At 45.2% G+C, this 144,179-nt stretch overlaps 1 protein-coding gene across 1 annotated transcript; it reads left to right on the top strand.

Annotated features, from left to right (window-relative positions):
• The first annotated feature begins 38,153 nt into the window (after positions 1-38,153).
• On the top strand, positions 38,154-121,339 carry ANKRD53 (ankyrin repeat domain 53). Its single transcript, XM_069235160.1, has 6 exons — positions 38,154-38,393; positions 73,390-73,549; positions 81,623-81,822; positions 84,909-85,073; positions 90,825-90,942; positions 120,312-121,339. Exons 2-6 carry the CDS (start codon positions 73,400-73,402, stop codon positions 121,068-121,070), a joined length of 1,392 nt encoding a protein of 463 aa, XP_069091261.1. The 5' UTR covers positions 38,154-38,393; positions 73,390-73,399; the 3' UTR covers positions 121,071-121,339.
• Positions 121,340-144,179: the final 22,840 nt, after the last annotated feature.

The raw sequence follows: 144,179 nt of genomic DNA, 5'->3' as shown, positions 1-144,179 counted from the left end.
CTCAGCCCCAACCTTAAAATCCAGTCAAATACGAGGCGAAAGCCCCTTTGAGGGAAATCGTCACACAATTAGAGTACCAGGGTGTCATCGAACCCTCAGACTCATCAATTAATAATCCATTATTTCCAGTTGCAAAACCTGACCATTCATATAGGATAGTCTTAGACTACAGACACCTAAACAGTCACACAATAACATATGCAATACAAAACGCACACAGTACAGCACTAATGAACAACATTGTGCGGACAAAATACAAAACAACCCTGGATATATCAAATGAGTTTTTCTGCCAGAACATAGCACCTGAAAGTAGGGACTTAACTAGTTTCAGCTCATTAGGCTCTCAGAAATGTTTTTATTCCGACTCCCACAAGGCTACTAGAACAGTCCTGGACTGTTCTCAGCTCCTGTAACATCAATATTACACGAGATAGACCCTGAGGCGTTGGCCTATCTGGATGATATTCACCTCATGGATGATGACTTTATACAACATTTAGGACGGGTAGCCCGCATTGTTGTAGGATTCGTCGAAAATGGTTACAAGTTTAACTTAAAAAAAACAAAAATAGCCTTTCACAGTGTCCTATTTCTGGCATATGAGTTGGCGGATGAAGGCAACAGCTTGGCGCTCCAATTTTTTTTTTAAATGAGCACAACTACAACCACCAAATACAATAAAAAAGCTCCAATCAGTACTGGAATTCCTGAATTTTGGCAGAACATATATTTCAGATTATGCACAACGTATCAAACCATTATATGACTTGATATGCCCCGACTTCACCAGCAAATTCTAGACAGTCGAACCCACACCCATTCTCAAGGCACTACAAAAAGACATGCTTGAAGCAAAACACTTACACACACGGGACAACAAAAAACATTTGGTCATCAGGGTAATTGCTGGTGCCATTGGTTTTACCTATGTGATATTCAGTGAAGGTGAGACTGTCCCAATTGCGTATAAATCACACCTGTATACTACAGCTGAACAACACTTTGCTCCCACTGAACAAATTCCCACTGCTGTTCAGATGACAGTCCTTAAATTGAAAGAGAGACCTCTGGCCCAAGGGAAATGCATTATTGTTGTGTCCCGGGTTCCAGCCCTTGAGGCTGCTACCAAAGCAAGCGTCCCGAACGCTAAAGCATTACGTTGGATACAATGGGCAACGCCTCTGACGGCCACTGATGTTGATTATGTGTTTGACTCCAAATTACAGACTCAAGAATTCCTCCAATACGAACTCGAATATCCTGTTTCACCAAATACACTACCTATTGAACAATACAAAACAATTTTGTACACCGATAGTTCAGCACAACCTCGTATAGGCACCAAAACACCAATACTCAGCTGCCTGCGCAGTCGTGAGTGGGTATATGAAGGATGGCAAGTTCCATCTAGAAAAAACATACACATAGACTCTGGGGGACTGTACGGCACAACTCACAGAGCTTACGGCTCTGGTGATGGCACTAGAACATATAGATCCTGAGCAGATGACTCTGGTTGTCTGTGATTCGTACTACTTTGTCCAGTCCTTCAATGAATACCTGCATTACTGGCAACTAAATGGGCTCAGATATTCAAAAGGTAATACCATAAAACACAGACTTCTGTGGGGGAAGGTAGTGGATGTGAAGGAAAAACTACTGAATGTCCATGGTGTCCATAAGCTTGGAAAACACATTGAAGGCAACACTTTGGCTGATGAAGCAGCAAAGTGGGCAGTGGCAATGGCTTCTGTCGCAGCAGTAACACGCTCTAAAACTAGAGTGGATGATGAAACATTAGCAGCTATAGGAGCGACGACTGAGGGTAAACCCATGCCCAAAGCCTATCCCACTAAATATTTCTACCGAATGGGAGGCATGTTTGACGCAGAAGTAAAGATTTCCAGTGTGGGGGTCCGAGTGATTCCCAACAAAGATTTAAGACCAGAGTTGGTTAAATCAGCGCATGAGGGAGTTGCATCTGCCCATGCTGGTGTGGCGGCTAAAATGTCAATATTGCAATCACGCTGTTGGTGGCCAGGTCTTTACAAAAAGGCCAAGCAGTGTGTTCTTTGCTGTGACAGCTGTCAACAAATAAAAGGCTCCAGCGTTAAGCGCCCACTGCAGACACCTCTCTTAATTTCCAACAAACCCTTACAGTGTGTACTTGGACCATTGTGGTCCACTGACACCAGACAGTGCATACAAATACATTAGAGTCGCTGTGGACTCATGCTCCAGATTTCTATAGGTGTGGCCATAACGCTCGGCTGACGCTTGAACTGTTGTTAAAGAATTGCAAGTCTTTGTCGGTACATATGCTGTTGTGGCTTTCCATTCAGACCGGGGCCCTGCTTTTGCCTCAAGGGCTTACAGGGATACCATAGCTTCATTAGGGGTCCAATTGCATTACTCGCCTCCATTTCATCCAGAGGTAAATAGTGTTGTGGAGCGACGAAATCCCAATCTAAAGCAATCCTTAACAGCACGAGTATTAGGCATGAGTCATATTTGGCTTACACACCTGTATGGAGTTTAGAGAGCACTTAATAATCTGCCTAGAAGGTCCGTGGGGGGGCGTACTTCATGCAAGTCCATGTTTGGAACTCAAATGTATGTTCCAGATCTTGATGGTCCTGGCATGGAGGCAGCAGATACGCCTTTAGATATAAATGAACGTGTCCCTCTCTTGCAGGAGTTACAACGATTCAGTGATGACAACGCAACTGCCAGTGCTGTCTCCTCTGGAATTCAGGATGTACCAGTAACATCTACCGGCTGGACTCCCAAGTTGGGGGATCTAGAGCGTGAAAAGATTGCTGTGTAAAAAGAATTTGGTACTTCTTATCGAAAACCGGTCCCAGTCCTGGGAATACACGTAACCAGAACTCTTATTCTACCACCACTGCCTGTTTCTAAGGATAATCACTTTGTCTCCATTGACAATGTCAAATTACACCATGTGGCCGATCCTGCACAGCAGCCCAAGAGGACTTCTGAGTAGTGCCCAAATCCCTCCCACTACAGACCAGGATGTTCCTTTGCAAGTTTTGAACAGCAACGTTGATACCTCTCCGAGCTTGGGGAGGGTGGAAAAAGAGCTTTCATTGGTTCCACTGACAACTACTGTTTCAGTGGGTTCTACTGATACAGAGCAGACTTCTACAAATTCTACACAAACGGATGTCGTAACATACTATGCACCACTGAGGGAATGTTCAGCGGTCTCTCCTTCTCACCACCAGCATTTGTTTGCACAGATAATAGTTACTTCATCGATGCTGACTACTTTTCTTCAGACCCATCTGCCTCAACTGTGTCTGAGCTGACAAGAGCATGTAAGCTAATACATTGGCTAAAAATTAACTATCTTACTCGTCCTTGTAACTATCTATGGTTATTGCTGGCTGTGGTTGCCTTTCTTCTTTGGATTGGGTTTGTCCTTGTTTTCTTTCTTCTTATACATTGTCATTACCTACCTTATCGCTCTACAGTTGAACTGGTGGGGTGAAGTCCTAAAACCACATTTTTCTTCACATAAAATATGCAGAGATTTGTCCCTAGTTAACATTACAGCAGTACCAATTCCCGATGGGATAGTATGGAATAAAGTTTTATTCGACATAAGTGGTCCTACAGAGATCATTCAAATACCTTATGTGTTCAAACTTTCATTGACAGATGTAAGTATACCCGGAGTGATTTCTGATGATTGGGATGCCAAAACTGTTGATACTATGATGTCTGATCTACAGTATTATGTGTTTTTTTGAAAATTATGATGTGTACCAATTTAAAGGAAATTATGGAGATATGCTCTGTTATAATCATTATGGACATCATTTAATTCACAGAGCTAGTACCCAAAAAACTATTTTTAAATATGCACAATGGGAACACTGCCTGATTCCACTAATAGGCAGCTCAAAAACGTACACTGAAAAGCTTGCATATTTTTCTCGACATTATGTCAAAAATGCTGAATCATATTAGTTCAAATTGCCAGTGATGGAAGATTTGCATGTATTATTGACTGATACTAAATTGATATATTCTGATTCCTTTGTTTCCCGATTGGCCATAGAAGGGTATGAACATTGGGTTAATTCAATTGATTTGAAAATTGTGTGGGGAACAAGAAATTGGCAAATCAGAGGAATAGAAGCTTTGTTTAGAACTTGCATGATTCCTTTTCAATGATATTCTTAAATGAAACAGTGCAACAAACGAGCTGTTTAGGTTCAGCAAGCATTAAAGAGTGCCCCCAGTATTCCCACCCCTGCACAATTTAACAAATGGCAAAAGTATGTCAATGCATCTAAAGACCAGCTAAATGAATGGGTACAGAATAGAACATATAACATGTCATTATCACATCGTGGCGGGTGGTTATTGTGGCATGTAGACACCAATGGGTGCCATACACATTTTGTAAACTCCTCAGGAGGTTTTAGAACTAATAGGCCGGACCCTTGCTATATATCCACAGAGCACTCACGTATTGTTACAACATATAGTGTAGGGAAACTATGGCAGCAATGAATGACGATCTCCTCACTAGATGCTGTTAAAGAACATCTTAGTCTCCTGTCCAATAACACAGATTTACAGGATTTCCTGTTAGGCCTCTGAAGACAGCGCAGAAAACGCTTCATATATGAAATATATATTGACATTTGGAAACTTTCCCACCAAGAAGCGGTTGCCTGGTTAAGGCAAATAGATCAGGAAAATTTACGAAAAGCATTAGCCGTCGTAGATAACGGAATTAACACCTTGTCCGGTCGCATTTACACCATAAATAACATTGTGTCCTCTGCAATAGATATAGTACAGAGTGATGTCTCATTTCTGCAACATGGACAAATCAGCTACGATCCATCATGCAGTTAGGTTGGACATTACAAACACTAAAGGCAGGTCGCGTCCCCTAGCAACATTTGAGCGCAAGGGAGATTTTTTCATCATTTAATTTTACGCGACAACAGCACGTGATGGCTAAGAAGGAAGCAACATATATCATGTTGAGAGTAGAGAAATTAGAAAAGTTGCCTTTTACTGTGGCTGAAGTACCCTCTGCTGAATGGTTAATACATGGGGTTATTAATCTGCCTAGTTCAACACTTCAATTCACGTCCTGCTTGAAATACGTTCCGGTAGGCAGATATGAAAGGCTGAGAGATATTTATATGCACAAAGTGTGGGAGCTTCCCTTCTCATACAAATGTTTCAATTGCATGAAAGAGGTCTTTCTTAGTGGTAGCGAACGCAAGACTTCTGTGAGACATTCAATGTCGGTTTGTAAACAGCTGTCCTTTCACGGGGCATGCAATGCCTCCGCAGCTAATTTAGCTTGTAATCTGAAGGGCGTCCCGGTGTCCTTAATCAGACCTGCGTTCCAGGTGCTCTCCAATGGCAGCTAAGTGCTCCTTAACAGTGAGAGCTGTTGTGGGATGCAAGCCGAAATACCTTACATCGTTTCCGTTTCCAAAATTGTTACATGTTGCAGGAATGTCCTTCCCCCCCACACAATTCAAAGGGGAAACGGACATCTGGCCCCATATTGCCACTTCTGATGTTAATTTTTACAAGTTGAACTGACTAAATGCCTTATTGTTTCAAAAACGTGTGTCGCTTACATCAGCCAGTGAGACCTATGCGCTTCAAGTTGCGTGGTCATCTGCGGAAATTCAGTCCCTTTTAAATACCAACTTTCCGAGACACTTTGATGAACTCGTGGGACGAATATTCAATGTGTCTAGTACAAGTGGAATTGCCCACTTTTTGAAGGCTGTTGGTTCAGGTTTCGTTAACACCTTCTCCTCTATATTTGGTTTAATACCTTTGGCCATACATTCACTCTTTTCAAGTGTTTTCGGGGGATTCTCGATCACTTTGGTTTTAATTGGTGGCATCCTGCTGTTGCTACTTTTTCTACGCAATGGCTGTCCCTTTGCAGCAAGGAGGACTGAGTGTGCTACCACCAGCACAGCTGTGACGTGAACACATGATGCAGTATTTCGGAGCACCTCTCCTGCAACAGCTGGAGTGTGACTGGTCTTTGTCCTTCCGGCCAGTTTTGGATTGTGTGCAGCCCGTGTTTCGATGCCTCTGGTGCCTCTTTGAATGTGCACTTGAAATCTGTCTTTCTTCGCAGCGCTTACTTTCATTGGATGCTGATCTGCTGATGTTCTTGATGAGGGCTCATCATGCGTATTGAAGGTGCGTTTGCTACAGGAAGCGGTGTGGATTCAGCGAGTCTTCACTCTACTGTAGGCATTGCACAGAATGCTGTGGCCTCGGCTGAGGCCCAGAATCTGGAACACATGTGCTCTATGGTCTTCCCTGGACCTGGTTTGGAAATTTTGACCCTGCCGAAGTTGACCACCTCCTGGCTTCCATTGTCCTGGATAGGATTGGCGATGTCCAAAATGACTTTGAGTTTTGAATTTGGTTTCTTATGCAACGTTGGTGTTTTTCAAATTTTCCGTCGCCATGGCTTGTGTTCGCTGTGCTTGTCATAATTAACACTTTGGTTGATGCCTTATTTTAGAGTTTTCATGCATTAGCTTTGAACCACTTTTGACCAGCAAGGGGAGGGTGTTGTGTAGCTATTTTAGCCATGTATTAGACAGGTTGTTTTAGCTAACTAGGCCTGCAGCTGTACACTTTCATTCGTCCACGTTTCTTCAGCATTGCTTTGTTTTTTCCAGCAATAGCTTCATTTGCGGTGCTGTTTCATTTCTCTCTATCTTGTTGTTCTTTCGTCTACGAAAGCATTGCGTTCTTAGTAGGACGTATAGTTCACTTTGTGCTCTTCCAAGGCTACGGTCAGATAGGATTGCTGACAAACGTGGTATGCTGTGTCTCCTGCATTCACAGAAAACAACACACTCCTACGTGGGGCCATTTCTTAGAATGTCAGCTGGTTTATTATAAAACACCCCTTAGTCCCAGACTCATTAAAGGGAGATTCCAGCCAGATGACCACGACTGTATTCTGTTTGCTGCAAGCTTCACTATTGCTGCCTGCTTAGACGACCGATCCCTGATCCAGATGGGGAAGGTGTCTTTTTAGACCTCAGGTCTCTTCTTCAGGTATGAGGGATGATGTTCTCCCAGGGGGAAACCCGAAGGGCAGATTAGGCTTAGAATGCTGTGCTCATACGTAGCGTGGGTGAGGGGTTATAGATCCACTCTCCTGTTTAGACAGCAAGGTAGGACTGTTCATGTGTTTTACATCTTTAGTCACATGCCTGCTCCTAATGTCTTTTGTTATCCTTGTTATTGCTATGCACCTGCTTTTATCTAAAATGCAGATATTTTCATAAATGCTTCTTTAAATATATTCTGCCTCTGTTGTTTTTGTCTGAGTGAGATCTTAGTAACTGAGAGAATGGGATGTGATCTGATGTACCATGAATCCCTGGGGAGTCTATCTTACCATGAGCTTGGTTGCCACAATCATCTCGGTCAGGGATGTGTTGCTGCTAGTTAGTCGGAAACCTCAGATTAGGCCGACAGGTGTCACCAGGTGTGGAATCGTACTCAGTACCCACAACCTAGGCTATCCTATCACCCAAATCCAGTAGCCTCATTACCCTAATGAGAACCTACGTGACAAGGGCTTATGGATGAAATTTTGGGTTCCAAAAAGTGGGTCTCCTAGAGGAGGGCCACGCCCATGCTTTTGTCCATGCTTTTGTGCTTGAGGAAGGACGAGATTTTGTACCCTTTGCCAGCAAAGCCCAGCCCTGTACATACCAGGTAAGTAAAGAGTATTGCATTTTACTCTTGGTCATGGTGGGTCTAAAAGCCAAGTTTCTTTCTCTCCCTCTACTCCAGCAAGCACACTGGTACATCCACTTGTGAACACTAAGCATGAACATTATAACAATTCACAATTCCCAAATCCCAGGTCAGAGTAGCAATGGCCCTCTGGCCAAAACATGAAAGCAAACACAGCTTTAGAAAACAAAGCCCTAGTACAACAATGCTGTATGGGAGCTCCCTGTGAGGGGTGGTTGCCATAATGCTTGTATAAGGAGGCTTTTCCACCGCCAACCTCACTATGTTTGTTGGATCATATGCATCGGAAGTCAGTCCACCCCAGCACAGAGAAGGTTAAGTAAACAAGCAGCTCTTCAGAGGTCCTCGATGGGTCGTACCCCACTGCACTTCAATCGAACATCCTCCCTATGCGAGTAGGAAGAGAAGAGATGAAGTAACATATGGGTAGTGACACCACCAGCATTAGACGTCATCCGCCATTGTGGGAGTTAACTGCGGCCCAGCAGTAACTTCTTTCGATAGAGCATCAGAGTCCAGGCTCTCAGAGGAAGCCATAGAACAGTGGTCCTATGGTGACTGTCTCGGTGAGGTCCTCCAGGAGGACGAACCATTAATTGCTGTTGCCCTCTCCATTTCTCACTTACTTGGGAATGAGCTCTTTACATCCACCCGGTATCCCCAGCGGCGTCATTTCAGTTTCCACAGTTTCGGGCTCTTTCCTTCATCTACTCCATATAGTTCAGCCTGGTAGTCCTACAGCCAGTCCCACACCACTGGTGGGTCATCAAAGAACTGCATGTTGCCACAAACCATGACCTTGAGGTGGGCAAGGAACAGAAGACTTTACCTGATTCCAAGCTGCTCATCTCTTTCGTAACAGCCTTGTTGTTGAACCATCATAGTATAGTCTGGGAAGACAGCCACCAGGGCATTCTTGACATTGAAGCTGCACGCTTCCCATGCTTTCTGTAGTATCATTTCTCTGTCCCAATAATCCAGTAGACTGGCTACTTTGGGGCAAGGAGGCACCCCAGGGGACATCCTTGTGAGGACCCTCTGTACCCTTTCCAGGGCACAAAACTGCATCACAGGGGCGCAACCTCCCTTGGTAACCAAGACTCAGTGACTGCCACCATGTCTGCCTTCTCAGGTATCCCTCTGCATTTTCAGCACACTGATCTAGGAGGTCCACTCAGCAAAGCAGTTCAGTCACCTTGGCCTGCAAGCCCTTGACAGTGGCGCCACCTATTTTAGGGTCTCAGGAGTCCCTTTCACCACAGGAGCATCCCTAAATTGACCTTTTTGCTCTCCAGCACATCCAGAGAAGTGTTCACAGCATTGAAAATCAAATCCAGGTTGTCTGTAGGCCAGGTCAGTGGTGTGGATCTGCCCATTGTGAATCATTAGATATAACTGGGCACACCTCTGCTGGGATATCCTTGGTTACTTTAGTGCGATCCATAGTGCCTGGGGTCCCCACCTGGGGTCTCCCAGTAGCAGCTCATAAAGCGGTGAGTCCCAGATGCTCAGAGGTAGAAGAGAGGTGGCAAAGCGCTTGCAGTGTTCTCAAGCATGAGGGGAGGTGACCCTTGTCAGAATGTCAGTGCCACTACTGTGATCCCCAATAATCAGCGGACCACCATCCTGTGCCCCATCTGGTCTTTTCTGTGGTGTCCCTGCATGACAGCACTGACACTCACTCACCCAAAAGGATTGTGCTGTCCCTTGGGCTTGCATCTACACCTGGGCAGCAAAAGGCTTCCAAGTACACTCCCAGCCGCTGTGGTCGCCCAGCGAGGACTACACTGGTGCTCAGCCTGTCATACAGGATGGGATGTGTTTTTTTCCTCACTATCCCCTCTACCAGCCTGCGGGCCTGGATGTAGTGCTCCCCAGAAAGCCCTCCTCGTTGTGGCAATCATTGGATCAAAGTCACTTGCCGGTTAGTCCAATATTGGGCTGCACCTGTCCGTGTTTGCAGAATCTTTCCAAAGAATTAGAGGAGGCCGGCTCCATCAGAGACACATGGAACAACCAGGTGCCATCACCAGGGCTGCACTGACTGTCCAGCAGGGTAGTCTATCTTGTCAGTGACTCCTTGTAGCAGTGCATGGTCACACAGGTTAGCTCTCTGTCACCCCTGGTGCTGGTCTTGTCATGGGCAATGTGTGGGGTAATTTCAGGGTTCACTGGGTGTCAGGTTAGCAGAGGCAGCCAGGCTTATCTCCTTCACCGAGTCTGGCAGCTGCCATCTTTGAAACCATGGCACGGCTGAGGAAAGGCCTTCTCTGTGGGCTGCAATGCCGACTCATTGTCTCACGGGAACCGTCTGTGTCCCCAGGTCAGAGGCCTTCGTTCTGCAGGCAGCCAGGGCAGCTCTAGACTCTGGATTGCAGGGGTTGGCGGCGGATGTGGGAGGCTCTCTAGAACGCTGCTAACTTTGCTTGGGGCATGCCACGGCCCGGTGAATGAGCAATGATGATGCATTTAAATTTTGTGTTTATCTTGTCACATTTGCTGTGTGTTCAAAGACAGGGGTCATATTTCAGTTTGCGTCTTCTTACAAATTGCTGCTTATGTTTAGCCTGGAGATTGGTGTTTACTTTTCTTTCCCTAACTGCAAAGTTAAATGGTTATGTAAAGTGAAGTGTCTGACAATCGTGATGGGGTGCAGGGAGTGTGAAATGAAAGGCTGTAAAATGTCCGATTTTTTCAAAGGGGCATATTTATCAAAGAGTTGCGTTGCTTTTGCACTACCCAACGTGGTGCAAGAGTGACACAACTCTTAAGTTAGATTTATCAAGCCAGGCAAGGCCCCTCTATGTGGCCTTGCCTGGCTTGATAAATCTAGAGTAACCCAACGCAGCACAAATCACTATGTTGCTTCATTCTGCCCTGGGAAGTTGTTTCACGGGTGAAGCATGGGTGTTCCCATGCATCCACCCATGGATTACGGCTCAAACCCAGATTTACCATTACTGGTAGACCTGGGAATGAGTCAAAAACCTATGTCTCCCCAGGTGAGGGGTAACAAGCAGTGGCGTAGCATGGCGGATGCAGGGGGGGCCGGCCGCACCGGGCGCAACATCTGGGGGGGGGGGGCGCGCTCGCACTCGCGAGTGCTAAAATCCACGGGTTAGGGGGCGCAAATTACTTGCCTTGCCCCGGGTGCTGACAACCCACGCTACGCCACTGGCAACAAGACAAAATATATTTATCTCTCCTTGTTGTTTCCTCTTTCTATGTGTGCTTCAATCTGCAGCACAAACAAGAACTGAGGCAAGTGGAGGATTAGTATGAAGTCGCTCCCTCCAGGGTGGTGTGGCATAACCTAATGACCATGAGGGGACAGATGTGAGTTCCAGTTCGTCTACCAAACAATATACATATTAGGGCCCATAGATCCCCACTCAAGACAAATATACATAGGCTCCACAGAGTTACCTAAAGCAGCAGAGCAGAAGCAAACCTTCTGGAGGGACCGATATCTACGGAAGATGTGTTGCTGGCGATCAGGATCCTAAAATCAGTCAAGCCCCGGGGTCACACGGAATCACAGTCTCCTTTTACAAGGTGCCACAGCTGGTTACCTTCTTGACAATGGTCTCTACCATGTTTATTGTGGCTAACCTTGTCCCTTTAATTCTTAAACATAGAAGGAACCCCACACTCTACCTGCTACCACCCCATATATTTATATATTTACTGAACTTCAATGCAATTCTTACAGACACTTTTCCTAACGAAGAGAAGAGGTGTTGTATTCTTTAATCCAAGTAGATCAAGCTGGCTTATTCAAGGATGCTCCCAAAAAGGAGATACATATCACAGACATAGCTCAGCTGAAGGGGGGACTTGGGTTGGGGGGGACTCATCAAGACAGTCCCCTTCACCTATTATTTGCACTGACCTTCTAGACTTTCCTACAAAGGATAAAGGACAATTGTCAGTGGTGTAATAAAACTTGAGGGGGCTCCCCTGCAAAGGATCTGGAGGGAGCCCCTGGACCCAGTTAGGGCCCTGCCACCCGTGCACAGTGTACAGAGCCTGTGTTTATGTGCCATGGAAAACTTTGCAATCCAGATTTGGACATAAAGGGGGTATTTTGTTTTGAAGCAGCCATGGGTTCTCACCCCGTTGTCCCTTACGTACTGTGATACTAATCACCTGCAGCCAATATTGAGCCCTTTGATCTTGGGGGATACGGTGAAGACTAATGTTAAGCTGGAGGGAGTGCACCACACACCCTAGACCAGTGGTTCATAACCTTTTGACTTCTGTGAATCTCTAGTTAATCATTATCGGAACCCGGGAACCTCTAGTGGATGTTTACTGGGATCTTGGGACCACCACTGAGTCACTACTGGAAGTCAGGAACGCCAACTTAAGCATTTAGGATGGTGAGAACTGTAAAACAATACACAAAATTACAGAAACAAGCACTAATCAAACAAATACACAAATTATTAAATACTTTATTTGATTCACAAACAAATATAAAAATGTTTTAAAAAATCATTATTTTAATTTTAAACGAAAGGTTGAAGCTTTTCTAAATTCTATTTAGGCCACTCATTGTCTACACTATAATCTGTTTGATGAACTTGCACTGATCCAATGAATCAGTCTGAGGATGCTAATTTAATTTTTTGTCTCCAATTTCAAATTCCTTTTCATTTACAGAACGTTTTAAAATGTTCTTCTTTACATTTTGCTTCTTTATTTCTATACACATCTGTTAATTTTATTTAATTTTCTATGGAGTTGCGAACCCTTTGAGTAGGTTTCGTGGACCCCCATTGGTCCCCGGACCATAGCTTAAGAACCACTGCTCTAGACTGGACATTCTCCACCTTCTGTAGTAATATTAAGCATCCAAACTAGGGTGAACAGGGTGCTTTATTGATCAAAACCTAGCATCCTACCCTTAATGAGGTTTCCTGGCTCCTGAAAGGACAATGGGGATTGCATGTGTAACTCTATCCCATCGCTAGAACCATTCTAGCAGCCTGGGACTACATAACCCATAGGAAGGGGCTGATGACTTGTCCACCCTTGTTTACACAACTTGTTTGTCATGTTGATTTCACACCTGGACTGGACAGGGATCAATTTATTAACAATGAGGCCAGTCACCTCTTCAACAGAGGATCAGTCAAGTTTGAAGATGTAAAGGGGTTTGCATCCCTGAGACAGAACAATCTGACCACATACAACTGCATCATTGGGTCTTGCGACCCAAGGATGAAGGCAGGGATGACAAGAGAGCTTACCTCATGTGTAAGCATCCTTCAGCCACGAGCCTCCTGAAGACATCAGGTTACTAGAATTTACCTGATCCTAAATTTACAGCACCCAAGTAGTAAATGCCCTTTCCGACCACAATGGAAAAGGAAAGTGGCCATTTCTCTGTACACAAAGCAGTGTAAGAAAACATCCAGATGGTGAACAATTTTGCCAGGGATGTGCAATGGAAAGAAGATGGTCGATAAGCAGTGCTTCATTTGAGCTGGTGGTTTTCGGTGCTCTGCACCTGCATTTAATTCTTAACACTGGTGCTTGTGACAGCCTGCCACATGGTGGAGCTGTCTGCTAAATTTGTGTATTAGCACAACTGCTGTTTATTAGTTAAATATACATTAATAATCATTAATATGTGACACCCAAGCCATTTGTATAGCTTTGGGGGCCTTTAATAGTATGAACTGTCACACTTATAGGAGTGTGATGGTTATTAGTTGTGTTGGTAGTTTAATTTGCAGCACTGGCAGGGGCAAGACTGGTGCAAGCTGCCGTGTCCTCTTGGCGAGGGCCCTGGCACTGCTTGTTTTACAAATTAACCACTGACTATAAGAGTTATAGAATGCACTACACCAGCAAAGTTATATGAAGTAGTTCGGACAAAAACAGGGGTGGAAGAGGGGGCATTGTTTAGGGGAACATCGTGAGCCAAGCATGATTCCACATCAGCTTTCCAAAACAAGCTATATTTTGGTCTGATATCCTGGATGAGAATAAACAGGTGACAGGAGTGACACCTGGAAATAATACTTCTAAGGGACAACCAGTGCAAGGAGTGTATCCCTTCCCTCCACCAGGCAAGTCATTTTATCATTGTGGAGTAAAGATCAACTCCTACTCACAGGCTAGTGGCTGCAGAAAGTGCAGTCATTGTTGGGGCAAGAGAAACTGCCATACAGTGTCTTAGATTTGGAACATGAATTGTACATAACATTGGATAGAAGTTGAACAGGGTCAGGATGAGGGAGGAACCCTGGGGAATTCTGCATACAGGTTTCTTGGCCTCAGATGTGAAGGGTGGAAGTCTTTGGGTTCTCCCTGTGAGGAAAGAGCTGCTCGATGTGAGTACCAGCTCTTGGATACCGCAATTGTGGAGACTTCTTGTGAGTGTGTTGTGGGAGACTGTCAGAAGCCGCGGAGAGATCAAGCAGGTGAGGGCGGCTTGTTCTCCTCAGTCAAGGACGATCCTGATATCATTGGTGGTTGTGATTAGTGCAGTTTCTGTGCTGTGATTCTTTTTGAAACATGACTGAGTGTTGTCCAGTAGGTGGTGGGGCTTGAAGTAGCTTGTGAGCTATTTGTTGATGTCTTTTACTTTCACTGGGTACGGAAGCAGGGAGATAGGCCGGAAGTTGGCCAATTAGCTGGGGTCGGCTGAAGGTTTCTTGAGGAAAACGTTGACCGCTGTATGTTTTCAGGCTTCTGCGAGGTGATGGAGGCGATGTAGGTGTTCATGATATGGGTGAGAGATGTGCTGATTGGTCATGCTCCGAGGTTATATATGTGATGGTGGCACATGTCTGTAGGGGCCCCGGACTGGATGGTCTGCATGATTGCAGCTGTTTCAGGTGAAGGACTTCCATCTGATCAGGTGGTTTTCATGATTGGTGATTGGCAGGTTGATTGTGAGTTCACCGACACCTGGTTGGGGCGTGAAGTTGCTGTAGATGTTCATGATTTTGCTGTGGAAGTAGTTGGATAGGTTGTTGCAGAGTTCTTGAGAGGGGGTGATGCTGTTTACGGAAGCAGTGGGTGTGGTGACGTCATTGATGATGAAGAAGATCTCTTTGCTGCTGCTGGAGCTTCCTTCGATGCATTCAGCTAGTGCTCTTATATTGGTTTCTCTAAGTGGATGGTAGTTTGTTCTGAGTGCAGTTTTGAAGGTGGCTCTGTCAGTGTCTTTGTTGCTGGCAATACACTTTCTCTATAGTTGTTTGAAGTGTCTTTTGAAATCTAAGAGGTCCTGTGTGTACTAGCTGGCTTGTTTGTTGGTTCTTCTCTGTATTCTGAGTTTTATGGGTGCAACAATAATCTGCACAGTTCTTGATTCAGTTATTAAAGTTGTTGATGTCCTTATCGATGTTGTCCGCATGACTGGGTGGGTCTGTGTGGAGGGCGTTGATCCAGTCTGCTTCTAAGATTTTGCTCCAGCTGAGGCTGGGTGGGCGGATGATGGTGGCTGCTTTGGTTTGCGGTGTGTTGAATTGGAAGTGAATGATGGAGTTGTCGCTCCATGTAAGGTAGAAGCTAAAATGGCCCCTCCAGCTCTAGCAGCTGTGCTGCGATCGGGGGCCAGGAAACAGTTTCAGAAGGCCTCGTAAGAAAGGGGAGAGTCTCCCCTTTCTTACGAGGCCTTCCTGAAAGTGTTTCCTGGCCCCCCGATCGCAGCACAGCGATATTTTTTTATAAAATAAAAATAAAAATAAATTGGCAGGGGGTCGTCCGTGGGCAGGGCGACCTCCTGTGGGGGCAATATTTTTTTTAGATGTTGTAGGGTTTCCCTGGGGGCCATTTTGGTCCCCAAGGAAACCATACAACAACTAAAAAAAATAGATCTATATATAGATCTATATATATATGCATAGATATATCTATGTAGATATATCTATGTACATGGATATATCTATAGATATATCTATGTAGATAGATATATATATAGAGATAGATCTATATATATATCAATCAATCAATCAAAGAGATTTATAAAGTGCGCTACTCACCCGTGAGGGTCTCATGGCGCTAGGGGCAGTCGGGGGGGGAAGGGGCTGGGAGGATCACTGTTCGAAAAGCCAGGTTTTGAGGCCGTTCCTGAAATGAAGTAGGTTTTGGGTCTTGCGAAGGTGGGTTGGGAGGGCGTTCCAGGCTTTGGGTGCAAGGTAGGAGAAGGATCTGCCCCCGGTGGTGGTGTGTTTGATGCGGGGGACAGAGGAGAGAGAGAGGCCAGCTGAGCGGAGGTTTCGTGTGGGGTGTGGAAGGTGACTCTCGTTGAGGTAGGCAGGGCCTGTGTTGTGGAGTGATTTGTGTGCGAGGATGAGGATCTTGAAGGTGATCCTTTTGTCAATGGGGAGCCAGTGGAGGGATTTGAGGTGTGGAGAGATGTGTTCGTGTGAGGGGAGGTCGAGGATGAGTCATGCTGCTGAGTTCTGGCTGCGCTGTAGTTTGCGCTTGAGTTTTAGAGTGGTGCCGGCGTAGAGGGCATTTCCGTCTGCTGCTGATGAGTGCGTGAGTGACAGTTTTTCTGGTCTCTGTGGGGATCCATTTGAATGTTTATTTCAGTATACGGAGTGTGTTGAAGCATGAGGAGGTGAGAGCGTTCATTTGTTGGGTCATCGAGAGGGAGGAGTCTAGGATGATGCCGAGGTTGCGTGCGTGCTTGGCGGGGGTGGGTGCAGGGCCTAGCGTGGTGGGCCACCATGAGGGGTCCCAGGTGTTTTTGTGTGGGCCAAAGAGGATTATTTCGGTTTTGCTTGAGTTGAGTTTCAGGTGGTTGGCTGTCATATATATATCACTTTTGTCAAAATGTGTGTGGTTTCCCTTGGGGGAAAAGGGTCAGACTTGTCTAGTGGCAGTTTTAGTGCCATAAAGAAGCGCAGAAGGTTTATATGCAAATCTGTATTTTATGTAAATAGCTGAGTACATTAGTAAAGTCAGCCATTACCTGCGCTATAATACCAATGAAATGTATGTGCAGGGTGGAGGGCGGCTATGGAGAGATGAAGGGCACTTTTGCTGGGTGGTAATGAGGGAATCCGAGGAGGAGGGAGTGGGAGCACCAATAATGATTGTTGGACTGGGCGCAGGAGGTGCTAAAGACTGTGACGAATGGTATGTGACAAGGTGTTTTTTGAGTGTCTTGAAAGAACGTGCTGATTGAGGGAAGAAGCGCAGGTAAGGTGGCCTCTACTGTTGCACGTATCTCACACACACCATCGATTTTGTGACTGTCTACGTAGGCTAGTGTTTTAGAGCAACAGTTTAGCCAATAGCAGAGATGGCATCTTGATGGATGACTGCTGCCTGCACTCGGGTTATAGAGGACAGCTCTGACATAGGACCAGAGACTGAGACATCAGATACTGAGACAGCATCTGAGGGATAGGACAATGGCGCAGACTCTGGGAGTGATTTTTCAGTCGGAGGAGTTCCATTCGATAACTCCTCTTCCAGTACATTATGAGGGAGGTGATGAGGACAGTCCTGCTGTCCCTTCGCAAGCAGTCTGTGCAACTGGGTAATAGTGGGTTAGCCCAACCCAGAGAGCAGGTGAATGCGGCGGCAAGCAGAGAGAGAGTGCTCTCTTGGGAGCTCCCCAATTTAGTTCAGCCCCAAATTCCACCACCCAAATCGTATTGTGGAGACATCAAAATGATCTATGGCAAAACAAACTGGTTTTGTAAGGCAGGCACCTGTGTTTTTGGTCCTGGATTCGGCGGCCATATAGAGAAACACACTAAACCCAAACATTTCTGGAAACTAGACATTCGGGGGAGTCCACAGAGGTGTGACTTGTGTGGATTCCCCAAAGTTTTCTTACCCAGAATACCCTGCAAAGCTGAAATGTTGAATAAAAACTCTATTTTTCTCACATTTCTGTCACACAAACTACGGGAATATGCTGGGATCCACAAAATTCCTACCACCCAGTGACTCCTCACCTGGCCTGATAAAAACACTACCCCACTTGAGTGCCTACACCTAGTGCCTGCGTCAGGAATGGATCACCCCAGGGTCAACAGCTGCCTCATGTAAGGACCAACATTGACCGTTGTGTGATCTATTCCTGTCGCGGGCACCAGGCCTACCCGCACAAGTGAGGTATCATTTTTATCGGGTGACTTGGGGGAATGCTGGGTGGAAGGAAATTTGTGGCTCCTCTCAGATTCCAGAACTTTCTGTTACTGAAATGTGGGGAAAACCTGTTTTTTTAGCCACGTTTTGAGGTTTGCAAAGGATTCTGGGTACAGAACCTGGTCAGAGCCCCACAAGTCACCCATGCCTGGATTCCCCTAGGTCTCTAGTTTAAAAAAATGCACAGGTTTGGTAGGTTTCCCTATGTGCCGGCTGAGCTAGAGGCCAAAATCTACAGGTAGGCACTTTGCAAAAAACAGCTCTGTTTTCTGTCAAAAAATGGGATGTGTCCACGTTGTGTTTTGGGGCATTTCCTGTTGCGGGCGCTAGGCCTACCCACACAAGTGAGGTATCATTTTTAGCGGGAGACTTGGGGGAACGCTGGGTGGAAGGAAATTTGTGGCTCCTCTCAGATTCCAGAACTTTCTGTCACTGAAATGTGAGGAAAACGTGTTTTTTTAGCCACGTTTTGAGGTTTACAAAGGATTCTGGGTAACAGAACCTGGTCAGAGCCCCACAAGTCATCCCATCTTGGATTCCCCTAGGTCTCTAGTTTTCAAAAATGCACAGGTTTGGTAGGTTTCCCTATGTGCCGGCTGAGCTAGAGGCCAAAATCTACAGGTAGGCACTTTGCAAAAAACAGCTCTGTTTTCTGTCAAAAAATGGGATGTGTCCACGTTGTGTTTTGGGGCATTTCCTGTCGCAGGCGCTAGGCCTACACACACAAGTGAGTTATCATTTTTATCGGGAGACTTGGGGGAACGCTGGGTGGAAGGAAATTTGTGGCTCCTCTCAGATTTCAGAACTTTCTGTCACTGAAATGTGAGGAAAACGTGTTTTTTTCTGCCACGTTTTGAGGTTTGCAAAGGATTCTGGGTAACAGAACCTGGTCAGAGCCCCACAAGTCACCCCATCTTGGATTCCCCTAGGTCTCTAGTTAAAAAAAATGCACAGGTTTGGTAGGTTTCCCTATGTGCCGGCTGAGCTAGAGGCCAAAATCTACAGGTAGGCACTTTGAAAAAAACAGCTCTGTTTTCTGTCAAAAAATGGGATGTGTCCAAGTTGTGTTTTGGGGCATTTCCTGTCGCGGGCGCTAGGCCTACCCACACAAGTGAGGTATCATTTTTATCGGGAGACTTGGGGGAACGCTGGGTGGAAGGAAATTTGTGGCTCCTCTCAGATTTCAGAACTTTCTGTCACTGAAATGTGAGGAAAACGTGTTTTTTAGCCACGTTTTGAGGTTTGCAAAGGATTCTGGGTAACAGAACCTGGTCAGAGCCCCACAAGTCACCCCATCTTGGATTCCCCTAGGTCTCCAGTTTAAAAAAATGCACAGGTTTGGTAGGTTTCCCTATGTATCGGCTGAGCTAGAGGCCAAAATCTACAGCTAGGCACTTTGCAAAAAACAGCTCTGTTTTCTGTCAAAAAAATGGGATGTGTCCACGTTGTGTTTTGGGGCATTTCCTGTCACGGGCGCTAGGCCTACCCACACAAGTGAGGTATCATTTTTATCAGGAGACTTGGGGAAACATAGAATAGCAAAACAAGTGTTATTGCCCCTTATCTTTCTCTACATTTTTTCCTTCCAAATATAAGAGAGTGTGTAAAAAAGACGTCTATTTGAGAAATGCCCTGCAATTCACATGCTAGAATGGGCACCCCGGAATTCAGAGATGTGCAAATAACCACTGCTCCTCAAAACCTTATCTTGAGCCCATTTTGGAAATGCAAAGGTTTTCTTGATACCTATTTTTCACTCTTCATATTTCAGCAAATGAATTACTGTATACCCAGTATAGAATGAAAACCAACTGCAGGGTGCCGCTCATTTATTGGCTCTGGGTACCTAGGGTTATTGATGAACCTACAAGACTTTTATATCCCCGCAACCAGAAGAGTCCAGCAGACAAAACGGTATATTGCTTTCAGGAATCTGACATCGCAGGAAAAAGTTACAGAGTAAAACATAAAGAAAAATGGCTGTTATTTTCAGCTCAATTTCAATATTTTTTTATTTCAGCTGTTATTTTCTGTAGGAAAACCTTGTAGGATCTACACAAATGACCCCTTGCTGAATTCAGAATTTTGTCTAGTTTTCAGAAATGTTTAGCTTTCCGGGATCCAGCATTGGTTTCACACCCATTCCTGTCACTAACTGGAAGGAGGCTGAAAGCACCAAAAATAGTAAAAATGGGGAATGTCCCAGTAAAATGCCAAATTTGTGTTGAAAACTGTGGTTTTCTGATTCAGGTCTCCCCGTTCCTGAAAGGTGGGAAGATAGTGATTTCAGCACCAGAAACCCTTTGTTGATGGCATTTTCAGGGAAAAAAACACAAGCCTTCTTCGGCAGCCCTTTTTTCCCATTTTGTTGGAAAAAACGAAATTTTCACTGTATTTTGGCTATTGCCTTGGTCTCCTCCAGGGGAAACCACAAACTCTGGGTACCATTAGAATCCCTAGGATGTTGGAAAAAAAGGACGCAAATTTGGCGTGGATAGCTTATGTGGACAAAAAGTTATGAAGGCCTAAGCGCGAACTACCCCAAATAGCCAAAAAAAGGGCTCAGCACTGGGGGGGGAAAAGGCCCAGCAGCTAAGAGGTTAAAAGAACAAGCCGAAGACATGGAAAATCACAATATAAGAAATGATATTCGACTATACGGATTAATTGAAGGGATTGAAGGTTCAGATCCTACCTAATTTTTTTCAAACATTTCTACCCAAAATTCTGGATCTACCTGCTTCACCTTTTATGAATATAGAGAGAGCACACAGACTTAGTCACTCTTCACATTTTGCTTCAACGTCGCAGAAACCTAGAGGAGTAAAAATTTACTTTTAAAGTACCTTGATCTTTTCAGAGTTATTAAACCAGCCAAAGCTAAGGGTCGTATTTCCTGGTCTGGATCTAACCTTTTCTTTGCTCAAGATTTTTCTAAATCTACTGCGGAAAGGCTGAAGAAATTTCTTGATCTGCGTCCAGCACTCAGATCAATGAATGCTGGATTTGGTCTTTTCTGTCCATGTTTGTTCAAGGTGACTTATAACAATAAGACTACCACTTATGAAGACCCTACACTTTAGCAAAAATTAATTGGTAACTGTAGAGGTGAGACAATGGGCACTTCCAAAGTTAATGGTGCTTGTTCCTTGCAAAAATATGAAATGCTTGATTATTATATTATTGCTGACGTGTTTATATACTTTTTATTTTTTTCTTAAATATATAAGCACTTATTTGGTTTGTCTACTAACTGTTTGCTAATTATTGATTTACTTCTTTCTTAGGTACCCTTTTTTTATACAATTCAATATAATGTTATCATTGGTGTGGTCTGGTCTTCCCTATAGTGTTGGCTGCTTCAGAGCTTGGTCGTGTCATTCCACTCATGTGGCTCGACCACCTCAACTAAGTGTTTGTTTTGTAGGAATCTTCCTTATGTTTGCTTTAGTTCTTTATCTTTTTCCCTCTCTTTTTCCCTGCCACCCTACAAGCTTTGTCAAGCTAGCCTTGCAATACAACTGGCCTGCAACTAGACAGCGCTCTCACAGTATCATTGATTGTTCCAGCTTCGGGGATGGATTGTCTGCCAACAAAACATCTACAACATGCAAAAAGATGTAAAACATACAAAACAATCTAAATTATTTTTAACAATTGGCTGATAGAAGACATTCATTGAAAGATTATGCCATTGCACCCTAAACCACTTATCTTTAACCTTTTGACTGATGCGACCCAAAACATCATCCCTGCTAACTATTTCTATAGGGATATGGTCACTAAAAGCCCCATCATAAACCAGCCCCAGTGTCACCCGATTCACAAGGGATCTAGAAATAAACACATAAATAATGGTCATCCCTTTACCTCTCCGCACAAATGTAGGCAGGATTCTAGATGAACAAACTCCACCACCCATCACATTATGTAAGTCCATACCACCCTGGGCTTTAGCTAACTCCCGGCCTCTATGATCAAATACTGACATACTGAGAGGAGAATCACCCACCCTAAAGGGGTATTGTCCACCATTGAATGATCCCAGCTTGGCATTAAAGTCACCCGCCAATATTATATTGAAACACTTAAAGCAGTCAAGGGTCCTGGCCTCCAATATTGAAATGGCTTGAAACAAAGGCGCAATGTGACAGCCTAATTCCCAAACTGCGTTATAAAAATGTACCAGAAAGAAATGCATGTCAGAGGAGACTATCACCCACAGCAACTGAATCCCTGTGTACTCAAAGGGAATAAGAACAACCCTTAACCGCTTCGAGATATGAAACAGGGTAGGGAGCCCTCTCCGAGCCCTATTGCCTGGCGAGCTGGTAGCAGCCACTGTGGCTTTCATACCCATCCCACACTACTGGGTCCACAGACCATGTCTCCTGAAGTATCAAATATCAGACAAAGTTGCAAAATAAGCCATTCTGGATCATTCATTTTGTCCCTATAACCTGCCATATTCCAACTAAGCACCCCAAGGGTTACCTGGGGACTACAAGATAATGAGGGACCCACACACCCACCCTGCCTCAAATCTTGGGTCGGGGATCTGCCCTCACTGCAACTCATATAGGAGTCACAATGTGGGAGTCAATCATTTTGAGCCAAACCCTCAAGTGCAGAAAACCTATCAGCCGTAGGCACTTCAAACTGAGCTGGAACATGAGGTTGCCTTTCCCTTGGGCCGGTCCACTCAAGCTGGAAGGGGCGATAAAAGTACCCAAGCAGAGAATTCGGATACCTGGACCACTAAAGGGTTTAAAAGCCAAACCAAATAGTACTCACCTGGCAAGATTGAGGGACCGACAATTAATCACCACACAATCCCCATTAAACTTTCTGGTCATGGAACCCACCCAACCCACCCTTCTGATCAACAGAATATCCTTGTAATCTCCAAGATTAAATTTAGTGTTATTACAAAGCCAGTGGCAGACTTTGTTCTTTAATTGCAAGGACATTTCGGTCTCCCCTTTCCTTAATTGGGGTACCCCCGCCAAGTTTGCCACATAGGGGCAGCAGGCCAGGGGAAGATTCAAGATAGGCTGCTCCAGAGGAGAATTTGACTTCCCCCTGCCTTCCATGCAGGCATTTCCATTAGGCACCTTCATCTTATTTTCCAGCCTTCCTAATCCCTGCTTAACCAATGGGTTACATTCTTCAGAAGGACCCCAGCCAGGATCATTAACCCATCTTGTGGAGGAAACTTCAAGTAAAAGGCTCAGGAACGGTGCCAGGGTGCAAAGAACTGCTATTGAGCCCATTGGCCGGGCCTCCTGGACCGGGACCCATAGCCGAATAAGAATAGGCAGGCATAGCTCTAGCCCCTGTCGGCTTGGACAGGCCTTTCCAGTATAGGTGTAACACACCGCATAATAACACCTTTAAGTCTAGCAAAAATGGGATCACAGTCTATATTGCCACTGGGCACTGACTCAATATCACCGTTTGGGGTCTGACTAATTGGAGAACAAGCTTTACGCTTGGGGGCAGCGGACATCCGCTTATTTTGTCGCTTCTTTTTGGCTGCAGATGGACAAAAACTCATGTCCGAACCTCTTGAATGCTTTCTCCCTCCCTTTTCATCCCCGCCAGACTCCCCACCGTAGCCAAGGCAGGAGGAGGATTATCAGCCTCAGCATTAGGATTTTAAGTCCTATTATGAGCAGATGGTCTCAAGCATAAATATTTTCGTAAGATATCTGAAAATCCCCTATTGTCCGTGCTTGTATTGCTGGTTAGTTTATTTGCACTTTGGGCCAAATTCTCAGAACAATTTGGCGATACACATTTCCAGGTTTACATCTACATTGTGGTGTAGATTTTAGAAATTCTGGGATTTACAAAAGTTCCACCTGTTACTAGAGGAAAACCTTTGTACATGCCCACAAACCTTCTACTGCTTGCAGGATGAGAATGGGATGATAAAAAGGTTTGTGAATACCTACTAATTCAGAGGTTGCAGCTGTGGCACAACCTTAGGGGCATCTTAAGGATTTTGGGGGCCCTGTGTCAAAAGTATTTTGGGGGCCCCTGTTCAGAACAGCTTTAAATTTATGATTCAATTTCAACCCTTTAATGTCCTCTTTGGCGAGGTCACTGACAGTGCACAGGCCACTGGTCCAAATTCTAAATGTGTTACATCCAATATTGAGACATTCTGATGTGTGTTTTCAATACTAACATTACTATAAATAATCTGTTTGATACTCTACCATTTCTCATATGTGAGGTCCTGTTTTGATCTAAAAGAAACCTTTTTTATTGATGTTGCATGAAACATAAACACAGCATTTGTCTGTAAAATCTTTGTAATAGACTCTCACACATCACCCACATTGAAAATAAATGAAAGGAAAATGGTATTTAAAACAGTCTGTTTAAGACGTATTCATGGTCATTAGGGCAAGACTCTCCGTAGAAGTGATCTGCCTCTACCAGGGACCCTCCTGAAAGGTTTGGGCCCTGGGCCATAGCCCACTTTGCCCATGCCTTGAAACGTCTCTGCACAAGCTCAGTAGGGCACCCTCACCATTCTACAGCCACTTCCAGAGCATGGGAGCAGATATGCTCTTCTATAAAAATTCACCATACTAGGTAATATGAATTATGTGAGAATTTACCCTTGTACATCAATTCATTTGCAAATATAGAAACAATGTATACTTGTAAATGACTCAGGGGCATAGCGACAATGGAGTGCTTGGGATATGACACCCCCTAATAAATGGATTCTGGTGTGTTTAGTTGGGTCCACAGGCCTGCAGTGAGTCTAGCAGTGTCTGTGGTCGGGTTTCCACTCGGATTAGCAGCCCTCGTAGCACAGACGCACATCTCTATGAAACTTTGTAGGGATTGTATACACCCACCACTCCTCTTCCCTCTCACACAAAACAGGCCAAGAATAAACAGAGAGCTGGATGACTCTTGTGTGGTGCAGAGAAGCCTTTTAAATTCAAAACTATTTTCATCCATTTTGCCGTTTCGATGGCAGTGATGGCTGGGAGATCTCTGTTCCACATCCCATGCATCCAACTAACTAAGCTACGCCCCTAGGAAAATGTCTTTGTAAATCGGACTGAATAGGGCCCTGCTGGTCCCTAGACCAGGTCTGACACACCACTGACAGACCGTGTCCTTTTGGGCTGCCCCTCTGTTAGGCCACCAAAAATTAGTTAAGAAATAATTTTTGCCTTTTTGCATTCCCTTTCCAGGACCTCTACATGCCAGGAGCAGGGCAGAACTGCACAAAAGTATTCTTTAGTTCATTCAAAGCCAGTCAATGCTCTCTGCTGACAGCCAGCACCATGGCAACTAGTTGTGCACAAAGACTCTGCCCAGTGGGACAGACTGGCACACTGCCCAGTAAGGTGGCATTGACGAGGCAAAACTGTATTCTGCATGAGAACAGGTGCTTGGGACAGAGAAATGGATCTTTGTTAAGACCTCAAATTGATCACTGACAATTTGTGTTAATGATTAAGGAAAGGGCCACATTACAATACAGTCAAATGCGGCTTTTAAAAGTAAATGGCCATGATGAAAAAGAACATAACAAGGTGAAACTACTTAAAAGCACCATTTTATTTCACCTTTATTCATGTAACTGTGGTCCTTTGTTAAACTAAAATTTCCTAGCCCTGGAAGCAGACCGCCCCTCTCCACTTTAAAGCCCATTTACACCTACATTTGAAACCCATTTTGGTATTGTTTTAATTCTCAAAGAATTTCAGGAGAACTTTGATGAAGCTGTTACAGTCGCGTGTTTCTAGGAGTACTCAAATGAGTAAGTAGTTACAAATGCATAAATGTAAAATTACACTTGTGTACAAATTGATCAAAGTGCTACTTCACACAACCCACCAACTTTAGTGGTAGCCCTTCTCAGTCTCACCCTAGGCAGCGATCAACTCCTCCCTTTGACAGGAGTAAATCTCTGACAGTCACCCACTCCTTACTCACAAGCAAGCTTGACTACTGCAATGCTCTCTACGCCGGCACCACAACGAGAAACATAAAAAAGCTGCAGCTCATCCAGAACGCCGTCACCAGACTTGTCCTCAACCTCCCATGCCAAGAACATATCTCCCAGCACCTGAGGGCCCTCCACTGTCTCCCGATAGAAAAACGAATCACCTTCAAGCTACTCACCCACACGTACAAAGCCATACACAATGTCGTACCGGCCTACCTGAACCACTGCATGTCCTTCCACACCCCCGCTAGATCTCTCTGCTCCGCCCAGCAAGCACTGGCCACCATGCCACACATACGGAAAACCATCTCCAGAGCAAGGTCCTTCCCCTACCTCGCAGCAAAGAGCTGGAACAACCTACCCCTATACCTCAGACATAGCCCATCGCTCACCATCTTCAGGAGGAACCTCAAGACGTGGCACTTCGATTAAGGCTCTGTCTCCCCCCCCCCCCTGCCTCCCAGCCCCTTGAGACCCTCACGGGTGAGTAGTTGTGCTGTACAAAAACTGATTGATTGATTGGTTGTAGCCAGTGCTGGGAGTGTACATTGAAGATGATGTAATTTAGATTTCAGCAGCCGGGATATCCGTCACTGTTGTGAAGGAGTAACCCGTCCGCTGAGTCCTAAGTGAGTCTAAAAGCCTTGAAAAGAGCATAGGTCCTGAGAGCCTGGGTGAAGAGGTGAAGCTGGTCATAGGTGACTGACCAGACAGGATTTAGAAAGGGTTGCTGTATGATATAATTATCCAAATGCCAAGAGAAAGAGGTGAATCTTTAAAGATTTTCTTAAATTGAGGAAGTGATTTCCCAGTACCAAATTTAGATGTAGGCAGTTCCACTGCCTACTTCCAATGGAGACTGACTGCCGTTTCTTCTGTGTTTGTACAGCTGGGTCGACAATAGACTCTACTTGGCAAACTTCAGCTTCTAGTCCATTGGCAGGGGATGAAGAGTTTTGCGAGTTAGTTCAATGACCGGCCATGAAGTGACTTGTGTATGAGGCAGTGTATTTAAGGTCACTCTTCCTTTCACTGCCAGCCAATGGAAGAACTTCAGTGATGGCATGATGTGACCGTAATGGGTCAAACCAAATGACAGGGGTGTTGTATTATTTTGGACACTGGGAGCCTCATTTACAAGGAACTGACGCATCGTCATCAATGAGTCAGATTTCTTGCGCCTGCCGCACATCCCTAACAACACCGTGGATGCGCTGCATTTACAATACAGAGCTCCATGCTACATGTTTTCACAGATGCACCAGAAATTCTAAGGCATCTGTTGGGGCTAAAGTGATGCATTGCTGGAGTTGTGTTGTTAAACTGATGCAACTCCAGCAATGTGAGGAATGTCCCTTTGGAAAAAGCCCTGCATCAATTTTATGCCTGGTCTGACCAGGCCATAAAATGTTGACGCAGTGAAGCTGTAGAGTGACGCAGTGAAACGTTTTAAATTTCACTGCGTCAGTTCTACTTGGCTTTTCCCGTGGGAATGCCCACCCTGCATACATTCTAGCTGGTGCAGTATAATGTTATGCAGGGCTTTACAAATTGGCGCATTGGGCCCACTGCATCAGTTTGTAAATATGGAGCAGTGTGGTGCACTGCCGCTTCTACGTAAAAAATAAAAAATGATGCAGGGTCGGCGCAAGGGGCTTGCAAATGAAGCCCTAGATTTTCTAAAGAGGTGTTTTCGAGAGACCAGTATGAAGACTGTTTCAATAATCCAGGCATGAGATTACCGTAAAGAAGATTAGGGAGTTTTTCTGAAAGTAATGGAGTTTCAGGAGAATCTGTTTTAGCAAACGTAAATGATATAATGCTGCTTTCGAGATCACACTTATCTGGGATGTAAATGATAGATTGCTTTTAAAAAGCACAACCAAATTGCATGTTTTATCTGCATGGATTGGGGTAGGGACAGTGGCATAACATAGGCCCCGCAGCCCAGTGGTGCGGAGGGAACTTGATCTCCGGGTGGGGGGCCCTCAGGAAAATACGCTGGCCTGAGAGCTCCTGAGTGAGTCTGAGCTCCTGACATAGTCTGGAGGAGGAGAGGCTCCATGTACTTTGCAGGGGGGACCCCTCAAGTTTCATTAAGCCCCTGGGGAGGGACGCCCAGTTCATACATCTCAGGGAGAGATGAAGAGGAATGGATTATAATGGCCCAAGAGCAGAATTTCATGTTTTCGCCATCAAGGCAGAGTTTCTTTATTCTGCTTCCACCTGGTGAAGGCAGGTGGAGAAGGTTGCCAGGTTTATCAACAAGCTTGTGGTGGAGCTGTGATGTTATTAGCATACAAATCACATCAAATCACTGAAAACCCAGAGATGTGTTGGATACCTGAGGGACTCCACATTTAATGTTAACCATTTTTTAAGAGGAATTGGGCTTATATGGCTGCTTGAGTTTGTGCAGGAAGGAAGTAAAATATGGCATCACAGTTTCCCTAGTGCTGGACAATATAGACAGCCTTTCATTTGGCATTTAGTCGACAGAGCACAGGGCAGCCGGGAGCGATAAATTGGAGGACTACACAGGGCAAGTCTCAGTCCTGTGAATTGAGTGCTCCTTCCCTCATATTTAATAGAGTGTTCTTCATGCCCCTAGGGCTTCTGGAGCTTACAATGGTCTTCCCATGATACTAAATGTAAGCCAGAGAAGACTTCATAGTCTGTCCCAGGACAGAACCCATTCTGCTCATCAGATAGCAAGCTTTTACCTTCAAGGACATCACAGATAACTACCGCTCTTTTAAGCGTTTCCCAAGAAGCGGACCATTACAGACTGGCCTGTAGCTAGCCGGGTCAGCTGCTTCTAGATGACTTGTGGTGCATAGGATACCTCTAAGAGTGAGGGGAATGTGCCTGCTCATAAGGAGTAGGTTACAATGGTGCTAGCTTAGGTTGTGGATGCTGGGGAGAGAAGCAAGTTCTTGATGGTTTGGTAGAAAGAAGAAATTCTTGATGGTTTGTGGAGGCAGGGGTCTGCGGGTTCACCTACCTCAGTCAGATCACAGAACTCAAAGGCTGAGACAAGCTTGAAGAAGTTTTGTGAGTCTGTTGGTCGGCGCATTGGTTCTAGTATTGGTCTATGTTAGAGGGGGATGGGAGTCTTGTTAGTGAGGTATAGATCTAGGGTCTTTCCTCTGGCAATGCAAGTGAGGTGGTCTGCAATAAGGCTGCAGAACACTAGAAACTCTGGATCCTTTGTGGTGGTGCATCCAAAGTTGTGGAAATGAAGTTCCTTTGTTGGGCATTTGGCATCAGAGACCTGGTTGTAGTAATGTAGTCTGCCTTCTTGAAGGAAGACTTGTACTTCTGGTTCAGATGCTGAAGGCAGATTGGCAGATTTTGTCGCTTTAGTTCTATTGACGTTGACATGACGTGATTTCTGATTTTATCTTCATCTTTCATTGGTTTCAGGCATCCTACGTCAGTGTTTGAGGTATGTGAATGGTTTGAGAGGGATGAGTTGAATGAATGCCTTGGAGAACCATTGTGAGGCTGGTTAACTTCCGTTTTTTTCAATTTGGTTTTGAGAGTTCACAAGAGATGAATGTCAAATTAAAAAAGGCAATTCTGCTCCTGTGTCTTTAGGTCACTGGGGTTCCTTTTACAGTAGTGTTTGCTATTGTAAGTTGCTTGACAGTGAAAAAGTTGGTGTTCACTTCAGAAAGTAGGCTAGTTCTCAGTGACTGAGCTCAGGTAGGGCAAAGAGCCGTTTGTGTAGACCTAGTGATGACCTTTGGGAGAGTTTACATGTTATTTGTAATGGTTCTTGGCTGTGGCAGAGAGAGATTATTTATAAGCCCTCACATTTTGTCATGCACAGGAAGCGCATTGCGCAGGCCCATATCTACAGGGCCACGCAAATCACTTTCATGGCCTTGTGGATATGGTGTAAGCGCAAGTCGCTGCATTGCTTTACACTGCGTCAGGGAGGTATTCCATGGGCATTGTGGTGGGTTTTCCCACGTAACACCCATACATTTTGGTGCATTCCCAGATTTACAAGGCATTGGGAATTAGTCAAAATCTTACGCCTCCCCAGGGGAGGCACAACGAGGAGGAATATCTTTATTTCTTCTCGTTTTTTCCTCTTTCTATGCGTGATGTATTCTGTGTGGAAAACGCTTCGATAGATTCTTTTTGTGCAGGAAGCCTCCACGGATTCTTTTTGTGCAGGAAGGTGTCTCTTCCTGCACAGACACAATCCTGTCTGCTATGCAGGCACCCTTGCACCATGGTGCAAGGGGGCCTGTATCAGTGCCAAGCAGCTCATTGTGCACCAGTGGAGCGGTAAAGGACAGAAATGCGCCATATCTTCTGGATACAATGCATTTCTGCCTTTTCCCCCGTGGCGCAGGGTAGCGCAGTAAGGTCACTTGTTGTGCTGCCCTGCGCCAGGGGCTTGTGAATAAGCCCCTCAATGTTTAGACTCCATAGACACAGAGGCGAGGATGTCTTACAGAGATGTCTGCAATGCGTCCGAGAAATTCAACTGTGAAAGCTTCATTGCCCAATAGTTCTCTGTGGACTCGTAGAAATACACGTGAGAAGGTAGGTGTGTTGGGTGAAAAGTGGTTTAGTAAAGATAGACAACGTCTATGGGAGTATGGTAATGATTCAATGAAGATGATGCCTAATAGCCCTCTGGCCTTCCACTGGAGGTTTCAGGTAAGAATTATGTACTGGAGGGATTGCCTCCAGCTCTACTGATGAAGTATTATGTTCAAGCCATATTCCTGTAACAGAATGTAGGTCTGATTTTGAGCATCAAGTCAGATCAAAAATGTTTGCTTTTTTTTGTTCACTGAACAAATGTTTATGAGCAGCCAGCTAAATTGCAGGGGTATGTGAGGGTGTTTGGGGTGGAATTGGGTGGCAGGAGAAACTACATGTGTTTCCAGGTTTGAAACAGTCATGCAAATTGAATATATCCCACAAAGTTTTCATTTTGTTGGTGTTCTAAGCATTTTAATTGGCCACCGCCCTTCTCCTGGCACCACTTAAAGTTTCACCCTCACCCTAAATATACTACTAAAAAAAATCTATCAAAGTAGTGATTGTCTTCCTGCATAGAACTTATGTCAGAATAATCTGCAAATTCTGTGAATCAGGATTGTTAGAAATTGGGTCTCTAGTTGGAGAGGTATACACCCTGTCTAAGTAGGGACCACAGGGCAAGGGCAAGACAATTACACAATCTAACTTAACCTGTGCCCACCCTCTGCTAGCTTGGCATGGAGCAGGCAGACTTATCTTGGAAGGCAATGTGTAAAGTATTTGTGCAATACACATGTAGTAATCACAATGACACACTACAAAAAGGACAGGGGTGCATTAAAAATTTATTTATATGGGTAGATTAAGACCAAAAACAACAACAAGAATCAAATGAATATTCACTTTAAAGATATCACACTAAGTGCACTGTGTATGAGGCTTATTCTAGAGCCTTTAGGGTATTGTACCTGAATATGAGTGCCCCTCTGTGAGGAGCGCCGAGTGGGCTGATCGGGGACGGCCGGGAGCAGCCTGGATGAAGAGCACTAAGGGCCAGATGTAGCAAATTTGGAAATTGCGACTTGCAATTTGCGAGTCGGAGCGACTCGCAAATTGCAAGTCGCAATTTCCAATGCAGAACGGTGTCTCAGACACCGTCTGCGACTCGCTATGGGGTCGCAATGACCCACCTCATTAATATTAATGAGGTGGGTCGCAAATTGCGGCCCCATAGCGAGTCTAGGCACTCGCAAACATGGAGGCCTGCTGTCGTCAGCAGACCTCCATGTTCGTGACTGCTTTATCAATAAAGCAGTTTTTTTTTTTAAGTGCAGCCCGTTTTCCTTAAAGGAAAACGAGCTGCACTTAAAAAAAAAAACGAAACCTTTAGTTTCGGTATTTTTTCAGGGCAGGTAGTGGTACCTTGGACCACTACCTGCCCTGAAAAAATAATTTTGGGTCCATTCACAAAGTGGAGGGGGTCCCATGGGGACCCCTTCCAATTTGCGAGTGGGTTACCATCCACTTGAAGTGGATGGTAACTGCGATACCCTTTGCGACCGCATATGCGGTCGCAAATGGTATTGCATCCCAATGCGACTCGCAAATAGGAAGGGAACACCCCTTCCTATTTGCGATTCTGAAATGCATATTGCGAGTCGGTCCCGACTCGCAATATGCATTTCTGCATAGGGAAATGCGTTTAGCGAGTCGCAAACGGCAATTTTTGCCGTTTGCGACTCGCTAAACGTTTCCTGCATCTGGCCCTAGGTGTTATATCATCAGTATGCAGAGTGCATCAGAACCTTGAAGGTTGTTTGGGGATATGAGGCCGGGAAGGCACCACCGCTTCCACGGGTGGAGGCTGAGTGGTCTGAGTCGGACCGGCATGAGGGCAAGAAGCAGGGTTGCACTAGAGCGCGACTCACCGGTTGAGGAAGGCCAGCGCATAGCACGCTTCTTTTCTCTGTCACTGGGCAACATGGGCGGCAGCCCGCACTGAAGCTGCTCCGAAGTCCTGATGTGAGGAACGGCAGGTTACCGCGAGGCCGCTTGGAAGTCCGAGTGGGGCGAGTGGCAGGCCACAATGAGGCTGCATTGAAATCTTGGTTGGGTGGGTGGTAGGCTGCAATGGGGGCATGTAGAATTCTCGAGCAAAAGGGAGCAGCAGGTTGCAGCGTAGCCACAATAAAATCTTGGTTAGATGAGCGGTAAGCTGCTATGAAGTCGTGCTGAAATCTTGGCTAGATGAGCAGCGAGCTGCAATGAAGCCACACCAAAATCTTGGTTAGATGAGGGGCAAGCTGCGATGAAACTGCGCTAAAATCTTGATTCCATGAGTGGCGAGCTGCGATGAAGCCGCACTGAAATTTTGATTCCATGAGTGGCGAGCTGCGATGAAGCCGCACTGAAATCTTGGTTAGATGAGCGGTGAGCTGTGATGAAGTCGCACTGGAGGTCTTTTATGTCCTGGAGACCTGGCAAGTTGGCAAGCGATTGGAGTCACTCCGGGTTTGATGATTGAGTTTTGAGGTGCAGGGCAGAGATCAGCAGGCAGCAGGGCAGCTCAGCAAGGCAGGACAGCACTTCCTTGGAACTGTCAGACACAGCAAAGTGTCCAAAGATCCTTCAGCGCCACAGTCTCTACTCCAGCAGAGTTTCCTTGAGTCCAGAAGTGTACTGTCTTCAGGGGGTCAGGAACCCAGAACTTATACTAGAAAGTGCCTCTGATGTGGGGGATGACTACAAAGAGTTCTTGTGAAGTGCACAGGTCCCCCTTTCAGGTCAGCCTCGGCTCCAGACTATCAGTGGAGGTAATCAGATCCTTCGTGTGGACTGTAGACACTACCCTTTGAGATGTAAGTGTGAGCTCTTCCCAACCTCCTCCCCGGGAAGACCCTTCAGTATGCACATGAATGCAGATGCAGCTGAGCATCCTGTGTTGTGTGTGTCTGAAGGGAATGCACAAGTGTAGCTGTCACCTAGCCCAAGCCAGACATGACATGCATTGTAGATAGGCTGTAGACACACAGGACAGTGTGAGGAGAGAAATACCTACTTTCTAAAAGTGGCATTTCTAAAATAGTACTATTAAACCCGACTTTATTCGTAAAGAGGTTTAATATAACCATTCCAATGGTTACTAAACATGATGCAGCTACTCCTCTCAGATAAGGAATTACAGCTTAAAGGTTTTATAAGGAATTCCCAATGCTAGCCTTGCAGGCAACAGTATTGAAAAACAACTTTTGGGAGTTTTTCATTACCTGGACATTAACTCTTAAAAGTATATGCCCTGTCTTTTGCTTGCATGGCACCCCACCATATGGGCTACCTAGGGCCTACTTTAGGGGTGGCTTATATGTAAGAAAAGGGGTGTTCTGGGCTTGGCAAGAGGTTTTAAATGCCAAGTCAGGGTGGCAGTTAGACTGCACATACATGCTCTGCAATGGCAGGCCTGAGACATGTTTACAGAGCTACCCAAGGGTGTGGCACAATCAATGCTGCAGGCCCATTAGTAGCATTTCATTTATAGGCCCTGGGTATATGGTATTTGACTTTACAAGGGACATACATATAAATTAAATAGGCCAATTTTGGATACGCCAGTGTTACCATGTTTTAGGTTAGAAGCACATGCACTTTAGCACTGGTTAGCATTGGTAAAGTGCTCAGAGTCCTAAGGTCAACAAAAAAACACAGCAACAAAACAGGAGGTAAAGGCAAAAGGTTTTGGGTAAACCACCCTAAGGAGGCCAGGTATAACCATAATTTCTTTTTTTACCCAAAATAAATAATTTAGACACCCACTTGAAACCTGAGTGCATCAAGTGCTTTGTGAATCAGGCTCTCTTAGGTTTACATGCTTTCCCGGCATAGTGAGTACATATTTATTACAAGCGTTAAGCAAAGGGGACCAAAGACCCCTTGAAACCATTACATCTTACCTTTCAATGTTATATATTCTTGTAACTGCTAACGGCATACATCTTATGATTAATTCTTGTGTCCTAGACCTCTAATGCATCATGTAAATGTGAAAGTGCAATTGATGAGTTGATATGTAGATAGATAATCAGAAACAGAAATATTGTGGGAAAAAATATTGTGTCAAGAATATCGAGGACAAACATTTTATGAAGGTAAGTTTCTATAGGTAAGCAAAGCTTTACTATCTATAACTCCACATATATGTACCTTGATGATACATACATTTTCAAGGTATGTAGATATGGAGTTAAGAATAGTATTTCTATACTTAACTAGTTGCACTTACTTTCTCAATATTATTTCCCTCAATATTTCTGACACAATATTATGTCCATGCGACATTGCTGATTTCGATATTCTATCAGTGCACCGGGGGATTCTGGTGAGCATGTTTGCAGTTTCTTAAAGTATATGGCTGAAACTGAAATCTGAACAATGATTGACTAGAGGTGGCTGAAATTCCCAAATGGTAAAAAAAAGTAGTAACTTTGTCCCCTTTGTTTCACCCTGTGGAGCAAAAACTGGGGATGGTCTGCTGCTCTTTGGTCAGTTCCTTTTAGAAGTACTGTCACAGGCCTGCAGTTAGCATTAATGGGGATACATTGCTGGGACCTCTAATAGTGAACCTCAAAGTAACTTCTCTAGCAGGGATGTCTGTGTGTCACGCGTGCTTGCAGAGTCTTCCTGGGGCCCACGTGGCGCACTTTCTCTGTTTGCGCCATGGGGCACTTTAAAAGAGGTGTGCCATACGCAAACAGAGAAAGTGCGCCCTATAACATTGAATGCGCGGCACTCAGGATAGCGGCAAACTCGAGCTGCCTGGGGGACGGCGCATTCAAGTGAAAAACGGATCGGCTGCTTTAAAGCCACTCCGTGTTTCACTACGCAGGTGGCAACTCGCCTGCACTTTTAAGAGGGATTAAAGATCTCCTTGCAGGGCGGGTGCAGTGAGTGACTGCACCTGTTTGCAAGGGTATGTCGGGGGGGGTTCAGAAGACCCCCTTTCCTCCTTCCAGAGGGCTGTCATCAGGGGGCTCACTGACAGTGCACCAGTGCTATCGATATTACAGCAGGGACCGCACAAGTGCCGTCTGCAGCCCCTTCTGTAATACGAAAGTAACCCAGGGGCAAGCAAAGCGGGCACAAACGTCCATTGCGCCCCCAGGGCACTTCTATAATATGGCCCCTGATAGGCAGGTTTCACACAAACGCACACCTGCTGGGAAAGATGCTTTGAAGAGCTCTATAACGGGTCAGCCATTTTGCGTGACCCCTGACTGCGCTTGGTGGCACTGGAGTCAGTGGGGTAACAAAGGCCCTTGCAGCCCCCATGGTACAAGGGGGGCCCAGAGCTCCAGGGGGCCCCTTCAACACAGTGTGGTGGCTCGTGAGCTCCTGAGTGTGTCCGGAGAGGGGCCCCTTCAGGTACTGTGCAGGTGGGCCCCCCTCAAGTTTCGATATGCCACTGGCAGACGTTCAGGGTTCCATACATTTCTCAATGCGCAGAATGAGGGATTCTTGTTCGGCAGTGGTTTTCACAGGCATTTATCCCTTTTTTTCAAACTGGGAGAGGAGGTTGCAGTTTTGCATCCCCTTACCATGAGCTGAAAAAAGGGGGGATAATGCCCAACTCTATGGTTGACTGGAGATCTAGACTGATGGTTTGATATAATAATTACTGCATACTTGTCTGATTAAAACGATATTAGAACATTAGAACATTGGCAGCTCCATTGAAAACAATGGAGCGCTGCGGGCTTTTACTGGCCGGTAAAAGCCCGCAGCGCCAACATTCCATTGTTCGCTTTGTTCACAGCAACAGCTGTGAACAAAGCCTCATGGAGCCCGAGGGGATTTTAATCCCCTCGGCCTCCGTGAGGAATTTCTTTTATTTAATAGAACATTCTGCCCTGAGTGGCAGAATGTTCTAATAGCCTTAGAACCCGCTGTAGCGGGCTCTACCGGCTATTAAAGGCCCTTTCCCTTGTTAAATGCCCTCGCCTTCGGCTCGGGCATTTAACGCAGGAGCGGGCCTTTAATAGCCGTAGAGCCCGCTACGGCGGGTTCTAAGGCTATAATAGAAAAGACTATGGGTCTCATTTACAACAAACTGGTTCATCGATCACACTGTGCCAGTCTGCTTGCACCGCCCTGCGGCCCCCCTAACGACACTATGGTAGTGCTGTATTTATAATACAGCACACCATGGTGCCTCTTCAAGGCGTTGGTACCACGTTGTAAAAAAGCAAGATGGGGTAACCGGGCTTTCAGTTGCTGCGGTCCGGCTTTGGAACTCCCTCCCAGTCCATATTAGGAGTCTGAATTCCTGTTTACAATTCCGCAAGCAGCGGTAAACCTGGCCCTTTACACTCTAGCGTATGAGCGGATCCTCTTTCTGTTCTCTCCTGCTTTCCAGTGCTTCGATGTCTGCAGGTTTTTATGCGCTTAAGAAATGCTACAAATACAACTACCATGGTGCTTGTTAGCACAGTTGTGGCACTTTGCTGCACTAGTCTCACAAATGTTGACGCCAGTCTAGCAAAGCTTGGAGAGGCCCGCTGAAAACAGTATAATGTCACTTTAATGCCTGCCCTCGAGCAGGCGTAAAAAATGGCGCTAGAATGATGCAGTGAAATCTTGTAGATTTCACTGCGCCATTCCTGCGGGCCTCCTAGCGGGGGACAACTCCCTTGCATACATTATCTCTGGCGCAGGTATAATGTAGCACAAGGGTTTACAAACTGGCGCTATGGTCCCATGGCGCCAGTTTGTAAATATGCAGCGGGGTGGGGGACTGTTCTTCGCAGCTGTAGCGTAAAAAAAGATTATGCTACTGCGGGCAAGGGACTTGTAAATGAGCCCCTATAAATGTTGTAATGAGATTCTTCAAAGGCAGTTAGTAACAGTTGCGTAATGCAAAATGATGGGGCTCCCTGCAGAATGAGATGGGGGCCCCGGAGTCTCCCATATCTCACAAATATTCGTTGGCCTTGGGCTGAATGGGGCCCGCTTGAAGGATTGGAGCCCCTGGAGTGGGGGGGATGGAAACTGCAACACAGGGAACGCAGGGGTCTGCCTTAGGGCCCTGGCTGGTACAGGGCACACACAGGGCCAGCTTTAGGGTGCTGACCTCAGAGGGGCGCTGTCTTTAGCAATAACTTAGAAGCTTGTGGTTTAAAAGCACCTGCTGAAAAGTTCCTAGTGTGTCCAGCCTTCCGGAAACAATTAAAAGGCCTAGATACCTCTTATGATTAATGTTCCTGCTAGGGAGAGAGATCGGAGTTTTGTCTAGGACAGCTTTGACTCACCATAAAGTAGCGTAGAGGGTTAATATGCCTGCTGCAAGGAACAGATCTGTATTTTATGTGGATAGCTGAGTGGATTAGTAAAGCCAGCCTTTACAAGCGCTTTAATGGAAATGAATGTATGTGAAAGGGAGGGCTATGGAGAGATGGGGGGCACTTTTGTCTGGGGGAGGGAGTGAGCCAATCGGAGTTGGTCATTGGATCGGGGTGGGGGGGCGCCAAAAAAGACTGTCACACAGGGTGCCACCAGCGCAAAAGCCGGCCCTGGGCACACACATCACCACAACTGGTTAACAAGGCCACCTCTCGCACGCTGGCAGAGCCTCTTTTTTGCCTGCCTGGTCACTCGCCTGCCCCTGCTTTGTTGGTGCATCTATTCAATGACTGCCTCACTTAGCAACTGAGTTCACTCGTTTCTGTTCAGTCAACAACTGCTCTCAGTGTGGACGCACCTCTTCCCGTCTGTTTTCTGTTTCGCTTTAAAACTTGAAGCAATGTTGCATTTACCTGACCCAAGGGATGCAGTTTAAAAAATATATATTTTATCCTGATCAGAGTACTAAATTGCTTGACTGTTTGAGAAGCAGTGCGGAAGTGAGAATATATCAGTAGAATCAACGTCCCGGGCGCCTGTGACCTCCGGCTCCCGTGACCTCACACAGGTAAGAGAAACTCTTTAGCACAAACGCCGTAGGGCCGGGTCAAATAAAGTAAGCCCGGTGTCTGCCACGGTTTTGGAGTAACTGGTGCACTGCAGCATGTGCTGGACTTCTTCAACACAGGGGATCTTAAATGCTATTTTCAGGGCACCACCTAACAAGGCAGCCTTGGGGCTGTGCGCCCGGTGCACCTGCACCGGGCGCTGACTTTGGCGGGCGCTGGGTGAACTTCATGAACTTCCTTGTACCCCCAGCAGTTTTCAAGCTAGAATAAAAATGTCAAGATAACTTTGGTGATTAATGTTCCTACTGGTGAGAGATCGGTGTCATAAAGTAGAGGTGCGGGTTAATGTGCCTGTTGCCAAGGACATGTACCGTGCTATGAGTAGCGCTATGAAAATGAAATGTATGTCGGAGAGGGACTATGGGAAGATGAGGGCCACTGTTGGAGAGTGGTTGGTAAGGAATTTTGGGGGGGAGGGGTAGCATAAAAAGACACAGTCGCACCGGGCACCGGCAGGCGAAGGCCGCCCTGCCACCTAAATAACCCTGGAGATGGGCCGAGAACAGGGGCACTATTTTTCCTTTCTGGGTGTCTGAAGTTACTTCTAACGGCTGCTTCTCCCTTTCTTCAGGTAAACAATGTCTTTTGCCTATTTCCCAGGGAGGGAAAGTGTTTGTCTATCAGCAGGAGATGCTCTATTTGCATGTGAAAGGCTGTCTCTGCTCTCTCACACTCTGGGCTTTTCAACCTGTGATTACCTATGAGAAAAAAGGCAGGAGCTAAGTTTTATTTTTCATTTTTTAATAGTCTGTCAAGTGACACTATGACATGACACCATCCATCATCGCTGGCTGTTGGATAAAACACCAGAATCGACTGAAAGTGCTATACACGGCGTGGAGCGACTTGTCCGCTATGTTTAAAAATTTCATGAATTCACACACGCTATTTCAAAAACTCAGGGGCATATTTATACTCTGTTTGCACCGAATTAGTGTCATTTGTTTTTACTCTAATTCGGTGCAAAACTAACTCCATATTTATACTTTGGTGCTAGACCCCTCTAGCACCAAATTTATGGAGTTAAAGTCATTTTTTGAAAGTGGAGACCTACCTTGCCTTAATGAGATGCCCGTGCAAAAAATGACTCTATGGCCTTAATGCCATATTTAGGGGCATATTTATACTCTGCAGCAGATTTATACCCTGTTTGCACCAAATTTGTGTAATTTTTTTTACTCTAATTCGGTGCAAATCTAACTCCATATTTATACTTTGGTGCTAGACCCGTCTAGCACCAAGGCCCTGATTTTGCGCCACATTAACGTCATTTTTTTATGCAAAAGTGGCGCAAACTTACAAAATATTGCCCCTTATTTATACTTTTTGCTGCAAAACTGCACTAACTCAGTTTTGCACCAAAAAGTATAAATAAGGCCCTGAATGTTTCACATGTAAAAACAAAAGTAAACAGTGCTCGCAAATTTTGTGTTCCCCCTTTTACTCAAATCATACATTAAAACTAGGATTAGCAATGTTCATTGTTATTTAATATATGCAGTAGAAAATTTAATGGCGAGTTTCACAACACAAGAAAGGTACAACATTCACAACACAACTTTCCGTACCACAAAAAATAAGCTAAGGGCAGGTGGCAGCGGTGCTTAATTTGCAAATAAAAACGTCCGGTGCCCAAAGCCCTCCTCTTAAACACTCGGCCAGTGCATTTAAATGTGCGAGCACGGACTACTGAGCTAGCGTAATCCTGAAGCCATCTCAGGCCTCTTTAATCCATTTACAGCCACTCCCTGCCCTTCAGCTCAATCTTGCAGCTTTCTACTTTCTCCCTTTGTGACGCTTTTTCGTTTTTCTCTTCCCCCGTCTTTCCCATGTGTCTTGTGCTCGCAGTAAATGTCTGATGCAGAAAAATAAGTGCTGATGCATTGCACCGGAAACCACCGGCTCAAATTAAGCACTGGAAGCAGTAGCAGAAGGAACATCACACAATTCTCTCACACACAGGACAGGTAGCACACACAGGCAGCTAACACACTAAAGAGAAAGCAAGAGACGTTAAAGGACAGTTCTATGGTTTTCAGAAACATAAATAAACATCCAAGAAGTACAACACTACTTGAAGAAACAGCCAAACCTCTTTTGCAATTACTGTACATTATGGACTCCTATAGGATGCTGTACGCTCAACTACCCGGTGTCGTATGCTTCGTCAATGGGTTCCTAGCACTGCAAGCATCTTTGAATGCTGTTCTTCATTGGTTGTACAATCTCCTAGTTATGGCTTCCCTAGTTCGGATGAGGTTACGTCACTTAAGTCAAAATTTGTGTTCTACCTTTGTTCAACACTCAGACCTATATAAAAATTGTATGCAAGTGAGATACAAATGTTTTTAGTGGTGTCTCCATACCACAACATTAAAAACAGGAGCGGCGAGCAATGGACCCTGCTTCTCTTTTCCATCAGTATGTTTGGTTGCTCAAATATTGGCCCTATGGGCTCAGGCATCTTACCCAAGAACATAGGTATCTCACATCAAATATTGTGAAATAGTCTCCTTCATAACTCTTGTTAACTAACCTCTAAAGGTGGGGTGCGATGGAGCGAATTTCCTCAGGCCCCAATCCTTACGATGTGCTGTTGGCGAGGCTGTCAACATGTGTCGCATGGTTCACATGGCTGAGTCCGTGTAATCATAGTCTGCCCTATGAAACAGGCCAAGCCACACTCACAAGTGACTGGGTAGCGGGAGTGCACAGGCCTTGAGACTGTGAAGTATCCACCCAACACCAAAGCATCTCTTGCCTTGACACCAAAACCAATTGGGCAGTGGCAGTGAGGCAGTGATGGCCGGGTCCCATACCTCTCTGTGCCCCATCTTGTTTTATCCTGGCTGGAAAGGCAGCGCAGTGGAGGCAGAAAACAGCTATTAGTTTAGAATGGGCCTCCTATCACTGACTTCTACTTTATATATAGCCCAGGTACAAACTTTTACATTAACAAGTGTATTTTGGATTGTCTAAATAAGGCTTTATTTATATAGAAGGAGCAACATTATGGTTGATTAATCCATACACTAGAGAGGTTGCTGTACAGTGTGCACCCTGAGCTATTTTAAGGTGCTCCCAAATCTGATGATCATGGAAAAACAGGCACATTGAAGAAAAGTAATTGCCCAAGGTCACACAGTTTTGTCAAGCTGGGAAGCTGGGATTGAAGCCAGGTTTCTTAATCAGACATTCTGTAATTCAGATTCTGTGTGGATGTCATTTTCTTTCCCTTTCTGCGCTGATGACAATGTTATTAGTGACCAAAGAGACAAGTGTTCTGTCTTGTGCCTCATATAAAATACCTTTATTGCTGCTATAGATTAGAGTAACACTATGGTCTATTAAACCAACACAACAGAGGATTTCGAACCATGCAGCTCTTGAACTCAACTGTTTCAAGATGCTCTTAGAAAATTGATCATTAAAGATGAGACAGAGGGAAGGAAAGTACATGCCCAGGGTCACACAGATTGGCCAAGCTGGGAAGCTGTGATTGAAATGGTGGTCTCTGGGTCAGGGCCCCACAATGAGTTTTTCCCTGGGACCAATAATAGCTTCTGACTGAACAGAGCATGTTAGGCAATGGTATTCAGCATATTCTTGGTGCTTTTCATAAGGTGGGACAACAGCTATGAAAACACAACTCTTCACAGACCAGCTACAGCCTGGACAGAAAGAGGGCAAGCTTCCCCCCTTCAGAGGAGAGGTGCAGCTATGGGAAGCCCATTGCAAGCTTTCCCCATTAAACACAGATACAAATTGGTAAAATTAGGGACAGCATGGCACTAGCAAAGTGAGCATCCCTCTCTCACCGAAGGTAATAACATAACGTGTATTTGTAAAGAGCACATTCACCTGTAGGCATCTTGGCGCTGAATAACAGATGTTTATTGTTACCCAATTCATTGGAACTCATTTTATCGACCTCAGAACTTGGATGAAAAGCTGAGCGGACCCGCTGTGATTTGAACCTGTGATCATGAGGTCAAACACAGGCCCCTACAGTGGACGCATTAGTCCAGTAAGCCACCAGACCCGGCAGACCCTGTCGTGGGTGTAATCTTCAATTTCCTGCAGAACAGATAGAGCAAGGCAGAGGTAAACAGGCGTCCATTGCTCACAGAACATGAATGGTTAAGGGATGAGTGACATGTAGGTTACACACAGATCTCTGGGGGAGGGGCATTCATCTCACTGAGATGATGTTATAGCACCCTGAAGATCCTGCTGCTGTCCAACAGGTGCCAAACTGTCAACAAAGACAGGCATTTGTGGACAATCCTGGCTCTAAGGGCAGCATCAAGAGGGGGGCCACTTTCCAAATGACCAGAGCGCTGTTTGTCCTGCAGGGGTCACTCTGATATTACAGAGGGGGGGCGGGGGTCCCCTGTGTCACTGAATGCACTGCAAGTGTGCATCACCAAGTGGAGATGTTCTCTCAAAAGCATGGTGGGATGGTTTCATGAAAATGAATGAATTCTCTCGCTTGAATTACAAATCCATACGCAGGTACATGGCTGCTCCAGTTATCATGTTTAACGTCTGCCACCTCTTTGGTGGCAGAATTGCCGAATGCACCCACCTCAGGGCACACCTTATGGTGGGGAAAGGAATGGACCCCCAGAAAACTCCTCAGTGTCTGCATTAATGCACTGCCTCCTCGGTGGTCTGGCCCACTGTGGCAATGCTTCATGGTGTGCACTGTTTGCGCATGCGTGCCCCATGCATGCCACTGTCCGCATCAGGTCTAAGGGATCCAAGAGTATTTGCAGTGTTGGATAGCACCAGCCATGGTGGTGGCTTGAGGCACGTCTCATGGTTCACCCGGTTGCACATCGTCACAGTTCAGCAGGTCTTCATCTTCTACTCCGAAGGTCACACATTTTTCGTGTTAATGGGACATGTCCCCATGGTGCATTAGCTCGATTGGAATTTACATCACAGTCACTTCTGGGCTCCCAGACTGTAACTCTTCTAAAAGGCTTACAAATATGTTGATCTTGAAATCACCAGTGACATCTTCAGCTTCTTGAATTCAGTTCATCTTCCTTGAAGAGTTATTGCAAACACTGAAGATGTGACCATTGGGAACTTTGGAAGTCTGCTCCTGGCTTTGAGCATTTGCCCCCTGTTCCTGTATTTATCGCTACGTAGAACTCCCATGGGATTGGTGGATGACTTGTAAACCCCACAAACAAATACATTTGTTGATTTGATTCACTGTTTTCTCTGTGGAGAGATTGACTGATATTGGTCCACCATCATTCTAATCCCTTTGAACGCCCCCACTGCAAAATATGCACTGGGGGATGGGGTGAGAGGCATGAAAGTAGATGGAAAAAACACTTTTGCCATTTGATGCATCTGCTGTAGAAAATGTTCTGCATTGCCTTCCTTTTCAAAACTCTGCTAATTTGTCCTCTGTTCAGTTCCTTCCAGGATCATTGATTAATATCTCGTCCCATCCCCCAAGTTATGCCCCATTTGCCTCATCATCTGGAAATCAGAGTGCACCCTGAATATCGACCCCAAAATATTGGTGGGACGCAATATTAAGGACTAAATAAAGAAAACAAAATGTCAACAGGCAAGTCTAGATTTTCTACAATGCAGTACGCATATCTTCAAGGTACGTAGATGGGAGTTAGGAATAGTAATTCTGTTCTTCCCTATATGCACTTAGCGTCCAATACTTTGTCCCTCGATATTCTGTCCTCAATATTCTTGAACCACGATATTCTGGGGGTCGATTTTCAGTAGTACAAACAGAGAAATCATTTTGTCAACAAAAAAAAACTTTCTTTGAGCCCCTATCTGCCATGGCTGCTCCTCCATAGGCCTCGTCTTGAGAGCACTGGTTGGCTTCAGACTCTCTGTAACACTGGTCTAGTCTAGAGGACCATCCTGTCTGGTGCTCCTTGGTCAACCTCTGAATTCACTGATGTCACCCACAGGTTACTTACTGTCTCTCGTTGCTTCACTCGTGTTCCAAGACACCTCTTGTTCCCTTTGCAAAGATCCTCTCTTCCATCCTTCTGTTATCCACCACTTCATTCTGTCTTAACAAGGTTCAATATATAAACCGTATTTCAACCCCTTGATAAAAAAACACAAATTTCCTAGTCTGGGCACAGCTGGATAGCCCCAGTAACTGTTAATTAAACTGCATGCAAAGTTCCTGGCTACTTTCTTAATCCAGAGGGATGTTTGATAGAGTGTAAATAATGCAAGATAGTTCTTCAATATGCTTATTAATGCAAGTGCCAGTATTCCCTATGGGACAGGGGACAACAGTCCTTGGCATTCCTGCAGCAACCTCATATATTCATATATTCTTAGAATTTAGTCCACTTAGCTTAAGTGAGGTGAGCCAGGATGCGAAGTTGTAGACTACATTCATTTGTGTATGTGACTAAACGTAGGCTGGTAATATGGTGTTCTGGATGGAAAGAAGTTGAGGTAGGGGGCAACAGCGTGATTTTTCTGTGACTCTACTGACGTACTCTGCAGGAGCAGATGTTGGCGCTACTCCTGCAGAGTACACAGGGGCCCATTATGAATAATAGTATGTCCCCTTTTAACGCTTGCTCTGAGTAGGCGTTAAAAGTGCCGAAAAAAATGCTGCAAGGCAATCTGTTAGACTTCCACTGCACCATTTTTCCGGCCCCCCTAACGGGGGAACGCCCACCTTGCATACATTATGCCTAGCGCATACATAATGTGGCGCAATGGTTTACAAAGTGGCGCAGGCATTGCACCACTTTGTAAATATGGTGCAAGGGAAATGCCACCTAAACGCCACATTTGCGTCCAAATAAATGCCGCAAATGTGGCACAAGGTAGCGGTAGGGGCTTATAAATATGCCCCTAAATCTTTAACCTTCCCCATAAAACTACACTCTCTCATTGCCATCTTATCCCAAGTCCCACTCATCTGCAATCCTCCCACCTCTCAGACGGCACATTAACATTACTTCCAGCACTGGTAACACCATATTCCTAAGCAGCTGAAATTATCAAGGACTTAAGTTGTCAAATTTGAGATGCAAATGAATGCAGGTCTTTGTTCAGTCTGCAGCTAGGTTGGTGCCATCTCTACCCGATTGGAGCAGTGCAGTGTCTTGTCTAGTGGGCGCCTGTGTGCACCATGGAGTGTAAACTGCTGAGTGAGAGCTATCATGTCCTGATAGTTTGAATGTTGAGGTTAAACTTAGTGTAGCACTGATCGGACCTGCGCTGGAGATGCTGAATGTCTAGGCCCACGCGCGGAATGGAATTCAGTTGAGTACCACACTACAGTGTCTCATTGGTTGTCCTCGTGAAGACCTTCACCACTAGCTTCACCACACGCTTTGCAGCTATTATAGGGAAATTGAGAAGGGCTTAAGTTAGCGCAGGTGGATTGACCTGGCTGGTGGAGTACCAAAGAGATGTGTGGTGCTGCTGTATATCAGTCGAAGCGGGTTATGTAAACAGCACGGTTGAGGGATGTGGAGAGGGGGGACCTTGACCAGTTAATATATACTATTAACATGTTTTTCTAGTACTTATGACTAGGTCCACTTGAATTATGCTGTTAGAGAGACATAAATTATGTGGCAGCATTGAGTAAATATGCAGCAAGAAAAGGCAAATTATGCGGCATAATGCAGCACATTTTTTAATAGTATTACTTTATTGTTTTGTAATTTTTAAACTTGGCAACATTGCATAGGCACTGACTGCACCTCATTAGTGTCAGTTTAACACCGAAATATAACACTAAGCAACACAAAGGTGACCAGTCCAGCCGTGCAAAGGGCCTTCCATTATGCGGCAACATGTGTCGCTCCATTTTTAGTAACCTTTGAACTGTTGGAGCTAGAACAACTTTTTTTTTGTTAAAATCTGCAGATTATGTGGTAAATGATGGATTATGTAGCAAATGTGGCAAATCTATAATTGTGGGAAAATACCCGCAGCCACACAATCGCATAATTCCAGTGGCTCTGCTTATGACCTACATTTTGAATAAGGTCCCAATATATTAAAAAGGCATTTTGAGTTTCATTGGAAGCCTCTCTCGAAATGTAGACAGGGATGTTTACCCCTCATTGCGGTTCCAAATGACCCGGTGTCTCCTGCCATTACATGTAGAAGGTACTTGTCACTACGCAGATTCCAAAGTTCTTTAATAGGGGATACAGAAACAATACATTGCCCTACAGAGCATCCATGACTCCCACCTCCTGAAATAGCATGCTGACATGTTAAAAGTCACTATATCACAGAGTATATTGGTTGAGATTTCCCTTTCTAAGGCTAAAGACATATATCTTCTAACCAAGGAGTTATCAAAACATTTAATTTCTCTTCCATCTGGTGGATATTGTCTCCTTCATCATCTTCATCCTTCTGGCACACCTTCATCATAGCCACAACAAGCATTGTCAAAGCCACCGGGACAGGCATTGGCCCCCAGCCTTTTGGCAATTCTTGTTTTGTTCTCTCATGTTTTTGCAAAACTGTATTGTTCAGGGGGCTGTCAGGCCTTCATCTTTCTTCAATCTAAAGAAAATATTGACAAAGGGCAAAAATGCTTTTTGGACTCAAAAAAGCACACATTACCATAGTATTCTCTGGTACTGAATGGAACTGCTTTTTGTGTGGATGAGTTATGGTATGCTGCCCCTGTGAAAGGGAACATGTCGTTGCTCATAGCAAAATCGGCCAATGGCTGAAGTGGGCTGAGGCATCGCCCCCCTGATGCATGCTGGAGTGGGTGGAAGAAAAATGTGAATAAATGACATGCCCACAGACGAATGGGTGAAGTGTGGTTTAAAACCCCTATAAATAACTATGTCATACACATAATGCTAGTAAAATCAAAAACTCTTGGCTGACACAGACCTAAACAGTCAAGCATCATGCAATTGGCTGCAGGCCTCTTGCCTTTGAGAAAGAAAGAAAGAAAGAAAGAAAGAAAGAAAGAAAGAAAGAAAGAAAGAAAGAAAGAAAGAAAGAAAGAATGACAGAAAGAATGACAGAAAGAAGGCAAGACACAAAGACAGAAGGCAGGAGACAAAGGAAGGAGGCAGGAAAGGCAGAAAGAAGGCAAGAAAAAATGAAGGAAAAGAAAGAAGGAAAATAGTGAAATCAAAAGGCCTTTGCTATCACAGACCTAAAAAAGTAATTTGTTATGTCATTGGGTGCTAGCCACTTGCAAGAAAGAGAGAAAGAAGGAAGGAAACATAAGAAGGGAAAGAAAGAAGTGAAGACAGAAATAAGGAAGGAAAAAGAAGGAAGGAAAAAAGGAAAAGAAAGAAAGAAAGAACAAAAGAAAGAAAGAAAAATAAAAGAAATAAAGAAGGCATGAAAGAAAGAAGGAAAGTGGAAAAAAGAAGGGAACACGAAAGAAAGAAGAAAGGAAAGACAGAAAGAAGGCAAGAGAGAACAAGCATTTGCAATGCAATGGGTCGCAGGTTTGCTTGAGTTAGAGCTATTAGCGTTGTAAATTCCTAGCTGGACTTTTCCCGCCACTCAAATTGAAAATGAAAAGTAAAACAGTTGACATAAGCGAGCCGATTCAAAGCGCCATGGCCGCCATGAGCGTGAAGGGGAGACACAAAAGGAAAAAGAAGTTTGCTCGCAGTCAAACGTATCAGCAATCGTGCAATTATCCACGTAACAGGGCAGTCTGCAAGGCGATAACCAAACCAACCCAAGGAGGGACAAATGTAAAGCATTTACCAATGATAACAAAGGATTTTTGAACGGCAAGCCCAGGAATGAGTGAAAGTGATGGACGTGCAGCGGGAGTGGTTGAAAGCCCACAGATAGATTACAACAGGCAAGAGTGCTTGCGCTCGACCTCAAAAAGAAGGCAGGAAAGACAGAAAGAAGGCATGAAGGCAAGAAGGCATGAAAGAAAGAAGGTAAGAAAGAGAAAGAAAGCAAGAAAGGAGGGAGTACAGAAGGGTGGAAGGAAAGAAAGAATGAAAACAACAAAGACAAAAAGAGAGAAAAGAAAGCAGGAAATAAAAAAGGCATAAATGAAAAAAGAAATAAAGACATTAAAAAGAAAAAGGTGGAAAAAGAAGCCAAGAATGACAGAAAGAAGGCAAAAAAGAAATAAGGTAAGAAGGAAGAAAGAAAGAAGGCAAGGGAGAAGAAAGGAAAGAAAGAAGGCAAAAGGGGAAGAAGACAAGAAAGAAGGGATGAAAGAAAAAAGAAAGAAAAGGAAGGAAAGAAAGAAGGCAGGAAATAAGGGAAGAAATGCAAAAAGAAGGCAAGAAAGGAAAAAGAATGTGAGAAAAAAGAAAGGAAGGAAGGAACGAAAGAAAGAATAAAGAAACAGACAAAGAAAGATGAACAGAAGGAAAGAAATAAAGAAGACAGGAAAGAAGAAAAGAAAGAAAGAAAGAAAGAAACAAGAAAGGGAAGAAAGAAGAAAGAAAGAAAGAAAAAAGAAAAAGAAATGAACAGAAGGAGAGAAAGACGGCACAAGAGAAAGAAAGCAAGAAAGAAGGAAAGGAATAAAGAAACAAGGGAAGAAGAAAAGAAGGGAGGAAGGGAGCACGGAAGGAAGGAAGGAGGGCAAGGAAGAGAGAGAGAAGAAAGGAAGTAAGGCCCATATTTATACTTTTTTTGCGCCGCATTTGCATCATTTTTTGATGCAAAAGCGGCGCAAACTTACAAAATACAATTGTATTTTGTAAGTTTGCACCACTCTTGCATTAAAAAACGGACGCAAATGCGGCGCTAAAAAAGTATAAATATGGGCCTAAGTTTTACAACGGCTGCAAATCAAACACAATGAAGGACCTTTTCAAATGAACATAATCTGGTATGGTGTGAAAAAGTGGCAGTCAGATAAACAAAAGCCATTCCAAATGGAAATTACAGCAGCATTTGCAGGAGACAAACTGAGAGCTGGAACGTGCTTTGCGCATGAAGAGCTGGTAGAACGCGTCCTGCTATCACAGCCGGCTCTAAATACAGAGACAGACCTAAATTAATGAAGTAAAAGCAAAAACACTGGCACTCAGATGAACTCAAGTTCTGTGTGGATCTGCTCATTGTGAGAGAGCAAAATGCAGTCACTGAAAGTGGACGTTAACCAGGGGCTTAAGTAGGCTGACCCATTGCCCCATGCTGCATGCTGTAGTGGGTGGAAGCAAAATGTGAATGACTCAACCACAGACCAATGGATTGGCAGAGCTGGCTGAAAGCACCTTTAAGTAAGTATTCTATAGGAATAATTTTAGTAAAATCAAAAGGTCTTGGCTAACAAGACTTACAAATTTATCATTTCAATGAACTTCAAGGGGTTTACCCTCAAAAACCTCTGTTTTTACTGCCCATTATACTGGTTGAGATTATCCCCATTACCAAACACTTCCAAAATGTGCCTATTTGTACTCACAGAACTTGGGGCCAGATTTACAGGGCCCTTGGGCCCCCTAGAGCCACATTTGCGACAAATGTTTTGCCGTAAGTGTGACGCTAACGGGGCCACTACCGTAGCGCCATATTTGAAAGGTGGCGCAAACAAGGTTTCCGCTACCTTGTAAGCCCTTTGCGCCACATCATGCATAATATATGCATGATGTATGTAAAGGGGGTGTTACCTCGTTAGAGGGTCGCTAAAAGTGGAGCAATGAAATGTACAACATTCCATTGCCCCATTTCTAGCGTCATTTTTACACCTGCTTTAAACAGGCGTTAAAATGAGGCTCCCATTGATTTCAATGGACCTTTTAACACTATACTGGATTAGCCTCATTTTTTTACTCTAATCCCATATAGCGTTACAATAGGATTAAAAAATGACGCTATTGCCCCTTACATGCGCCATGGTGCACCGTATTGTAAATACGGCGATACCATGGTGGCGTTAGGGGACCTAAGGGGGGCCGCAAGAAAAGTGGCGCGTCACTAGTGATGTGCCACCTTCTTGTAAATATGGCCCTTGGTGTATTTACTTCTGTGGCACATACCCTTTCAGGAGGATGCCATCTAGGTGCGGACAGACTGTGATTGTTGATCTTTCCAATTACATCCTTCATGTCCCATACTGTAATGACAGGCCCTGGTTCCAAAGTGGCATCAAGGGCCTTGTCCCTCGTTTCAGAGTTTAGCCAGCCTGCTAAGTTACTTAAACAGTGCAGTGTAGCCGCCCTGGGCCAACCCTATGCAACAATTATGACCAAGCCCATGACTTCCCTGCAGCTCTGATGTCACAATCAATGAAAGGGAATGTTGGCTCACTGCAGCATCACATGTGCCTGACTGCTTTTCCATGTTGCTGCTGGTTCTACAGCTCTTTTCCTTGGTGGCGGTGGTGGAGGTGGGCCATGAGTCTACATGTATCAGAAGAGAGCGGTAAGCAGGCCAGATACAACACGCACCGCAAGCAGGGACTAAGAGGTGCCAGGAGAAGCAAGACACATTAAGAGGTAATGAAAATACCATGTGTTCAGGCTCCTTATATAGGTGAGAGATATAAACATATATCTTCTGAAGTTTACAAGCTTAATATTGTACCCGCATAGGCCCAGCGACCCACCACATGTTTTGTTCTCACTGGGCCTTGGACATTTCATCCCTCTTCATCCAACTCCATAAAGATACTATTGCGACACTCACCACATGTACAATGCTTCTAAGGGCTGTACATAGCAGACGTTGTCATTACCCAGTTGGCAGTGGTCAACTTACCAGACTAAAGTAGGGTGGACAGCTGTGCCCCACCTTGGTGGGATTCAAACTTCTGATCCTTGGATCACTGTATTGCTTACTGGCCATTGTTCAACCTTCTCCCACACCTTAGTTTTCCCCTTTGAGTTACAGTATCTGACAGTTTCTGATGTTATGTTTCATTCTTTTTAAATATAATCACTTACGAAAATATGGCCTTCGCTGATTGAATAGGTCACACCACTTGAAGATCCAGTGTACTTCTAAGATCCAAGGGGGACGGTATTGGTATCAGAGCTGCCAGAGTTCAAGTGTTTGTCAAGAAGTATTTGGTCCTGGAAAAACAGCCCTAGCTCCAGAGTCATCAGTCAAACTGACCTCAAACTGACCTCCAGCTCTCACTCAAGCTTCTAATAGAACTCATGATGTCATGAGTTCTAACAACATATGTTGGTGGAGAGATTACACCCACCTTGCCTCTGTTAAATACTTAATCAATGCCCAGTGTGGAAGTGATATATATATATATATATATATATATATATATATATATATATATGTGTGCCAAATTAGCCACAATCTGAGTATGAATCTGAGTTTGATACCTAGGTTTCTACTTTTTCCAGTTCCTGTAAAAGCAGACATTTTTACCCAGGGTGACCTAAATGTATACCCTGTATTGGGTGTGGTAATACTAAGGGCCCACCTTCAGCCTTGCAAAGCCTGCCTATCGACCAGGGGCGGCTGGTACCCTTTGAAAGTTGTGGGGCGAGTGAAGTGCCCCACCACTTCCCAAAAAAAAAAAACACCCTCTCCCTCCAAAATCCCAAAGTAAACCACCCCTCCTTAAAAAATCCCTAAATAAAATACCTCCTCCCTCCAAAAGCCCAAATAAACACTAACTACAAAATAAACACAACCACTACACATACTTGCATTACACACTTACACGTGTTACACTTTTGAAATAAAGTAAAATAAAACAACACTTACCCACAGGCTCTCCGTCCTCCTCGGTGTTGTTCTGCTGTCCGATAGAGGAAGAGCTCCCCTAACCAATCCAGATGCTGCTCTCATACTGTTAACCAGCTTGAGAGAAGAGCCTGGATTGGATGGAGCAGGCTGGCCCGACGCTCCTTCAGGCTTGGAGACCTGTGCTTGGTCTCCACCCATCAATCTTAAGACAGCTCAGTGGAGAACTTCCAAGTGCGCATATCACTTTGGCTGGCGCAAAACAGCCGGCCAAAGTGACATGCACACTTTGGAGCATCCAGTCAGCCCTGCTTCTGCCCTCTCCTGCCAATCTGCAGCAGAGGGCACGCCCAGCATGTCTCTGGTCTCGGGCTGCTGCAGTGCACACTCTTTTCATTGCCATTTTATTTTGTCCTGCTTGGCTCACACGTGCCCCCCACCCTCGAGAAGAAACCTCCGCTGCCTTCAACACTGTGACACTAACACACCATCACACTGACAAACAACCATATGGATGTACTATTACATTGACAGACCACCACACACACACACACACTTCTCTCCCCCTCTCCCCCAGAGTTCTGCTCATTATCACCTTCTCACAGCACCCACATTCAGCACTCCACAGTATGGTCACACAATCCATGCTTACACAGACACATCACTACTCATCGCCTTTCCTTACCCAGAGGACAACCCAGTCCACTTCTCTACATAAACTCACATTGATGCTCCCTTGTGAGAAAGTAGCCTCTTTCTAGCCTTGTTACCCCCACTTTTGGCCTGTTTGTGAGTGTATGTCAGGGTGTTTTCACTGTCTCACTGGGATCCTGCTAGCCAGGGCCCAGTGCTCATATTGAAAACCCTATGTTTTCAGTATGTTTGTTATGTGTCACTGGGACCCTGCTAGTCAGGACCCCAGTGCTCATAAGTTTGTGACCTATAGGTATGTGTTCCCTGTGTGATGCCTAACTGTCTCACTGAGGCTCTGCTAACCAGAACCTCAGTGGTTATGCTCTCTCTGTACAAATTGTCACTAACAGGCTAGTGACCAATTTTACCAATTTACATTGGCTTACTGGAACACCCTTATAATTCCCTAGTATATGGTACTGAGGTACCCAGGGTATTGGGGTTCCAGGAGATCCCTATGGGCTGCAGCATTTCTTTTGCCACCCATAGGGAGCTCTGACAATTCTTACACAGGCCTGCCACTGAAGCCTGAGTGAAATAACGTCCACGTTATTTCACAGCCATTTTACACTGCACTTAAGTAACTTATAAGTCACCTATATGTCTAACCTTTACCTGGTAAAGGTTGGGTGCTAAGTTACTTAGTGTGAGGGCACCCTGGCACTAGCCAAGGTGCCCCCACATTGTTCAGGGCCAATTCCCCGGACTTTGTGAGTGCAGGGACACCATTACACGCGTGCACTACATATAGGTCACTACCTATATGTAGCTTCACAATGGTAACTCCGAATATGGCCATGTAACATGTCTATGATCATGGAATTGCCCCCTCTATACCATCCTGGCATAGTTGGCACAATCCCATGATCCCAGTGGTCTGTAGCACAGACCCTGGTACTGCCAAACTGCCTTTCCCGGGGTTTCACTGCAGCTGCTGCTGCTGCCAACCCGTCAGACAGGCTTCTGCCCTCCTGGGGTCCAGCCAGGCCTGGCCCAGGATGGCAGAACAAAGGACTTCCTCTGAGAGAGGGTGTTACACCCTCTCCCTTTGGAAAATGGTGTGAAGGCAGGGGAGGAGTAACCTCCCCCAGCCTCTGGAAATGCTTTCATGGGCACACATGGTGCCCATGTCTGCATAAGCCAGTCTACACCGGTTCAGGGACCCCTTAGCCCTGCTCTGGCGCGAAACTGGACAAAGGGAAGGGGAGTGACCACTCCCCTGACCTGTACCTCCCCTGGGAGGTGCCCAGAGCTCCTCCAGTGTGCTCCAGACCTCTGCCATCTTGGAAACAGAGGTGCTGCTGGCACACTGGACTGCTCTGAGTGGCCAGTGCCATCAGGTGACGTCAGAGACTCCTTCTGATAGGCTCCTTCAGGTGTTGCTAGCCTATCCTCTCTCCTAGGTAGCCAAACCCTCTTTTCTGGCTATTTAAGGTCTCTGTCTCTTGGGATTCCTTAGATAACGAATGCAAGAGCTCATCCGAGTTCCTCTGCATCTCTCTCTTCACCTTCTGCCAAGAAATCGACTGCTGACCGCGCTGGAAGCCTGCAAAACTGCAACAAAGTAGCGAAGATGACTACTGCAACTCTGTAACGCTGATCCTGCCGCCTTCTCAACTGTTTTCCTGGTGGTGCATGCTGTGGGGGTAGTCTGCCTCCTCTCTGCACTAGAAGCTCCGAAGAAATCTCCAGTGGGTCGACGGAATCGTCCCCCTGCAACCGCAGGCACCAAAGAACTGCATCACCGGTACCCTGGGTCTCCTCTCAGCATGACGAGCGAGGTCCCTTGAATCCAGCAACTCTGTCCAAGTGACTCCCACAGTCCAGTGACTCTTCAGTCCAAGTTTGGTGGAGGTAAGTCCTTGCCTCCCCACGCCAGACTGCATTGCTGGGAACCTCGACTTTTGCAGTTACTCCGGCCTCCGTGCACTTCCGGCGGAAATCCTTTGTGCACAGTCCAGCCTGGGTCCACGGCACTCTAACCTGCATTGCACGACCTCCTAAGTTGTTCTCCGGCGACGTGGGACTCCTTTGTGCGACTTTGGGTGAGCACCGTTTCACGCATCCTTGTAGTGCCTGTTTCTGGCACTTCTGCGGGTGCTGCCTGCTGCTGAGAGGGCTCCTTGTCTTGCTCGACGCCCCCTCTGTCCCCAGATGCAATTGGCGATATCCTGGTCCCTCCTGGGCCACAGCAGCATCCAAAAATACTAACCGCACAATTTGCAGCTAGCAAGGCTTGTTGGCGGTCTTTTGGCGGGAAAACACTTCTGCACGACTCTCCACGGCGTGAGGGATTGGTCCTCCAAAGGGGAAGTCTCTAGCCCTAGTCGTTCTTGCAGAAACCTCAGCTTCTACTGTCCAGTAGCAGCTTCTTTGCACCCACAGCTGGCATTTCCTAGGCATCTGCCCATCTCCGACTTGCTTGTGACTTTTGGACTTGGTCCCCTTGTTCCACAGGTACCCTCGACTGGAAATCCATCGTTGTTGCATTGCTGGTTTGTGTCTTTCCTGCAGAATTCTCCTATCACGACTTCTATGTCCTTTGGGGAACTTTAGTGAACTTTGCACTCACTTTTCAGGGTCTTGGGGTGGGCTATTTTTCTAACCCTTACTATTTTCTAATAGTCCCAGCGACCCTCTACAAGGTCACATAGGTTTGGGGTCCATTCGTGGTTCGCATTCCACTTTTAGAGTATATGGTTTGTGTTGCCCCTATCCCTATGTGTCCCCATTGCATCCTATTGTAACTATACATTGTTTGCATTGTTTTCTAATACTATTACTGCATATTTTGGTATTGTGTACATATATCTTGTGTATATTTGCTATCCTCATACTGAGGGTACTCACTGAGATACTTTTGGCATATTGTCATAAAAATAAAGTACCTTTATTTTTAGCATATCTGTGTATTGTGTTTTCTTATGATATTGTGCATATGACACTAGTGGTACTGTAGGAGCTTCACTCGTCTCCTAGTTCAGCCTAAGCTGCTCTGCTAAGCTACCATTATCTATCAGCCTATGCTGCTAGACACCCTATACACTAATAAGGGATAACTGGGCCTGGTGCAAGGTGCAAGTACCCCTAGGTACTCACTACAAGCCAGTCCAGTAATTGGAATTGTTGCTTTTCTATCGTTGGCAGCTATAGCCACTTACTTTTTGTTTAATTCATTTTGCATTAAAGATTTTACAGTGCAAGTGTAAAATAACATTTTAGGACACATTTAATTTCACATGAGGTGGATAAAAGTATCTTAACATGAATTAGAAACACCAAGGCGTGTACATACGAGAACAAGGTACCAGGGTACACGTATCTGGACAGAGTTTTTTGCTATTTTACAAGCATTTGGAAGCTAAAGCTGCTCCAGACTAAGGCCCAGATTTACAAAAGTGTTGTGCTGGGTTTCGTTTTTTTATCGCAAACTCGAGGCAAAGTCCTTTTTGGGGTGCAAATTGGTATTTGTGTTGGTTTATAGGAAAAAGTAACACAAATTTGCGTCAAGGAGGCATCCCATGGGTGGTACATGGATGTTCCCGTGCAACTACCCATGGTTTTTTAAGCAAAACCGTATCCATAAACAATGGTAGAGTGGGTATTACGCCAAAAAATAATGACACTTGAAAGCAGGCGTTAAAAAGATAAATTATTTTATTTCTTCTTTCTTTTTCGACTTTGCATGTGTGAGGCACCTGTACAGCACACATAACAGTGGGAAAAGTTTTACTGTTTGTCTAGGCAGAGTATTTTGTAGTGGAAGACTGCCCTTCCAGTATAAAACCTATGCTAGCCTCATGCAAGCACCCTAGCACCAAGGCCCAAAGGTGTGTGCGTGGTGCTTGGTAGCCTGATTCTGTGTGGCCACTACAGAGAGAGGAGGAAAGTGCCATATCTCTGTAGATATGGTGCTTTCCTGCTCTCCCCCATCACGCAACACAGCGCTGCCACTTTGGGTGGTGAGTTGCATTGTGTGAGAGGTAGGTAAATCTGGGCCCAAATATTAATTCCTGGCTCTTCTGATATCCTCACGCCAAGTTGTATGCCAATTCTGTCATAGAGGCATGTATGTTAGGGCACTCTTTCTAGAAGTGTAATCACTTTCCCTACCAGGTATTGTCAAGTCACCACCCCCTATTCACACAGGAGAATTTGTGTTGTTTCTTGGCATGCGTAATGAATAACTATGTTGGACGGATGTGGAAATTGATCATAAGAATGCATGACATTTGTGAGTGCAGTGTCAAGAAATGAATAAAGACGGTGCACCTTCAGAGGGTGAAGAAGTGCCAGTCTTCTCCTCTTGCTGCTGTCCAGCATGTTCCTGAACATTGTGCTGGATTCATGGCTGAGCATCCACATCCCTTGGACTGCTTTGGCTCCTGTAGGCAGTTGGCTCTGTATGTGCTATTTCAAAGTAAGAAGTAGCATGCACAGAGTCCAAGGGTTCCCCTTAGAGGTAAGATAGTGGCAAAAGTAGATAATACTAATGCTCTATTCTGTGGTAGTGTGGTCGAGCAGTAGGCTTATCAGAGGGTAGTGTTAGGCATTTGTTGTACACACACACAGGCAATACATGAGGAACACACACTCAAACACTTACTCCAGGCCAATAGGTTTTTATATTGAAAAGTATATTTTCTTAGTTTATTTTAAGAACCACAGGTTCAAGATTTACACCTAGGCCCGTATTTATACTTATTTAGCGCCGCATTTGCGCCGCATTTTGACGCAAAAGTGGCGCAAACTCACAAAATACAAATGACGCAAATGCGGTGCTAAAAAAGTATAAATATGGGCCTTAATACTTTAAATGCAAGGTATTTCACTTAAATACTCTAGGAACTTTGAATAATCACAATATCATATACAGTTTTGTCAAAAATGGCAATAAGCTATTTTAAAAGTGGACACTGCAAAAATCAACAGTTCGTGGGGGAGGTAAGTAAAGGTTAAGTTCACAGGTAAGTAAAGCACTTACAGGGTTCAAAGTTGGGTCCAAGGTAGCCCACTGTTGGGGGGTTCAAGGCAACCCCAAAGTTACCACACCAGCAGCTCAGGGCCGGTCAGGTGCAGAGGTCAAAGAGGTGGCCAAAACACAAAGGCTTCAAGGGAAACAGGGGTGCCCCGGTTCCAGTCTGCCAGCAGGTAAGTACCCACGTCCTCGTAGGGCAGACCTGGGGGGTTTTGCAGGGCACCGGGGGGGACACAAGCAGGCACAGAAAGTACACCCTCAGCGGCGCAGGGGTGGCCGGGTGCAGAGTGCAAACAGGCGTCGGGTTTTGAGTAGAAAGCAATGGGGAGACCCGGGGGTCTCTTCAACGATGCAGGCAGGCACAGGGGGGGCTACTCGGGGTAGCCACCACCTGGGCTAGGCAGAGGGTCGCCTGGGGGTCGCTCCTGCACTGGAGTTTGGTTCCTTCAAGTCCTGGGAGCTGCGGGTGCAGTGTTGGTTCCAGGCGTCGGGTCCCTTTTTACAGGCAGTTGCGGTCAATGGCTACTGTCCTTGAGGGTGGCTACACCTTCTTTGTGCCTCCTCCCTGAGGGGAGGGGGCACATCCCTATTCCTATTGGGGGAGTCCTCCAAAATCAAGATGGAGGATTTCTAAAGGCAGGGGTCACCTCAGCTCAGGACACCTTAGGGGCTGTCCTGACTGGCCAGTGACTCCTCCTTTTTTTTCTCATGATCTCCCCTGGACTTGCCGCCAAAAGTGGGGGCTGTGTCCAGGGGGCGGGCATCTCCACTAGCTGGAGTGCCCTGGGGCATTGTAACACGAAGCTTGAGCCTTTGAGGCTCACTGCTAGGTGTTACAATTCCTGCAGGGGGAGGTGTGAAGCACCTCCACCCAGAGCAGGCTTTGTTTCTGGCCTCAGAGGGCACAAAGGCCCTCGCCACATGTGGTCAGAAACTCGTCTCTCAGCAGCAGGCTGGCACAGACCAGTCAGTCCTGCACTGAACAATAGGGTAAAATACAAGGAGCATCTCTAAGATGCCCTCTGTGTGCATTTTTTAATAAATCCAACACTGGCATCAGTGTGGGTTTATTATTCTGAGAAGTTTGATACCAAACTTCCCAGTATTCAGTGTAGCCATTATAGAGCTGTGGAGTTCGTTTATGACAAACTCCCAGACCATATACTTAATATGGCCACACTGTACTTACAATGTCTAAGAATAGACTTAGACACTGTAGGGACATATTGCTCATGCAGCTATGCCCTCACCTGTGGTATAGTGCACCCTGCCTTAGGGCTGTAAGGCCTGCTAGAGGGGTGACTTACCTATGCCACAGGCAGCATTTTGTGCGTATGGCATCCTGAGGGGGATGTCATGTCAACTTTGCCTTTTTCTCCCCACCAACACACACAATCTGCAATGGCAGTGTGCATGTGTTAGGTGAGGGGTCCCTTAGGGTGGCACAACATATGCTGCAGCCCTTAGGGACCTTCCCTGGTCACAGGGCCCTTGGTACCACTGGTACCTTTTACAAGGGACTTATCTGTGTGCCAGGGGTGAGCCAATTGTGGAAACAATGGTACATTTTAGGTGAAAGAACACTGGTGCTGGGGCCTGGTTAGCAGGGTCCCAGCACACTTCTCAGTCAAGTCAGCATCAGTATCAGGCAAAAAGTGGGGGGGGAACTGCAACAGGGAGCCATTTCCTTACAGCTCCTCTCTGCTCATAGTCACCCAGAGGGAAGTCCCATGAGCTGCTTGAGTACCAGGCTTAAAGGGCAGTTGCAGGTCTTTGGAATCCAGCACAGAATGAAAAATGACAAAATGGGCTTGTCAAAGACCATAACATATTGAAAAGTGGTGTGGACAAGCCTTTTAACCAGCCCTTCCCAAAATGGTGGTCTACCAGTAGGATACTATTCAGGGTCCCCAATCTAATAGGAAGTAGATTATTTGCCTGTGATGTCAGTTCCTATTTGAATAATATGTAAAGGAGGCAATCAAGAGAGGACGATGCATCCCAACACATTTTTTCCCTTATGTTTTATCGCATACTTCACCCCTTTGGTACTATTTTTGTTGCAGATTTTTGCTTCTAGCAGTTGAATCTTCTACCAGATTCTATGCCTGGATTTCTTGCTTGTCTTTTTTCCCCTTTCTGATATTGGGGGAAGGTTGGTACACTGCTTTTTACTTCAGTTACTTCAGGCTCAATCTTCATTTTCAATCTAGATCAAGATTGACATGGAGATGTTTCCCACTTCGTGAGTTTTTCCACCTAACTTGGACCCTCTTAAGCAGAAACTTGGCACCCTTTAGGTATACTATTCTGTGCAGGGTGACACCGTTGTTCGTAACAACAGTCATTATTTCCTCTGGGAAATTAAGAAGGGAACTTAACAGATCTTCTCAGCATTCAGCCCTTGCATTATTTATGTGTTAAAAACAATGTGAAAAGAGTGTCTGTGAGATAAAGAAGGAATTGCAAAATGGACTGTTGTTGTAACCTTTAAAAGGGAGTTGGAGTCAGTTACGACAGTAAATACAAGTCGAGCGAGTCTGCATGTAGTCTTAGGTACTGTGGATGGCAACGCCAAATGCATCTGCAACTCAGAAGTTAGGAAGTGCTGAATCCAAATATCCTATAATTGAGATAGAGTTGATACTTTGCTTCTGGATGGTACAGAAGGTTAAGATTTTTCTGTGGGGTAGGTAACCAAAGAGCAGCACTGATCACAAACCCCTCGGTAACATTCATATGGGTGGAAAAAGCAGGAATGTCTCTGAAAGAGTGGCAAACTTTATCTTGTAAATTGATTGAATTTGCATGCTGGGCTGGATAAAAAACAAGAAGAAGGAATGTATTTACTGACTACTTGTCCCATGCCCCATCTGGAGAAACATGCCTTGACGATAAACGGGTGGGAGAGACTGGTTGGTTTTGGGATGGTCAGATAATCCAGGTAACACTGCAAATTCCTTGACTGAAAATAAGTGGCTGTAGGCAGCTAAAGAAGATGAACTGTATTGTGAGGTGAAGAAATTGTTGTGAATAAAACTTGCCAAAAAAGTCATTAAGTATCAGCCTGCAACACACAGCAGGATGATTTGTCCTAGGAGAATGATTTGATTGTAAGAGGTGATATGTTTGTTCCATATTCTGAGTTAAGAGGCACCTTCATTGGTTCGGATCATGAAGGACATGCTGGCACCACTGGTACAACAAAAAGTTTGAAGATGGTTTGTTGGTGGCATGGCATGGATCGCAACATTAAGATGTATGTTATGGAGTGTCAATTGTGCAAATCATCAAAAAAGTCCACTAACAGTGCAAGTGTGTTTTAGCACAGTTCAAGGTTAGGGGGGGAGATCAATCATCAAAGCTTGCCATAGATATCTTTGGCCAGTAAAGGAGCCTCCAGCAAAAAATAGAATCTTCCATAATCTTCGGATATTAAATTACAAATCCAGACCTTCTACTGAGAGAGTTACCTAGTTGTTAAATATGGGCTTTTCAAGCGAGAATTTTCACAACTTAATAGTAACTGATAACAGTGTCAAATCCCTGTCAGTGGTGATGATGAGTTTCTGGAAGGTGAGAGGGGCTTCCAATGTCCATGTGTCTCTCTACCACCCCAAAGCAATGAGCAGGTACTGCCAGCAGCATGAGAGCAGAGTTAGGATTGGCCGCAGGGCAGTCTGAGAGCCTGTGTCTGCAGTGGAGCCAAAAGAGCGGCGATGCAGCGGGCATTCAGGTATGTTTTTTTGGTCCCTCCACCCCTGTCTGCCACTTTGCCCCAACACCAGCCGCAACTGCTACTTTAGGGTACTCCTGCAGTATATAAGTTGTGTCCACATGCTGTCCAGTTGTAGCAGACGTTATATGTATCGTAGGAGATCTGAATCATGAAGTGCATTCTAATGTGCATCTGCGGCAGGATGTGAGGAACTTGCACTCTGATTCTTGCAATGCGGTGGTAGGAACGGCGATTGCTGTGGGTTTATGTGGCAATGAGAATGAGAGTGGAACACTCCATCTGAAGGTACAGGTGTCGTAGGACTCTTACCATGGGAGTAAGCCTGCTTGGTATAGGGCTGCAGCACCACCGCCTGTGGGTGACTGAGTCAGTCCCACACCGACTGGAAACTGTCGACCAGACCTTGTCGGCTAGTTAGCAGCACCTCACCCAAGGGTTTCCACTGTGAGTCGTGATTGGGTTACTACTGTTGGGCCTGCCGATGTCCGACGTGGAGGTAGTGATGATGCTGCATCTAATACCAGTGATAGTGTGGTTGAGAAACCTACCAAGAAGATCAGTCAGACCAGCAAAGTATAGAGAGTTGGAACTATAATGGAGGAGTTGGGTGTTGATCATCGAAGGTTAGATAGTGGGTGATCAAAGAACCTTAGCTGCCCATCACTGAAGGGTTGCTTAGTGAATTTAGGGGCATATTTATAGTTTTTGTTGCAAAACTGCGCAGTTTTGCTGCAAAAAGTGTAGCGCCGGCTTGCGTCATTCCAAAGTGCCGCTTTATGGAATCCCGCTAGCCGTTGCTCAGGGTGGGCTAGCGTCAGAAAAAATTACGTTAGTCAGGTGGGGGTGGTGGTACGGGGGAAGGGGGTTTTGCCTCAAAAAATTACGCTAGGCTGATTAGAGGCAAAAAAATGCCTCTAACCAGCCTAGCGTCATCTTCTGATGCAAAACCATCCATACTACATGACTCCTGTCTTAGAAAAGACAGGAGTCATGCCCACCACCCCAATAGCCAGCACAGGGGACCAGGGTCCCCTGGGCATGGCCATTGCACCCAGTGCCATGCAGGGGGGTCCATGTCAGGGCCCAGAGTGGCACTTCAATTTTGTTTTTAAAATACTTACCTATACATACCCTACTTACCTGGGATGGGGTCCCCATCCTCTCGTGTCCCTCTGGTGTGGGTGTGGGTGTTCCTGGGGCTTGGGGTGGGCACCTGTGGGCCCATTCCATGGTGTTTCACCATGGAAATGGGGCCACAGGTCCCCTTATACATGGTCTGACCCAGGTGTTAAATAATGGTGCAAAGCAAATTTTGCACCATTATTGAGCCCCTCCTCCCACCCGTGCGTCATTTTAGCACGGATGATAAATATGGGGCTATGGGGATAGCACCATGTTTTAGATGGGAACGCCTACCTTGCATCTCATTAACGCTAGGTAGGTGCACCCATCCAAAAAATGGTGCTAACTTCAATATTTTTGATGCCAGACGTGTCTAGCGTTAAAATATAAATATGGAGTTAAGTTTGTGCCGAATTTGCGTAAAACAAATGGCGCAAATTTGGCGCAAACATAGTATAAATATGCCCCTTACTTTTCCATGAAGAGGAAGATTATGTGATGTCTTAAATTAATGATCATTACACCCCTGCAAATCAATCATAGTGTGGTGTTGTTCACACTCACTCACCCATTCCTCTGTGGGTTCAGCTGAGATGCTAGGATATCACGCTCTGTAACAGGAAGACCCGGGACACCTTCTAGACACGTTTTACGCCCTCCTAGCTACTCCCAGGTGTTTGCTTCACCTGGCAAAATTTACCAATTGCGGTTGAATCATCTTGAAAGTTTCAGTTGGGAAGGATTATTTGGCTGGCATAGAGGAATCTTTGAAGAAAGTTTATTTTAATGCAGTTCAGTTGGCCGAACAATGGGACTTCTAGGCACCCCAAATTAGCGGAGTCCATTTATAGTGTGTTTAGAAGTTCTTGGATATCATAATTATAAAGGGCGGAGGGTTTGCTGACATCTGTACCTCGAACCCGGCAGAAGCTAAGAGTAGCAGGTAGATTGTGGCTAATAGTCTTGTCCTAAGAGCTGTTTATGCATTACAACTTGTTCTATTTCTCGTTGAAGCCTGAGATATCAGGACCAGGAGGGATCACTCAGTTTCATTCAGGGAACTCATCATGTCATCTACAAAGCATTGTGTGTTTGGGCGCCACTCTTTGGGCCAGATGTACAATGCTTTTTTGTGGTCGCAAACGGCCTGATTCTCAGAATCAGTAAGTTTGCAACCAGAAAAAGCATTTCTCGATGTACAAACCCCATTTTGCGATTGGGTAATCCATTACAGAATCGCAAAATGTTTTTGCGAGTTGCAGTTTGGAAGGGGTGTACCCACGGACCACTGCCTACTCTGAAAAAATTAAAAGAAAACTTTTCATTTTTTTGTTTGAAAGTCATCCCGTCTTACTTTAAGGAAAAAATTGCTTTATTTAACAAAAAGTCACAGACATGGTGGTCTGCTGTCCCCAGCAGGCCACCATCCCTGTAAGTGCGGCCATTCCCAATAGGGTCGCAAATTGAAACCTACCTCATGAATATTAATGAGGTACGTCATTTGTGACCCCGTTGGGAATCGCTAAATGTGTCTGAGACACATTTGTACATTTCAATATGCAAGTCTCTAATTGTGACTTGCAAAATGAAATGGTTGTACATCTGGCACTTAGGGGGTCATTATGACTTCGGCGGACGGGCTCCCGACGGGCAGGTTGCCGCCTACAGCATTGTCTCCGGCTCATAATAGAGCCGGTGGCAATGCTGTAGTGCCTAGGGTGCACAAGCACCCATCGCAATATTCACTGTCTGCAAAGCAGACAGTGAACATCGTGACGAGGCTGGCCAGGGGGCCCCCTGTACCCCATCTCCAGCAGCCTTTACATGGTGGTGCTGCCGCCATGTAATCGTTGGCAGAAAAGGGACTTGTAATCCCCAGGGCAGCGCTGCTTAGGACCGCCAGCACCGCCAGTCCGATGAAGACTCGTAATCTGGCAATGCTGGCGGTCTGACCGTTGAGCTACTGCCACAGTTGTAATGTGGTGGCTGGACCGCCACATTGGCGGCGGTCCAACCGTCACCGTGTCCCTGTCAGCCTTAAGACCGCCAGCGTCATAATGACCCCCTTAGTATTTACCTCGTAATAACTACATTCCGGGTAAGCCTCTGTATTAAAGGCTCCATAGACAGAACAAACAACACGCAGGGCGGGTTGCATCTGCGCCTCGTGCTTCTTCTAAGGATGACTTATTGAGTTCACTTGACGTTTGGTGGAAGGACGTGAATTGTGCAATTGTTGGGTCTTGGTTAATTTTATTTAGCACCTTTGTGTAGGAAATCTCAGTCCACCCTATAACTAAGTATATATTAATGTTTTCTAAATAGAAACTGTCATAAACTGCATCTAGTCTTTGGTGATTTAGTGGTCAGGCTACCTTGGAATTACTGCGTTACCTGCCCCCGACTTTGCCCGTCGGGCTGTAAGGCCGGTCCAATAAGGAGGCAGTTGCTAATCTAGAGTATGGCTGTTTATTATGCCTCTTTAAAGTTAAGAAGGCGACATTGTCAGGTTTGGCCAGAATGGCTATTGATGGCCACATGTTGGGTGAAACACTTCTGTTTTACTGTTAAACAGTGAGCTCAGTGCATTGAATAGTTGAGCAATTGTTATTCTAAACTTCCAGAGGGTTGCAGCAACAGCGTGGACTTTGCGAACCAACTCACCTGTGACAAAGTGTCACGGATCAACAAGGAAACAAAACCACAACTAAATAACTCAAGAAACATATGTAGCAATGTGGCTCAAGCTTCAGTATCTAAAACCACCAATCTCAGATCCAACCTGACAGCCCGAGAAGGACAGATCCGGGGCGCCAAAGTATGTGTAGATCCGAAGCGCGTGGGTACTTTGTGCTTTCTTGCTTCTGGTGATGGATGGCTTATAGAGGGTGACATCATGGCTCACACTTACCCTTAGTCCAAAGACCTTGCGTGTCCTTTGAGTAGAGCATGGGTGTGAGGCACATACTGTTTGGGTTTGGAGTGAACACATGAATTCCCTCTACAGGGGGGATCAAAGCTGCATGCCGAGGAGTGAGATTCACCCATCTGAGTCTGAGGGTGATGAATGGTGATCACTGATGTCAATTAACCAAAATACTATGAGTAGTGGAAGGGCCAACACATACCCTTTGACACCAGGTGATACTACTTTTAACCTCTCGCCAATCTTTTGTTTGCTGCTGGGGGTTATGAGATGGATTGGGAGTAAAAAATTCAGAAAGAAAGCAAGGATCGAGAAACTTTTTTTTTATCCCTGAGGCAAGGTCACTGCCAGGGGTGTCAAAGAACAATCTGTGGGTTTAAGCCCTAATTCATGTCCATGATGAATGTCCCACTTTCCTCTAATTTCTTTCAATATGGCTGTTTTCTCATAGAGCAGGGCTGGCCTGGGGAAACAGCTGTGAGATAATGCAGGGGGTGAACATTATGGCGAACTCGAGAGAAGGGAAAAATAAAGTTGCACAAATTAAAAAGACTGCAGGAAATCCTCTAAGTCTTATCTGGATTCAGCAACCTTTACGAATATAGGCCCTCATTACGACCCTGGTGGTTGGTGTTAAAGTGGCGGTAATACCACCAACAGGCCAGCGGTAACTACTGCCAAATTATGACCATGGCGGAAAGATCTCCGAAAGACAGCCAATGTACCACACCGACCGCCAGGGAGGAAACAACAGCCACCACGGTGGTAGCCGCTTACTGTCAGGCGGAAGTCAGTGTTCCGCCCACCCTATTATGACCCAGACAACCGCCACCTTTTCCGGGGCGGTACCAACGACATAAAAAGCCTGGTGGAAACTGAGCTCAGAAGGGACAGGACTCACCATTGGAGACACAGGGAAGAACCACGCTGCCATGGAACCTGAACTGCATGTCTTCCCCATTATCTTCTACGTTCTGCTCCACCACGAACACCAACGCCGGCGAAGATGACGGTGAGTACAGCCGCCTAGCACAGAAGGGAGGGGGGGGAGGAACACACGCACAACACACACCCAACACCATACACACAACCAGCTGCATTACAAAAAACTATTTTACCCCGTAACTCGGATGAATAATGCAAGGACAAAATGATTTCGCAAAAGTGAATGTAATGAGGTCAACCCAGCATGAAAAATAAGTTAGGCAAGATAATAGATATATACATATGTACAGAAAAAGGGACACAGCCCAGTCTACCATTTGCGTAGTCCACAAGGCCATAGGCCAAAGTCCAAGGCCACACATGTCACCTGCTTCAACACGGAGAGAACACTGCAGGGGCATCAGTTGGTAAATAGGCAGGCACCTCAGGGGGATGGGGGATGGGGGGGCATGTCAGCCGGGAGATTTAACAAGACCACTGGTTTTGGAGGGGGCAATATGCCCTGTGCTTGGTCCTGTGGAGTGATGGGCCACAGTCTCTCGAGTGGGTGTCTTGCCCACTGGTTCTGGAGGGGGAAACCTGCCCTGTGCTTGATCCTGGGGAGTGATGGGCATGTGGGTGTCTTACCCACTGGTTCTGGAGGGGGCAGTCTGCCCTTTGCTGTTGGTCCTGGGGAGTGATGGGCCACAGTCTCTCGAGTGGGTGTCTTGCCCACTGGTTCTGGAGTGGGCAACCTGCCCTGTGCTTGATCCTGGGGAGTGATGGGCATGTGGGTGTCTTACCCACTGGTTCTGGAGGGGGCAGTCTGCACTTTGCTGTTGGTCCTGGGGAGTGATGGGCCACAGTCTCTCGAGTGGGTGTTTTGCCCACTGGTTCTGGAGTGGGAAACCTGCCCTGTGCTTGATCCTGGGAAGTGATGGGCATGTGGGTATCTTACCCCTGGTTCTGGAGGGGGCAACATACCCTGTACTGTTGGTCCTGGGGACTGATGGGCCACAGTCTCTTAAGTGGGTGTCTTGCCCACTGGTTTTGGAGGGGGCAACCTGCCCTGTGCTTGATCTTGGGGAGTGCAAGGTCACAGTCTCTCAGCTGGGTGTCATACCCACTGGCTTTGGAGGGCCACACAGCCCATGGAGGCAGGATTACATACCGTCTGCCGGCGGTGACGGCTGCACAGTGGTGGTGGTGCTGCTGGTGGAGGGAGGCTCCTGCCCATCCCCTGCAACCTCGGACGGCTGACAACTGGTGGCGGTGCTTCTGGTGGGGGGAGGCTCCTGCCCATCCCCTGCAACCTCGGACGGCTGCACAACCATGGTTGGTGGTGGGGCTACATCACAGTTCCTACCCCAAGCCCCTTGGTCTTCATGCCTGCTGGTGCAGGCTCCTTGGTCTTCCTGGCAGCTGGGGCAGGCTCCTTTCCTTTCTTGCCTGCTGGGGCAGGCTCCTTGGTCTTCCTGGCAGCTGGGGCAGGCTCCTTTCCCTTCTTGCCTGCTGGGGCAGGCTCCTTGGTCTTCCTGGCAGCTGGGGCAGGCTCCTTTCCCTTGAGGCTGCCTGGTGCAGGCTCCTTCATCTTCAGGACATGTGGCCTGGATCCTTTTCCACTACGAGTGGGTGTGGTGACGACTGGGCCCGTGGACTGTGTGGCTGTGGTACTTGGCTGGGCTCTTCCTACCCTGACCATACGTGCAGGACAGGGGGAGGGGTAGGGAAGAGGTCAATGGTGGATAGGAACAGTTTTTTAGGGACATTGGGGCGGGAAGAGGGAAAAGGAATGGGAGTGGAGGAATAGGGAGTGGTTGTTGGAGGTGTCTATCTGCTGCTTTTGGGTGCAGGCGCATGGGTTGTATGCTGTTGTGAGGTGGATGGCTGTTGGGTTTCTGAGTGCTTGCGTTTGTGTACTTTAGGGGAGGGACAGACACAGTGGGAGAGGACACAGGGGACGTGTGCATGGCTGTTGTGGAGGTGTCTGCCAGTGAGGTGTGTGTTCTGCTTGGTGTGGTGATGCTGGTAATGGATGATGATGTAGTGCATGCAGGTGTGAGTGTGGACCGAACTGGGTGGGAGGTGGTGGAGGAGGAGGAAGGGGAGACAGTGGAAATAGCGGATGTTGGTGTGTCTGCAACTGGATGGTGTTTGTGTGAGTGCCTGTGGGATGAAGTGTGGTGCTTGTGTTTGCCTGTACCACTCTTGTGTGTCTTGTGTGCATGCTTGTCTGCCTGTGTGCTTGGGATGGGTTGGGGTTGAGGAGAATGGGACTGGGCAGTGGAAATTGGAGGGGGGAGGGTAGAAACAGGGACAATGTCTGCTATCAGAGAGGAGGCCAGAGCCTGGATCGATCTCTGTTGGGCCGCCAATACAGTGTGAATGTCCTCCAGGAATGCATTAGATTGTTGCATCTGGGCCGCCAGCCCCTGGATGGCATTCACAATGGTTGACTGCACTACAGAGATGGATCTCAGGAGGTCAATAGCCTCCTCACTCAGGGCAGCAGGGCTAACTGGGGCAGGGCCTAAGGTGCCTGGGGCGAAGGAGATGCCCACCCTCCTGGGTGAGCGGGCACGGGAAACTCAATGAGGGGCTGCTGGGAGGGCGGTGCTGGTACGGGGGTGGCGGATGTACCTGTAGGTGGGGTGGTCACAGAAGTGTCCGCCACCACCAGGGAGCTTCCATCGGAGGAGGTATCTGTGTCAGAACTGTCCCCTCCAGTCTCCGCCGTGGGGCTCCCCTCGCCCTCCGTCCCACTGGTGCCCTCAGCGTCGGTGGACTCTGCATCCTCGGTCCTGTGGGATGCAGCTCCCTCTGTCACCGGTGCCTCTGCTCCTCCGCCAGATGATGCTAATTCACATAAGGACAGGATGACAAAACAAAAAGGGGGGGGAAGAGACAAAGGATACACTTGGTCAATGGCTGCAACAACAGCACCGTTGGCATACACAGCACCCTCACATACAGGGAACAGGCCTATGCAATATGCCATAGCACTACCAGAGAAATAGTTAGCAGCCAAGGCATGGGGAGGGGCACACACCGCCAAATGCAGCACACCTGGGACCCACATAGCCCTGACCAGTTGTAGATGCCTAGGAACTAGGTAGCAAGATTTTCCCTTCTGCACCCTAGCCACCAGGGGACCTACGCTGTAATGTCAGGCCTGGCCTAGGGGCACCCACTGACACACATCCCCCACCGAGATACCACCATCCCATGCGTAAGTTGTAATGATGGGCACTGTACTCACCCCCTTGTGGCTGCTGTGATGCCCTCAAGCGCCCATCCATCTCAGGATGCGCCACCGCCAGTATACGGGCCATCAAGGTGGTCAGGGTTCAACGGGCACCCCTTCCTCATTGGGAGGCCATCCCCAGTTGGGCGTCCGCCATCTTCCGTGCCCAGCGTCTCAGGTCCTCCCACCGTTTGCGACAGTGAGTGCTCTGCCTTCCATAGACCCCCAGGATCCGCACCTCCTTGATAATGGCATGCCATATACCCTTCTTTTGATGGGCGCTGACCTGCAGAGGCAATACACACAGGAAAATTTAATTAGACAAACAATCCTGCCTGTTACACATATGGCCCACCATACCCGTCTCCATCACCATTGGCACACACATGGCCCAGTACACAAACTATTTGCAGCCCAGAGGACATCCACCCACCCCCCTTACACGAAGCCTTCACACACACCACTCCATGCATTCATGCCACATGCATTGTGCCCACAGTGTACTCACCTGTTGCTCTGGAGGCCCATACTCTTGGTGTGATCACTGCAGCCAGCTACAGGTCATTGATCTAGGCTCATTTTCTGTACAGTTGATTTGCAATGTTTGTACCTGTTTCAATGAATAAATATTTGATTTAAATGACATACTCCAAACTTCTTTTTTTTCCAAGGGTGTTTATTGACGTGTTAAAATATAGAGGGACAAGTGCAATGGGATAGGGTGATGATGGAGGAAAGTCCAGGGTATTGTTCCAGTCTGTTTGTAGCACAGGTGCAAAGGGGACATAGGAAGGGGAGCAATGGCAGTTCAAGGTGGACAGGGTGACTGAGTGGGACAAAGCGTGACAATCAGGAGAGTCTCATTTCTTGGCGGGGGTCTTGGCAAGTGTCTCTGGCTTCTGTCTGGATCGCAGGGAATGTTTGCGGGGTGGTTCTCCTTCTGCAGGGGGGGGTGCTGGTGGCCTGTGAGTCCTGTGGCAGGGCCTCCTGGCCACTAGCGGTAGCGGAGGTGGAAGGCTGTTCAGATGTCTGGCTAGCGGCAGGGGCCCGCTGTTGTGTGACTGCCTCCCTCATAATATTGCCCATGCCTGCCAGCACCCCTGCTATGGAGATCAGGGTGTTGTTGATGGCCTGCAAGTCCTCCCTGATCCCCTAGTACTGTCCCTCCTGCAGCCGCCTGTTCTCCTGCACATTGTCCAGGATCTGGCCCATCGTGTCCTGGGAAAGTTGATAGGCTCCCAGGATCTCTGCAAGTGCCTCCTGGAGAGTCGGTTCCCTGGGCCTGTCCTCCCCCTGGCGCACAGCACTCCTCCCAGTTTCCCTGTTGGCCTGTGCCTCTGTCCCCTGAACCATGTGTCCACTGCCACTGACCACAGGTCCCTGATTGTCTTGTGTATGAGATGTGCCCTGGGGTCCCTGTAGAGGTGGACACACTGCTGATTGACGTGTCCTGGGGACATAGGTGTGGGTACGCTGAGTGGGTGCTGTCGTGGTGTTTCCTGATGGGGGAGGCTCTGTGGTAGTGTGTGACTGGGCCTGAGTAACCGGCTGTCCAGAGGTCCCTGATGGGCCAGGTAGGTCATCCAGATCCTGAAGACCAGAGTTGCTGTCATCACTGTGGTCCTCTTCTGTTGGGGGACTGGATATTGCTGGCACCTCCTCTCTGCTGACATTGGCTGGGGTACCTGTGGGGATGTAAATGATGTGTTATGGTTTCTGTGTCTGACACATTGCGCATCCGTGGCTTGCCCTCTTTGGTTGTATTTGGCCTGGCAGCTTTAACTTGTGTATGTTGGTGTATGGTGGGATGATTAGTTCTCTATAGTGTGCATGCTTTAGTGATGAGTGTCCATGCAGGGCTGTGAGTGGTGTCCATGCATTGGTAGAGCATGCAGGGCTTGGCATTGGGATGAGTGAGATGAGTGAGCTCCGATCCTGCTTTAATCTCTCTTTGGCCTTCTAACCACGCGCAGGTTATGTCAGACACTTTCATTGGTTCGTGGGCTTGCCTTTTAAAATCTGGTGTTTAGCCCTCCTGGAGCGCACTGACCAACTACTGAAAACATACAAGGCTCCATGTTTTCCGCATGGTTTCTGGACTACTTTTTCTCTTTATTTCGCAGCATGATCTCGCTTGTTTTTTTTCCCCAATTAATGTGGCATGAAAAGCACGCTTAGGAGTTTACAACGCTAATAGCTCTAATTTGACCAAATGCGAGACCTGTTGCATTGTAAATGCTTGTTTTTTCTTGGTGACAGCTTCTTCCATATAGTAAATTATTGTAAATTGGCAAGGGATGTAATTGCCAGAGCACTTTTAGAATTAGTATGTTACCAGTGCGCATGGATATATGTTGAGTAGCTGTGACAAAAAAATGCCTGACCCAAAATCTAGGTTCAAATGGTAAATTGTTTCTACCAGCTTCAGTGAGCGACGAATGAAAAGAAAAATTATTCTGTTACAATATAAGAAAATAGATTACCCTCTACAGCCATAGTGCTTGCACACTACTGTTGCCAAACATATCACAAAGAAGCCACCCATCCATCTCTGGTCTCTCTTTGTTGGCTGCAAACAGCTTTAGCTGTTTGTCGGCTGAGCTATTGTTTTCAATACATAACATATGCTTAGAGTGTGCTTTTGGTCAGCCCCTTGCACGGGCTTGGATGGCGTTGTTGTCTGTCTCAGTAGTCTCCTCTTGATTTAATGGCTTTTTTCCCTGTTGTTGTGTTTGTACCACCATGAGCTTTTCAGTCGCACAGCGTTCTGATTGGATGAGTTGTATCCTTCCACGTCATACTTGTGTGGACTTCCTTATCCTTTTTTCTTCAGGGCTCCATGAAAGTGCATGTGTTTCATTATTCTCTCCCTGATGCTCATTGTGTTCTTTTTTTAAATTATATTTATTTATCCGTTCTATTACGAGGGCCTAATAGTGGCAAAATGCTGCTGGGCTGCTCATATCCTGCTTTTATCTCCATGCCCTTTGCTGCCCTCCTCCTTCTCATGCGGTGTCTTTGGACTCCTACTCCCGGCCCTGCACTCCTCTCCATATATTAATCTTTATTTATTTTTCGTGTGCCAGGCAGCTGATTCACAGTGCCACTGGGCTGCTCGCATAAGATTTTGTGCTTTGCAGGCACCTTCTAGCCATTTTTGTATATTTTAACTAACCATGCTAACATTGGCATCCACCATGTTAGAATGGTAAATTAAAGAGAGCAGCCATGCACCATGATGCCTGCGCATGAACAGTTCATGATGCGACAACACGTGTATCTGTATCAGCGGCCATCTTGTAATGGGCTTTCTTGAACTGAAAACCCTTTGCAAAGTTGGCAGCCATGTGTGCGCTTGTATTTTGATGCATTTGTTTGCATGCACTTGGCAAAAATTACTGACAAAGCCAATAACTTGACTTTTTAGAATTAAAACCTTTTGGCCTTGCCAAAGCCTGTTGTTTAATATATGCCATAATTTGCATGAGTCCTTAAGCCAAAGCTGTAAAGGGGGTGGGAAGATCTGAGGAGGAGGATCCTTGAAGCTGGAAGATCCTGGTATTCAGGGCATAATCCTTTATTTCTCAAGATATACTTTCACAAATGTTCAAGGGCAGATCCACTCATGGACATTCTCCTCTTGCTTTGCACAGGCTCTTTAGGATGACGTCAGCTGCACCTCCGACAAATGCTGGAGTTACCAGTAAGAAGCACCTGGAAAGAGATCAGCTGCTGGCGGCAGCTGTCGGGAACCTGCCAGGTCTCCAGCTCAGCTTGAAAAACACCAATGATGAGATCAAAGCTGACAAATATGTAAGTCCTCTGTAAAGCCCACAACAGATCTCGCTTCCCAACTCCTTGAAGGGTTCTCTATTCTTCTCTTCATAAAAAAATGAGAAACTCTTTTTTTGTCCTATGTGTTTTCTGTATTTGTTTTCAAATATTTGAAAACTTTATCAATTCCATTGCTCTGAGTCCTCAACTCCCAACACTTTCTCTCCTCTGGTACATCTGTTTTACAGTCACTATAGTGACCCCAATCATGTGCCACCAGAATGGCTGTTTGTTTATAGAGGGTGTCAGGCCCGTTCTTCTAAAACTGGTCGCTCAGAGGTACACGGCCGTCTTTTTTCAGGTATTGCCTGATATCTCTGGTAGCCCAGGCATGGGTACTACAGTGACGTCACTGAGCTGTCAAGAGCTTACATTTTAACTTTTACTCTTGGAGGATGACGCGGGTCAGAAACTAAATCAGACAGATGCATACTACCAGAAATGCTGCATTATGATTGGCTCCTAGCTGGTCAATATCTACCCAGAAGATTCATGGGCTGAGACAAGGCCCAACCCACATATCACTACTCCATCTTCCCCTAACAGCTGGCTATGAGGATCACAGAGTTCTAATAATTAAAACAAAATGTTCACCTATTTTATAGAATGCGCCTACACGGGAAGACATGCTGCTAGAGAAGAGAACTTTAGAGACATTCACTTTCCTGTGCGGAAGGCTGAATATGTTATTGAAAATATTTCTTAACTCTGCTGCAATAAATAAGTCCCCAAAAACTTTGGTTTTCATTTGAAATTTTAGATATTGAAAGTTGAGTAGTCCATGAAAGTTTCCACTGCTTCAACAAAAGCCTTATCCCTCTTTGATTTATGTTGCTGATGTGGAAATACGTTTTAATTAATTAACCTTGAAAGCAGTCGTTTATAAGAGATGCAGAGCAACATTTTCATAGACAATAAATATATAATTTTCAAATGCGTGATTAACATTTCCTTATATTTAACTCACCATAAAAAATGATTTTGAAGCTTGTGACCAAGCATGGAAATGCAACTACTAACCAGAGGAAGTGGGAAAATAAAAAATTAAATGATCAAAGAGTAACTTCTTTAGTGGGTCTCACTACCCCAGGTGCCTCCAACGAGCAGCTCGTGAGCTACCAGTAGCTCTCCAGCTACCTGTGAGGAGCGCTCTAGGGTGCAGCCCAGTCTACTGATATAGAAGCTTATGCTTGATTGAATTATTATATGTATATCAACATTTTAAAAAAACGTATTCTAGACAAAAATGTGTACTTTCAGAAGTCTGAGCTGCTGATTGGAAAAAATGGTTGGATGTTCTACAGTAAATGTATTTGAAGCTAATATTTGAGTTGGAGAGATTTATTACTCTTATTTATACTTTGGAGTCAGGGGGATGCTATGCTTTATACATATTACCCAAGTATTATTTAATTTCAAATTGTCAAAGCCTTTTTTACACTACTGCTTGAAACCCTGTCTAATAAACTGATGTGATCACTGCTGACAATCATAGATTGGGTGGTCTCTATTACATCACTAATATTAGTAGCTCAGGAGGATTTTCACTGACCATAAGTAGCTCTTTTTACAGAAAAGATTGTAGACCCTTGTAGTACCCATTAGAACACAAATCTTTTCATTATAAATTTGAAATCAGACTGTAAATAGCTTCTGACAATTCTAAAAAGATCATCTCATATACATTTAAATGGGATATTAAAAACCGCCAATGTCTACCAAAAAGTTACTGTTTCAAAATTCGGTAGGCATTAAGCAAGAGAGAAGGTGGGTAGCCTGAGTAAATAGATATGGAAAGGGTGTGCTGTACTTAAGAAGGGTATCTCTATGTTTAGCCCCTTTCATATATACTATGTCTCAAATGACTAAAAGTTATATTTCACTTCTCATTTATTTTTAAGAGCGGGTTTCATATTTGCATTAATAACTCAATGCTCATTCACTTCAACCTCCTCCACAGGAAAAACTTTAAATTCATCAGTTCCTATTATAGAAAGAAATGCTGTATAGGAATACCCCAGTTTTACCTTGATTACAGAATGTTAGCACTCTAGTGGTTAACCAGAACTTACCGCAGAACACCTACTGATGCTGGTATTGCTAGTACATGCCACTCAGCTTTTTTTACATGTATGGTAAAGATATTTATGAATTTGTAAAAATGTGTACTCAGTCTAGCTTTCTTGAACACTAATCATAATTTGTATAAGAAAGTTGAAACCTCTAATTTTGTTTATTTACTGAAGTCTTTTCCGCAGGAAATGCTTTCATTGCTGCAGCTCTGATTGTAGAAAAATGGTGTTGAGATGTGCCATACAATTCTCTTCAATATTATAAAATATAAGCTTTCTAGCTTTTCATTAGACCTCTGAGGGGAAGCTGCGGTCCAACACTGTGGAATCAATTGATAGCCTGGCTGCTGCTGTTAGATGTACATATTTGTCTCAGCATCTCAGCATGTCAGCCAATTTTCCTACATAAATGAGCAGTGCCGGATTACCAAATAGGCAAAGTAGGCACTGGCCTATGGGCCCCATTCCTTTTAGGGGCCCCGCGACAATGAATCAAAATAATATTGATTTGATCTTGAAAGAAAATTACAATGAAGTTTTCTTAAATTGTTTCCAATAGATAGAAAAAATGAATCAACTCAAAGAAACGAAAACTCTATAGAGAAAATACAGTATTAATGTACTGTAGCCATTAACGTGAAGTACACAAACCATAGACTTCAGATTCACATAACAGTTTGTTTCTTAAAAGCTCATTTTCTGTCAGCTGTCAGTTTGTAAAACAAAATAGTGCAAACTACGTATGTGTAATGTATAGTTTTGTGTAGTAAAATGGTTTAATAAAATTGTTGGTTGGTAAAATAAAAAACGTATTAGGAGATAATTTGGGAGGGCCCCCCGAAATTTCAACTGCCTAGGGGCCTCCACAGGGTTTAATCTGGCACTGTAAATGAGGAAGGTATTTGTGAATTTATAGAAAAGGTGGCCTCATTTCTGGGGCACCTTACATAATTTCTATGAGAAAATCATGAGTAAACAGTTTTCTCTCAAACATAATTTATCAAATCCCAGCAGAGCATTCTTCAAAAGATAGAATTACCTTAGACCTCACCACAATATTTCAAATTAGTCTGATGCCACCAACAAATGATTCATATTACGAATAAAATACATTATGACCCTTTACATTTTTTCCTTTTTATGACCCTCAAAACCAGGCACTCACTACATTGCATTCCAGTGAGACAGAAATGGCACAGACAATGCACCATAAAGCCCATCAGGTCTGCATGTTGTAACCTATTACCTAGTTCCAGGAAAACACACCATCTAACAATTTTTTGAATTGCACCCCAAATTTAAAGGATCTGATTTACAACAGCAAAATTATCCAAGGTGGAGGACACTTCCAGGTAGTTTTTGACAGGTATAGAGTAGGGGCCTTGGATTTGCCTCTGGCCCTCAGATTTGACCCTCGTAAATAATTGCCTCGAAATTCTGTCCACCTTACATAATACTGGGTATTTAAAATATTGCAATGTTGACAACTTCCTTAAAGTCAATGGAGTGGCTAAGGGCAGATAATAGCTGGTACAGACATTTTACTACAACATTCCAATGCTTGTCTTTCTGTTTTTCCCCTTTAATTGAGAATATTCTACTCCCAGACAATGGGAAGTTCTAATAAGAGCATAATTCTTCTGCCTTGGGTTATACTGGTTGCTAAAGGCGCTTATCCTTGTTATAGGCCATGTTTCCGGCTAAGGCCTATAACTCGGGTCCAGGGCCTTTAACAATCTTGGGCTTATGGATCTCCATTGGCTCCCCTTGTCGGCTTGCAGCATCTTCAAAACCAGATGCATTATTTAAGAAACCCATCATGATCAGCATCTCCACTTATTTTGCGGACAAGCTCACCATCGCTGGTGACTCTCGGCCCCAGCCAGGCCCACATCAAAGATTAAAATGGAGACTTAGATTTGTAAAAAAAGAATAAAAACAATTTCCATTGATGCACCCAAGATCTGGAACAACATCCCCCTTATCCATAAGGACTGCCCCAATTTTGCTCCAGTTAAGGAAATAGTTGATGACTCACATTTTTATAGAGCACTACATCACAATGCAGGAACAATCCGAAAGCAGCCTATAACTAGTTGACTGCATTCTTGCCTTTGACCCTGTACAGTGCTCCACTACCTTTTTGGCTAGGCTCACATTATACACATACAACATTTTCTTTAAGTGTTCCATAAAAATGTGCTCACAAGTAAACTATTTCAACCCAGGCAAGGACAAGTTGACTCTCTTCTGCAGATAACAGCCCAGTCTCCATTGTGCACATTCTAACAGAGCATGAGGGAACAACTGTGTGTCTTTAATTGATGCAGCGAGGTTAGGGGCAAGCAGTTCACAGTGATTTGTCAATTTATTTTAGGTCATCCTTGTGTCAGATGCAGTTGGCATGCATGCCTAGTGGGTATGCTGATTGGTGCTCATGGTTGGGGCGCCAATTTGAAAAGAGATGGGACTCGGCCTATTGGTGGGGGTACTCAGCTCCAGAGGCATCCACTTTTCTTACCCTAGAAGATAAATGCATTATCTGCAATGAGGGAAAACTGCCACCAAAAAGTCTTTAACAGAAGACCAAACTTTCTTACTGCTTACCACCATGTTCCACAACATTTGTGATAGTTTATTTAACCAGCAAACCATATTCTTGTGTCATAGACAGCCTTGCAAACTCAGTCGCCTTTCATCACAAATCACTTATTCTGACTGTGTATTGTAATGTCTGGATACTTCTTACAACTAATTCTTTCTCGTCTCAGTCCTTACTTTTTGGGGATGGTTCCATTTTCAGTAAAATAAATTACAGTAGAAATGATGCTGGGACTATAGTTCCCATAAAATTCTTCTGTGTGAGAAACAGGGCAGGACCATCCCCCCTTCCACCTGTTCTACCTGGAAGCAAAGATTGCAACCCAAAATGAGTTGAGTGATTCTAAATTCCAGGCACCACTGGACCATCAGCCTTGAGTAAGATGTAACTTCTATGCTGGTAGAGCTCTATGATGTTCTGAGCCCCTGCCTCATGACCGAGAGTAAGTGATAGACTGTCGGAAGAATCTAGATTTGTCCGGCTAGACTAGAAGAGATGTCTAGTAAAAGCCTGTCATCCTCTGACTGTAGAAATGGAAAACAATGGAAGAATCAGCTACTAAGACATATGAAAATTAGAGGAAATATTGGTCAAATGCAAATTGAATCAGTTTGGAAAACCAATGCATCTAGCTGAGTTGACATGAATAGGTCTAATAGACACAAGGATGCGTTTATAGCTACAGGACGAGTGAACATCATTGTCAGGAATTTCAGGCCTGTCAACCCCAATGGGCTTGAGGGGGTGAGATTGTAGTGCATTTACGACTTATAGAAGCTCTTGGTAGGGGGCTCCAAGGAGAGAGGAGGGGGTCTGGGTGGGGGAAAATGAAAAAGACTTAAGTGATCTCTCGTCCAGGGCTTCCTCAGCCATTCCCATAACTCTGTAGAAGCTTTACAGGTGGCTCATAACACATGGTGCTTTGCCAAAGACAGTCTCTGCCTGAACCTGTCCAGGAGAAACTAGAACCATGCCTTCACCTCATTTCTGAACTGTAGACCTATGTTTCCAAGGCTGATTCATGGCAACTGCACAGAGTCTTGGAAGCCACTTGTGCTGCAGTACAACCCTCTCAGCTTTCAAGCTGATAAGACCAGATGCCTTGAAGCCTGGCCATCTAGTGAATTCTGTTGTGAGGGCAGGTCTTGTGTCCCAGGAACAATACTATCACATCCATGCTTCCTACCTTCAGCTCTGGTGAAAAGTGCATCACCCTTACAATGTGCCAAACCTTCTTAAGCCCAAGTTGCACCTCATTCAGTCCAGCTACATTTATACATACTGTATATCAGGATAGGTTCATTTTAACTCACCAGGGTAGATACTTCCTTGCTGCACAGTCTGGCAAGGGGATGTGGTGATCAGTCACTAAGTGCTCATGTCTATCATTGTAGACTGGAAACAATAGCTGGATTAGGGGGGTCTGACTTCTTGGTGCACCCATGTGAGATGGCTGGGGCTCGAAAGTCAGCATCTATTCTACTGAGGTTTCTGGCCTTGGAGGTGGGACTCATTTTAATGGTGAAGACTGTGATGAGCAAATAACAAATAGAGCCCGTTCATAGGATGTCGATCAGTCACACACTACAGCGTGCAGTTTAATAGCTAACCCTCCAGTTAATGCCGACAACACAAGGCTTCTCCACCGGTTCTCTTGCTTGATGCTGAACAAATGGTTGCAGAGCCCATGCTCAGAATACTCTCCCATCAAGACAATATGGTCAGACATTAGGCTATGAGATTTACCCTGAGATCACAAGTTGCACGTCAGACTTAGAAAAAGTCATCACACACAGTCACAAGTCTACACACCCACCATTGTAGCGTACTCTGTTTCACTGTAGCTAGGTTCATGCTACACACATCTTCATACAGACAAACATGCATGCCCTGACAGCACATTAAGATGCATTTCAGTCACAAAAAAGAATCAGTTGATACAGGTACATGCACAAACCACTCCCTCCACCTTTGCACAGCTCCCCATTGCTTTGTAGCTCGGTTTGCAGTCTATAAATGCATATACGATGACATCGTCCATACATACCTACCTTGACAACATCAAACGCTCCAACTCAGGCTCACTGAAAGAATCTGTCACCACTTGTGCATGGTTCCTTATCTGTACCCAAACTCTTGTCTTTCTATAGCGCTCTGTACTTTTGTAGCCAGGTTTGTGCTATGTAAAACCAAATACATTCACAGGCACCCTGAGAATGCAAAAAAACGCCCCTGAGACTCAGGGACAGATGGATCCTATTATCCAATAGCGATTACCTAATTGCAATTTTTTGCGAATCACAATTAAGTAATCGCTATTGGAATGTATGAAACTCCAGGAGTTTCATTTAGCGATTCCCAATAGCTCGCAAATGGACCTACGTCATCAATATTCATGAGGTAGGTCGCAATTTCCCTTCCCCTTTGCGAATGGGTTACCACCTACATAAAGTAGGTGGTAACTGCAATTGTTTTGCTACCGCATTCACGGTCACAAAACAATCATACATACCTCTGCGATTTGGTTTAGGAAAGGACGCCCTTGACACGCCCCTTCCTAATACCGAATCGGTATGTGGTCGCAAATCCAATTTGCGATTCGGTAACAAGTTACCGAATCGCAAATTAGACTTGTTACATACTAAAACGCATTTTTGCGATCGCAAAAATGTTGAATACATCTGGCCCTCAGAGAGAAGATTCTAACAGATAATGTTAAATGAAGGAAGGATGTTTGACCTACTCGCATTCAAACAGAGGCTCGTATGACTGCCTAGGCTGACATGTGACATGTTCTCAGTGATGCCAGGGGATGCACGGTGGCCTGCAAAGTGAAATGTACACACCAAAGATCTATGGGTCCCTGTTGACACCATAAAATTGCCTTATATGACCTTATGGCCTCACTAGTAAGGTTGTGATAATGGGGTTTGCAACACCAGATGACAGCAAGAGGCAGAGACCATGTTGAATTTCAAGAATTAGAAATAAGTGAAGGAAAATTCGTGTAACAATCAAAATTTGATAAGACAGCATATGTATGATATATTGCCACTATAGACATGCCCATGTCACGGATACTGTAAAAATCATCACAGTAAAAGAGGCCTGAGAGGATACTTTAAAAAATCATCTCAGTAAAAGAGCTTTAAGAGAAAAACAAACATACTTGGCATAAAACAATGGAGCAAGTTTAATGGTGAACAGTACTGTCACTTGTATGAAGCAGTTTTAGTCTAGTGCCACACCGTGGTGAGCTGATGACATTACAGTTTAGTTATTTTCTTCTGGCACTTCCTGCTGAAAGGTAAGTAAATGAAGAATCATGAATGATAACCAACTGGTAATTCCAGTTTTCTTTTTCCTTACTCCAAAAAGGGATTCACAGCGGTTCATCTGGCCGCTCTTCATGGAAGGCTCCAGAGTTTACAACTCTTAGTTCGTGACTACAAGGCTGACGTGAACCAAAGGAGCGTGGCGGGATGGCGACCCATCCATCTAGCGCTAAGCAAAAAGGGTGGACCGCGGGCTCTGGAATGTGTGAAGTACCTAATCGAACAAGGTGCCGATGTCAATGTGTGAGTAGAGGCTGCACAACAGTAGAGGACATATGCTACATAGTAGGGTCACACATTGCATGTGTCTCACCATGATTGTGTTTGTCATTTGTATTGTAAAATGTCATCCTACTTAAGTAGGCATCAAAATATCAATGCAAAAATGGGAAATCAATAAAAGGGGTATATGAAATGGAGGAATGGAAAGTGCAGTGTGGGAATGTCTTTATGAAGCTATCATGAAACTTTTCTACGCTATACTTGTTTCTGAACTTTGACAGCGGAGAGCTCTAAATTTGAGAAACCTACTGCAAAGACAGCCTTTGTTAACCACACTAGAGTCAGTTTTTGCACGGGAACGCCTACCTTGCATCTCATTAAGGCAAGGTAGGTCTCCACTTCCAGAAAATGACTTTAACTCCATAAATTTGGCGCTAGACGGGTCTAGCACCAAAGTATAAATATGGAGTTAGTTTTGCACCGAATTAGAGTAAAAAAATGACGCTAATTCGGTGCAAACAGAGTATAAATATGCCCCTAAATGCAGTGGCGCGTGTACTGTATATCTGTTAGCTAGTGAGACAGCACCGAGGGTGGCGGGGCTAGGTTTACCTGTAGGTGAAAAGTTTGATTCCAGAAGGATGAATTGAATCTTACTAACTGCGTTAGTGCAGTTTTGCACCAAAAAGTATAAATATGCCCCTTAATCCGCAAATATGATGCTTGTAGCTGCAGCTGGACTCATCATTTGTAACACAGGTTATTTGTCTACAGGTCAAGTATTTGATTGTTGTGCCAGGGTGTGATACACAAAACCAGGTGTTATTAATGTTTCAAGAGGCCAAAACATACCGTCCAGATGTCTGGTGTCCAAAGCCCTCTGCTTACCTCAGTGTCATGATCTCTGCTTTACAGACATTTCATTTTAAGACAGTTTGATTGCATCGATGATCTGCCCGAGGCTACAGTGATCCACATTGAAGCAGTCATCCTTTGTGTAAAAACAGCCCCCTTACGTGTGTGATACACAGAGAAGTCTTCACCCATCACACACCTGGAGGGCACAGCTGTTACCCATCTTTGAACATCAAGAAACTTTAGAATAAATATCAAGAATTCTACGGCTGGAGTGCCTTTGCAATTCGGTGCACACAAACAATCCCAACCACACCTGGATGCCGAGTGTAATTTTGATGAGAAGGCAAAACATGACGTATGTGTGAGAGCAGTAAATGATGCTGCAGTCTTGAATTTAAGGCTGACGTAGAGATATTCTGATTCTGAATCGTGTTCTAGTTGGTACTGTTACTGGGAGACAAGGACCAAAGATGTAAACCCATTATGCAAATCTGGCTGAAGAAGGTGACGTTCACAAATACATTAAAGGAGCCATCCAGTGAATGATGTCATAATACATCTCAAAACCACGGTGACGTCATCAAACAATGAAACATTCTAGAATGCTTTCTGTGGATTATTGATAGAGACTGGGGACTGGTGAAGAGAACTATACTGGATGGCCAGAGGCGTAACAAAAGTTGAGAGGGCCCCCCTGCAAAGTACATGGAGGGGCCCCCCTCTGGACTTAATCAGGAGCTCTTAGGCCTGGGTACTGTGTTATGGGGGCGCTCTGGAGGTCGGGGGACTGCGGGGGCCTTTGTTACGCCATTGTGGATGGCCCCTTTAAGATACACAACAGTATAGACCTCCACATATTCGATATTCAGCTGTTGTTTAGAACAGCGATTCTAAACCTGTTCCTTTTTTTGGATACCCTGTTGTTGAAAGCCTTGACCCTTAAACAAACGCACATAAATTCAGAAAGAAGTATACATCAAACAAATACACAAATTATGAACCTTTTAATTCACAAAGAAAAATATAATAGAACAAATTTAATTTTAATGGGAAGGTTGGGACTTTCCTGAATGTGGTTTTATTGCAAAAAGACAAAGCAATATACTAGACTCCAGCATTTCACTTATTTTTTTTTGCTTCAAATGCATCCTCTGGTTCTGACTGTAGGTACTAGTGCAACAAGTGGGGCCACCAACAACTGTCCGCTGTGTTTGTGCTGCTCCAACAGCTTAAGCTAAGGAAACCAGCTTCATTGTTGGGTTCCAATTTCAAACTCCTTCACAATTATGGAACGTTTTAAAAGTTTTGAATTTTACATTTTGCTCTTTATATACTTCATGAATATACTAATAATATTTAATTTTCTAAACAATCGTAGACCCCCTGAGTAGGCATCGCGGACCCCCAGCGGTCCCTGGAGCACAGGTTGAGAAGCGCTCTTTTCGAGTATGCTGGGATGCCACGATTTAGTAATTGCATTACTGCAATTTATAATCCCTATATTACTGGAAATGTATCACTAAATGGGAAATAACACACAAAAGAGTAACGTCCGCATTTAAAGGTACACATTTTCACCACATCTTTGTTGGTGCTAAGAGAGCATGGATTTCTCATGCCATGAAGTCGCATTACTGCATCTATGACGTGTTAACACCACTTTGCAATAAAGATTAAAAAAATGCAAAATGGACTGAAATCTGCCTATTGCACTTTTATAACAATTTTTAACCCAACTGAGGTCCTTACTGTCCATTGCACCATTCACATCCAACCCACCAATTCTATGGGGCGGGTGTGCAAGTAATCGATGCACTTAGACCAGCAGTAACAAAGTTGTTCGATGATACATTGGACGGCCTGTGTCAAGGGCCACTGGTTTCCATGGTACTTTCATTTTCATTGGTAGATTGGGTGATGGGCAATCTCATCTTGTGGTCCACTGCACTTTTGATGAATATTGAAAACTTTTCTCCAACCGCGTTGGTGTGTCGACTTGACCATGTGAATCAAGTCCATTACAAACGGTAAGCACCTTAGGAAAGGAGACTGGAGGTGGGTGACAACGGAGAAGATAAGGTATGCAAGACTTTGGGTTTGGGCAAAGCTTAGTAAAGAGACATTGAAATCCTGTAATGCAAGACCCTATACATTGCACAATCCATTGGTTTGTATGGCCATAGAATGCACATGAGCAAAATAAAACAACTGACTGAAGGCTGCGTGTTGAAATCCTTGTTTTTGTTTAGAAAGACAGACAGCAAAGTGACTCCTCTGCACCAGGCGGCCAATGAGGGCCTGCTGGACTGTATTGTTGTACTCGCTGAAGCCGGAGCCGATACTCACGCCGTGGATGCTTACGGGCGAAGACCTATTGATCTGAGCAAAATGTGGAACCACAGACCCTGCGTCAGGTAAAACCGGCGCTAACAAATATGGAGTCCAACTATTCATATACACTTACATCGGTTAGCGAGGAGGTGGCTAAGTTTCAGTGGGGTGAACTGCAAAGTCATTCTTTTGAGGCACATAAACTTACACAAATATTGGAATATTACTGCAAATGTCATCAAATGGGAAAGATCTTAGGGTTATGTTCTCTAGTGATATAAAGTTTCCAAACAGAGCAACAAAGTTTCGTGACAGGGCAACACTGGGGTGCATACCTATTTATGCACCTAGATTTTTGGTCAAGGCAGTAGAGAGGTAAGCCTGCAACCTTTTGACAAGAAAAACCAAGTTAGCAAAGGTTTCAAACTGTGTTTTGAAAAAATACATAAAGTTGTAAAAACAATCTTATTGCTTTTTAACCCTTGCCGCTCACTCCGTTTTTATAGGCTAGAGAGGGTCAGACCTACTAATGACATTAAAAAAGGTTGAGAGAGGGTGTGGTCTTTGCAGGCTACGTTCCAATCAGCATTAAGGTTAATGTCATGCCTTCTTCCCACATATGTAGAAAAAAACTACAGAAGTGTGGTGATGGTCAGGAAATCCCTACTAAAGAGCTGCTGTTGTTAGTACTGTATCAGTCATTGTTCATGAGTAAAGTGCCACTTATTATGTTATGTTATGTTGATTTGTACAGCAGACTGAACACCTGAGAGGGTGCTCAGCCGCATGGGCAAGGTGTGTAAGGGTGCAGTCCCAAGGTGCTTGTAAGAAGAGCCAAGTCTTCTGCTTCTGATGTGTTGAGGAAGGTTCTTCCGTACATTGGGTGTGATGTAGAAGAATGAGTGACCTCCAGTTTTGCTTTTGCAGTTGTGGGGAGTGTGTGCAAGTGAGAGTGAGGCAGAGCGTAGGTGTCTGGTGGGTTGGCGAACGTGTATGCTGCTGTTCTTACTTTCTGTTCCTGTGTTGTGTAGGGCTTTGTATATGTGCTTGAGAAGTTTGAATTGGCTGTGCTTGTGAACGGAGAGCCAGTGAAGCTTTCTGAGGTGCGGTGTGAGGTGAGTGTGGTGTGGGAAGTCAAGTATGATTCTTGTGGCTGCATTCTAGATGGTCAGCAGTCTGTGTAGAAGTTGTTTGGAGTTTCCGATGTAGAGTGTTGCTGCAGTCCAGCCTGCTGGTGATCAGTGCTGGCATGATGGTCCATCTGGTGTTCGGAGGCAACCATCTGAAGATCTTTCACAGCATCCGTAGGATATGGAAGCAGGAGGTGCACACTGCGTTGACTTGAGCCGTCATGTTGAGCTTGTCATCTAAGATTTTTTGTGTGGTCTGTGTTTGTGGGTGTTGGTCCTAGTTCCGACAGACAACAGGTGGAATCCCATGGGAAGGTCTTGTAGCCCAAGACTAGTACTTCCGTCTTGTCGGAGTTAAACTTCAGACAGTTGGTTTGCATCCAGTCTGCTACCATTATCATACAGATGGTAAAGTTAGCTGTGGTGGTGCTTGTCTTGTCTGTCAGTGACAGGATGAGTTGGGTGTCATTGGCTTAGGAGTTGATGGTGATGTCTTGTGATCGGATTATGTTGGTGAGCTGTGCCATGTATATGTTGGAAAGAGTGGAGCTGACGTGGGGCTGACCGGGGTGGTTGCAGTCCAAGAAGTGGCATTTATGGGGCAGCCCTAAAACATGTGCTTCATATCTGCTTCGGGGGCATGGCAGCGGGGGCAGCTGGAATACGCAAATGGGATATATCCTGCTCAGGCTCACAGAGGTCTAATAGGCATGATGAAGAATGTTGAATTGTATATACTGGAACGTGGTGTTACGTGAAGTTTTGTGTGGGCGGGACAGTAGCTTATCCCATTCCTTTTGCGTAAATGTATGTTCTTCATCCGCCTCCCACTTCGCTCACAATTCGCCCAATGAACGGGACGATCAGGAATAGTTTTGGCAAGCCAGGGAATCAGGGCCCATATTTAAGGGCTTTCTGGCACAGGCCAGCGCAGCAAGTCACCTTGCTGTGCAGCCCTGTGTCACAGAAAAGGGCAGTAATGTGCAGTAGTTAAAAGAATGCCACATATTCCTGTCCTTTCCTCTGTGCTGGCACCCTTTATGCAGCCTAGCGCCAATGCAGGCACCCTTGCACCAGGGGGACACCTTCCTGCACAAAAAAACATGTTACGAGGCTTTTTCCTCTTTCTATGTGTGCAGCACACAAGAAAGAGTAAAAAACATGGAGAAATAAACATATTTCTCCTTGTTACGCCTCTACTGGGGAGGCGTATCTTTTTGGCGCATTCCCACGTTTACAAGATCTTGTAAATCTGGGAATGCCTCAAAATCCACGGATGTTGCATGGGAAAACCCACGCAACACTCATGGAAACTCCTCCCTGGCTCAGAGTAATCCAACGCAGTGATTTGCACTATGTTACCATACGCAAGATTTATGAAGCCACGCAGTGCCACGCAAGGTGGCCGTGCGTGGTTTCATAAATCTCACTTAAGGTTTGTGCTGCTTTTGCACCACATTCTGTGGTGCAAGAGCGACGCAATCCAGGCCATAGATATTGCCCCAAATGTCTACCAGTTCCTATTGTGTAGAGTGTGTGCATGAAGGGGTGGATGGGCGAGGTACCGACTGCTTTATACCCCAGAGTTTGTTAAGGATTCTAATAAGTGGTCCGTGAGCCAGAATCTGGCCTGCCGGGAGGCAGAACTGATCAACCAAAGAATCAAATGGAATTAACGCGCCATCATGGAGCAATTCCCCAACGCATTAGAGCCCTGAGTTTTCCCAAGACTCAATCATAATACGTGTGATACTCTTTCTGTTACCGCGGAAACTACTAGTGGAATCCTAGGATCCTAGCATAGTGAAGTAGATAAGATGGCTAAGACCCTGCGATAGCAGTATATCTACCACCCTGTTAACAATCCTGAATCAAACCAGAGGACTCCCTCCCATGTTGAGTCCTCCGTTGCTATCTTGCCTTAGGTTCCCCCTCCATGCGTGCCCATACGTACATGCACACATCAGGTTCAGACTCCTCGCCCACTATAAGCTCCCCTAAATATAGCCTGGTATCAACGAAGAGGGTCTTATCTGTCGAAACACCAGGGCTCAGGAACCACCCTCCGGCATGTCTCCAAGTGGAAGAAAATAATTTCTGGATCGAAAGTGGTCGCAAACCAAAGTTTTAGAACGAGGCTAGGATCTCGGCTGAGAGCATGGGTGATTTTGAGATGACAGGGCGGACTCTGGTCACACTTTGTTTGAAAAATTCTCAAAAAACGGACAAAAGACTTTCAAGCATACGTTTGTATGAAATACCCAGTTGATAAAGCATGATGAAGTGCTTTTTGTTGTTTTGGTTTCAGTGTTTTGTTAACTCATGCAAAAATTAATGACTAGGGGCCACATGTACAAAGCATTTGTTTGCGACTAGAAAAATGCTTTTTGGGATGTACAAGGCCCAAAACTGCGATTCCATAACTTGTTACCGAATCGCAATTTGAGTTTTGTGATTCGGTATTAGGACGGGGTCGTGTCCAGGGCGTCCCTTCCTAATATCGAATCTAAATGGTATGTATGATTGTTTTGTGACCGTGAATACGGTCGCAAAACAATCACAGTTAGCACCAATTTCAAATTCGTGCTAACCCGTTCGCAAAGGGGAAGGGGTCCCCAAGGGAGCCCTTCCCCTTGGTGAATGCATGCAAAAATGTTTTTTAAGAGCAGGCAGTGGTCCTATGGACCACTGCCTGCTCTTCAAAAATGAAACTGAAACGTTTCATTTTCTTTCTTTTTAAACGCAGCCTGTTTTCCTTTAAGGAAAACGGGCTGCGTTTAAAAAAAAAAGATTGCTTTATTTAAATGCAATCACAGACATGGTGGTCTGCTGAGCCCAGCAGGCCACCATCCCTGTGATTTTTGCGATTCCCGGTGGGTCGCAAATTGCGACCTACCTCATTAATATTAATGAAGCAGGTCTATTTGCGACCCACAGGGAATCGCAAAAGAAACTCAATGGAGTTTCTTTCGTACATTGGCATTGTGATTCCCTAATTGCGATTCGCATGGAATCGCAATTAGCGAATCACAATTCCAAATATAAGTACATGTGGCCCTAGGTAACTTACCAAAATACAGCCCATAGAACAAAGGACACCCTCTTCCTGGCACTTCTGCCTGGAGCAGGACATCTAATTCCCTTTACACCAGAGGGACATGGTTTAGAAGAGAGGGGTTATGCTGCGAATGCCAAGCAGCACCCCTGAGCCATCACCCTTCAGATCTCGTCTTTTCACTTCCTTTCATTTTGCTGAATAGAATATTGCCTCCCCTTATTGATTTTGAGTGAGGAGCCCCATTCAAGCCTTCATAAAAGGGATCCAGGAGCCACCTGCTTGCCTACTCACATTGGTAGGGCAAGGAACCCCTCAACCTGTCCCTAGGTACCCCACATTCAGCTGGCAATAGAAAAGGTGGTTTTCATACAGGAGATAAGGGCATATGTGGACCTTGGCGGGAGGGCGCCTTCTCATCTGATCCTTTGCATGCTGCTTACTTGAATGCTCCATCTGATATGAAAGCCCAAGAGGCCTGCATGCATTGGTGTATGCTGCTACCCCGGGTAGGCAGCTTCAATCACAGGCGCTAAACATGGGCTGCACGCAGTTTCAATGCTTGATCTGGTGTAATCCTGGAACAGCAATGGTGGGAGCTGTAGGGAGTAGGCGCATTGTTTAAAGCTTATGCTAAAAAAAGATCTGCCTCCTTGTTTGCCACCACAGAAGCTCAAGTACCTGGGTGCCACCACAAATGCCCACTCTCCTTAAACTTTGTGGCTCTGGTTGCACTTCCCTGAGCATTGTGTATCTCTGGCAGGCGAGAAGAGCACTTTCCCTGTCAGTAATCATGCCGGCATCCAGAAGTGGCTGTTCTGGACCTTAAGAGTCATTTCAGGCTTCGGTCTCCAGGCTGCTGCACCGGCTGCACTGCTCCGAAAGGCTGCTTGTGGTTTGCAATCACTCTTCGTAGCTGCCTTAGCGTGCACCCACCCTGTGCATCCCATGAGTAGTTTATGCTGGTGATGGTGGCCCTAAGCAGAAACCCCTTCACACATCTCCTTACCCAGGCTCCTGTCCTTTGAAGAACTTTCCAACTTTCCTAAAGAGATTTTATAGCTCTCTTCTGCCTCCACTGGCCACGCGGAGTTCTTGCATTCACAATCCTATATACATCACCAGAAGAGACATTCTCAATTGCATCCCACACCTCATATTGTCATGTGCCTGCAATACCATCACCGACACAAGGCAGCGTAAAGGTGGTGGTACTCCAGGTGGCGGTGGCTGGGTGTCCAGCAAAAGTGCAGGAGGGACCATCTAGTATTAGAACCAGAGAAGACATATTAATACACAGTAAAGCTAAATGGGAAATATTTGCATTGTTAGAGGTTATCTTTAAAATCTGGATCTATGTTTGAACCCATATATACCCGTATATACATGCATATCAATCATAAACAGCACAAGAACACACTTTTATGCCCAATGCAAGACTAATTTCTTCTCCCTTGCCTTGACTTATTCATTTCTCATGGTTTTACTCCAGGTGTAAATTGATTTATATTTTTATTGTGCTGTTGAATTCCAAGTTGACGTTTGAATGGGACTAACATATTCAGCTTTGCAACAAGTATTGATGATTACAATATGAGGTAAACCGTTTACACCCTTGCTGACGCCTTCCTTCTCCGCGCTGTCTTCAGATATCTCCGTCACATGATGTGGATGAGGGATAAGGAAGAGTTAGCCGAAGAAATGCACAAAATGGAACAAATGAAAATTAACCTGGGAAATGACAAGTTTGTGGATAAAAAATACAAGGTAATTTATTTAGATATTTAAAATATTAGATAAAGTGTTGGCGTGTGCCCTTTTGACCACTTGAGGTACTCTTGTACCTTTCAGGCTCAACTTTGTCTCCTGTGCATCCATCTGTCCCTCCGCCATATTGTCCGGCCCCTCTCCCCACCCCTTGCCTCTATTTCGTTCAGTCCCACCTTTCACTGTTCTCTCTTGCCCCTGACTGTACCCCAGTAGTCCCCACCCATTACAGTTCTTAGTTCCCGTTCCCTGCCCGAGCAACTGTCCTGTTCACTCCTCATGGTGGTCTGTCCATTGTCCCCCCACCTGCATGTGTCCTCTTTTTTTCCTGCCCATTGGTCCGCCCTCCATCCTCCCCTCTACTGCTCTGCTTGTGTCTCACTCAGCCCTGCGCCCCGCCCTTGGTATTCAGGACCCTGCCCCCAACTCCTTGTCTGTTTGCTGTTCACCCCTCCATTGGTGCTTGGTCTCATGTCCATCTCACGCTGCCCATATCCGTGTCCTATCGCCCCCCACCCCTCCAAGACACCTGTGTCATGTCAGACCACTCAATCCATCTCTCACCCAAATACCCCTCCCTCCCTATCCACAGCTAGTACACTTGCCCCGCAGGAACCCATCAGCTCACCAAAAGCAGATTTTTTAAATTATTTGAACTATTTGTTCTTTGCAAGACATAACTTAAAACTATTATCACTTTCCTAGTCTCAGCATCCCAACTTGTGCAAACTATGTGATTTAAGATGTCTGTGTGTGTTTAAAATGCGTCAAGAGTATATACTATTTATTACTACAGTTCTGTGGGGAGAGGTTACGTATGTATGTATATGGTATTTCTATAGCGCAAACCTAGCCAACAGGCAGCGGAGCAATGTACGCTGTCAAAGACCAGCATAGAGTGAGGTAGCTGGGTAGTGGACTGTTAATACCTTGCGGCGTAATGTTCCTCCAAGAGATGCATCTTTGATTATTTCCTGTACTGGAACATCATTGGAGCGGTCCTGATGGATACAGGGATGTTGATCCAGATCCCGGATGCACAGATGAAAAGATCTACTGCCTTCTTTTTACTTTTTCACACTTCTTAGTCTGCAGTCTGTGGGTATCCTGGCTGCAGTGTGCTGAGAACCACCAGAGATGGTGAGCTTGTCTGCAAGAAAAGCGTAAGCGATGGTCGTGACTGGTAAATGATGCCCCTGTTTTTGAGGACGGTGCAAGGGCAACCACTGGGGTTTCATCAGGATGAGGGTGATGTGTTCATATTTCTTCAGGCCCTCGATGAGAAGTGCTGCAGCATGTAGGGGTATCAGTGTGGAGTATGGGTGGCCACAGAGTAGGACATTACCACCATCCAGATGTGCACGTACAAGGGCTTGAACAATGCTTCTTAAGTCGCTTTCTAGAGGAAACCGTTTGACTTTCTCTAGAAGAGAGAGCTGGTACCAAACAGTTTTTTTTTTGTCAAAGTGTCCCTTGATTGTGAGGCTGGTGTCAACGGTGAATCTAAAAATCTTGGGGCCCGATTCACAAAGGTAAACTTAGAACAAAAGTATAAGTTTAGGCTAAAAGTCTAAACTTAGACCAAAAGTCTAACTTTACTGTGAGTAAAGTAAGACTTTAGGTCTGAACTCAGACTTTTGGTCTAAGTTTACCTTCGTGAATGGGGCCTGTCCTATTCAGTGAAAGTTGGGGCTGAAAGCTGTTGTGGTTCATATAACTTAGCCAGGTTTAGCTCATGAAAGGTGAAGCCTCACGTGGGTCACTCCACCCCATCCTGCCCTGACAGTTCTCTGCGAATCTGCATAAAGGGTATATGCTGTGCTCTTTTTCACGTGCAAAATTCATAAACAAATGCATTGAAACATAACTAGAGCCCATTCTTATCAAAAAGTTTTCAAAAATTGGCTCAGTTCCTTATAACGTGATTTTAATATGAAATTCAAAAGGAAAATATTGCTGGAGGTAATTAGGCTTTTTTATTACTAAACGTGTTCTAAATGACAAGGTTTGATTGGCCACGTTTATTTTCACAGGCATGACATATGCACAGAGGGGACGGGAGGATTAGGTATCCTGTACTGTGTTAGCCAAGGTATAACAATAATCAGTTGATAGTAATTAATTAATATCTTAATTTGGCTTAAAATTAATTTCTTTGCAATGTTGTGTGATCCCGGATCAGTGTTCGGGGCTGTGTGCAGTGGAGGCTTTGCAGCAGGCCTGCCACGACCTTTCTTCCACACGTTGTTCCTCTGTTCCCTTAGGTCCCTTGTAATTTATGGAGCACAAATCCAGCCCGCCAGGCTTGGCATGAACTGAAGTCTGTGAAGAGGGACCGTTCTCTTACAGCTGCATAACTCCAGCAGGGACACAGGGAGGAAGAGAGCTCAGAGCATTGCATTCATGCTGCATCTTAAAGTCATCAGTACCTGCTGCATCACTTGGCTGAATGGCACGCGCAAGCATCCTTCAAAGGAGGCCTTCTTGGGACAGCTGTGTGCGGCACGCGCTGGGGCACGTGGAAGGATCTGTGGGGATAACCCGGATGCAGTTTTCAGAAGGTGTGGGTTCTCTCTTGAAGGGCTGGTGGGCCTGGGTGAGAGTCAGCTACATGCTCGTCTCACCTTCAGAGCCTGGCACGTGCCAGGAACAGATGTGATGGGCACGTGTCAGATTCATCCATGAGAGGCCGGCAGAGATGGGGCAGAGTCAGTCATATGTCTTGCTGGTATCTCTCAGGGGCTATTAGGAGTGGATCACAGCCGGATCAGGGCTGAAAGGCGATCGGGGCACTGAAGGTCAGTGACATGCGATGCCAGGAGCTAGGACGGATTCTCGGACAAGAGGCCGAAGGATGACATGTGCAGGTGGCCAGTATGTGCTTCTTGAAAACTTGCGGGTCTGAGACAGGAAATGACGTCAGCTAATGCTTGTGAGGCTTAGGGGCTGGCCACATTCACACACACATCCTGTGTCTCTCCTGGGCAGTTAAGCAAGGCTGGGGCCACTTACATGTTATAAGCAGTGCTTTAAATGGGAAAACAGAAGTGCCGGTGCTCACCAGTTTTATTGGGTGAGTTTTGGAGTGTGTGTCTGGGGGCGTGGCTGTGAGAAAGACACGCAACAATATCAACATTTAGGGGGTCTCTATCAGAGGCTGGTGGTCTTAAAGCCAAGTATTGTATGTTCAGCAACAATTTCACACAAATTTGCAAAACATACAGCAGAAAGGGCACCGTAAAAACATCTGATAGCACAGAAAAGTTAGTGTTTGCCCTGTGTTGAGGATGTAACCAGTGCTTTAAATGGTCCGGCACTGTCCGGTACGGAGTCCTGGCACTTTTTTTTGTGCGAGGGAGAGTGCTGCACTTCTTAAGTAAAACGTAATACTTTTAATTGGAGAGTGCCGGCACATCTCAGAAACAAGCAGGTACTCTGGCACAGAGTGCCTGCACTTTCATCTTTCCATTTCAAGCTCTAGATGTAGCGTTCTGGGTAGTTGTAAAGTATGTCACCACGAGGCCCACATTCTGACCCCCGTTACCTAACTACACTAGTCTTGTTGGTTTTAGATCAAATGAGCTTATCTCGTACTCAGCTGCCTTTGCTGCCCCACCTGGCACAGGTGTGTGTGGTACTCCCACACTTTGGGGTCCTCGTGCCGTGGCCCTACACATCACTAGGCTGCTAAAATAATTCAGCATGCGCTGAGCAGCCCCATTCGGCAATCCTTGTACACGATAGAACAGAAGAATTTTTGTGGTTTTGGGGGGCCGCTGCGCTCCACTCCAAGCAACCTCAGCAGGTCTGCAAATAGGGTGATCCTCAGTGCCCCCAATAACAGAAACCGCACACCCGATCCTGCGCTATAGACGTGGGCAGCTCGGGACACGAAAAAAGCTTCGAAGACCACCCCCATCACACACCCCTACCCCCCCCCCCCCGCCTACTACTTGCAACAGGTTTTTTTAATGGATTTGACGGGTTGCTAGCTAGTCAGTCCTTCCAACCCCCTCCCCACCTTCTGTTATTGAGCGTGAGAGGGTGTAGGTGCCAGCTTGTATCCTTCAGTTTTCTCCTGGGCCTGTGACAGCAGGGGGAGGAGGCACATACATACAAGAACACTTAGGCCCATATTTATACTTTTTGACGCTAAACTGCGCTAACGCAGTTTAGCGTCAAAAAATTTAGCGCCGTCTAACGCCATTCTGAAGCGCCATGCGGGCGCCGTATTTATGGAATGGCGTTAGCCGGCGCTAGCAGACCGGCGCTGCCTGGTGTGCGTGGAAAAAAACCACGTAGACCAGGCAGCGCCGGCGTAGGGGGAAAATGGCGTTAGGGCGTCTTAAAATGGGGCAAGTCAGGTTGAGGCAAAAAAATCGCCTCAACCCGATTTGCGCCATTATTTTCGACGCCCAGACGCCATTTAAATGACTCCTGTCTTAGTAAAGACAGGAGTCATGCCCCCTTGCCCAATGGCCATGCCCAGGGGACTTATGTCCCCTGGGCATGGTCATTGGGCATAGTGGAATGTAGGGGGGCACAAATAAGGCCCCCCTATGCCACCCAAAAAAAATTAAAAAATATAAAAAATTATACTTACCTGAACTTACCTGAATGTCCCTGGGGTGGGTCCCTCCATCCTTGGGTGTCCTCCTGGGGTGGGCAGGGGTGGCAGGGGGGGTCCCTGGGGGCAGGGGAGGGCACCTGTGGGCTCATTTTGAGCCCACAGGCCCCTTAACGCCTACCCTGACCCAGGCGTTAAATAGTGGCGCAAATGCGGGGTTTTTTGACCCGCCACCTCCCGGGCGTGACTTTTGCCCGGGAGTATAAATACGACGCATTTGCGTCGCCGTCATTTTTTTAGACGGGAACGCCTTCCTTGCATCTCATTAACGCAAGGAAGGCGTTCACGCAAAAAAATGACGCTATTTGCCCATACTTTGGCGCTAGACGCGTCTAACGCCAAAGTATAAATATGGCGTTAGTTTTGCGCCGAATTTGCGTCGAAAAAAATGACGCTAATTCGGCGCAAACGGAGTATAAATACGGGCCTTAGGCCCATATTTATACTTTTTGACGCTAAACTGCGCTAACGCAGTTTAGCGTCAAAAAATTTAGCGCCGTCTAACGCCATTCTGAAGCGCCATGCGGGCGCCGTATTTATGGAATGGCGTTAGCCGGCGCTAGCAGACCGGCGCTGCCTGGTGTGCGTGGAAAAAAACCACGTAGACCAGGCAGCGCCGGCGTAGGGGGAAAATGGCGTTAGGGCGTCTTAAAATGGGGCAAGTCAGGTTGAGGCAAAAAAATCGCCTCAACCCGATTTGCGCCATTATTTTCGACGCCCAGACGCCATTTAAATGACTCCTGTCTTAGTAAAGACAGGAGTCATGCCCCCTTGCCCAATGGCCATGCCCAGGGGACTTATGTCCCCTGGGCATGGTCATTGGGCATAGTGGCATGTAGGGGGGCACAAATAAGGCCCCCCTATGCCACCCAAAAAAAATTAAAAAATATAAAAAATTATACTTACCTGAACTTACCTGAATGTCCCTGGGGTGGGTCCCTCCATCCTTGGGTGTCCTCCTGGGGTGGGCAGGGGTGGCAGGGGGGGTCCCTGGGGGCAGGGGAGGGCACCTGTGGGCTCATTTTGAGCCCACAGGCCCCTTAACGCCTACCCTGACCCAGGCGTTAAATAGTGGCGCAAATGCGGGGTTTTTTGACCCGCCACCTCCCGGGCGTGACTTTTGCCCGGGAGTATAAATACGACGCATTTGCGTCGCCGTCATTTTTTTAGACGGGAACGCCTTCCTTGCATCTCATTAACGCAAGGAAGGCGTTCACGCAAAAAAATGACGCTATTTGCCCATACTTTGGCGCTAGACACGTCTAACGCCAAAGTATAAATATGGCGTTAGTTTTGCGCCGAATTTGCGTCGAAAAAAATGACGCTAATTTGGCGCAAACGGAGTATAAATACGGGCCTTAGAACGCAAAAACGGCGCAAACTTGCAAAATGCAATTGTATTTTGTAAGTTTGCGCCGTTTTTGCATCAAAAAGCAGCGCAAATGCGGCGCTAAAAAAGTATAAATATGGTTACATCGGCACTCGCCGCAACCTTCAACGCATTCTTTCCAATAAATGTGACTTGGGCCCCGTTTATGTGCCTCAGACCACTGCTCCCTGACCCCGCCAGTCCACAGAAGTCTCGCCTCCCAACACCACATTTTGATTTTGTGTGAGTTGTGAGGCATGGCTGACATCAGCCGCTAGGTCATATGTGCAGGGACTCTTTTTTTTGGCAGTTTGATACAGAGCAAATGTGTCGGAAGTGCATCTAAGCGCTTTACATGACAATCAGAAGTTTTACATGAAAGCTTTGGGGCATATTTAAGAGCCCCTTGTGCCACCTTAGAGCCGCCATAGCCTCATTTTTTTGACCCTATGGTGGTGCTAATGTGGCCTTTTCCCCGCGCCATATTTACAAAGTGGCGCAATGCATGCATTGCTCCACTTTGTAAACCCTTGCGCCACATTATGCCTGCGCCAGGAATAATGTATGCAAGGGGGGGAGTTCCCCTATTAGGGGGAGCCTAAAAAATGGTGCAAGGAAATCTAAGAGATACTTTTAACGCCTGCTCAAGAGTAGGTGTTAAAAGGGGGTATACCACTATCTATAATAGACCCCTATGTACTCTGCAGGAGTAGCGCCAACATTTTGCCACTACTCCTGCAGAGTACATCAATAGCGTAAAAAAAATTATGCTATTGCCCCCTACCATGTGCCATGGTGTGCTGTACTTTAAATTCGGCGCACGCCTTTAAAGCCCGGGTGGTTAGGTGAGTCATCCATAATCACAGGATGATGAGCTGATGTCAACATGTGGACCTGGTTGTCCAGCCCCATCACCAGAATCTCCGGCCACATCCCATTCCTGTTGTGATGGTAATTAGAACTTTCAGCACCTTGTGCGCTGGAGCCATACTTCAGAGCCTGCGCTCTGCTGCCACTAGGAGTGCTGGTACTCTCCATGCCCAAGGAGAAGTTCCATTTCTCAGGGGGCGAAAACTGGGAAGTGCAGGTACTCAGCACCGGTGAGTACCGGGCCATTTAAAGCACTGGTTATGAGTAGCCAGTAGGGCAAGGGAACAGTCAGGCACCTGTCATGTTGGTCCTTCTGGTAGATTCTGGGGTTGGGGACATCCCAGGCTGTAGTCTAGCTCAGTGGGTGTGGTGCAGGTGTCACTAGAGGAATGAGGTCAGTCAGTTCAGGCCAGTGCCTATGAGAGGAGGCGGTTAACCAGCCCACTGGTCACATGTTGGACAACCATCTCTTGGAGGACAGTGGGCAGGGCAAGTGATCAGTCAGGCACTGTCATGTTGGTGCTTCTGGGTAGATTCTGGGGTTGGGGACATCCCAGGCTGTAGTCTAGCTCGGTGGGTGTGGTGCAGGTGTCACTAGAGGGATGAGGTCAGTCAGTTCAGGCCAGTGCCTATGAGAGGAGGCAGTTAACCAGCCCACTGGTCACATGTTGGACAACCATCTCTTGGAGGACAGTGGGCAGTGCCAGGCCAGGAGTCTGCACCTCTAAGAGCATTAGGGAAGGAGTGGAGGTTCCACAGTCAGGATAGCTGCTCATGTAGCTGCAAGGTCTGTTCAGTCCACCTCTCGGAGCCCGGCTCGGAGTGATACCGGACTCCTGCATCAGAACCCATAGCACAGGGACGTAGGAGAGCCTGCCCATCCCAAGTCTGCAAACAGGCAATACTAGCGAGGATTGCTAGCCATTCTTGAATGTTGTTCTCATTATGAAGCCTTTTTTTTCAAATGCACATTTCCCTGCCTTTAGCAAGAGAAATGTCTGGGCAAAATTAAAACCGCTAGTTATGTTTTTCCCTGCGTTGACCAGCAGTTTGGATGGCCAGGGCGGGAATTACAGACAACGCAGAATGTGAGCCGCCGTGTGTTGAACAGTTGCAAATACTTAGGGGCATATTTACAAGTCCCTAGCGCCACCCTGCGCCGCCATAGCTTTATTTATTTTTACGCTAAGGTGGCTTTTCCTCCGTGCCTTATTTACAAAGTGATGCAATGTTTGCATTGCGCCACTTTGCCACCCCTTTGCGACACATTATGCCTGCATCAGGCTTAATTACCCAGATTTAAAAGGGCTTAGCGCCACCTTGAGGCAACATTAGCGTAATTTTTTATGCTAATGTGGCCCAACAAGGTCAAAATCGCAGCACCAGATTTTGCAAAGTGGTGCAATGCATGCTTTGCACCACTTTGTAACCCCTTCCGCCACATTATGCCTGTACCAGACATAATGTATGTAAGGGGGACGTTTCCCCGTTAGGGGGGGCCGAAAAAATGGTGCACTATTTTTTGATGCATTTTTAATGCCTGCTCAGAGCAGGCATTAAATGGAGGCACGCCATTATTTCTAATGGGCCTCAATGTGCTTTGCAGGGTGAGCATCAACATTTTTTACGCTAATCCTGCAAAGCGCCAAAACTAGCGTCAACAATTTTGACACTAGTTCCCTAACTACTGCCATGGTGAGCTGTGTAATAAATATTGTGCACACATGGGGGCGTTAGGGAGAGTAAGAAAAGTGCTGATGCAATGGAAGCAGCACCACTTTTCTTAAATCAGGCCCAATGTATGCAAGGGGGGCGTTCCGACACAGGGAGGCCCGAAAAAATGCCGCAGTGAGATTTACAACATTTCACTGCGCCACTTTTTCCGTCATTTTTAACGCCTGTTCAGAGCAGCATTAAAATGCCACACCCATTTTAATCAATGGGCCTCCCTGTGCTTTGCTGCACCAGCGTCAACATTTATGACGCTATTGCAGCAAAGCGCCACAATAGCGTCAAAAGTGTTGACTCTATTGTGCTAACAACTGCCATGGTGCGCCATATTGTAAATTCAGCACAACCATGTTGTCGTTAGGAGGGGCATGGCCAACGCAATAAAAGTGGCGCATGTGGGACTGATGCACCACTTTGTTGTAAATATGTCCCTTATTTTATAATCCTTCCTGCCCCCACAACTGGAGTTAGATCTGAGTACTGCAATCCTTGACTCTTGGAAACTTTGATTGGTCCAGAAACAATGTCTCCTCTGTAACTGTTATTTTTATTGTTATATACTTGCCCGGCGCACAGTCACTGTGCTGCCCATGTCCGCCGCCCGAGACATGGCAGAAATAGGAAGAGAAAATGTTAAAAGCCCTCCCACAGCCAACTTTTTATTTTTATTTTTATTATTGTACTTATGTTATAGCGTTATGTTATATTAACATTATGTATTGGCGTTAGTGCACGTGAAAGCATCATGTTGCTCAGTGGAACCATGTAACAGAGACACGCAAGCTCTGAGATTGTGATGCCCTGCTCTTAAACCATTCTGCATTACTGAACAACTCAGTATAATTGTGTGACCTTAAGGTGCATATTCTATAGGTTTATAATAAGAGACTTAAAAAGTCACAGCGGGCAGGATACATTAACAAACAGCCATACAGGTGAATATGTGGAGACATTCAATTAATATTAGAATATATTACTATGTATTGTTCACAGGTCTTTTTCTCAGGCCAGCAGAAGCCCCCGGAGGTATTTCAGTAAAACAATTTCCCAGCACCTATTGACATATTCCTTCTGCAGTTATAAGCATGGCTGTACCTCCCAATGCTGATGTAGACTCAGAAAAAGATGGCCCCTCCCCCTTTTCCGATTCCCAAAAATAAATAATAGCTGAAGTGAAAGCAGAACAATGAAAATGTAACACCTGCGACGACTGAGTGTATTTCCTGCCCCAAAGATCACAGTCACTTGCTGACTGGACTTGTCCTCTCATCTCCTTTCCAAGGAGTTGCAGCTTAACTCAGACCTTTTCAACTCTGTACAAAATGGGGTTCTGAGCCAGGTTTGCTGCCCCGCCCACACCAGGCTGTGACAAGTGGGAAAGGGTGGGCGACTGTGAGTGACATGTGCCCCCGACTGGGGTCCTGATGGGAGCACCCAGGTGACATCACATTTACACTTCTCAGGGAAATCACAGGCCCTGTAAGGGAAATTCCTTCCTGGTATCCGATATCCACCAGCCGGTGCCAACCTGACCGACCCCCCTGATCATATCGCCGACTCGGGCAAAACATACCAAGCTAAAAATTTGGGAGATGGGAACCCAACATCACAAAATGTAAGCATCCCTTGCTGGAGCCTTGACCTGTTGCACTTGTGCACCTCAATCCCTCGCCTTTCTTTTTGTCTTGGTATACTGGCATCATGGCTCAAAGCATACTTCTCGACTTAGCCAGTTCAAGATGCCCTCTCATACCATACTTGGGCTCAATACAATTGTATTTTGTACGTTTGCGCCGCTTTTGCGTCAAAAAGTGACGCAAATGCGGCACTAAAAAAAAGTATAAAAATGGCCTTAGTGACTTATCTTTCTGTGACAACCCATTTCTTTCTTCATCAATTCATTTAAGTTTTAACCTTCAAACCTACAGACCCTCTCAGTGGATTCAATCTGCAACTTGATAGGCTGGCCATGCTGTTGATGTCACCTTTTCTGGTTCCATCCTAATTGATAGTGTGGACAGAACTCTGTCTCATGAGACAGTCAATCCACTGTTTCTCTTTGTATTTCCTTAATACCCACTGCGTTAGCTCATCCTCCAAGGAAGGTTTGCCTCTAAACAACATTTGACATGGCAGCCACTGACCCTGCTGAAATCCTGAGGCATGACCCCTTTTTGCCCATAACCCAGGCCTGTTCACAGATTTTCTCAGTTATTAGATATCATTCATCATCAGTCTACTAGTTCCTATGAAATGAGTTAATATCAGGAAGGGCCGAAAAACAAGCATTGGTTCTCCCTCTGCCTTCATGCAGGAAACCACTTACCCATATTTTTAAGCTTTGGTAGCAGCACACTTAGGGGCATATTTACAAGACCCTGGCGCCTCCTTGCGTGGCCCTAACGCAATTTATTTTACGCTAAGGCAGTGTCAAGGAGGCCTTTTCCCTGTGCTAGATGTACAAAGTGGTGCAATGTAAGCATGATGCCACTTTGTAACCCCTCGCGCCACATTATACCTGCGCCAGACATAATATATGCAGGGGGGCGTTCGCCCATTAGGAGGCCCAGAAAAATGGCGCTGTGAAGTTTACGAGATTTCACTGCATTATTTTTCCCATCATTTTTAACGCCTGCCCCAGGTAGGTGTTATAGTGACTTTCCCATTGTTTCCAATGGGCCTCCCCACACATTGCTGGACTAGCGCCATAATTTTCAGTGCTAGTCGACTAATGCGCCACAATAGCGTCAAAAATGTTGATGCTATTGTGCTAACGTGCGCGATAGTGCCCCGTATTGTAAATACGGCGCTACCGCGGTGACATTAGGGGGAAGCAAGGGGACGCAAGAAAAGTGGCGCATCAGCTAATACGACACTTTCTTGTAAATATTCCCCTTACTTTGGTAATTCTCATGGAGACTACAAACTCTAGCTTTGTAGATAAAAGTATTTTAGCTGTAGGGAAAGTTACCTTCTTTATTTTCAAATTAGGACTGCTTCTAATTGTAAATGTGAGTTCGTAAACGAGCTGGAAACTCCAAAGTTGCATATTTTAAACAAGCATTTGCAAATAAATATGTCTCACATTTGCTTGAGTTAGAGCTATTGGCATTGTAAATGCATAACTGGACTTTTCGTGCCACATAAATTGGTCAACCCTGCCGCATAATTTGGTCCTCTCTGCCACATAATTCCAATGGCCCTGCATGTAACTAAAGCACTTCCATTTACTGTAGAGAGTATTGGCCTGATGAGCTTGAACATTTGTTTTAGTACTGTTTTCTTGTAATTTATTTTTAATGTGGGTGATGTTTGAGGGACTGTTACTGACATTTTTAGAGAAATGTGTTTGCTTCATGCAGCATTCATAGAAAAAGGTTTTTTAAGACCAAAACTGGACCTCACATATGAGAAATGGAAGGGGAATCATGGAGGTTATTTGCAGTAATATTAGTGAGATGCTGCTGTGTTATAAATATTGAAAACACACATAACTATCCGTGAATATTAGATGTAAGCACATTAAGAATTTTGACGGGTGTGCCTGTGCCATGTCAGTGACCTGGCCAAAGAGGGTGAGAAAGAGATGGAACTGGATCATAAATTCAAATCTTTTATGAACAGGGGACCCCAGAATATGTTTGGCCCAGGTCCCCCAAAATCCTTAAGATGCCCCATGGGAGAACTAGGGCAAAAGTCTGATAAATGTGGTTGCACAAGTAGGGAAGTGATTTAGGCTGTAGTTGTCAGTAGCTGGGAGAGTATATCTTATGAAAATGTTTCTTCTCCTGAAAAGCGTTCGCTAAAGAGTTTACGACAGACGTGGGGCAAAAGTGAGTCATGATGGCTGACATCTCCTTGCTGCTGTTACTAAGAAGTTGCTGGAACTGGAGGGGCGGCTTTTAATCAACGTGACAAGCGCTAATCTGTGTAAACACACTTTTTCATCCCAAGCTTTCAGTGGCTGAAACGTACTATTATATGGTAAGCAGAGAGCAGGAGAGGGGCTTAAGGGGCAGCGGAAAGGGAGAGGAATGCGGATTTGTCAGTGTAATAAGTGGGATAAAGCACATTACTTTGTGAAATGACCAGAGATTTTGAAGTCTTTCCAAACAGAGAGAGTGAGAGAGTGTGGATGTGTTTTTGCCTGTGTGTAAAAATTCTCAGTGAAATCCGACAGACACCGCACCATACCCGACTGAAAGCACCTTTCCATGCCACAAGGGATGACAGGGAATACATTTTAAAGTGACTTCAAGCTCGGCATCTTATGGGCGACTTATGGCTGAAAACCTTCTCAAATCAGAGCAGTTATTTTGCAGTTTTATAGCACAAACTCGACCAGCAGGCGTCAAAGCTCTCTACAGGAGCACCAATGATATTACACAAGTGCAGATTCATTTTATGGGGTGCACCGGGAGATTAAGTGAATTGCCCAGAATCACGCCGATACTCGAACCTTGTTCCCCAGTTACAAAGGGAGCAGCTTTGGCGCTAAGCCACATTTGAGACATCTGTTAATGGCGAGCGTTAATTACAGTGAGAAAGCTTTGAATAGCATGGACCAAAAAAAAAACCAAGATTAAGTAAAGCATGTGAAATGTAATCAGGAAGAACATGGTTACGTTAACGCTTTTACACTTATAGTATGCTGGCTGAAAAAAACCTGCAAAATGTACTGTTCTAGTCTGCACGAAGCAGGGAAAGGGTGCAGTACCACAGGCTGTCCCTAGGTGTTCCTTGGGACCTGTTTTGGCCACATAAGGTACTGCACCCTGCAGTTTTGAATTCAACACATCCCCAATGACTTTTGGGCGCCGTGCTGAAAAATGAAGTGCAGTGCCCGTTTTGTGAGAAGTTTTACGCTATGCATTCAAGTTATGAGGGCGGGGAGACAAGAGTAATATGCTGGCTGAAAAAATAAGCATGTGAAATGTATGCAAGAACAACATGGTTACGTTAGCTGAGAGCAAGAAGTTTCTGCAAATGAAAAGGGAAGCTTCACCAAACACGAGCAGGAAACCAAGAAAAAAATGTCCCCCAAAGAACAGATAAGCAGGACCAAGTGTAATTATAAAGTAGTTAGTCCCTGCTCCCAAAGAGAACAAGCATTTGCAATGCAGTGGTTCTCACGTTTGCTTGAGTAGGAGCTATTCACGTTGTAAACTCCGAACTGGACATTTCTTGCCACATAAATTGAAAATAAAAATTAAAACAGGAGTTTGCTCGCAGTCAAACATATTATCGGCAAAAATGCAATTATCCATGCAACAGGGTCGATGTGATGCAAAGTGCTTGACTACTGCCCAGTAAGATCGCCCTGCGTAGGAAATAAATAGAATAAAGTAGTCCAGAAACCATACAGAAAACATGGAGCCTCTTATGTTTTCAGTAGTTGGCCGGTGCGCTCGAGGAGGGCTAAACACCGGAAAAGTCATGACATATGAATACCTTTTACTAATGAAAGCAAGCAAATTTTAAAAGGCTAGCCCATAAACCAACCAAACTCATAGGTGTGTGGTAGGCGTGGTTACAAGCCCATAGAGAGATTACAGCAGGGACAGAGAGCTTTGCGCTCAACCCTAAAAAGGAGAGACAAATAGGCATGACTGACCACTAGCATGCAAGGATTTGTGAATGACACTGACACAAACAATTTAAATGGCACAGAAGTATACTAAATGTATAGAAGAGGCCGTACGCTTATGCACTACCTAAAAATTGAACTTTCCAATTCCAGTATTACAACATCACTCTGACAGGAAAAAGCAGCAAACTCTAAAAAAGCATTCTTGTTTATTTTACTGGGGTGGCTTGTAACTCGTTACATGCTGCACTTCCTAACTGTTGCAGTACATCTGATTGAGAACAAAGTATTGTGTCCACATCATACAAATTGTGGTGCAAATTTTCAGATTTCAGCTGCACTCCAAGGATGGATATTTGGCTCAAATTGGTGCTGGACATCAACAATGTTTGTAACATCTCAATACAGTGAAGCAGACCTTGCCCCACAGCAATGACCTCTCACGAAGGTGCTGAGTTGTTCTGTCCACGTCATTAAAATGTTACATCAACGGCCTTCAAGCATAGCTTAACAATTAAAATAGGGGCATATTTAGGAGCCCCTAGCACCACCTTCGCACCGTCATGGCATCATTTGTTTTACGCTAAGGTGGTGCTAAAGTGGCATTTTGGCATTTACAAAGTGGTGCAATGCATGCATTGCACCACTTTGTAAACCCTTGTGCCACATTATGCCTGCGCCAGGCATAATGTATGCAAGGGGGCATTCCCTCATTAGGGGGTACTTTTAATGCCTGCTCGCAGCAGGTGTTGAAAGGGGGCTTCCATTATTTGCCAAACGTTTGCCACTACTCCTGCAGAGTACATCAGTAGCGTAAAAACAAATGACACTATTGCCCCCTACACTGCGCCACGGTGCACCATATTTTAAATACGGCGCACACATGGTGGCGGTAGGAGGGCGCTAAGGGGTGCAGGGAAAGTGGCAATGCACTGGGTGCAGCTCCACTTTTCTTAAATCTGCCCCTTGCAGTTTTAATGAGTACGTTGTGAATACTTGGCTACTGAAACAAGAAAAAGATTATGCACAGCAGAGAGAAGTACTACATTTCATTTAATATGGAGCCTATCAATTCAAGGCCTATCGCGTCTATGGCTAACTTAAGGTGAACACACTCTAATTATGGTTAACTGTGTAACAGGGACAAATTATGATTGATCTAAATACGAAATTTCACATGAATATATGTAAGCAATGATTATTTGGCTTATGCATTAGCATGTCATTAAACGCTAATACAAAATAGTGACGCTGTGTCATCACTTCCCATCACCCCTGATTTAGAGGTGGCCCGCCTGCTCTCTATTCAAATCTGGCTCGCCAGACAATCCCTGCCCATTTCTGTTTTTAGAGGCTTAATCCCATTGCATTAATTTCCTCTCAAATACTCCTATGGACTCCTTATCAGGAGCAGTCCCCAGAAATGGAAAACAGTGATATCAATCCTTTGAAAAATCCCCAATTGGTTCCTTGAGGTCTTTTAAACTTTAGAGTGATCTTGTTGTTCCAGCAATGGACAAACTAGCTAAAAAGTAATGTCCAACTGGCTGTGCACTATCTGGAATCTGAACCCCACCTTACCCTTTAAGCTAGTGTGAGGACTGCTAATGTTAATTAGTTGGAGCTGGCTCCTGACCTGGGTGGTCTGTGCTTGATCCTAGACTCTGGTATTGCAAGAATTTTAGTCCTCTACACGTATCTGCTTCATTTGACTTGGTCAACCAATCAATCCTGATCGAGAAGCTAGCGATGATCGGTATCTCAGGAGCTTTTATGCTGGATTAGCTCCTTCCTGAGTAATTGGTTGTAGGTTTCTCGCCGCCCCTTTTTAGGTCTTGCTACTTTTCCATCTTTTGCCCTGAACCCAGTACTGCTATTGTGTATGACCAGCTGCTAACAAACCTTATGCATAGTAGAGAGTGCTGCGCGCATTGGTCAATAGACACAGAGGGGGTATTGGCACCATCCGTATGCATATTCAACCCGAAAGATGGGTGGAACACTTTTCTCAGTTTTATGCTTTACCCACAATACAAGATTCCACCTTTACGTTCCAGGCTGAATCGCGTCTTGAGACTGTTGATCAAAGAATGTCTATTGATAGGCCCATAGATTGTATTGTTTTCTCAATAATGGAAACTATAGTTGCTATTAACTCCTTAAAATCGGCCAAGGCCCCAGGCCCTGGGAAGATACCGGGGGATCTTTTTAAATCTGAGCCAGTTATCTGGTCCTGGTACATAAATACGTTATCAAATGCCATAGCTGCAGGAGGCCCTATTCCCAAAACCTGGAAAGGGGCTGAAAAAATCACTATTCATAAAAAGGGTGATGTGGCTTCCCCTGCTAACTATAGACCAATCAGCCTCATTGATAATCTTCAAAAAAACTTTGCCAAGCAGCTTCTGGATAGGCTTTTGGATTGGGTCCATGTTCATCAGGTACTATTTCCACTTCAGACGGGCTTTCGTCCCAAAATTAGTACGGTAGATCAGGTTTTTAGGCTGACCCTCCTATATTGGAAATATGTAGTCTTGGCAAAGCAAAACTTATATGTTTCTTTTGTGGATCTTCAGTCTTCTTTGATCTGGTCCCCAGAGAAAAGCTATGGGAAGTTGTGCATAGAATAGGTTTCCCTGATAATATTGTATATTTATTACAATGGTTGCACAAGAATACATATGCCCAGGTGAGATGGGGTAGTCAGGGAGAGCTAACCGATCATATAGCCATCCAGAGGGGGTTCGTCAGGGATGTGCCCTTGATGTACTATCACCTTAGATGGGGCTCCCTTAAGTAAGGTACGATCTATAGATTACCTGGGAGTAAGAATTACAAACAACATGTAGTGGAAGGACCAGATTGGGAAGAGTGCTTCACTTCTTCAGCATAGGTCAGGTGCTATTCTGCGCTTTTACAATACCACCACTGTGAAAGCTGTTTCTCCGGCTATTAAGATTTATCTGGCAAAGGCGCAGGGTGCAGCGACTTATGGTGCCGAGGTGTGGGGTCCTTCTAATATCAATAAACTGAGCTCTTCTTGCTTGCCCTCGCAGCACACCATTGATCCTGGTTTTTCTGGGCTTCGGGTACCATCGTATTTCCGATGTGATAGTTTTAAGACCTTTACTCTTCTGGGTACGAATTTGGACCACTCCTGAGCTTACTGTTTATAGGAACTCCCTTCTTGATATTTAAGATAGACCTAATGCAGCTGCTATTCCTTGGCTTAAGCATGTTTCTAAGTGGTGTTACATCTTGGGACTTGGGAATTTTTGGGAGAATCCTCACAACTTAGGGAGGACCCAGAAACAACTCCTGAAATCTGTTTACTGGTCCTATGTTAGGAATAACTATCTCCTATGTACATCTTATGGTCGATTGACAATACAATTTCTTGATTTTAAATGGTATCCCAAGTTTGAATCTTACCTGGACTCAATTCCCGATTTACTAGGCAAGAGACTCTATGCTCGTTTTAGATTTGGGTGTCTACTGTTAAAGTCTCTTACCGGTAGCTGGCGATTATTACCAACACTTGATTTATGTTCTAGTAGTAATTGTGTATCTGAATCTGTAGCACATTTTATGTTTTTTTGTCCAGCTTATGCCTCCTCTCAGCGAAAATGGATACGTCCAGTTTGCAGGAATATGGACTTAAGACAATGTAAAGTTGACCTTAGGATATTGAGGAGTGACACTTCTCCTGTCTTAATTTACGCAGTTAGCAAGTTCCTTGCGGCCGCATGGTATATACGCACTCGTATTTTTGAAAAATTCAGCCTATTAGAGTCTGTTGTTCTTAATTTTTTATATTTACTTATTTATTATGTATGTAAATTTTGGAATGTTGCGATTTTATGCTTTGATGGTTATTTATGACCGAATAAAGCTTGTGCAATACAATACTGCACGCATAATAATTTGCTTTTTTCTAAGTAAAAGCCCTGAATGGACAATTAATTATTAGGTTTTTTTGTTGCATGCCTGTCAACTGGTGTACTAGCACGCATCACCTCCCCTGAGTAGGCCGTGGGTTGCTCTGCTTTGCTACATAGAAAACATCCTTTGCAACTAATAACACACTTTCTTACCGGTAGTCTGTTACCACCACTACCCCTAGTGCAGTAAGTAGGTCACGCCTTGAGCCCACGAAGGACCACCCACACAAGTTAGAGATCCTTGCTTTGTCAACAGGAATTCTCTTTGCCACACATTTGCATCCAATGTTGCAGTGTATGCACATTTAGCCAAACGGAAGGTGGAGTGAGCCGCCATGTTGTTGCAGCCTACCTTTTTTGTTTTTTTCAGAAACGAACTCCTAAAGCAAGCAAATATATAGGCAGGGAATTTTGTCTGCATGTGGGGCCAACGTTGATTTTTTTTTCTGCCCAGCTACACCATGGGCCTGATTACAACTTTGGCGGAGGGTGTTAATCCGTCCCAAATGTGACGAATATTCCACCCACCGTATTAGGAGTTCCATAGGATATAATGGACTCGTAATACGACGGGTGGTATATCAATCACATTTGGGACGGATTAACACCCTCCGCCAAAGTTGTAATCAGGCCCCATGCCTCTAATGGCGAACCCCACTAAGAATATCTGATTCAGGAGGCCCGCCTTAAAAAGGCAGACCTTCTAATGCACTGCCGGCGGTAGCTTTGTGGTAGATTATCCGCCACCAGTGATTGTGTGAAGGCTCCACTGGTACACGAATAGTGGATGCATCACCTCGAAGGCCTTCATTTATAGCGCTTATAAAATTCCTATGGGTCAGATAAGCTATGTAAGACAGGGGGCTTTGAAATTAGGAATAACCAGGTGTATTCGAATACTATGATTCAGATGGTTATTTCTCATTTCCAAGGGGAACCTTAGGGTCCCACCCGTAGTATCTGTTAATTTGTGCTAACTATGCCCCCTGTAGGTACCTGTACTGTTAGTAAGTCCTGGAGGCTGAGTTACCGGGTGATACACTGGGAAACTCGGAAAAAGGTCCTAAATAGGCATAGGTACCACCAGTTTGGCAGAGCAGGTTCTCCATCAGTTTGGCAGAACAGTCGCTCTTCTCAGTTTATAGGGGAGTAGCTGTCTTTTCTAAACTATAATATAACCCCTTAGTCTACACTTTTTGGTGAATATATTTCATTTACATCAATACCTCCCTTACAAACATACCTCATTGGAGACCCTTTTCTTTAGAGCTGCATTTAAGCATCAGAGAAGAGCACATATAGGGACTGATTTAAGGAAGGTGGCATTGCACCTAGTGCAGCGCCACCTTTCTTGCGCCCTTTAAGGCCCCCCTAACGCCACCACGTGTGCACCATATCAAAGATATGGCACGCCATGGCGGTAGTTAGGAAAACTAGCCTCAAAATGTTTGATGCTAGTTCAGAGCCTTGCAGGAATGGTGTCAAAATTGTTGCCGCTAATTCTGCAAAGCCCATTGTAAACAATGGTGTGCCTCCTTTTAACACCTGCTCTGAGCAGGCATTAAAACTGCTGGAAAAAAATGACGCAAAAAAATCCCTTAGATTTCTTTGTATCATTATTTCGGCCCTCCTAATGGGGTAACGCCCCTTTTGCATACATTATGCCTGGCTCATGCACAATGTAGCACAAAGGATTACAAAGTGGTGCAATGCATGCATTGTGCCACTTTGTAAATTTTGTGCAGCGCTTTTGGCCTTGTTGGGCCACATTAGCTTAAAAAAAATTACGCTAATGTGGCTCAAGGAGGCGCTAGGGGCTCTTAAATCAGCCCCATAGTGCCTCCCTAAACTCCAGTTGTATAAATTATAACTCCAATTAGGTAAATAATAATTATTATTAGTAGCATTACTACTATTATTATCATTAATCTAAACCCACCCTGATTTTTATTCATGCTGATGCAAAGCATGTTGACCCCAAATAGCCAACAATTTCCCTTTTGATGTTAAATGTATCCCTGAAACGCCTATGGATGCGGGTGGCAAAAGTGAAGCACTTCTAAAGGTGGATGGCGAGAAGGTGGGTCTAGCAAGGGGATCCCTCAACATGAATTACAGGGGACGACTCATCATCCCAACACGCTTGTCTGTTACTCATGTACATTGAGCGGACCCACATGTGAGATATCCGCTTGCATGCTTGCAGACACACATTAAAAGTATGCCGCTGGGCTGAGGGCCCTGTAGGCTGTTCTGGATCTACAGGTGCCTTTTTAGTCATGGATTTATGGATTGACACTACCATGAAACACTGTACTTTGCTTTCTGTTGTATCTGTTCACCTTAGTGTCCTCAACCATTGCAAATTTGAGGCTGTGAGGTCACCCTTTGCTTTGTCCGGTATCTTTTCCTGTCTTGTGTCATCCTGCCATTCCATCTGGGCTTAGAACATCCTTGGAGACACAAGTCAAGAGTAATTAAAGGATGACCATCTGTTTGGAGAGGGTCACATACAACTGAGCCTTATCACTCATCAATAAACCTGCAAGAAGAGAGGTATATTTAACTTTGTATAATCACTGTAAGGAATCCTGAACATATGAAATTAGACAAATAGTGCCTAGGGGCCAATGATGGAGACTCTGAGGATAAGGGTATGTGCTTCAGCCACTTCTAGCACAGACATGTATTTGGTTAAGTGATATACATAATGTGAATAATGGTATCTAATCGGCCATCAATCAATATATATTCCCATACACACAGTTATAGACCAGGGTAATCCATAACACATAAGTTGTAAGGGGCTGTGTCAGAATAAGCAATAGTTGGACATGCGTACACGGATCCAGGTAATTCATCAGTAATGTAGAACACATAAATTGTGTCATCATAGGTGAGCACGTTAACGCCTGATTAAAAAGCAATGTATTACATTAAAATTGTTTGGGGAATATTTCTTGAAAAGCTCCATCAGAAAGGTGTAAAATCTAGTTTTAGTCCAATATCACGAGAGCAAATTTCAGATTTTGAGAGCACATTCTGAGCAGGGATTTTAGAGAGTTTGCTGCTTTCTGAACCTTGAGAAATTGAGCTGCAGAATATTTTTTGTAAAAAGACTAATGCGACACCCTGCAATAGCGGGGTCTTACTGTATATAACTAACCCCATTATGGCACATGGTCTTGTAAATTAGACAAGATGTCTTGCAATAAATAGGAGGCCCCATTGTAGGGTAGTCAGTATTATGGGACTTTGGTGGCATGCCCCTATAATTGGGCATGCGGATGTATGCTGCATGGTGCTCTAGGGTTTCCTGAGATGTAAGGCTTCTGTATGGGAGACACAGCACTAACCAGTTCTCACGCTCCAGTGTGCACACATGCATTGTATGGTTATGCACCAGTCAGTTGCAAGGGTGTATATTTTTTTAACTGGGGTTGCAGATGTAGATGACCTGTGCGACTTTCTTAATTTTAGGTTGTTGCATGAAACAGAGATTTTCCTTTAGTTATCACTGTGCATGGGCTCTTCATTGGTGATTTGCAAGGGCTGCAAGTGGTAAGAACTCTGTTCTTTTCAAAATTAATTTAAGGTGGAGTCAGTGATGTGCCATGCAGCTTTTCAAGGCCAAGCGGCCCATGTATCGAAGACCATGCAGAGAGCATGTACAACCACGTAATTTGGAATATAATAACATTGGAACAGTAGAGTATTGTTAGCCTCAACTTTGATTATTTGAGTGTAGCATTGCAAAAATGTTATGTATGTTATGTGTATTTGTAAAGAGCACTATCATATATGAGGGAATCCTAGCTCTGAGCAGGTGTGTGCCTCAATGCTTAATTTGTAAAAAAAAAACAATAAGTACCAGGGCCCTTATCAGGAGGCCACTGTAACTTGCACCACCCATGACATTGCTGCCAATGATAGCACCAACACAACTATGAACCATCACACTCCTATGAATGTGACAATTCAGAATATTCCAGGCCACCCAAAGCTATAGAAATAGCTTGAGACACAGGTATTAGTCATTTTGAATGTATATTGTATTAATAAAAAACTGTTGTTGTGTTGATCAGTAAATTAAGCCACAGTGCCACCATGTGGTAGACTGTTATAAGTGCTGGGGTTGACAATTATGTACCGCTCCTGAGCCCCGGAAAACACCAGCTCAAGTTAAGCACTGTGTCTAGCCCTGCCTGTGGTAGGATGGGTAACTGAAAAAACAATTTTTCAGCTTCTTGCGGAATTCAAGAGGAGAAGAGGGGCTCTGATGTGGAGAGGGAGTCTGTTCCACGTTTTAGGAGCGATGTAAGAGAATGCCTGTCTTACTGATCTGTTTCTGTGTATGCATGGGATGTGTGAGGGTAGAAGTCCTGCTGAGCAGAGGTGTCTTGGTGTTTGGCGCAAGGAGATGCAACTGTTCAGGTAGGTGTGGCAGAAGTTGTGTAGTGCCTTGAATGTGTGTGTGTGAGGAGTTTGAAATGAGCCAGTGGGGCTCCCTGAGATTTGGTGTGATCTGAGGTCTGTGTGGGAGGTTGAGTATGAGCCTGGATGATGAATTCTGGATGGTTTGTAGTCTTCTAGTGAGTTGCCTGATGTTCTCAGCGTAGAGTGTTCCCATAGTCTAACTTGCTCTTGACTAGGGTGTAAGAGACAGTTTTTCTAGTGTCACTTAGGAGCCATTTGAAGATGTTCCTCAGCATCTTCAGGGTGTGGAAGCAGGATGCAGTGATGGTGTTGACTTGTGCAGTCCTGTCTAGTTTGCTGTCAATTATTATTATGAGGTTCCTGGCTTGAGTGCTGAATGTGGGTTCGAATTCGTCTCACCATCAGTTGTAGCCCCACGGTAAGGTGTTCTTGCAGAAGATTATTAATTCTGTCTTGTCGGTGTTCTGCTTCAGGCAGTTGGCTTTCATCCAGTGAGCAACTTCGATCATGCAGGCAGTGAGCTTGTTTCTCGTGTGGGGGGTCTTATCCGGAAGGAAGAGTAGTGTGTTGTTGGTGTAGGAGAGGATGTTTATGTTGTGTGTTGGCCAGAGGGATCCTGTGTGCGTTGAAGGGGATGGGGCTGAGCATGAACCTTGAGACACTCCACAAATGAGTTTGCAAGCTTCCGAGGAGTAGGGTGCCAGGCTGACAGCTTGTTTCTATCCATTAAGAAGGAGCAGAATCAGTGAAGAGCAGGTCCTTGGATGCTAGTCTCATGAAGGCACCTGATGAGGATGAGAAGTGTGACCATGTCAAATGGTGCAGAGAGGTCCAATAGAATGAGGGCTGGTGTGTCCCCTCTGTTACGGATCATGCGTATGTCATCTGTGGTGGCAAAGAGTGCTGTTTCTGTACTGTGGTTGGCCCGAATTTAGACTGCGTGGAGTTGCGGAGCTTGTGGTCGCTGAGGTGGTCAGTGAGACGCAGTTGCAGGGTGGGGGGGAGCGCCTGGAGTAGTGGGGTGCAGGGGGGCAGTTAAATGAAATAAATAATAAACTTACCTGCCCCTCCGTAATGCGCCGCCCCTCTCCAGCCTTCGTCTTCTCTCCCCAGCCAATCCCAACGCTTCTTTCATGCTGTTACACAGCATGAAAGAAGTGAAGCAAATGGCCTGAGCAGGCAGAAATGCCACTCAGGGGGAAAGTGGGGCACTGTGCTTGGTCTCCACCCGGCTGTAAAATACAGCTGGGTGGAGAGTTTCTAAGCGCGCATGTCAGTTTGGCCGGCCGCGGACAGCCGGGCAAACTGACATACGCACTTTAAAGTGCACATACCACTCCTCCTCCACGGCTGGCCCCGCCCCACACTACTAAGGCAGAAAAATAAAGGGATAATAAAATACTTTTATTATCTCTTTATTTTTCTGTTTTATGTCAGTGTGGCAACTGTTGATTAGTTTCTCTAAGATCTTTGTTGGGTATGGCAGGAGGGAGATGACATGTAGTTGGAAAGTGTGGCTGGGTCATCAGACGGTTTCTTGAGCCAGGGCATAACGGTGGCATGTCTCCAGGTGTCTGGTAATGTGCTTTGACCATGAAGGCATAGAGGATGGATGTTAATGCTTCACTGATTGGCAGGAGTCCTCTGGCGAAAGTGTGGTGTGGGCAATGGCAAAATGACACAAGTTGGTCAGTCACTCTGTCACCATTACCCCTTTTGGTTTTCATGATGGTGACTAGGATATTGAGAGGCATACCTCACTTATACCCATCATGCAGATGATGTCATCATTGACCTACAGCATGGTTACTTCCAGTAGTGGCTGCCCCTAGAGTTTTTGGGCGCTGCATGCATAAAAGAGGGTGTGATGTTGCGATGCTCATGAGCGCCTATTTCTAGAAATGCTTGCACAAGGTAAGAATTTTTGCAAAATTACAGGGTCATATTTACAAAAGTGTTGCATCGCCCTTGCGTCACGCAAGGGGGCGCAACAGCGATGCAACAACAAAGTCAGATTTATCAAGCCACACAAGCCCACCTTGCATGGCCCTGCATGGCTTCATAAATCTACAGTAATGCAAGGCAGCGCAAATCACTACAGTGCCTTACTGTGCCCCAGAGAGGCTTTCCATTGTGTAGCATGAGTGCTTCCATGAATTCACCCATGAATTTTGGCGCATTTCCAGATTTACCAACACTGCTAAGCCTGGGAATGTCTCAAAATGCTACACCTTCCCTGGGGAGGCGCTACGGGTAGAAATATCTTAATTTCTCCTTGTTGTTTGCATCCTGCAGCACACTTAGAAATGCCTCTATGGATTGTTTCCGTGCGGGAAGGTGCCTCTTCCTGCACAAAAACAATCCTGCCTGCAACGTCGGCACCTTTAACCGTGGTGCAAGGTGCCTGCGTTGGTGCTACACTGCACGGAGTGCGCGAGCACAAGCAGAGGACAGGAATGCGCTGTATAATGTTAAATACAGCGCATTTCAGCCATTTCCCTTTCAAACTGCGCAGTAAGGTGGCCCATTATATATGTAGCCCATAGTGTCTGTGTTGACTGACACACCCACTGCCTCACAGTGAAATTGTGTCCACATAACTTGTGGGGAAAGGAAAAATCTCAAATTTATCCAAGCATAAAGACGGATCATCGGAAGTCAAATTATATGATGTAGGCCCAAATATGTTCCCATAATTTTAATGTATTCATTTAAAAAGGTTAGACCTTTTGCAGTGACGTGGTACTTTAGCTAATTTTCTTGTGCTTTTGTACAAGAAATATGAGCGCGACGAGTGTAAATGGAGTAATGTGCTTGAATGTTCCATTTGGTTACACTGACAGAAGTACATCAGTGCATATCTCACTGAATGACATACGATCTTGAATCTTAGTGAAAAGCTGGTTATCCCTTGGGGTATGTGTAAATATAAACATATCACAATGATGTCAGTTATTCCAAGAACACAGAGTGTGATTGTGCAGTAACCAGTAACAAAAGTTAGTGCAAATTAACTGAATAAACAGTACATTAATACTTGAATTCAAGAAAGCAAAGTGTGTGTGCAGTAAGCACTCACAAACGTGGGAGAAAGAAACTATATAAACAATACATTTAAAACACGCCCATTTTGTATTGCAAACAACAGTTTTTTGTAGAGTCCACGTTCTTAGTATACAGTCTGTTGAGGAAAGATAATTGGTGTTTCAACCCCTAAAGTCTAATTTGTGACAGGGTCATATTTGTGTAACTGTTCTGCACAGACACAAACATAAACAGCAGGCTAAAAGCTAATTTTTCCAAACATTCCTGCAAACTTTGCCAACACTGGTGCATTTTTATAACTTTAGGTGCAGAGGCCCAAATAAACATATTTTGGTGAGTAATTAAAAAGACCATCACCAGTCTTGTGGAGGTAGGAAGGGATATACTATTCAGTGAATAGATACATTTAAATACGGATTTATTATTCAGTGAATGGATACATTTACATACGGGTATACTATTCAGTGAATGGATACATTTAAATACGGATATACTATTCAGTGAATGGATACATATACATACGGATATAGTACTCAGTAAATGGATACATTTATGTATTCATAAATACTTTTATGTACTATGTATTATCTAGTGATTCGTGGACTCTACAACTGTCATTTGCAATAATACAAATTTTAAGTGTTTTTCATTTATAATTTTTTTGTTTATGGCCAAATTATTAGACTCACTTTCATTTTAATACCCTTGTCTGTTACCTTGTTGCTTTACTTCAAACTTTCAGGAGATGGATGTATTTTTCCTTTTTTGCTGTTAATATATTCGAAACTCCAACAAAAGGAGCCAACCAATTCTCATGGTCAATCAATAAAAGGATGTAAGTTACTACCACCATTTACTGAACACAGGATGAGCAGTTGTGTTAATGGTACATCCATTGTGTACCCCACAGTAGGGAAACTAACAGGATTAGGGTTTGATTTAGGGGTTGGCAGGCGGAGTAAAGGCAGCCAGGACGGTGGAAGACATTAGGTCTGCGGTTGTCTTTACTCCACCCACCAAGGGTAGAGTTCGCAGCCAGTCCTGCAGTGAAATCATTAAGGTTTATATGAACTGCTGTGGGTCATACAAAGCCATTTAAAAGCTATGCTTAAACAAAACTTTTAGAACTTTGGCCCTCATTATGAACACGGCGGTCGAAACTGCCGTGTGCATGCTGGCGGTCATCACACTGACTGCCAGCGTCCCTGGATCCTCGCCGGCCGTATAATGTACATTCCTGTGAGCCGGGGGGGCAGGAACATTGTTTTCGCGCGCCGGCCCACAGGAATGCATGGCCGGGACATTGACGGTGGCTCCACAAGGAGCCGCCACCAGTGCCTCTGTGGGGCAGGTGCAGCTGCACCCGTCGCGCAGATCACCTGCGAGATGGGGCACTGCACCGGGGCACCCCTGCACTGCCCATGCCCCGGTGCACCCCTTCTGCCAGCATTTTCCTGGCAGGGAAAAGCGTCAGGGAAAGGCTGGTGGCTGAGGAATCATTATTCGAGGGGCAGCACCGCTGCACTGTCCGATAATGATTCCGACCGCCGCCAGGCTGCCTGACGGAGACAGCCTGGCGGTGAGTGAGGGCTGCCGATGGCGGCCCTCATGAGGTTCATTATGTGGCGGTGTGGCCCGCCATGCCAGCTGGCGGGTTTTCCCGCCACCGCCGGCATGGCGGGCCACACCGCCTAGTTCATAATGACCACCTTTGTACTTCTCCAAAAACAAACTCACAGATCGGGAGTTTGTTTTTGGAAAAGGAAAATCTAATGTCCCCAACAGCATGGAAGTTTTCTCTCATGATGTGTGTGGCGGGGGAGGGTCTAAAGCACCTTTCCATCTAACTCCACTTTACATTGACACTGCAGTGGGTATTACTGTCTGTACCCACATTTAGGCTCAAGGATTTGGCCATCTGTTTTTCTCTTAGTCACTGGCTGTCTAGGTGATACACCTGATGGGCATTACTTATAGCATGACTCAGGGTAAGATATGTTTTATTTTAAGGTGGATTATGGGAAAGAGCGAACAGTATTGATGTGAAACCCCATTGATTTAGGCAAATAAAAAAATACACAGATGGTCTAGGAATTTTGGAGACAAAAAAGAAAGGCATTAAGTAGAGTGCAGTGTGATATTGGAATGGTATTGCCCTCTTACTTTAAAGTGTATACATTATGGAACTTCATTAGCACTAGAACTGCAAGGGCTAAACGTATATTACTCCCGAATTAGCCAACAAGCTTTTCCCTCAACTCTTGTACACTGGCATCACTATTCTGAGATATTATACTCCCTTTAATATAGGTTGTCCCTATTAAAAAATGAACAAACCATAAATAAAAGAAGTGGGAAGAACTTTGCTTAGACTGTATCAAAGATATGGCTAATTTTCGATAACTCCTTGAAGGAGGTGTTCATTGCTGAAAAACTTTGATCATCAGAAGGAGCTCCGGCATTGCTACCAATCTCCAGTACTAATACCAGTGAAATAAAGGGGCAATATTATGTTATTAATACTGACTTCAACTGATGTACCGGAGTTTGACGCATTTTCTGGTTTTACGGGTTCTCTGCCTGCTGTTTTCTTATGACATGATTTGTGCTTAACCACCTAGCTTGCTCCCTTTGCTCTTCCAGCCCTGGTGGCTCACCACACAGAGATCAATAAATATTACAGCTGTTAATTTTTGTAGTAGATATTTTGGGCATCGCAAGGTTATAGTGAAAAGTAGAAATTTCTGCAGATGATGTTTCTCGCCCAAATGTTTTGTGATAGATACCCCAAAGTGTATTCCTATGTTTCTTACATGCCTTGGTATTTACAAATTTTGAGATGTTAATAGGCAAAGTGATATTGATGTCAGTTTTATTTATTCACCTAAAGTATCTATTCTTAATAGATAAAGTCAATATAAAGTCTACTGTCCCAGTGACAATACTCCTGATCAATTTCACACTAAATATAGGGTTCAAACGTTATTGTCTGTATATGCTTCCATACGTTTATTGGGTACTGCGCATATCATTAATGTTTTTATCCATTTAATGACATATTATTTTAAGCAAAATGGAAATTGTGGCATGGGAAGGTATGAGGGAAGGACCCAGGTTCAACACCCTGCCAGCAATAAAACTATGGAGCACTCACTTGTCAATGGGTGAAGGCCACTGGCAAACAAAGGCAGTTGTGTGTTCTAAACTGTTTATGTGATCTCGGCAAATTCAGATGTATATTATGAGAGAGAGTATGACCTACTTAAATAGATGTTTTCACTCTTGGCAATGAACAGTCTACATTCTCTGCGAGAATGCATGACCTCTAACAGGTAAGTGAATAGTTAACGAGGTTAATTGTGCATATTTTCTCTAGGGCACTGGATGTCTGGTCTTTCCCATAGATCTAGCTTCATGACCTCTGGTGCTGGAAAAGGCCTCTATGGTCTTCATTCCTAAGCTCAGTTTCCTTTAACAGCAGAGAGGATTTCCCACAAATAAATGTCATATGAGTGAAGAGGCAGAAGATGGCTTCCCCAAGGTGTTATTGCTATTAACATCTCTAAAGAAAATAGCAGAAAGTTACAAAAAAACATCAGCTGCTTCATGTTAACTCAATAAGTGATGTTTTTCTCTCTAACAAAATAAGGCTTTACCGAACTAGGCTTCTTAATGTGAAATCCACTTCCTATAGTCCCAAAAAGGTTGAGTTTATAATCCATGATAATTTACAGTGTCATTGACCTATCTGCTTTGTTGCAGAAAGAACAAGACCTTTTCTGCCAGATGGCTTTCTGTGATTGGCTGGAGAGTAAGCGTTTCGAAGAAAAGTGTAAGAAGGCATCCTTACAAGGTGGAATATCCGCTGACGCAAACGGCCACGAACAGGGCAGAACCAAAAGAAGGCATGGGATGATCGAAAAACTGCTTCACAAAGCCGAGCAATATCAAAGAGAAGTGGTGCATCCTTCATCTGAGCCTCAGAAGGAGGAAACTGGTTCTACAGGGAAGTCTCCAACAAAAAGTAAAACTCCAGCACATCCGGTGGTCCCCAATGAAAAGGCAGAAGAGAAGACGCCAGTGAAAGAAGATCTGAAGGCAAAGATGCCTTTTGATGCCACACAGCGTACAGGTCATCGGAGTGCCGAAGGCCTCAGGAAGGAAATCACGCTGGAGGACCTGAAGGATTTTGACTTTGGATCCTATCTATCCTACACCAAGGATATGTTTGATGAATCAAATATTAGACTACTCAGCGGGGGAAGCATCGCCCCGCCAACCAAGTTAACCAAAGATGAAATGAGGAGAAACATTGTGCCAAGGGCTGCATTGCACAGAATAAACATGCCCCAAGAGTTCACGGCAAAACACATTTTTGACGTCAGCAGGAAACGAATGCCCGCTCAAGGATGTAGACAGGATTCAGAAGTTGGAATGCACCTTCGTGAAACCTTAGATCCATCTTGCCTCAGTGCAGGCGAGCCCAGACCCCCTTCCGTAGCAAGTTATTGCAGTAGCTAAAGCCATGCAGAAACCTTGTGAAGAAGTGTGAAAAAGTAGTCCAACTATCAGCCAATTTGTGTATGAGTTCAGGTAAAAATATACTGTAAATAGTGACTATAGATGAAGCAGTATCTTGTCCCATTTCATTTGAGGTGTTAGGCAGTGATAGATAAAGAATTCTAAAAGCTACAATGTTTCATGTGGCAGCTGTCCTAAACTAACAAATTATGTAAGATCACACACTAAAATATATGTATGTTATTAAAGAAAAAAACAAGAGGACACGTAGACTCATGCTAAAGTGTGAACTTGATGTTTAGAAAGTACAACAAAATGCTCAAATATATTTATTTTGTTTTCATTTATTTTTTTTTAAAACAAACATATACTGCTAAGCAGTTGACAGAAATTCTGGAGTTAACAATACATCATGCCATATCTTCCAGTAATGAAAATGGGTCAGCGCATTCATAACCACAGTACAATCCCTCACATAGCCACATATATTAATATTTTATGGCGAAGGCGGTTCCTTCTTCTCTCCCTGTCCAATAGTGCAGTCAGATCCGTCCAATCACATGGAACGTCTGTTAATGTATCATCATTGTACACTCTTGCCACAAAGATCTGTTCCACCACCACTCATTCTCTGCGGTCACATAAGTACCCATCAGACGACAGGCTTGAGGTTTGCATCCAACTCTTTGCTGGAAGATGGGATAGTGATGCCCTCCTATATTCCATTTTCCCTTTCTTTGGTCTCTGGTGCAGGCCAAGTAGACACTGATTCAGGGAGAGGATGTGATCTTTAAGCATTATTTCACAGCCACAGCATCTTCCACCATCCGGAATATTCAGATACTATGCATAGAATCTGCATTTCTTTCAAGGCACCTGGGACAGCTGTCTATACGAGATGGATAAATATTTTACAATATTACAAGGGTAAAATAGGTCCTGTGTTTGGGCTTATATTATGTGTAGCAAAATCGAACGCTATCGCAGTTGCTATAGTTTTGCGATAGCTAAGACTTCAAATCGATTCAGTCTAGTATTCACTTCCGACATCTTTGCCACTTCGCTCGATTTTTCATCTTGTCTCAGGGTGAACTCTACAGGGCAGGTTGTAAAGCATCAAGATGGCCCTGCCACCCCTCACTAGCAAGTGAAGTTACATTACCCTCATGTGTCCCTCAAAGGAACCCCTCCGCCATAAGCCCAGCAGTAGTAACCAGGCAAGCATATCCAAAACTGTCCTTGGTGGGCTTCAAAATGGTCCTTTGCTTTCTTGACCGTTAGAAATTTGTCTACATCTTTTAAATCGCCCATTATCTAAGATTTACCACCAATCAATTCTTCAACACTCATTTTACTTCTCAGATTAGCAAACCACATCATGCCTCAAATGTCGGTGTCTGTGGAAATGGGAAACCTCTTTACAACTTCTTTCAGCACTCTGTGCCACCCTTGAGATTTCAGTGACATCAAATACAGACCTACAGGCCCAACCTTCCAAGGTGACAGAAAGGCGGTCCTTCAGAGAGGCACCGCCATAAGCAGGGATCGCTCCCTAAATGGTGTGGTGTCCACCTGCTGAACCAGGTACTGCAGCTGAGATACCAGGTAATAGCATTCAAAATCCAGCAACACAAGTCCCCCTGTTAGCATTAGGAGCATGAACACTGCTAACTTTAATCTGCTAACTTTAATCTCAGGCGAAAACTGGCTCATATCAGGGAGGTCACCAAACAGTCAATCTCTTTAAGTGCCAAGCTTGGCAATAGACACATCGCTTCCTGGAACACATGCTAATAGCGAGGCAGCTCTGCCATTTAATCAAGTGCCACCCAGCCCAGTAACAACACTACAAAGGAGGATAGAAAAAGGAGATGGATCTGTGTAACCACTCCAATACACTGCCAGTATTCACAGCTTTGTTGTCCACACGTAATGCTAACCTGGATCCCCGGATATTTTTGAACATTAGATTTGCCACTTCATACCTAGATCTCACGGGTCATATTCCTGGCAACTGGCTAATGCACCAAGGGCAAACCAATGAGATTCAGACCGGACTGCAATCCATATTAGTCCAAAAGCTGCGGTAACCTCTGGACACCTCACTCAGTGTCAGTTAAACAGACAAATGTATCATCTGCATAGAGTGCCACTACATGTGTTGTGTTTCCAGTCGTAATACCCTAATCAGACATTTCGAACCTCAATACACCAGTTTTAGAAATGGGGTCTCTTGTTTACACCCTGTTCAAGTAGGGACCTTCACTCTAGTCAGAGTAAGGGAGCCTCACACCTAAGATAACCCCTGCTCACCCACTTGGTACCTTGGCACAAGCAGTCAGGCTTATCTCAGAGGCAAGGTGTAAATTATTTGTACAGACACACACTATAACACAGTGAAAACACCACAAAAGGACTCCACACCAGTTTAGAAAAATAGCAAATAGTTATCTAAATCAAACAAGACCAAAACAACAAACATTCAACATACACAAGTAAAGATATCCAATTTTAAAGTAAAAAGAGTCTTAATCTCTAAGAATCAATGGATGCCTTGTTTTCAGAACAAAGTGCCTGGCACGTGTCAAAAATAGAGCCGCAGGGGCGATAGTGCATTGGAAAAGCAAGCCATGCCTCGATTCCTTACCAGCAAGCGAGGCCATGAATTGATTCCATTTCCACTGGGTAAGCGATCAATTTCCGAACAAGCAGCCTCAGGTACGTGCAGTGATGTGGAAGATTTTGACACCTATGGACAATGCGTGGAAAATTTGTACGCACAGCATGATGAATCTGTGCTGAGGTGGCGATGCGTCGATTTCACTGGCGCTGCATCACTTTTTCAGCTGCAGTGCAGGCGTTGCGTCGATTTTTCTGGTGCTCGGCTCCGGTATGTAGATTCTCACCTTGGGTTCCCCAGCTTCTCCTTTCAAGGGCCCAGAGACTGGATGTGGCACCACTTGGCAGGGTAGGGGTCTCAGCAAGAGAGCCCAGGTGCTGGCAGATTAAGTCTTTGACGGCCCTGAGACTTGAAAACAGGAGGCAAGCTCAGTCCAAGCCCTTGGAGAAACTTCACTAGCAGGATTTCAGAAAGCAAAGTCCAGTTTTTCCCCTGCTAAGGCAGAAGCAGCAGCAGGGCAGCACAAACAGGCAGAATAGCAGGTCCTCCTCAAGCATCAATCTCTTCTCCTTGGTAGAGGTTCTTCTTGATCAAGAAATAATCCAAAATCTAGGACTTTGGGTCCACTACTTATAGTGTTTTCTGCCTTTGAAGTAGGTAAAACTTCAAAAGAAAGTTTTTGTAGTGCACAAGTCCTTACCTCTCTTCCTTACCCTGCCTCAGCAACAATCTAGGGAGTTGGGGACTGTATTTTGAGGGCAGACACAGCCCTTTCAAGTGCAGGTGACAGCTCCTTCTTCCCACTCTAGATCAGAGAGGCTCAACAGCATATGCAGGACACACCTCAGCTCCCTTTGTTTTACTGTCTAGAGTGAATTCACAAACAGCCTAACTGTCAGTCTGGCCCAGACTTCGATTCAGCAGCCACACAGAGGCAGAGAATGGTTAAGCAAGAAAAGACCCACTTTCAATAAGTGGCATTTTCAAACAGACAATCTAAAAAACAACTTTACCAAAAGATGTATTTTTAGATTGTAAATTCAGAGACCCCAAACTCCACATCTCTATCTGCTCCAAATGGGGAACTGCGCGTAAAACCTATTTAAAGGCAATCCCCATGTTAACCTATGAGAGGGATAGGCCTTGCAATAGTGAAAAATGAATTTGGCAGTATTTCACTATCAAGACATATAGGCCCGTATTTATACTTTTTGACGCTAAACTGCGCTAACGCAGTTTAGCGTCAAAAAGTTTAGCGCCGGCTAACGCCATTCTGAAGCGCCATGCGGGCGCCGTATTTATTGAATGGCGTTAGCCGGCGCTAGCAGACCGGCGCTGCCTGGTGTGCATGGAAAAAAAACACGTACACCAGGCAGCGCCGGCGTTGGGAAAAATGGCGTTAGGGCGTCTTAAAATGGGTCAAGTTAGGTAGAGGCAAAAAAATCGCCTCCACCCGATTTGCACCATTTTTAACGACGCCCAGACGCCATTTACATGACTCCTGTCTTAGTAAAGACAGGAGTCATGCCCCCTTGCCCAATGGCCATGCCCAGGGGACTTATGTCCCCTGGACATGGTCATTGTGGCATGTAGGGGGGCACAAATCAGGCCCCCCTATGCCCCAAAAAAAATTAAAAAAAAAAAAATTATACTTACCTGAACTTACCTGAATGTCCCTGGGATGGGTCCCTCCATCCTTGGGTGTCCTCCTGGGGTGGGCAAGGGTGGCAGGGGGGGTCCCTGGGGGCATGGGAGGGCAGCTGTGGGCTCATTTTAAGCCCACAGGTCCCTTAACGCCTGCCCTGACCCAGGCGCTAAAATCCGGCGCAAATGCAGGGTTTTTTGCCCCGCCCACTCCCGGGCGTGATTTTTGCCCGGGAGTATAAATACCACGCACATCCCTGGGAGTCATTTTTTTAGACGGGAACGCCTCCCTTGCATCTCATTAACGCAAGGAAGGTGTTCACGCCAAAAAATGACGCTAACTCCATGAACTTTGGCGCTAGATGCGTCTAACGCCAAAGTATAAATATGGAGTTAGTTTTGCGTCGAAATTGCATCGAAAAAAACGACGCAATTTCAGCGCAAACGGAGTATAAATATGCCCCATAATACACACCAGTACATGTCTTACCTTTTAAATACACTGCACCCTGCCCATAGGACTACCTAGGGCCTACTTTAAGGGTGACTTACATGTAGTAAATGGGAAGGTTTGGGCCTGCAAGTGGGTACACTTGCCAGGTCGAATTGGCAGTTTAAAACTGCACACACAGACACTGCAGTGACATGTCTACAGGGCTACTCGTGTGTGGCACAATCAGTGCTGTAGGCTCACTAGTAGCACTTGATTTACGGGCACTGGCCACCTCTAGTGCACTTTACTAGGGGCATATGAGTAAATCAAATATGCTGATCATGGAGAAAACCAATCATAATCATCATTTACACAGAGAGCACTTGCACTTGAGCTCTGGTCAGCAGTGGTAAAGTGCCCAGAGATCCTAAAGCCAGCAAAAACAAAGTTCAGCCCAGGATCATAACAGGAGGTGGTGAGCCAAAAGACAGGGGAAAACACACCAAGAGCTGAGAGGTCTAGCAACCAGTCAAAGGTTCTATGTCTAGGGCAAATAAAGATGGATATAATGGACACCCCTGACAGGTGCCATGTCCTAATATCTTTCTTTCCAATATCACTCCATTTGTTTTCACCCCTGCCCTTTCCTGGGATTATCACAATTGTATCCACCTCTGAAAACAAGGACCAACATTGTATTTATTCAATGCCTTCGAGAATCCCACTAAATGCTGTAAAATGTTTTTTCCAATGTCAAGTAAGCCCACCACACAGTCTCCCACATTTATCTTGAGGAAGCCCTTAACATGGGACACCCCGTGTATGTTAGCCAGAGCCAGCATGTTTCTGCTAAATGCAAAGCCAGATTGGCCCAGATGCAATAATGTTGAGACGGCTTCCATAAGTCTTCCCACTATCCTAGTGGATCATGTACAAGGGGCCTATATCATCTAAAGCCATTTCAATCTTTAATGGATTTAGGGGACTTCCTATCACAGATTCTTACACAGAGTTTGGTAACTACCCTACATGCAAGGCCAAAACCCAAACCTCCAAGTTTCCCCGGGATTAAATCTGGTGTATATTGATGATATGTGTTACGTTACCTTTACTAAACAGGCATTTCATCAAAAGTAATTAGAGTGCAGTCAACACATCGAGAGTCTTCAATTCACATATAAGTTTTCAGTCTCTTACTTTGCAATAACTGTACAAATATATACATATAATTATTACTTAAAACAATAAAGCAAAAATAAATTAACTTTTTATGTATGTATATGGTATTTCTATAGCGCAAACCAAGCCAAAAGGCAGCTGTACCTGGTCAAAGGCAAGCTTAAAGTAAAAAAATAACAGGAGGGGAAACTGCTTTGTGGAGGGTTAACACTTTGTAGTATTGTACTCTTTAAAGAGGCGAGCCTTTAACCCTTTCCAAAATTGGATCAGTGTTGGGGCGGCCCTGATGGATATACATATGTTGTTCCAGATCCTGGGTGCGTAGATGGAAAAGGCCTGTTGTGGTGTTTTCTTTTTTACACTTCTTAGTCTGCTATCTGATAGTGTCCTGGCTGTGAGTGTGCCAAGAACTACCAGAGATGGTGAGCTTGTCTGCTAGATGAGGAGAATCCACATTAAGGGAAGAAGTAACGGACATCCTGTGACGGACATCCCAGCCACCATGTTAAGATCTCCATATGATATAATGGGATCATAATACAGCGGACGGGATATCCGTCATGTTTGTGACGGAGTATTTCCCTCCAACAAGATCTAAATCACGCCCAAAGTCCGTTAGTAAGGACACTGCAATGCGACAACTATGTTGGCAAATAGAAATTTCAACAATCTCTGCCCTCGCACCTTCATGCCTTCCTTTCGTTTCCTCTGCACATCTACAACACACCTTGTGCACTGATGCTCTTCCTCACCATATGAAACTGATGTGGGGGCCGGATAGTGGGAGTAGGAGGCCAGGCACTAGGCAGCAGTGAGGGCAGTAGCCGTGTCACTACAATGGGCTCATTCCCTACACACATGGGCAACATTTCTCCCATTTGTATAAGGAAAACTCATTAGGGTGGGTTGCTAAAACTTAATCTTAATTTTGTCCTGTGTGTGCTATTTAGGAACATGGTGCCACACATAATAGTCTCATCACAATGACTGGGGGTTGACGGGCCATCGGTTTTGAATGGCACAAGAAATTGCTGCCAATAAAGGCGAACCCTGATTTGACCTCTGGAACAATCCCCACGACTGTGAGTCTGTCTTTGATCAATCCAATGCAGTGTCATTCGAGAAGCTGGAACTGGCCATCCGTTCACGTGGTCTCTCCTAAGTTTGTCATCCCACTATCTATAAAGTAAGTACACCTGCTAATGGACGTATATGCCATGGTGAGCAGCCAAACTCTGTGGGCCTCATCATTATTGGCAGCTTACCTGCTATAGCCCCACACAACAATAGTGCAACCAGTACCTGGACTAAGAGGAGTGTCACCGCCTCACCCCGCTATCCTCGCAGCCATACTTGGCAACCCATCCCACATATCTTGTTTAACTTATGGGAGAACACACTGTACTGTGCATCTGGCTTCCCGTAGTTGCACCTGCTGGTACTGCTGTCCTGTTGAATCTCCTGCAATAATCCTGGCCTGTAAGCTACATGCCCAGGGTCTTTTCTGCTACAGAACCTGGTCCTGGACTTTGATTTTGGTGGACCCAATCATGCTACATCCACCTATCACTGCAACTATATCGGTTGTATATTGCCCCATTGTGAGGGAATGACCTTTTGAAGGTTCACTCTCACTTTTTGCCCTTGCTTTTTGACTATTACGTACTGGTGTAATGACTGCTGACCAGACCTCAGTTAAAGACCTTTAAAGTTTTTGTTTAATTGGCCTATTCTCAATTGGCATAAGTTAACTTACTTATATGTCCCTGGTATATGGTTCCAGGGGTACCCAGGTCCCATAAGTTAAGTATCCCTTGTGGACTGCAGCACTGATTGTGCCACCACTAGTGTGCCAAGGTAAAACATGACACCTAGAATGTCATTATAGGCTAATGGTGCAGTTTCTAAGCTGTTAACCAACCTTACTATTTAAAGTAATGCAAAGCCCAAACCTTTGTTTTTAATATATATTTGTCACCCTTAAGGCAGACCTAATGAGCCCTATGGCAGGCTCCTATGTATTAAAAACTATCACATGTGTTTTTACATCTCCTGTCAGCCCAAATTGTTGTTTTTACTGTAGAAAGACTATGAGCCCAAGTGGCGAGTACAGGGTTACCCGCCGGCAGCTCAGCAGTGCTAACCTCTGAATGGGACGACTAAATATGGTTCATCAAGGTATTAAATTGTTGCATTAAACCTGGCTTGATATTCACCTCATCAAATTTAATGTAACTTTTGTAGAAATGGCAACTTTTTAGAACATTGACACTTTGCTGCCCAAAGATTTCCATTGGCCATTTATAATTGCAGACAATGTTATCCTCGAGACAGCCTTCTGCTCTCCGGGGGCGGCGGGGCTTGTGAATGACTCTCAGGAAGCAATACAACGGGCCGTCGGAAGATGTGTAACCTCCTTGTGGCAGGATAGACAAACAGAGTGTGAGCCCTCAAGGCTAGCTTCAATGCAGAAGGGCAAGTGGTCGTCACACCCTAGAGGGGTTGCTCTTTTGTTCTAGCAGGCAGGCTGGCATCTCAGACAGAAATGGGAAAGCTGTTGCCAAGTTGTTTTTTCTTTGGGGATGTAGCGCCGAGGCAGTCACACTTCTGGGATGGGCTAGGAAACGCCAGACACCAGGAGAAGGGTCCTGCCATATTGGGAGTGGGCAGAAATGTACATTCTGTGCTACCATCTAAACACCATACTTCACAGGAAGTTGTCACTAGGTGGGAGGTGACCTGGTTGCCCATTGGCTAGTAGTTGGTGCATCCCCAGAGGGCAAGATCTAGTCATAAAAGTGGCACCCCTGGCACAGAGACTTCAGCTCACATTTGTACTGGAGAGAGGACTGAAGAAGGACTGCCCTGCATTTTTCCAAACCCAGCAAAGAGCGGCTCCACCAAAGACTTGCCTGCACCTTCTGCACCTTTGGCTAGCAAATAAAATGAAGAAGCCTCCCCTGGCAACTTGGTAACCAAGAACGTCTGATCATCACTGACCCTGGGAGACTGAATCCCAACCCTCAGAAGAAGTTACCGCCAGATAAAGGGAACCACTGGTTTCACTTTAGACCAGTGCCAAATGGTTTTGGCTGCATTTCATCTGGATTCGTGAGACACGACTCCTGAGGCCAAAGACCACGCCATATTTGGGGACCAAGGGGTGACCCAGGAAGACCTCCGACACCAGCTCAACATCCTCAGCATCGTTGGGCATCTTCAGCGCCCTGAATCTCTTGCATCAGGACCACTCCTTGATTCCTAGGGTGGTTCACACATAGACCTCTGAACTGGACTGTAGACTCCCTTACCAGATCCCTCTATATTCACTCACCATGCTTCACAACACAGTGAATGCTATCTAGTCATTCAACATGCTGTCTGCACCATCCTCTATGGCAGTACAATGGAAAACGTGGGTAAAGGGTTTCGAAAATAGCCTGTCTGACTGATCCAGTGACGAATAGGTCCACGCTCCTTCACCTAGTAGGTGAACAAGTACATAATGTTTCTGGCTCTCCCAGATATTGAGCCACACAATAACTACACTGCCACACTGACGACATTGAACATGCAATTCACCATGTATGTGAACCCTGACTACGGAGGATTCATCCTACACCTGGCGAAAGAAGGCCTGAAGAAGTCCATCGACGCCTCTTATGTGTGCTGAAGAAGTCTGGTGAGCACATGTGAGTTTCTGAACATGGAGAAGGAGTTATGAGCTCAAATCATTTAAGGGTGCCATTCACCCATTCTCAGCAAGGGAATTCTGAAGACTGCGAAGGTGCCTCTGGCTAGGATGCTTGCCCGGGGGTGCAGCTCATAAATTAGAAGTTGCGAGAGCTGCCTATATTGAATCATCACTAACGTCCAAACCGATTCAACATGAACCATGAAAAACCAGTGAAGAAGCCCACGCCTATTCAGGAAACCTCCAGGTAAAAGGCAAGACAATGTGGTTACTATGGCAACATACTGCACCAGTGACTACACGGCCACGTGAAAGGCAACAGGTGATCTGCCTGTGGTAACACAAATCATTTTGCAAAAGGGTGCCGTTCAGTAACTACAGCAGAGCCAACTCTAGAATGAACAACACAATAAGTCAAACCTAGAGTAAGACACATAATTACCAGCAACCATAGAGGCCCGCCACCAGAAGACTCTGATGAAACTATTTCTTCTGATTCTGAACATGTTGAACTGATCTTTGCACTTGAAAACTCCACACACCCTCTATGCTGATCACAACTACTGTGCGATCTCTACATTAGACGACATCCAAGAAACAGTCTCATCAACACTAGTGCCATGATATGTATTAAGTCAATAAACGACTACAAAAATCTACATCCTCTACCTGCCTTACAGCCCCCTATTATCAGAATCTACACCTACACTGATGGCTTCACCACTAAAGTTGTGCACCACAAAGAGTCCATCTAGTACGCTTCTCTGTGACTACAGCTGATGGCACAATGCTTATTAGATGTAGTGCAGCCAAATCCCTCAATCCTATTGCTTTTACATTTTGGGGTACAACAGTCCATGGCTTGCATGCTGGAAGAGTTTGCAGATGTATTCCATTGCATTGGCTGCCTGAAGGGAAAACCAACAAGCCCCACATTGGCCACACAGTCCAAGCAGTCGCTCTCCATCACTGCAGGATTCCCTTTCAGGTTGAAGCAAAAGTAGAGCAAGAACTCTAAAAGCCAGAAGTGGCTGCATTCATAGAAAAGGTTGATAATGTCCATGGGTCCCTCCTATTGTAGCCAGGAGACCAAAAACAACCCAGTGTTTACATCTTTGTTGATATACAAATGTTGATTAAACCCATCAAAAGAGAGCGCTACTTCACATCTGTAGACAACATCACAACACAGATAAATATGGCTAACTGGTTCTTGAAGATCGATTTGAAGTCTGGCTACCACCAGATTAGGCTCAGCAAAGAGTCATGGTACATGGCAACATTCTCAAAGGACATAGGGCTACGACTCTACAGCAGGCTGGACTTTGGCATGTCCAACGCAACAGACGCGTTTCAAAGGTGTATCCAGCAGATGCTGTCTGGTTTGCACATCTTACTGCATAGAAGTATCATGACCCTCTATTAGCACTGCATGGGAGAATCAAACAAAGTGGCCTGATTCTCCAGTTTCTCAAAAACAACACTATTGTTTCTCCAAAAAAGGTGTCTCCCCAAGACCCAAAAAGGTTCAAGACATTTAAGAAGTGTGGCCTCCAACTAATGTTTCTGAAGTGAAGAGCTTCCTGGGCATGGTCTCTACGGTGGCAGGTTTATGCAAAACCTCACACTGGTAACAAAGCCATTACAAGACCTCCTCAAGACAAACTCACCGTGGATATGGGAAGCAGACCAACCGCAAGCATTTTCATAATATCAAAGCTGCCCTGTTAACAGAGACCACTGTGAAATACTATTAGCCATCTAGACTAACAGAGCTGATCGTCCATGCTAGTCCCACTGGGCTCGGCCATCTTGATGCAAAGGTACCATAATAATTCTGGACTCTTGTTCTTATGCCAGCCTGGTGCTCACTGACACAGAGCTAAGACATTCTCAGAGAGAGATGGAAGCTATTGCTGTACATTTGACCTACAGGTACCTCTATTTATACTTCTATGGGAACATCTTGGGGTGTGCAAGGACCACAAGCCTTTCAAGGTATCAAACCTCTGCCTGGTATCGAAGAGTGTATTTCACAGCTCCAAGAGTACTGATTTGAAGTCGACCTGGTCAGTATAATCCCGCTGATTATTTGTCTTGCCACTATAGAGATTCAACCACTAAAGAACTTAAAATGGCCCGGGATATTAAGACATATGTCTGAATCACTATTCAGACTATAATAGCTCCAAACCCAAGTCCCTCATCATAACAGACATCAGCAAAGCCTACCAAAAAGGTGAGTGATTTGAACTTTGAGAGAAGCCTATAAGATCAATCACTAGGGGCCTTTCATGGAGGACAGGCAAGTCGGAGAGCTGAAGAGGAAAGGCAGATCCAAGCAATGCATAATGTTGGGAACAAACTTTTGCTGGCAGAGGATGGCCTGATCCTATAATGAAATCACTACATGATCCCTCAGCGAATAACTCCCTAATTCATGCAAATCATCAACCATACCCATCAAGGGGGTGTCAAAACCAATATGAGACTTAAACAAAAGGTCTGGTTTCCAGACCTGGATGCTTACGTTGAAAGGACGATAGCTGGTTGCTTGTCTTGCCTTTACAAGTAATATCCAAGAATTCCCCTAAGTCACTATGGACAATTGTAACGAAGAGAAAATCAAAATGTCATTAAAGACACAGAGACTAGCATTATGCATAAGAAACTACATAACATTTTAAAAAGCTCAATAGTCTAGAATGGGGATCCTGTCAACACATAAATACATCCCACTCAGAATGTTCTCCCTCTTTTAAATGTGCAGTCCTTACATACAATTTTGTAATCTTGTTCTTCTAACCCAGAACCAACTTGACTCCAATATCTGCAACATCACTGATGACTTTCTATAACAAATGATAAATATATTAACTATTTACTACTACAAAAGATCATAACAGTATCTAAGAACAATAAACCTAAACCAAACCTATAGCATTTTATTATCAAATAAAATATCTGCTTTCCATCTAATATTTATTTAGTTAAAAAAAAAAAATGTAATAATAAAACCTCTGTCCAAAAACTCATCCTTTCAGAGAGGTGAGTGGGATAGTGCTTAGCCTCCATGTCTTTAATGAAATGTTGACACCCTTGATTATAATTGGAGACTAGTCATTTCCTTACGAGACCGAAGGCTATCGTTATGCATGTTTGAAGTCTCCCAACACCACATTTGTATCGGTCTACAACAATGTGTGCAAAATCACATCACTCACATTTGAGCAATCATCAGCCTTCATAATTTCTGCCAACCTCCCACCACACCAGACGTTGCAGCCCTTTCTTCTGATGTGGGATGACTTGTCCAGGTTCCATTGGGTGAGAGTGCAAGGTCGACATCTCTTGCGCTGCTTGTAGTGAGATTTTCTTGAAGTGGAACATATTGCGAGTGATGGTGGTATCCCCTTGAGTTGCAATTATCATGGCACCTTTGGTCCTGAGTCATTGTGCAACTGTGATGAGTAACAACTTGTTTAGAACGAGCCTGAATCTTTAGACCTCTGTTTGCTTGGGGCCGTCTCTGCGTTACTTTCCTGTGTCTCACACCTCAGAAGGTGAAATATGCTGCCATTTCTTGTTCTTAGAAGGGTGGTCTGCTGTCTGTTTTTTGGCCTCTACTGGAATACCATGAGTGAAAAACATCTTTATAAACTTCAATATTACTTCTTCGCCTGACATTGAGTGCACCAGTCCCACTTTCGGATACTTTGTAAAATGATCTACTACTGCAAGGAGTTGTTGATTAACTGATAGGTTGGTGAAATCCACACTCAGCTGGGTCCATTCTCACCCTTGATCAGTGTTCCATTATTTTCCAGGTAGGTTTGTACATACATAATTGTTGACAATTTAGCACCCCCGGGCACAGTCAACGTCTGTGTCTTTGCACATTGTGGGTTCGCGGGGGCAAGTTTAAACATTATTCGAGGAATACCTGGAACTTAGAGATAAGAACAAATATATTCACAATCCAATACTAGGTGGTAAGAGAGCTCTGTATGCATATCCACAATATGAGTTACGTAAATATGGTGCTATACAAATATGTCACACACATACATACACACATACATACATACATACATGGGTAATCGAGGCAATGGTGTAGAGGACCGACCCACGAACTAAGGATTCCACCGTGTGTACTGCTTTGTAAAAATTCTCCATTTCCATCTCCATCCAGAAAGAGTGTAACACAGCTAATGCAGAACGGCAGCTCAGGGGTTTGAATTCAGCATCAAGTGCAAGCTGAAGCTCACCACTAAAACTAAGAATCAACTTTGAAACAAAAATAATCATGGACAATGGCAACACAAAGGGATCTCTAGTCATCCTGGATAGTCAGAGGCAGGTAAATAAGCCACTATCCTCCACGAGATCAGTGCAACTATGTCCAGCAACTTCAATAAACAAGTGTTACCAAAGGAAAGAGGTCTCTCCTTTGGCACCTTCCAGCTTTGTCAATGGTCCTAGCGATGCTGTCGAGCATGGTGGGAAAAAAATAACCAAAAATCCTATGACAATTCTACCTGCATCATCTTGGAGGCGCCGCACCATGCACGCACATATCGACAAAAAGACGCTGGGGCTTTTTCTTTTTACCAATCTGAGGCGAATGGGTAAATAAAAATAAAACTTGCAAAAGTTTTATTTTTTTTATTTAACAGGCTGGGAGAAGCACAAGAGAGTGTGGATGCAATATGGGTAGGTGTGGTTAGGCAACACTGAGGGTCAGGTGGAGGTCTGAGAAAAGCAATTGGGCAAGAGAAAAAAGCAACATGAAGCGGGAGGGGAGAAACACATGAGGGCGAGAGAATCATGGAGAGGTGAGGGGGAGGGCAAAAGAGAGGGAAGGGGAGAACAGAAGCACACTAAGATGACAGCTGGAAAACACATGCATGTAAGATGTGCATAAGTTGAAAGAAAAAAAGTGGTTCCCCAAAAGTGAGCTGTGAAAGGACACATGTAAGGGATAAACAAAAGATAGATAAAAGCAAACAACTGAATAAGAAGCAGGCACACGAGTAATAATAAATCCTACTAATGATAAACAATGGCTGGCTTTAAGACATCCTATGTTTTTTGTAAGCCCACAATATGTTTTTCACACCCACACAGCTGTGCTGTCTAGAAGGTTTGACCTAAAAACTGAGAAAAAGGAACAGATTATGTGCAGCTAAATAAAAATCAGGTCCTCAAATTATCTGTTGTCTGTTGGCCATTACTTACAATGTTTAGTGAATGATTCTCAATAGCACTTTAAGGCCTTAGAGCTTTACGATAAATTAGGGAGACAGTACATTATTATAATTCCCAGAATAAAATGAAGAGAAAAAAGGATAGAACAAATAAGGTATGGAAGAAAACAAAGCCAAAAAAAAGAAAAAAAGAAAAATCAGACATTCTTTTCTCATAACATCTTCTGAAAACAATGAAAGGAAAGGCTAGCACGTGGAAGAGCTTGGAAAAAATGGAAGAAAAAAAAACCTAATTTCAGGTAACAATGAACTATTACTTGCAGAGCCTCCATAAGAAAAAGAAAAAGAAAAACGTTTACCTGGCTGCAGATGAGTAATGTAAAGTGGTCTGGCCTGGGGTGCCAAAGAATGAAACTGCATGTCTGTTGAAACCCACAGTCTAATATAATAACCCATTCTTGGGTGGTGTAAACCACAGTGCAGCAAAAACAGTCCTCCTAGTATGAAAGCTAGATGATAAAAGCCCCAGTGATCGCCTAAATAACCCGGGATAGGAGACAGACAGTGGCAGTAGGAGAGGACCTTCCCTGCCCCAACTCCCTCCGACAGCCCAGGTGGCAGATCAAAGCAGATACCCGAGTGGCAATAACCTCAGTCATTTCAGTGGGCCACCATGAGCCCTCCACTACGTCCACAACCAGGGCAGTCACCCGGGAACGACCAACAGGACAGAGCAGCCAGGACAGACAACTGGCCGACACTGCATCACTCACTGCAGGGCACTTGGGGACAGGAAACAAGATGGATGGGCTTGCAAGCTGCCAACGTTCAATAGGGCGCATTGCTGTGCCCGTCAGCAAGGCTGGCAACGTATCTAAAAGCTTGGCAACAAAACCAAGGGAATCATGTGGAAAAAAAAAGTACATTTTCCGATTCTTAATAAGTGAATAATACCAATTCGCTATTTAGAAACCGCAAAATTATATGTACTACGATTACAGGATCAGATGCTATTTAAGAATTCCAGGCCACATGTATGAAGAAGGTATTCGGTAAAAGGGATCACACAGAGTTTTTAAATACATTTGTATTTTGCGAACCGACCTATGTACTAAGAGGTTAGTTCACAAAATACAGGACCCTAGTGGGACGCAATTCGTCCTACCTCATCAGTGTGTACGAGACAGGTCCCAAATTGCTACCCACTATGTTTGGCTACAATCACAGAGCTTGTGCCCCGCTGTGATTAGAGGCCACCAGGTCTGACTGCTTTTCAATAAAGTATTATTATTTTTTTAACGCAGATAAGGTTTTATTTTTTAAAATGAACGTTTTACAAACCTTTTATATTAGTAAGCACTACCCTGTGTAACATTTCAAAATAAGAGGGGTAAGGGGGATATTACCGGTCCAGTGTGAAGTCCCCCAATAAATATAAATTCTACATAGAGGTACACAGTTCTGAGTCCCAACTAGGACCCCTAGGTGAGACAGGTCAATTTAGGCACTTCTATAAATAGAAGTGAGGGCCCTCACACACCCAAGTGGGTGTCATGCTTCATCCTTGGCCCTGCTCCTCGTCAGACTGGCGCTGCAATGTCGGATGGGCCCCACAAGGGGGCTCTTTGCCGGAGATCTTTTGATCAATGCACCTGGTTTTAGTGCATGGATATACTGACCCTGGGGGTGAAGGACTGGAAGGTGAATATTAATTGACTATAGGCCCTCAAACCTATGTGTTTATTGGATACCTATGGGGTCTATGTCAAGGTTAAAAACAAGAATCGGAGTGCCACCGGACATAATGCTCCCGCACTCACTGTGAAAGAGATGAGGGGAAAGGAAGGATTTCTTCTATCCCTGTGTGTAGGTTGACGTGTTTCACGCATATGGACGTCTCTACAGATCAAGTGGCGTTTCTTCAGGACCAAAAACAGAAGCCTATTCCTCACTACAGAGACCCTAAGTGTGTCTTTAATGTAGAAAGAACGCGAAAAAAAAACCTTACGTATGAGCCTAGATACCCTAATTTAAGGTAGACCTGGAAAAGAAAAAGATAATATATAAAATACATATGGTGTTCATAAATGCATTAGTGGAAAAAACTGTTGTGTGGGCACACAGTGGTCGCATGCACACACATCTTGTGACTGTGTGATGTTCCTGCCAACAACGTCACGCAGAAACTCAATCTTGGGCTTGTGTTATCACGCAAAAAAAAAAAAACATTGGTGCCTTACGCTCCTAGATTAAGGACAGGGTCCCTTCAGGAAAGGGGAACTGTTGGACTGCTGCAAAACTATAATAGACAACTCGAAAAGTAAGGTTCATCCTATTTAGGCGGAAAAACATGTATCCATCAACTACCATTGTTTATTATGTTCTAATATTCCAAAGTTACAGTATCATCTAGTGTGTCCAATACTATTAGGTGAATGATACTTAACAAGTAATATGTAGGAGCAGGGTCACTACTACTCAATGTCAATGAGGCACGGTGTAATGAGAATCGACATTTATAAAGCGCAGCTTATCACCCATCCGGATTCAAGGCGCTAGCTGGGGGGACTCTGGTCAGTCAAAGGGCCAGGTCTTGAGCTCCTTCCTAAACTGAGCCAGCAATGGGGACTGCCTGAGGTGTAACAGCATTGTGTTCCAGGTCTGTGCAGCGAGGTAGGAGAAGGATCTTCCACCAGCCATGTTCTTCTGGATCCTGGGGATGGTAGCGAGGGCCAGTTGTGCTCAGCGGAGTTGCCTAGAAGGGGTGTAGGAGAGGCGGTGGTTGAGGTAGGCAGTTCCGACGTTGTGGAGGGCCTTGTACGCGTGGGTCAGGAGTTTGAAAGTGATGCGTTTGTTGGCGGGGAGCCAGTGTAGGTCTCTCAGGTGCGCGGAGATGTGGCTGTGGAGGAGGGATGGCCAGGATCAGCCTGGCCGCGGCGTTCTGTATTCTCTGGAGTCTTGCTTGGAGTTATTTGTTGATACCGGCATAGAGTGCATTGCTGTAGTCGAGTTTACTGCTGACGAGTGACTGTTCCCCTTGTGTCGATGGTGATCCACTTGAAGATGTTCCGGAGCAGGCAAAGGGTGTGGAAGCATGATGAGGAGATAGCGTGGACTTGGCGGGTCAAGGAGTGAGGAGTCGAGAATGATCCCAAGGTCGCAGGTGTGGTCAGTCAGAGGTGGGGCAGTTCCGAGACTACTGGGCCACCAGGAGTCGTTCCAGGTGGCAGTGGCAGGTCCCAGGATGAGGATCTCCGTCTTGTCAGGGTTCAGTTTGATACAGCTGTCCCTCATCCAGGTGGAGACTGCCTTCATTCCGTTGTGAAAGTTCTTTTTGGCTGTTCTTCGGTGAAGGAGAGAATGAGCTGTGTCTCATCGGCATATGAGACGATGTTGAAACCGTGGTGTTTGACGATCTCCGCGAGCGGGGTCATGTAGATGTTGAAGAGGGTGGAGCTCAAGGAGGAGACCTGGGGAGCTCCGCATCTGGTTTCCGTTGGCTTCAAAGTGAAAGGTGGGAGCCTTACTCTCTGGGTTCGGTCGGTGAGGAAGGAGCAGATCCACTCCAGGGATTTGCCATGGATACCAGCATCATGTAGTTAGGTGCATAGGGTGGTGTGGGAGACTCTGTCAAAGGTGGTGGAGAGGTTGAGGGCAGCTGTCTCACCGCGGTCCAGTAGGGTACAGATCATCTGTGGCTGCTAGAAGTGCGGTTTCGGTGCTGTGGTTGCTCCTGAATCTGGATTGGGTGGGATAAAGGATGTGGTTGGCTTTGATGAACTCAGTGAGCTGTGTGTTGAGCACTTTTTTTATTACCTTGGCTGGAACAGATATCAGTGTGATAGGTCTGTAGTTTTTCAGCTCCAATGGGTCTGCGGAAGGTTTCTTCAGGAGAGGCTTAATCTTCGCGTGTTTCCAGGCATCTGGGAAGGTGACGGTTTCATTTTTATTTTTGTTATTATTTGGAAAGGAATCATACATCAAATATAATCTTACATCGTTTTACACTGGATAAATAGAATTCTGAACCGACAGAGAGAAACATCGGGAGATAAGTACCACCAGTCTAAATAGTGAAAAGACACAACAGTCCAGCTGATCCAAACGGGGAGGAATATCCAGTTATTAAAATTACATTGGAGAAAGGTATTCTGATTTTACTTTTAAACATTAATCCTTATGAGCCCAGATCCAGTCCTGAAATGGCCCCCAAATTGCTTTCCCTCTCCTCCTAGCTTGTTTCCCCTTGCGTTCATATAATGCCAACTCCAAATGGTATACTGACAGCAATCTAGCCAACCATTGCTGCCAAGACGGGGGTCGTGCATTCAACCATACGGATGATATACATATTCGATACACTGCCATAGCCACGAAGATGAATGCTCTATATGGACCGCCTGCAGCTCCAGCGACCCATAAAACCATAATCTCAGGGGTAAGAACAAAATCATATCCCATAACCTCATTCAAAACAGATTGAATACCCACCCTCAAATCCATTAGTTCCCCACAAGTAGCCATCATATGTACAATATCTGTCCCATACGTCCCACATCTTGGGCAATTTGTTCCGGATAGACCCCCCCCCCATTTGACGATATGAGCTGGAGTATGATATAAGTCGAACAAGGTCTTATAATGTTGTGCTTGCAGAGAAGAAGATAATAGAGTAGTGTATCCCAGCTCTAATGACCTCATAAAATTATTACTTCCATCCACCAGCTTCTCTCTCCATCTTTCCTTATTCTTCTCTAAATCATCGGGCTGTTCCGCCAGAAGTAATGGATAGACTGACCTGATTGCTATATTGGGATTGGCCAGGATGTCATTCAACAATTGGTTACTTCTAAATCCCTGCACACCCCCTGTTTTCCTTGCGAGAAAATCCCGTACCTGTAAGTATTTTAAAAAGTCCCTTCGCTCTAGACCATACTGCACCTGTAAATCCCCGAACGCCTTAATCCCCAAATTGTAGAAGAAATTTCCTAACCTCACTATACCTAAAGAAGCCCAGTTTGCCATACATTTATCCTTAAATATTTTGGGGAGCAAAGGATTCTTCTCAATCATAGTGTAATAATTATATCTACCAAGTCCTTTCTTTTTATACCATGATCGCTAACACTTATAGGCCGCTTCCAAAACCTTATAACGAGTTTTCTTATAATATCCAGGCTCATGATATGTTGCCAAACACCCATTGGCAACTGCTCCTATCAGCAACTCGTATATGTTAGGGCAATCCTCTTCCGCAATCCCTTCTTTCTTAGGACCCCATAATGGACGCATATACTGAAAAGCTGCTGCCATTTGATATAATTTTATATTTGGTAAGGACCACCCCCCCCTTTCTCGAGGGAGAGACATAAATTTGCTTGCTCTTCTACACTTATAATATGCCCAGATAAATCTCATGACCACTCTGTCTATCTCTTTAAATCTACAGTTGGTGAAGCTCAACGGTATAGCACGGAACAAATACAGCAGCTTAGGAAGGAGAATCATTTTCACCATACTGCACCTCCCCATAATAGTCAGATGTAGATTATTCCATCTGCACATATCTTTTCTGGCTTTCACAAGCATGGGATCCAAATTCAAGTTAACAATTTCTTCTATTTTTGGTGTAATATTTATACCTAGATATACTGCGCGATCCACCCTCTGTGTATCCTGAGTATTTGGAAAATTTATTGATTGGCCAATAACTGCGTTTTAGCACTATTCAACAGGTATCCAGAAAATCTTCCAAATTTCAACGTCACCTCCTCCACCTCTCTCAGTGCTGCATCAGGGGTGGGTGTTAATATAGCTATGTCATCTGCGTAAGCGAGAACTTTTGTATCCCATCCCTGCCTATGTATCGGTGGAATCCTAATATTTTCTTCCAACTGTCTAAGCAGGGGATCTATATATAGAGCAAAGAGGAGGGGAGAGCATGGGCATCCCTGCCTGGTACCTCTCCTGACCTGGATACTCTCGGATTGTCCTCCCATTAATTGAATTTTCACTACCCGTGATCTATATAGAGCCTTTACTGCTACAATAAATTTCTTCCCTAAACCATAATACTCCATTACATACCACAAGTAATTCCAATTCACCCGATCAAATGCCTTCTCAGCGTCTAATAATGCACCTGCCATAGGTTCCTCTGCTACTTCCGTAGCGTCAAAAAGTGCAAGGACTCTCTGAATATGGTTGGTAGTATCCCTTCTTGGGACAAACCCATGCTGCCTGGGGGAAACTAACTTCCTAATCACCAGAGATAATCGAGCAGCCAATATCTTTGAATATATTTTAACATTGCTGTTAAGTAGTGTAATCGGCCGGTATGAGGCCGGATTTAACGGGGCTTTCCCTTTCTTCAAAAACATTACAATATTGGCCATATCCCATGATGGGGGGGGGGGGGTTTCTCCTCCATTCTGTACCTGAATAAATAACTCTACCATTACCGGGAGTAATACTGCTCTGAAAGTTTTATAAAATTCTAAGGGAATCGAGTCAGGACCCATAGCTTTTCCGGTGGCAAGATCGCTCATTGCCGTATCAATTTCCGAGATATCTATCTGCTCGCCCATGTATAAATTATCTCCCTCAGATAGCTTATCGACCTTAGTGGGGTATAAAAACTCCAACATTTCATCCTCCCGATAAACAGATGTATCATTATATAGTTCCGTGTAATATCTATGAAAGGTGACGGTTTCAATGGAGCGGTTGATGGTACAGCATAGCTCGGGAGCAATGATGGTGCTGGTTTGATTAAAGATGTGGTGGGGCATGGGTCCGAGGGTGAACCAGAGTGGGTAGTGTTCATGAGCTTGAGGGTGTCTTCTGGGGTGAGGAGGGTCCAGTGCTCCACAATCGGTTGGTGATAAGTGTCTGTGGGCGAGGGTGGCAGACCTTTCCTTGCGAATCCTTCATAGATGTCTTGAATTTTCCAGTGGAAGAAGGTGGCGAGGCTGTCGCAGAGGTCTTGGGAGGACGAGATGTCTGTGGTGTCCGTGTTGGGTTTTGTGAATTCCTTTACTATGGTGAAAAGTTCCTTGCTGTTGTGCGCATTGGTGTGGAGTCTGTCCTGAATGACTGACTTTCTCGTAGATCTGATGAGGCGGTGGTGTGATGTGCCAGCGACTTTGAAGGCTTTGTGGTCTGTTGTGCCCTAACTGCTTCTCCAGTTTCTCTTCAGTCGTCTGCATGCGCTCTTAGATTCTTGGAGGTTGGGGGAGAACCAGCTGGGTCACCTGTGGTGATGATTGCCGGCGGGTTTCCTTAGGGGGAGGGTTAAGGTGTTGGCACAGTCGGTGATCCATTGGTGGAGGTTGTGGGCCAAGGTGGTGCCGGGACCTGATAACCCAATGTATAGACTAAATAATCATATGAAGTAAGTATGGCTGTATGGTGTCACGTAGTGTGCATATAAAACAAACAAATGGAAAGTAAAAAATAAAAAGTCATTAGATAATACGGTTTTACACAATGACTGCTCCCACCCAGGGTTCATGTGGACAAGGACTCAAATCAAAGTGGGATAAGCCATGTATAAAGAAAAAAATCATAAATGTAAAATTAAGAATTACAGGGCGTAAAATGGTGGGCCATTGTAAAACTATGATGTAACTATGACAGCTCATAACAGTTATCTGACTTGCCCTGTGAAAGATGTCAGATATAGTGGTTCATGAACTAGATGGTCAACGAGATGGCGGCTGTACCGGTTGCCTTTTTGTGAGCTCCGCCATAGCCCTGCAAGGATCCTTAACCATCCTACATAACCAACTCTACCTGCCCGACCAACAACCCCAATGCAGCATGCTAAGCTGGGGTTCTCGATTGGAAGCCTCCGGGGAGCAGTGGGTGTAAACAGCGGCAGAGCTGGGGCTGCGGTGAGCCCTGCGGCTGCGCCCGGAGTCGCATTGTAGAGGCCAGTAGTGATGGATCAGCTGGGACAGCAAGCTCTCCACAGAAAGCCAGAATATGAGGCAGATACCATAGCGACAACACAGCAGCAGGTCCAGAGGTGCACCGGAGTGAGGAGTTGCCCCTAGTGTTGAGGGGGGCAACACAGTGGTGCAGTTTTGGGCCTCCAGCACGTGCGGCCTCACGACCAGGAGCGAAGCCACTTTGGCCTGAGGGAGCTGCACTTGCCCAACTGGAAGAAGACGCCGTGCAGCCGAGGGCAGACCGGAGCCTGCTTCCTGGGGCTTGTGAAGCGGCGGTAGGTCTGACATGGCAAGAATGAGATGGGGTTGCCTGAAGTTGGATGCTCAGGAGGAGGTGAGAGAGAACCTGGGGGCCCGGAGACTATTGCAGTGAACAGGAT

The sequence above is a fragment of the Pleurodeles waltl genome, chromosome 1_2 (assembly GCF_031143425.1).
Source record: "Pleurodeles waltl isolate 20211129_DDA chromosome 1_2, aPleWal1.hap1.20221129, whole genome shotgun sequence".
Taxonomy (NCBI): domain Eukaryota; kingdom Metazoa; phylum Chordata; class Amphibia; order Caudata; family Salamandridae; genus Pleurodeles; species Pleurodeles waltl.
The sequence above is the reverse complement of the archived record's forward strand: the minus strand, read 5'-3'. Positions and strand labels throughout refer to the sequence as shown.

What these genes read in the sequence shown, in the direction of transcription:
- ANKRD53 (XM_069235160.1), top strand. Translation starts at nt 73,400, where the DNA reads ATGACGTCAGCTGCACCTCCGACAAATGCTGGAGTTACCAGTAAGAAG. An exon ending in AACCACAGACCCTGCGTCAG is followed by an intron (nt 85,074 to 90,824) that starts GTAAAACCGGCG and finishes CGCTGTCTTCAG; the next exon opens with ATATCTCCGTCACATGATGT. An exon ending in TTGTGGATAAAAAATACAAG is followed by an intron (nt 90,943 to 120,311) that starts GTAATTTATTTA and finishes GCTTTGTTGCAG; the next exon opens with AAAGAACAAGACCTTTTCTG.